This window comes from Mesoplodon densirostris, chromosome 4 (assembly GCF_025265405.1).
Source record: "Mesoplodon densirostris isolate mMesDen1 chromosome 4, mMesDen1 primary haplotype, whole genome shotgun sequence".
Taxonomy (NCBI): domain Eukaryota; kingdom Metazoa; phylum Chordata; class Mammalia; order Artiodactyla; family Ziphiidae; genus Mesoplodon; species Mesoplodon densirostris.
In genome coordinates, this window is record NC_082664.1 from 89,937,486 (window position 1) to 90,059,968 (window position 122,483).

Here is a 122,483-nt window from a genome sequence, read left to right on the forward strand (position 1 = left end):
ATTCTCACTCAGAACCCTCTCTTCACACCAGGTATCCCCACCCTGTCCTCCCTCAAATGCCTAGGCCAAGAAAATACCAAAGCAATACATTGATTTTCTGGAAGGAAAACAGACATGGGGACCTATCAGAGGAAAATGTGGTTGTATCTCTTCACCTCCATAGTTGTCACAAGGAAGGGACTGTCCCCTCCCCACTTTGTCTGCTACAGCCTGCTGTGGCTTAAGCTAGAAGGATCTCCTCTATCTTCTCAGAACCTGGGACAGATGGGGCAATGAGGGAGAGGCTCTTCCAGCTCTCCAGCTGAGGCCTGAGGTGAATTCTGACAGAAACTGCTGGCAGGGCTGGTCCATGGAGGGATCAGGAACCAGGGAGGGAGGGCTCAGAAGTTCTCATAGTGGTGCACAAAGTGGGCCTGGTCCTTCCTGTTGATGAGCTGACAGGCCTTCTCTACGTTCTTGGTCATTCCTGGAGGGCCGCAGCTAAACACCCCGATCTTCCTCACCTGTCAAGTGTGTGGGGGGACAGTGGTTGCAGAGAAGCAGAGGGCTGTGGGCTTCCTCCCCAGGAGGGAGCTGCTTCTCAAGCCTGGCTGGAATGACCAGGGCATTGACCACAGGCCCTGAGGACAAGGCTTGAGTTGGGGAGGCAGGGGGTGGGGTTTAAAGCCCTTCTCCAATGCTTGACCCCATCCTGAGGTCCTCTGCTCAGTACCCAGCTGCAGGCTGCTTGAGGGCCAGGAAGTCCTGGCAGGGGAAGGATGGGTCGGGGTGGGACTGACCTTTGGGTGGACCTCCTGTAGAGAGTCGAAGAAGGGCTCGAAGGGGGGTCGGCCAAAGTGGGTGATGGAGCGCAAGCCCGTGAACAGACTCCGGTTCAGCACCTTCTGGAAGTGCCGCTCACAGATGTACTGGGGGAGGGAGTAGAGGAGGGAGGTCACAGCCAGGCAGAGCCAGGGTCAGCGCCTAGTCCAGAGGGTCCACCCACCTGCCTTGGCCATCCTTACCCTCAACCCACATACCCACTGAGCTGCCCTGCCTGGCCGGCCCTGACGTACCAGCATGGTGGTCCTGAGGTCAAACTTCTCAGCCAGCTGGGTGATGTAGATGTGCACGGACACCAGGTCCTGGTGGTCATTCTCCTCCACCTCCCGGATGATGTCAGCCAGCCATTCAAACTGCCGCTGGGTCCGTGTCACCCAGATGAAGTAGATCTGGGGACACACAACTAGGGCTCTGACTCAGCTCAGCTCAAGGTTCCTCCACCCAGATGCTTATACTGAGATGGTGGGAAGCCCTGGACCCCCCCACAGGCACCAAACCTCTGGCAAGACCCACAGGCCTGATCCAAGGCTTCTAGCCACAGATCCCAGCAGAGGCTCTTCTGGCTACACCTTCTACCCTCCCTCAAATGTTTGCCATCTGGGCAACTGGGTATGAATGGCCCCAGCAGAACCAGTTGCCTAGGAGCCAGGGACTTTTTATCATGCTACTCTGCTGGGATGTGGGGACACAATCAGGCTGTCTGTCCCCATTTCTTTGAAGAATGGGAGAGGGACACTCACCTTTTTGCAGAGCATTTGGCTGCCTAAGGATGACTTGAAGACCAGGTCTTTGAGGATGGAGGCAAAGGGGGTGACCCCAATGCCCCCTCCCACCAGCACGGACACCTCAAACTTATGCCACTCCTGGTGGCCCTCTCCAAATGGTCCATCGAGGTACAGCTGCCAACAGAAGAGGAAGATGAGATGAGCCTGGCCCTTCCCCAGCTCTGAGGTTAGAAATGGGGGGGCGGGGCGGACAGGGAGAACTAATTTCTCTGAGGCATGCCAGCCCTCTTCCAGTCTGGCTTTGGGGTGGTTGGAGCATCTTATCCCAAGGTCAGGGAGGGTGGGGACCTTCTATCAATGCCAGAACCCCAAAAGTGGTTCCCAGTGATGGGCACCTTTGGATGTTTGGCACAGCTGTCACCCGTCGGGGGTGAGTAGATCTCCCTGAGGCGGATGGTCCAGGGTCCTACTGCCCGGATGTGCAGGCTAAGCGTGTCCTCGTAGGGCGCAGAAGTCAGGGTGAAGGGGTGGTACTCGTTGGTCCCCAGAGCCAAGCATGCAATCCGCACCCACTGTCCTGACTTGTACTCAAAGCCTTGGGGCCGCTGGAACTCGAGGTGGGTCACTCCTGGGGGTCATGGGCAGGGAGGGGCAGGGATCAGAGGGCTTGCTCCTGGTACCTGAGGACTGGCAGGTACACTGTCCTCTCCACACACCTGAGGCACAGGGAGTAGTCACATGATCTGAGCGAGTATGGCTTCTGGGGCTGGGAGATGGAGGGCCCCCTTCTCTGTTTCCTGGGTAACTCAAGAGCTGGGCTTCTCCACTCTCCTGTTCCAGCCCCTCCCCTCCTCTTTGCTGCTTCTTCCCACTAAGGGCCCAGGCCTGATACCACTGTCCTGGATACCAGCTTACTAGGTCAGGGGACCTCAGGCTCCCCAGGTACCATCTCAGTGTTTGCCAAACCTCCACCATATGAGGGTTACCTTTATGGTGGGCCATATCAGCACACCTCCTGCACTATCATTTATCTAACATTTTTCTTTAAATTGACTTACTTTTTCAATTCAATTTACCTTGAGAAGAACATTTAGGTCACTAAGGTGAGTAGAAAACCAGCATCATGTGCTCTATCTAGCTTCAGAGGCCAAGTTCTTAACCAATACCCTACATTGCCTTGCCTAAGTATCATGTGGTCTAAACAGAAGGTACCATGTTTTAACAAATTTTAGCTGGATACTGTTTGTTGCCTGACCGTAGCTGAGCCTCAGGCTTGTTCTCTCTTTGTGGAAAAAGGAGATTCGCAAGTACTGGAGGATGCAGAAGGCATGCTAATACCATGCTGAGACTTTGCACTTAAATAATCTTGATTGAAATACAGTTGAAGTGAGGTTAATTTTCTTACTATGTGAGTCCTGAAGGTTAGCCGACCCCTTGTCACTTAAGTCATCTTCCACCACCCTTTACATTGATGTGAATCCCCACTCTGGCCAACATTGACTCTTAACAACAGACTCTTGCAGTCTGGGCCATTTATCTGTCTCTGAAGAGAGGTTATTCTGAGTGAAGGAATGGGAGAGGGATGTATGGTTCCCCACCCTGCACCCAGGCCACACGAGCACGGGTCTTTCTTGTCCTTAAACCCCTCTGAATGCACTTTCAGCCTCCTCTTCTCATAGTCATTTCTCACTGTCTGTAAGTCCTCCTGGGAACTAAGCACAGCTCTTTTGGGGGCTGTAGTTCCATCAGGAAAGCTGCAGGGGTCCCTGAGAGGCTAACAGAGGCAGCAATGGGATGATGAGGCCTGGGGAGCTGTCTCCCCACATCCCATGAGTTGACCTCCAATGCTCCCCACCGAGGGTCAGGCCAGGCCTGGTACCTGAAGGCAGCAGTTCTGCTTTCACCACGCCTATCTCCACCTTCTTCCGGCTCAGGCTCACCAGCTTGTCCCCCACATAGATAAGTGCTGGCACCAGGAAGTAGATGTGGAAACGGGGCAGTTGGATCAGAGCGAAGCTGCCGTGAATGATAAGCTGGAGACATGGCCAGTTAGTATAGCTCAGGCCCAGCTGGCCCCCTTCCTGCACCCACCCTACCCAGATACTTCCTGCCTGGGCCCTGGGCCTGGGCAGGGTAGATGGGGCTGGCATAGGCTCCATAGACTATGGTCTCAGATCTCGGGGTCTCGATCTGAGATCTTGCGTCCAATTCACCCTGCTCCCTCCCCACATCATGAGTGCTCATCTCTGTCCTGTGGCCTGGCCCTGCCCAGAGAGTTCCCTCACCAGTACGTAGAGCAGGATGTAGAGGTGGTGGGTCAGCCAGAAGGCCCGGAAGCTGCGGCGCCGGAACTGGTGGGAGGCGAAGACGTACATGACGGCGAGAACCAGGAGCAGGAGCACCCCTGTCATACCTGGGGGCAGCGGGGGACAGGGTCAGAGAGCCCCTGGTCTCGGGACCTCAGCCTGGGCTGAGAACACCAGAGGGCATTTCCCCATTCCGCTCTTCTTCCCTGACCTCTCTCATCCCTCCCTGGCTCCCAGAACAGCTTGTCCAAAGAAGGCTGGAGCTGAGGCTTGTGCTGGAGGCTGCAAAGGGATCCTATGACCACTATAGACAAGTGTGTATTCATGGGAAGATGAGGACAAAAGCAAAAGTCCTCAGACAGAAACCCCAGACTCCACATACAGTCCACTCTTTACCTGGGACTGTCTGGAAGAACCACCAGTAGAACTTCTGGGGAAGCTTGGACCTGTAGAACAAAGACACCCAGAGCCTCAGGCTGGGGCAGGAGGGGCTCCACCACTGTTGCAATGTGACTCTGTTCCTGACGGCCCTGAATGCGGAGGTTACTGGGCCTCAACCCAGAAGGCCAAGGATCCTTCCAAAGAACATGGCACCCAGCCTCCTGCAGTTCCACCCGCTGATCTCAAAGCAATTATTCCTCCTGTGTTATCTTGAATTCTCCTACTGCAGCTGACCTTTGCTTCCTTGAGTGCTTGGTTCATATTCTGTAAGCTCCATGAGGGCAGGGAGCTTACCTCCATGCTCTATCCCTATGCTCAAACAATGCCCAGCACAGAGTAAATGCTCAATAAATATTTGTTGAACGACTGCATGTATCTTGGCATCCCTACTCTTTGGCTCCTGGATGGACACACAGGACGTGTTCCACAAATATTTGCCCAGTGAATGGACAGTAGGCTGAGACAGCAAGCTATGTGTCGAGTACACGTGAGAAAGAGGCTCCGACTTCATCTCCCAAACTCCTTTCCTGGCCAATTACGGCCTGCTTCCTTCCTGAGGGCAAGGAAGTCATCTCTCAGCCTTCCCAAGGATGCTAGCTTCTCGCCCTCACTTAGTGAGAGAGTGGAGGGTCTAGGGCCATCTACCTCTTTTCTGTTGTACCCTGAGGCCTGCTCCAGGATTCCCAAGGGGGACCCTCCCCAAAACTGACCCATCATTCACAAAGACGCTGGGGAAGATGCAGGCCAGCAGGCTGAGGGGGCTGACTGAGAAGATGTAGACATTCACCACGTGGCCAGCACTGTGCAAAACTGAGAGAGACACATCCTGTTAGAGACGCCTCCAGGGCCAACTCTACCTCCAGCCCCGAGGAGAGCAGGAAGTATAAGTAGCTCCAGTCTCCCCACTGCCTCCCCGACAGCTCGACCCAGGGGACTGCAGCAGTGACGAGCGCGCCCGGGAGCCACATACTGGCCAGGACGACAGCAGCCATGGCGATCCAGCGATGGAAGTCCACGGCGGCGTCGAAGGGCACGTAGCGGTTGAGGAAGGTCTCTCGCAGGAAGGTGATGAGGTTGCGGCACATGGTGAGCAGGATGTAGGAGAACATGAAGGAGACGCTGGCCGCCGTGCCCCGTGACAGGATGATGCCCACGAGGGTGGTCTCTGCAATGCCCGAGGGTGGCGAGGCAAAGGCATAGTCTGGGGGCACAGTGGGGGTGGATCAGCACAGCACAGAGGCCTGGACTCCAGTCAGAACAGCTGGGATCCCCTATCCAGACGCCTGAGGATCAAGAATAACAACCAGGGCCTCCCTGGTGGCGCAGTGGTTAAGAGTCCGCCTGACGATGCAGGGGATACGGGTTCGTGCCCCGGTCTGGGAGGATCCCATATGCCGCGGAGCGGCTGGGCCCGTGAGCCATGGCCTCTGGGCCTGCGCGTCCGGAGCCTGTGCTCCGCAACGGGAGAGGCCACAACAGTGAGAGGCCCGCATACCGCAAAAAGAAAAAAAAAAAAAAAAAAAAAAGAATAACAACCAGAAGGCTCTCACATCTCCCCTCCCACTGCCCACCACCTGGAACTCTCCTTACAGTAAGCACGCTCCACAAACAGTCCGGCACAAATGGCTGAGAAGATTGCCACGACCACGATGTGCCGCCGGTAGTTCTCCACGAAGCGCTTGTACTGCTGCAGCTTCTGGGCCAGGAAGCCCCGCTGCATCTTCTCCTGCAGCGCCTCTGTGTATAGCCGGGGAGGGGGTACCACTGCCCTGCAGCAATGGGAGGCAGGTGGCCTGAGGTCAGGGCACCCTGTCCTCCCCTAAATGCTACCCTATGAAGGAGACCTGGTGATCTGGTAGCGGTCAGGATGGGCCACAACAGATGAAAGAAAAAGCTTTTGTGGGGTAGAATCCCACTCTGCCAAGCCTTTGCCTCTCAGCTTTATTTGCCCTCTCCACCCACTCCTCCATCTCCCCACTCCTCCATCTCCACTTCCTCCCCTCTGTTCTGTGCTTCCTTCTTCCTGCTCCCTGCACAGGCCTCACTGCTGTGCCCAAGGCAGGCAGGAGCCAGGAGACCCCTCACTGCCTAGTGTTGCATCTGAGTGCCAGGCCCCTTGTCTTGAAGATTAGGATGCAGAGGTTGGAAGAGGCTGAAGAGTCATTAACTCAATAGCCTGCCAATCCGGTCAGGGACACATGGAATGAGTCTCAGGATGGTTCCTTGTGTGTGGAGGTGTGGGCAGACCAGAGACCCTGAGAATTCTCCCCATGTCTCCTTGGGTCAAGGGTCTGGGAAACACTTACTTTTTGCCAAACCTCTTCTTCAACCTAGGGCCTCCCAACTCTGGGGCTTCTGAGACAGGGAGCCCCACTCCCTGAGGGCAAGAACTGAGAAGAGAAAAATAGGTCTCATTCTCCCCTCGTCTTTGCAGCCAGGAGAAGAACTACCAAGTCAGAGTTGGGGCTGGTGTGGGAGGGGATAGATCCTGGGACTCATTTCTGTCCACAGAACCTGCCCATAAAACCGGTCAGAAAGAAGCCAGGCAGAAGGCAAGACAGAAGGAGTGAACATGATCTGGTCATATGTTCTGTAGAATGATTCTGCCCTGGAGGGGCAGGGAGAGAGCCAGGCTCCTGAGCAGTAAGGGGTATGTGTGTGAGGCAGCTGGAACTTGGACTAGAACAACCATGTGCTGAAAGCTACTTTCAGAGCAAACGTCTGGCCCAGGGGCTGATTCCACCAGCCCTACTCCTTCATTTCTCTGCAGGGGACCCAGCCGGGGCACCTCCCAGTGCCCCGTTCCCACTCACCGTTCCCCAGAAGTCCGAGTGATGAATGACACTCGACAGCTGACGTTTGGTTTAAGAATGTCTCCAATACCTGGGGAGAACAAGAAGCTGGATGGGCTTCCCCACGAGGGAGGAGACTGTCCTAGGAAGGCTGCCGTGGCACTTGCCAGTGACTTGGTCATGTCCCCATCTCTTTCTCCAGCCTTGCTTCCCTCACTGCCCACACCGAGCACCCACTGTACACAGGGCGGCGGCCACTGCTAGACAATGTGGCAACTGAGTGCAGTTAGCAAAGGGGCCCCCCTCCAGGCGGATGCAACCCTGCAGGTCCTTTGTGTAGAGAAAATAGGGCCTCTTCCTCTGGCCCGACACACCCCAGACCAATGCACATGGTTGGTGTGTAGAATGTAGGCTGGACTTCAGCCTGCCCTGACCCCTCAGTGGGTATCTTTGTGCATAAATTGCACAGGTGTATGTGATGCCCTTGATTACACGTGCCTGGCTCTCTACTAGGCACCAAGGACTAAAAGAGAAATAAGACCTGAGGGCTATGCACCAGGAACTCTCATTTTGAAGACACGCCCATTCCTGACGCCTTCCAAACTCACACACCTCCACCTCCACCCTTGACGCAGAGCTGGGTGCGGCGGAGCTCGTTGTCGTGGTCCCGCAGCATGAAGTGGAAGTCCTCCCACGTCAGCTCCTGCTTGTCCTGGAAGCCCGACTCCCGGAACATGGACTCCACCACCTCGGCCAGCTGGGCCTTGGACAGGCAGTTGTTGGAGATCTCGATGAAGGACCTGGGCAGGAAGAGGGAGGAGAGACGAAAGCAGCCTGTCACCCGGCAAGGTCAGGTTCAGGCAGGTGCTGGGTGGGGTGGGCCCCGGCCTACCTAATGTGGTTACCAGTGACCCAGGAAACGGCACTGAGAAAGTGTTCATCCAGCCTGCCGCTGACGCTAAGCTGGGTGGGGTGGCCAAGGGCTCAAAAGGCAGAGCAAAATTGAAAGTGACCTTGACCAGTTAAAGAAAGCAGTCCCCAAACAGGGGGGCATCTACAGCTAGGATGAATGTCTACTTAGCGTAGGGACTGGTCCAGGTGTGCCATGGCACTCTCACGTGGCAGGCTCTTGTGTTGATACCTCCCACACCACCGCCAGGCACCCGTTCGTGGTCCAGCGGGGGGCTGGAAGAGGAGATGTAGCTGCACTGGCTGCTGCTTCCTTGTGCCAACAGCCTGGGGCATAGGCAGGAGTATCTATGCACCCAATGTGACAGCACCCACAGTGGCAGCTACAGTGGCCATAACTCTTTTCTTAGACTGTGCTTTGGGACAAAAGCAAACAAACATGCAAGTTTGTGTGAATCCAGCAGAAAAAGACCTTTGCGTGCATGGCACAGCAAACACTGCCATCACATTAAAAAACACATCATCCCACTTGCTCAGGGTGAGACTGAGCAAGAGCCACACTGAGTACAGGCCAAGGAGGTGGACCTCAGCCCCTGGGAGCAGAGACCGTCTCCTAGAGGGTCCTGCAGCAGCACGCCCAGCGAAGGACAACTGCAATGCGCCTCGCCCTAGCCCTTTCAGAAGCCCACGTCCAGTTGTGGTATCTGGACTGTAAAGAATGTGGCAGTTAAGGTGAAAGCTGAAAGCAATGAGGAGGAGGCTTACAGGGGTAGAAGAGTTAAAAGGGTCTGGGCTGTTCTATGCATTCTGTTTATTCATTTGCTTATTTGTTTCATCTGATTCAGTTAACTATGTATTGAATGCCTGCTATGTGCCAATCACAGTGCGGAGGAGGGGATTCAGTAGGGAACAAAGAGAGATATGAACCCTGTCCTTATAGAGCTGCAGGCAGCTGTGTTACAGGAGCACGGTCTTCAGGAATAAGTCTGTGAGCTCACAACTGGTCTTTATCAGCACACCACAACCAGAAATGGCTTAAGAAGCAGGAAGAGAGAAGGGTTGGAATATAGAAAAACTTTCCATGTTTCTCCTCCTGCCTGTCATGGTGATTAATACTGGCAGTGACCCAGGGCATCCACCCTCCATGATTCATTATCTCACTGTGTAAAGCACAGCATTTGAAGAGTTAGCAAAGACCCAAAGGCATCCAGAAGGGGTTAGTGGGCTTTGTTACTGGTCATCTTGATGTTGGTTGTCTTTTGTAACCAGGGAGAATTTTCTGGTGGTGTTGGCACTGCAAATACAGACCCTCCTGGAGGCAGGGGCCTAGCCAGATAAACTTCTGAAGCTGGATGCTCTGAGTGTCTAGGATATAGTACCTAGGCCACCTCTCAGTGCAGATGGACTCATAACCTCCTCGCCTACCCTCCTCTGACCTGACCTGTTTTCCTGTTTAAAGTATCAGGAAGTCTCAGGACTGGAGGGGCCCACCCCATACCGCATCATGGTAAAGAACTCGTCCTTGGAGAGGAAGCCATTCCCATCAAGGTCATACATGGTGAACATCAAGCGGGACTTGTCCTCTGGGGAGCCTGGGAAGAGATAGGGGGATGCCCGTCACCTCTCTGTTGAAAGACACCTGACTCCTGGGATGGTGCACCATCCCCCTACCTTTCATGAAGACCACCAGGACGTCCAGGAACTCCCGGAAGGACAGGTAGCCATTGCCGTCCTTGTCAGCCAGAGAAAACATGGACTCCACAAACATGTCCTGGGGCTTGAGGCCCAGGGACTCGGCAAACTCAGTCCGGCTCAGCTCACACGTCAGGGCCTCCCGCACCTTCTGTGACGAGTCCAGGGGCAGGGTCCCGGCGTCTGCCTGGTCGATGTCCAGCACCTGCACTCGGGCAGCAGCAGAGAGAAGGAGAGAAGGAGGTGAGACCTGGCTGGAAGCAGTTCAGTGACCTCTCACATCTCCCCAAAGTCCAGCTCAGAAAGGGTAAGCCCTGGTGGCTGCTCACGGTCATTAGATAGACTTCTGACTTGGGCTTCTGCTTTCCTGCAGAGGGGGTGACTGTAGCAGGGGATGGGGTGGGAATGGGGAGGGGCACAGTTTGGGAATGCAAAGTGAGAGAGCCTACACTGGGGACAGAAGCTGCAGCAGACATTAAGTGGACAGGGAGGAAGGGGCTAAAGATATGTTCTATTGTCAGTTCAGACAGGGCTGCCATGTGCCTGATTTTAAAAGTCATATACATGTAACTACCATTTGTTAAATGCCTATAATGAAGTAAGCACTTGGGCTAAACCCTGTACATAGAACAGTGTTTATCAAACTTTAGAGTGAATCAGAAGCCTCTGGTGGGCTTGTGGGCCCCAACCCCAGAGTTCTGCTTTCCTAGGTCCTGGGGGAGGGCCTGAGGACTTGAATTTCTAACAAATTCCCAGATGAGCCTGCTGCTGCTGGTCCAGGGGCCACACTTTGAGAACCACTGATGTAGACCATCTCCCTGAATCCTCACAGCAACCTAAAGGGATGGATCCTATTTTAATCACTGTTTCATAGATGAGGAAACTGAAATCTCCAGCCCGCAGAGCAGAAGCTTAGATCACCCCACATAGGGTCCTGTCCAGCCCAGGGTCCCTTCAACCCCTGGGCCCGGCCCTGCCTCCAAAAGGCACAGTCAGGCACCTGGGCAAACAGGTGTCTGAAGAAGACCTCCAGGATGCGGCCCCGCTGCTGCTTGGTCACAGCCTTCCTGAACAGCTCGTTCTCACTCATCTCAGCCACATCAAGGCCCAGAGCCCAGCTCACACAGAAGCCCTGCAGATGCTGCACGAAGATGCCTCGCTCTTCCTCGGAGTTAAACAGCATCACCTGGTGGGAGGAAGGCTCAAGCTTCTGGTTCAGCCTCCCCTCAAAGGGTCTTGGGTTGGGGGATGGAGAAAAAAGCTGTCCCCCATTCCATCCCGGCTGGGGCCAGGTGAGAGGCCCAAAGGGGGTCAGAGGGAGAGTCCGGTGGGTCTGGGGACCTCTGAAAGGAGTGCCTCCTCCCAGCATCAGCCTTCACAACTGAGCTCTGTAGCTGAGGACAGGGTGGCCGGAGAGGACTTGCCGTGAGAGGGGAGATGTGCGAGGGCAGCCCAAGCCGGGGAGGCAGGATGGGCCATACCAGGTCATACTCCTTCGGGATCTTGAGCAGCAGGGCGCGGCGTCCACAGTTGCTGGACAGGATGAGGTGGACCTGCTGCGGGGGCCTCAGCTGGACGGTGCGGAGCACAGAGAGACGCCTGTCCAGGACCTGCAGACGCCTGTCTGGGAGCAGCTGGATGGTGATGGGATAGCTCCTCTCCCTGGGTCCCGGCCACTCCATCGCTAGGGAAGGGACAATGGGGCAGAGTGGTTCAGCAGAGGTCCCAGGCCCCTGCCCTCAGGCTGGTTCCACTCTGCCAGTCTGAGCAGGCACCCCCAAAGCCTGGCTCTCTCCCCACATCTGTAACCTGGTTCTTTCTCCCAGCACTGCCCCCCCATCTGTCCCCTTCCCCCTTCCCGCCCCTTGGCCCCATCTCACCTGACATTCCATCTTTGGCTGCTTCCTTCTTCACACTCTCTCTGCCTTTCTTTTGTAGCTTCTTGCGCTCTTGGCCCCGGAAATAGGCCACCACCCCAGAGATAAGCAGGCTCACTGAAGGGGGTCAGAAGGAGACACTGGGCGGGGGGGCCTTGCCTACAGCCTCGCCTACTGAGGCTTTGGCTGCTGCCGCTTCCTTCCCAAGGCCCCTTGAGCCTGGCTTCAAATGTACCTAGGAGCTAGCCTTACAGGCCAGCAGGTAATAAGGGGCAGGGACAGTCTGTGAGGAGGAGGGGAGCCAGAAGAGAAATGGGCGAAGGGGTAAAGGGCTCACCTAGTGGGAGACAGCACAGAGCCACGATGGTGATGCCAAAACCAGGACCACTGCCCTCGAAGAAATGAGTCACAGTCAGGGGCACACAGCGGGGCAAGTCTTCACTTCTGAGCTGCCGGGGCTGAGGGCAGGGTGCACCTGAGGGAAAGGCACAGAAGATCTCAGAGCCTGAGGATCCCACTCCTTGGCCAGGCAGCCTTCCCTTCTGTACTATAAAGGACCAGGTACCCACTCCCTCCCAAACCCTCCTCCCTGGAACATGTTCCCATCAAAAATTCCTCTTCCACATCCCATCTCTCAGCATCTATCCCAACTTGACCACAAGGTTCAGCCTGCAAACCAGTCTAGTCTCTACTGTGGGAGGTGGCCTAATGCAGGCCTCCCAGACCAACACAGAAGGAGCTGCCTGGTGCCTAGCTCCCTGGACAGCACCAAGTGATCCCCACACAACCTCTGTCTCTTCTCTGCCACCATTGCTTGTGTTCTCCCAGGCCACCCACCTTGTTGCCAAATAAAGACATTGGGCTGCAGGTCACCATGGTTCACGCTGGTGACAGCCACCAGCACGTCCCGAAGAGTGGTGTTTCTGATTTCTGCAATTTCCTCCATGGAGAATAGCCTAAGTTAGAGAAAGCCAGGAATTGTTGGGATGGGAAGGGGACACAGGTCTCCAGCAAACTCAGGCCCAGGGACCCAGATGAGAAAAGAGACCGAGAGGGGTTGGGGAGGGGTGCTGGGACAGCCGGGTGCTGTTTACAGGCAGAGGGTCTGGGGCCCAGGCCGAGGTAGAGTCTGAGGTGGGAACCCAGGCAGGCCTCACCCATTCCTGCTGTTCTCAAACCAGTAGCGGTCGCCATCCCGCAGTCGCACAAACTGATCAAGGACGATGGTGCTGAAGAGGGGTCCAGGGTCCCCATGGCTCTCCAGGAGCCCCCCGGGGAGTAGCTCCAGCCGGGACAGGTCCTGGTTGTACAGGGCGGCTGTGGCATTCAGCACCTGGGGCCACACAGGAAGCGAGGAGTGTGTGAGCATGGGTATGGTTTTTTTTTTTTTTTTTTTTTGCGGTACGCGGGCCTCTCACTGTTGTGGCCTCTCCCGTTGTGGAGCACAGGCTCCGGACACACAGGCTCAGCGGCCATGGCTCACGGGCCCAGCCGCTCCGCAGCATGTGGGATCTTCCCGGACCGGGGCACGAACCCGTGTCCCCTGCATCAGCAGGCGGACTCCCAACCACTGCGCCACCAGGGAGGCCCATGGGTATGGTTTTGTGTTGGGAGGGCAGCCACTATTGCCCCATCCCTCACACACAGGACCCCATCAGCTGCCTGGCTTGCTGCTCAGGCCTGAGGAAGTCTCCTCTCTCTAGGCAGCACTCCTCAGGTGGTGACAAGTCTGGTGGGAGGACCAGTGCGTCACTACCCAGACTGCCTATCCCCAGTGATCAGCAGCTTCAGGGTCACCCAACTCCTGGGGAGAGATCCTGCAGGAATAGGACAATGGCACCCAACCCAGGGGCCACTCTGCAGTAACGGTACAATGCAGTGTGAGGATACTCTGGAATCAGATGGCTGAATTTAAATCCTGCCTCCAAGACTGACTTATCAATTATGTCATCAGTAAAACAGCAGTAATTATGGTATCTACTCTGTAACGTTCTTGACATAGATTAAATGTGTTACATGTGTAAAGGACTTAGAACAGTATCACCACAAGACAGCTTTAGCTGCCATTATTATCATCACTATTCCTGACCTGAGGGTCCACGCTGGTGTTGAAGTCACTCCAGCTCTCTGGGGTCTTCAGCCCCAAGGCCTGTCGGGCTTGGCTATAGCTGGGCAGCCCCATATCTCGGCCACGTTGGATGCTGCTGGCCACATAGTCAGTACGGGAGAACTTGCCAGGGCCAGGCCAGTAATCTGAGGAGGAGAGAGGACCAGGCTCTAGGCTCAGTCCCTCTAACCCTTCTTCGCCCAGCAGCCTTGAATTGGGCTGTTGGCATTACCCACACTCAGCACTCCTTGACATGTGACCTGCCTTGGTGTAGGGTCACTGTCATCATGTGTGACCAGGGGCAATTTTTCTGGCAAAACGCTTCCCTTAAGACTCAGGACTGTTCTAGTCACCAAGCAGTAAATTCTCCGTCCCACCTCCTTAACCTCAGCATAGGGCTGGACAAAAACCTTTAGCGACCTAAGCACCAGAGATTGTGGTGCCACCCTTCCCCCACATACTCAGATGTTGGTAATTTAGAATAAAGCTTGTTTTCTTCTAATGGCTGTTTACTGTGTGTTTATCTATGTTCCTGCATTGTAGGTACCCTAGGTCTGCCTGATGCTTAACCCAGAAGGGTCCCCAGGCTCCCGGACCTCTGGGCCCTCATACCCTCTGCCTCCAGTGCTTACCCCTCAGATCTTCAACCACTATCCTGTCCTCCAGCTCCGAAATCTGGGAGGCCATTCCCAGCAGCAGATGATTCACTGCCTCGGCACTGTTCAGATTGGGGTTCTGGAAAAAAACAACACACTCAAGGTAGGTTCTTAGGCCCCTCCCTAAAGCCAGGTCCTTCTCAGGACCAATGCAGCACCTCAGGATAAAGGGCCCTTGGCCAGTCCTAGACTCTCTTGAGCTGTTGTCCCCAGATAATTTTCTGATCACTCTACCCTTCAACTCCTACCACCCTGGAGCTGCAACACCTAAGAACTGGAATTGTTGCTTTTCCCAGCCTCTGTGATGAGACTGACCTTGACCCACCTCCCCTTGCCCCTGACCCCAGGCTGACCTCCCGAATCCAGTAGCTGTTGCAGACTCTGAGAGCTGGGGAGCTGACAAAACTCTCATTCAGGACCATCTGGAAATGACAGCTGGTGTTTCTGAAATGCGGAATCAAGGATGCAGTAAGAGAATTCAGAGAAGTTGAGGTGGGGTTGAGTGGGGTGAGGGGTTCAGAGGGGGTCTGGCCAATACTAAGGGGTGTCCTCGGAACTTCCCTGAACATGGCAGGGATTTGGCAACGAGTGCGGATTGAAGGTAGAGGTTGCTCTTTGTCCAGCTGCTGGACAAATCCTTCTCTCAACAACTGAAGTTCAGCCATTAGGAGGAAATGGGGAGATTTTCCTGTTAAGACTGAACTTCCTACCCCAGGGTGCTGTTTCAGGGCACCAAATTCTGCTTCTTTTCCCCCATGAAACTGTAGGGGTGTTAAAAAAGGCCCCAGGCCCACAAGACCACTAAGTGTTCACCTCTGCCAGTGTGCTGCTCAGCCAGACCCTCCCTCACCTCATGTAGACGCCAGGGGGCACCATGGTGGAGAAGAACTGCTCAGAGGCCGCCAGGAACTCCGGAGAGATGCTGGGGTCCAGGAAAGGGCGGTACTCTGTCCACAGGGGTAAGAAGAGAAATAGGCTCTTTACCCTCACACACTCTCGTCACATGAACCCACCTGTCTTCTTTGTCCTGAAGAAGGACAGAGATCCTGGATCCTGTCCTGACAGGATCCTGACCCCCTCCGCCTCCCCCAAACCCCTCAGCCCAGGTGTTCCCCAAACTTCCTCACCTGTGTAATTCGGCGGTGCTTGCTGCAGGAAGCTGGGCAGCCACTCATACATCGCGATGTTCTGAGGGTCAAGAGAGGGGGAAATGGGAGGCCAGCGCTGGAGCAGCCAGGCCAGGAGGGATCTGAGCTCAAGGAAAGCTTAGGTGGGAGACGAGGACCAGGCAGGGGCAGTCACGGGAGAGACACTCAAACAGGAGAGGGGCGGAGGTTCCCGTTGCCCACGAGGAACGAGGGCAGGGGGGAGGGGCAGCTAAATAACAATCACGAGAAAACCTCTGGTATAAGTAGCGCTTTGCCTCCTTATCACTCTCAGGGGCTTTCCCCAGACGGTAGCTGTCTGGGGAGGGGTGTTTCTGGGTGGGCTTGTCCAAGGATGGAGGGCTCTGCGGGGCAGCGGAGTCTCCCGGGGACCAGGACGTGGGGGCAGGGCCGCGCGACCGACCTGGTAGGTGGCGATGACCCTCTTGCGCGCGTGCTGGAACAGCTCCTCGTCCCCCCAGAGCGGGTGCTGGCGGGCCAGCCTCTGCGCCCACAGGTTGTGGTAGCGGAACCAGAGCAGGCCCAGCGCCTGCAGGAAGGGCTCGCGGTTCCCTCGCTCCGCCCCGAAGGCTGCTCGCGCGGTGGGGACGCAGGGGAGGAGTTGAGCGCGGGTGGGCCCGAGGGGGGCGCACCTCGCCGGCCCCCCGCCCGCGCCCCCGCCGCCTCACCGTACAGTCCCCGGGGCCCGCGCCGTCCCGTGGCGGGGTCGGGCGCCGTCCACATGCGCAGCGGGTCCTGCGCGTCCCGGGGGAAGGCGGGGTCGGGCCCCGACGCCAGCTGCCCCCCGGAGAAGCTCCGCAGCTCGTCGCTCCAGGAGTGCGAGGAGCCATAGATGGCGCTGCCGTCCAGCCAGCCCGTCACCTCGTTGGTCTGCGGGGACAGCGGGAGGCTGAGCCGGGGTTCGGGTGGCCGAGGCGGCTCAGGGAGGGCGAGGGCCGGGCGGCCGTTGCGGGTGTGCTGGGGGTGGGAGCCTCTCCCCAGCTGCCTCAGGTCCCGCCCCACCCCAACCCCCAGCCCCCTGCCCCGCCCACCAGGTCCCGGGGGTTGCTGGGGCTCTGTCCGGTCTCGGGGTCCCAGCGGCTCCTCTGGAAGGGCAGCACCACGTCCCCGCTCTGGTCGCTATCGAACACGGGGTCTCCGGGCGGGATGTGGATGTTGAGGAACTCGGCCGGGCAGCCAGGCTTTTCTACGCTCACCAGGTCCGAGAGTACGTGGTAGCCTGCGGGTGTAGGGGGCAAACTGGTGAGAACCGCTACTCCCCACCGCCAATGCTGACGCCAATTTCTGAAGAGCCTAAAGGCAGAGGTTCCAAGGCAATTTCCGCGCCACCAGCTCTAAAACTTTTTTCTAATTTGCAAAGTGGGGTTATAGTACCCTCCTCGCCCACCCCATAATGTTGTTGGGAGAATCAAAATAATATAATTAATGTAAGGGCTCCCCCAAGCCAGTCCCCATCTCCTAACAGATCCTGCCTCTCCCTCCCTCTTCGGGGGAAAGAAGATATAATCACAACAGGAGGAGAGCGGCGGCAGGGGAATCAGCTTCTAAGAGCTATAATGAGGGTTAGTGGCACTCCTGGGTTTGTAGTCAGTGATAAGAGAAAGATTAGGAGAGCAAATACCCGCGAATCAACACCCCCAAATCCCTCCAAGAAGAAGAAAGGCTTAAAGTGAGGCTTGGTGGGGAGAGGAAGTGGTTCGGGGTCTTGTATCGGTCTCCTGTGGACTTGCAGAGAGGCCTCAGGGCCCCTCTACCCAGGCGCTGAGCTGAGCGCCAGGTCAACCCTCACCGAAGACGCGTTCTCCCACTTTGCTCTCACCGAAGAAGACCCCCAGCACTGTGCGATTGCGGCTGGATGGCCGCCCGGCTGTGCCCCGCATGGCGGCGTTGCTGAGTAGGCGCGGGTTGGGCAGCAGTGGCTCCCCCAGAGCCTGATACACGCCGTCCGCGTAATTAGCTGGTACAAGGCGCCGCAGTCGGGAGCCTGTGGGAAGCAGGGAGCCGGGCTCTGTCAGAGCACTCCGTCTCCAACAAGCCCACGAACCTCGCTCTACGCCTCCCTCCAACTCCCCACTCCCACTGACGAGACCCCTTCTTCTGTCCCCAGGAGTGCATAGGAGTTCGCGGCGCAGGCAGCCGGGCGGCTGGCGGCGCGCTCTCTCGGCTTCTCCGCACCGGGTCTCCCGCCACCCTGCCCTCCACTAGCCGTTCCCCACCCCAGACCACGGGACGCACCGGCAGCGCCACGCTCGTGGTGCCTCAGGTTGTTGAACCAGCCGTCATAGCGCTGCACTTCCCAGGTCAGCGAGAGTGAGTCCTGGCCTCCTGTGGGTCAGAGGGTGGTCCACTCAGTGCTAGCCTCCCTGCGACCCCTCTGGGACCCGACGGCCTCGGCCCGTGCTTCTCCAGCCCGCCCAGCGCCCCCAACCCGACCCAAGTGGCGATACTCGCGCGACGTCTAGGCTGCGCCAGGAAGTTTCCCATCTGGCTGAGCCGCTCAGCCATCTCACCCGATCTTCTAGCCTCAGGAAGCCGCTTGCCTGCACGTCTCCCTTCCCCAACTCCCAAGGGAAACTGGGAGACATCCCGAACTAGGGGTGCCTGGTACTTACCCGCTGGGTCCAGGAGTGCAGTCAGCAGAGCTCCCAGGAGCACCAGGGCCTCTGGTCTTGCACGGAGCATGCTGACCCTGCAGCCAAGGGGGTGGGAGGTGGTACGTGAGGGACACGGAGCAGGCGTCCCCCACACCGACAGTTGGCACAGGAGGAGGAAGCGCCAGCTGTGTCCAGTTCTGGAGCGAAGCTTTTAGAAACGTCGCCAAGGACCCGCACCCGCAGGGCACCTTTTTAAAGGCACAAGCAGCCCTCAAGGCAGTGACACTGGTCCCCACCCTCCACCCCGTGGAAGAACTAACCCCGATCACACACAGGAACCCGGGAGGCACAAATCCTCTAGGGCTTGTCAGTCTCTGGCAGGACTTTACCTCCAGCCTCCCAGGTCCCGAACAAAGCCTCAAGTCCTACCCCTCAGGAACTGCTTCTCCTAGAGGAGGCAGGGAAAGGAACGTAGCTAGTGAGCTGGGAATCTGGAACCTGCAGTCCCTCATACCCCTCAGTGAATGCCTGTGCATGGACACGAGGGATGGGAAGATCAGGTCCCAAGTCCCACTCAAACCTCGGGCTTAGGGCCCCCATCGGGGTCAGAAGTCTTCTTTTTCTTGGAATCTTTGCTTCTCTCCTCTGCTCTCTGCCTCTCCCCCACCACTCCTCCCCAGCTCCGCAGATCCTCAGCCTCCCCGGCTTCATTCTCACCCTCCTTTCTGGGTCCTCTGAGGCCAGCTGTGCAGGTGTCCACTCAGGCCAGAGCAGCACCAGATGTGAGCATCCGGACTGGGACTCACCCTCTTGCTATGCAGGCGGGGCTCCTCTCATTTGCATAGCAACATTCTCCTCTCATTTGCATGATCTCTTCCCTCTGGGACCTGGCTGCAAAGCCCAGACACGGCTCGGCACGCTGCCCAGGCTGCTATAAAAAGGATTTCAGGTCCTGTGCGACTTCTAAACGCAGAGTGAACACGCAGAGCCCGCCCTCCCACCTACCTAACTCCGTCCCGGCCAACCCAGAGTGCCCGAGGGCAGCTAGCTGCTGCGCTTCCTTAGGGGCAAGCCGAGGCGCTCAGACTTGACTTGTCTATTGGGTCCAGTCCTCACACGCAGGGAACGGGGTAAAGAGAAGTGGGATCCGGGCTCGGACGCCAGTGACCGCTCTCCCCGCTGGAACAGACCCAGCTCGGCCGGGTTGCGGCATGACTCTGTGGAACGGTGTGCTGCCCTTCTACCCTCAGCCCCGGCATGCCGCCGGCATCAGCGTCCCGCTACTCATTGTCATTCTGGTGTTCTTGGCCTTGGCTGCCAGCTTCCTACTCATCTTACCCGGGATTCGTGGCCACTCGGTAAGGGGGTACTAGAAGCTTGGGTATGGGGGTGGAGGGCATCAAGGACAGCATGTCTCTGGAGGACAGGACAGTTAAGACGGCAGCAAGATCTTCCGTGAATAGTCAAACTGAAGCACTGAACCAGACAGGTGGAGCATAGCCAGAAGTCTGGCCCAGCAAGCACCCCTTCCCAAGGTTAGGGAGAGGTCCCATACAAGACATCCAGAGGCTGACCCCAGCTGGAACATTCAGGAGGCTGCTGCAGAGAGTGGGTGCCCAGTCCAGTAATCCTGGGGCCAGTTCTAGTCTTCACGTACTGCAGGGGTCTCCTGCCTCTCCTCAGGCTGCACCTCCACTCCCATCCCACTCCCATCCCGACCTCAGGTGATGACCTTCTGGCCAAGAGGACAGAAACCAGCAACTCATACTGCTGTGTTTCACCTGTGCACTGGGTTGAGTCATGTGTGTGGGAGCCCCCATCCTAATGACAGATTTCTCCACAGAAATTTCTTCGAAGTTGTAGCAGACTGGGCACTTTTTCTTAGATTCCCTCCTGTCCCAGAACCTAAGTTGTCTGTTTTTCAGGTCTAGGAGGACCTAGCTTCCCTGAGTCTTGTGTTGGTTTTCTGGGAAACTGGCACACCTAGTAATATCTGAGAGGTTATGTTCGCACCTCCTCTACTTGGTGACCAGACCTTGAGGCCTCCCTCTCCTGAGGGAGGTGACCGCTGCCTGCCTAGCACTTCTGGACTCACTGAGCCTCATCATGGCAGTGACCCAAGCAGGAGGTGGGACCAGGACTAGGAGTCAGATAGCTAGAGAGGAAGGGGGATGAAGGTGGTGGGAGGGCACCAGATAGAGACAGCCCAGTTGCAGGGTGGACTGGAAAATGGGGCTGGGAGGCAGAATCATGCAGCCAGAAAACATTAGAAAATGCCAGTGGCTCAGAGGGACCTGCATGACTTGACTTCAGCCTTTAAAGGTCAGGGATGTAACTGGGAGAAGTGGGCAAGAGAGGGAAGTTGCAGAAGCACTAAAGGCCCGGGTGGCATGGGGTCAAGGGAGAGCTTGGGGACTCTGGTTGGGCAGTACCCAGGCCTGACCCAGTTCCTGCTCCTGCAGCGCTGGTTCTGGTTGGTGAGAGTTCTCCTCAGCCTGTTCATAGGAGCAGAAATTGTGGGTGAGTGTGTGATGCAGCGGAGCGGGAGAGGACCTGGGGTGAGGAAGGATGTGGCCTAAGGGCACCTGGGAAAATGGAGAACCGGGGATGGGTTCCCGCTCCCTCTTCCCATTCTCTTTCTAGTGCCCACTCTTCCACCCTTACCGTGTATATCCCTTTGGACTCCTAGACCCCCCCATCTCTGTTCAGTGTCCCAACTCCCATCACCACGCTCTCAATCCTATCTCCCCAATCTTCTCCCTAACCTTTCCCCTCCCCCACGGTTTGCCTCTCCCCACAGCGGTACACTTCAGCGCAGAATGGTCAGTGGGCAGAGTTAGCACCAATACATCCTACAAGGCCTTCAGTGCGGCACGCGTCCGAGCCCACGTCGGTCTGCACGTGGGCCTGGAGGGCGTGAATGTTACACTCACAGGTGAGGAGCTGCGGCGAAGTGAACTCCTGAGGTTGGCAGACACCATGGTTGGGGGTGTGTGGCAGGCAGGGGCAGCTGGAGGACCTGTGAGGACAGCTCCCACAAGCTCATATAGAATAGCTTTTGGCTCTCATTGATTTGTGTTTTCCCCAACCGCTGCCAAACCTACTTCTCTCAAGATTCTCACTTTCCTATCCGAATCCGCTTAGTTGCCCGGTCCTCGCTGTACGCAGCCGGGTGACGCCGCCGCCCTCCGCAGGGAACCCAGTGCAGCAGTTGAACGAGACCATCGACTACAACGAGCAGTTCATTTGGCGGATGGGCGAAAACTATGCTGGGGCGTACACGGAGGCACTGCAGAAGGGGCTGCCGGATCCAGTTCTCTATCTGGCGGAGAAGTTCACTCCAAGCAGCCCCTGCGGGGTTTACCGCCAATACCGCTTGGCGGGACACTACGCCTCGGCCACGCTGTGGTGAGCGCGGAAAGAAGACACTTTGCGTGCTTGGGCGCGCGCGTGCGTGTGTGTATGTGGCGGGGGTCGGGGTGGGGGCATGTGAGGCGGAGGATGTGAGCTACAGTTACAGCCCGACGCGCTTGGGGTGAGAGTTGCCGCCTCGCGCGCAGATGGTCACGAGGTCCGTACAGACCGTGGGAATCCGAAGAGACCCAGCAATGGCTGGGCGCCGGCTACTCCCCTCCAGTGTTTCCCTGCGTCTCCGCCATCCCAGCCCCGGGCTTTTGTTCTGGGGCCGGGATGTAGGGGAAGCGAGCCCGTGGGAAGCCGGGCGGGCTGGGGTAATCCGGCTCACAGCTCCGCTGGTCCCCTCCCCGCAGGGTGGCGTTCTGCTTCTGGCTCCTCTCCAACGTGCTGCTCTCCATGCCGGTCCCGCACTACGGAGGCCTGGCTCTCCTGATCACCGGCGCCTTCGCACTCTTCTCCGTCTTCGCCTTCGCCTCCATCTCCAGCGTGACTCTCTGCCAGCTCCGCCTTGGCTCCTCCGAGCTCACCACTCACTACGGTGCCGCCTTTTGGATCACGCTGGCCACGGGTGAGGACCGAGGGAACCGGCCCCCGGGTGTCTGGGGGCAGAGACGAGATTTATCCCAGCGTGCGCTTTCCGATTTGCAAAATGAGTTCACGTATGTTATCTAATTTGCCCCTCTCAATAGTTCGTAGAGGCAGGCACTGTTGTGCCTGTTTTACAGAGGAGGGGAAGGGAGTTCGGAAGGGTTCGGTATCTTGCCCCAGTGGCGTGCGAACCCGTGTATCATGTATGCCATATTAGAGGTCTTTCCGTGGTGGGTGTGTCTGGGGAGGAAACGCAAATACCTCCAATAGATGGAGACGGGCGGCCGGGTTCTGGAGCCCTGACCGCCCTCTTTACCCGCGACTGCGCTAACGCAGGCATCCTGTGCCTCCTCCTCGGAGTGGCGGTGCTGAGTCTCCACTACGCTCGGACCAACGCTCTTCGCACCTTCTTGGATGGAAGCGTCAAGGGCCTCGAAAGTCAGGCGAAAGGGAGCTCTCCTCTCATCCTCAACAACCCACTGCATAAGCAGTTCTGGGCCTCAGACTTAACCATCAGTACTAAACTGTGAAAGGGACTCAACCTCGGACTCCTACTCTGCCTTGGTCCCCCGCAGGCTGGGGAGCAGTGCCCACCGGGCCTGGGGAGCTCCGGGAGGGCACTGCGCTGGGGGCGTGGCGGTGAAAGGCCGGTGGCCTCAGATGTGCCGCCTGCACCCGGGAAAGAGTCTCCCAGGGTGAGCTGTAAATAAACTTTCTTCTTCTTCTTTTCTTTCTTTTTTTTTTAAACTTTCTCCCATTATTTTCCATGGCTTTTCGAGACTTTTTGGGATACAAGCTCTGGGGAGACTTCCCTGGGTTGGAGGCAGCCTAGTACACTCTTTCTCTGCTTTGCCACAGACGCCGGATTCTCTGTGTCTGAAGAATGCAGAGTAACCGGGGAAAGGGTCTGGGAGAGGGTGCCCTCTAGTGAGCCCAGAGAAGAACCAATCGGAGCCTGCATCTTCCTGAGCTGCTCCAAGTGGATGGTAGCAGTGACCAGGCAGGTCATTCCCCCGCACCTCCACCCCCGCTGGCCCTGTGGGATCCCCCTCTGCTGGCCCAGCTGAGGGGGCTAAGAAGAAATGGCATTTTGGAGTTTATTCACTAGCTTCACTTTATTCATTAAAGGGGTGGTGTCTGAGGGCCGAGGTAAATGTCAGCAAGGCATAAAGCTGTAAATCCCAGGATTTTTTGTTTGTTTGTTTTAGGTCCTTGGCAAGTCCTACAGTCTTATGCGGCAAATTTGAGAACTGAAGCTCAGAGAGAATGGGGCACAATCGGTTAATATTAGATCTAGAACAAGAAGTTTGGTCTCTCCTCCCTCGCAGTATGTTCATTGTACCAAGAGATCACACAAGCTGGGGAAGTGAAGGGAGAACAAAAGGGAGCCAGGAAAAAGGAAAACAAGAGATGCAGAGGGATAAGAGGGAACATGGGAGAATCGCACTGTAAGCCCCCCGTACACGTATGTCATCATGTGGGTGGAGCTGGGTTTCAGTAAACGGCACCTCGAAGAGGCAAAGCCCCAAGGGGGGGCAGGGTAGCTGGGCAGAAGGAGGGGCAGCCCCTGCCTGGTCTCATCACGCATGGCAGCAGGGTTTATGGCTAACATCTGCCTTAGAGCTTTTTGTTTTGTTTCATGTTTTAACATCAATAGGTAGAGCCTCTTTTCCTACTCCACCTACACTTTGGGGCTGGGAACCTGATACAACCCATCCTGCAGGCAGTTCTGGTGGTTTTTTGGGGAGCTCCCAGTGAAGTCTGGAGCCAGATTGGAAGTCTGGGTGGCCACCAGGGAGATGAACTTTCCAGGGCACAGTCAGACTCCTCACAAGGCACCTCAGAGGAAGCCTCTGACAGAGGAATGTCCTGGGGCTCGGGACTCTCAGCTGTGCACCTGTAGCGAGGGCTCAGGGGTCGCCCTTCCTCAGGATCCCACTCCAGGACAGGGTCCTCTCCCACACTGGCTGAAGGAAGCCTGCAGCCTGTGGGCCACCACCATGGCCAGGCCCAGCAGCACACAGAGCAGTCCTGGGGATGAGGCAACAAGTATCCCGCCTTAGTGATAGTAACACCTTCCCAAGGACATCTTCTGCTAAGAGCATTAGGACACCTCTTAAGGGAAGCCTATCGTCCCTGCTTCAGGGCAACTTAGGCTCCGAGAAGTGACTGGCATAGGGTCATATGGCTGATGTGGCTCTGTTGCTCTGAGTTTTTGGACTCTAAACCCAGTGCTCCTTCAATTACAACCCAGGGGAGAGAGAGAGAGAGAGAGAACTCTGAAAACAGAGAAACCCTGGGGGGAGGGCAGGACACAGTGGGACAGGAGAGGACAATAAAACTGCAGGGCAATTTAAGGCTATGTGAAATAGGCACAGAGAAGTGTTCTAGGAATGGGGGACACAGAGAAGAGTGTTTGGGGGAAGGGGGGACATGAGATCGGAAGATCTGGGGAAGAGCTGGGTGAAGACAGAGTTAAGGGATGAGGGACATGACAGAGACAGAGATAAGACACAGGGGAGTAGGGATATATGAGGAGGGAGGGGCTGTGGGTCTGAGAAGGGGAAACCCAGCGATGAGGGATCTAAGACGGAGGGGGCTCTAAAGAGGGGAAAGGTCCCCAGAAGTGCCTCCCGGTCCCTGGAGGCAGACGCTCAACCCCACGGACCTGACGGGCCCCAGCCCTGAGTCCTCCCATCCCTGCCTTCAGGATTGGGCCTCACCTGTGGTCAATGTGATCCAGAAGGCAGGCCCACGGTGAGTGTGCAGTGTGGCAGTGCCCAAGCGTAGGGGACAGGGCGGGGTGAGTGACATGGCCGTGGAGAAGAAGAGCAGTCCCAACAGCTGGAAGACACCCGTGGCCAGCAGCACGTGGCCACCATAGACCAGCACAGGCATGGACAGCATCACATCCGCCAGCAGCCAGCAGAGGAATGCCACCCTGGAGAGCCACGACCTGGGGAAGGCTGGCCCAGGCACCTCTACCTTGTTTGGGGTGAACTATCTGGAGGGGTCCAGGTGGAGGCTCAGGGACCCAAGGACACCCCAAAGAGGTGAGGTAGGGATTCCTGCCTGTGGGCTTCCCAACCAAGCACCGTGGTGACTTGTGCCAGACTGTCCCACTAGGGGTCTCCACATGAGTGGGGGAGAGATGGGTAGAAACCCCACTCCTGGGTCTAGGCCAGCAGGGCCTCCGTCCCACCCTCACCACAGTGTGGCCGAGGTGTAGTGTCCCGCCAGGTGGTACTGGCCGTGCAGGCCACATGGGCTGTGTGGGGTGAACTTCTCGGCCAGGTAGAGCACAGGGTCTGGCAGCCCCTTCTCCAATGCCTTTGCATACTCCTCGGCGTAGTTCTCCCCCAGGCGCCAGGTGAACTCCTTGTTGTAAACCGCCAGTCTCGTTCAGCTGCTGCACTGGGGTCCCTGGGGAATGGAGCAGCTGTGCTCAGCAGGGACCCGAGGGCCAGAGTGGGTATTTACTGGGGCAGAGGCTTATCACACTGGAAGAGGGCCAGGCTCTGGTCTCAAGTGAGAGAAGGCAGCTTCTGAGGCCTGAGAACTTCCCTTCCTACCTCCCCCAGCCCGGATCCTAGAGCTCTTTAGAGCACACGAAACATAGACCCCAAAGCCACAGAGCAGAGGCTTTCCCTTCCTCCCAGGCAAGAGCCCTCCCTCACCTGTGAGCGTGATGTTGACTCCTCTCAGCCCAATCTGCAGCCCAACAGCGGTGCTGATCCATTCGGAACTGAAGGCGTTGTATGATGTGTTGGTGCTGACCTGGCCTACAGACCACTCAGAACTGAAATTCATGGCTGGGGTTGGGGAGTTTGATGTTCAGGCACTCAGGGAGGTCTGGGCATTGCTGGGTTAGTCAGAGGGAAAGCTGCAAGGGGACCATGTCAGTTTTGCTCATAGTTGTGTATCCATTAACCCGCCTAGGGCCTGGCTCATGGTAAGTTTGCCAACAATAGGTATGGGATGAATAAATGGGTCAGAACCTAATATCTCCCCTGGTCATAATCCTCTTCCCCTTGTCCTCCCTTCCTCCCCCCATATAGGGAGAGCTACTCAAGCAGTTGGGGCAGGAAACATTAGCATAATAAACCATGCTGGGCAAACACAGAGAACTTCAACATAGAGACTTCCTATGTTTCCTATCGCCTAATCCCCAAAGCAAAGCAAGCAGCCCTCCACCATTCTCTCCCTCCAGGCTCTGTAGACCCTGTCCCCAAAGGCATTCATTTTGACCTGCTTTCCTCGGAATAAAAATGTTAGGAAGGTGGGAGAGATGCATCCAGGAGGCTTGCACCTGTCAGGGCAATGGTAGATGTGAGGGGATAAGGCCAGGGTGAGGGAGGCGTGTGGGCAGGGAGGTCTAGAAGCCCACCCTGAAGCAGAGCCTCTGTGAGGGAGCCAGCATAGAAGAGATGGGATGCAGGCAGCTGCCCAAGTCAGCTGCACTCCACACTCACCCAGGATTACAGCCCCAATGAATAAGCTGGTCACTACTCACAGGTTCCAGAACAGCCTCTGCATCACAGGGTGGGTGGGTTTAGGATGGAGCACCCTCCTTCCAAATCCACCCTTTCTCTTTCCAGACTTGGGAAGGGTGTTCTAAAACTGAGGTCACTTGGTCACCTGAGATCAAAGTGCCTGGCCCATAATAGATACTCAGTAATTACTATTGAATCAATGAGCAGGGAGCTCTCTGCTGGGAGGGTGAATGACGCTTTCTCGGGACTAGAATCTCTTTCCAGAATCTGACTGCAATCAGAAAGTCTGGCCCCCTCACCTCGAGGCCGAGGTCTCTCTGGGGCTGGGGTCTCCAGGGCTGGTTTTGTTTCTCACCATCTTGCCCCGAATGCCTGGCAGGATGATGATGAAGGTGACCGGTGAAGTCAGAAAGACAGCGATGATGACGGCCAAGGTGGTGACCATTGGGAAGTTCGGCTTGGGGCCAGCGTAGAAGGGGAATGTGTGTCCCAAAGCAGCCATTTTGGTGGGGTTGTTCAGGGGAGGTGGATGCTCTACAACAACAGTAGGTGTTTACTGAGCGCCCTCTATGTGCCACACACTGTTCTTGGTGCTGGAGACCCAGCAGAGGATAAACCAGACACTTCTCTGGTGCTCACCAGACGCCACTGTTACTGCCATTTCCGCTACCCCTCAGCGATCCATCTCCCCATGTTTTAGCTGTGAGAGAATAAGGGTCTTGGCAATCAGTCTCTGTCGCTCCATGCTCCCTTGCTAACCCCCAGGTCCCCTAAACCAGTGCCACCACTACCCTCGAGGCTTCTCTGCTTCCTCTGGGACTGTCTTAAGAAACGTAATTCTCTTTTATCTCCCTCAGGCCTCCAGCACAAGCAGAACATAGAAAGAGCTATATTTTCTGTCAAGAGAAGGCGTAAGCCTGAAAGATGGTACAGATTACAAAAAGGTTGGCTTTCCTCCTCAGTCCCCAAAGAACAAAGACAAGATAGCTCTGCTAAGTACATAATCCAATTACGTCATCAGAGGGCTGATTCCCAGACCTGGCACTGCCCAGGCTGGTCTGACAAGCTTTCTCGGGCACCCTGGCTCCTGTTCTGGCAACTCGAGAGCGATCGAGCTGAACTGAGCTCACCTCAATAAGCACTGAAGGAGCCTGCCCTCCACTAGGGCACAGTGCTGGGGCCAGATGTCCTTCTGCCCCACACATCATCCACAGCGGCCTTCCTCCTTGATTTAAATTCCTAGGCTTCATTTCAGGTCAAACCCTGGCTTAGCTCTTTTCTGTCTGTCCCCTGATCTCAGAGCTATTTTGGCTCTAGTTTGCCTCTTTGCAGACAGGATATTGGGGAAATGGCACCTACATTTACTGTGTTTTGTAAACACAGACAGAATGATTGCAAGACATGCTATTAAGTACCACAAAGAAAGAAAGAGGAAAAAACACTGCCAATTAAACAATGACAGCCATCGCTGGTAAAACGCACCTCAGTTTCAGAGATGTCAAAATGTGAAAAAAAAATGCATCTTACAATCAATGAACCCAGCTCTGCTCATTTCCCTGTGTATAATCTGTACTGGGGCCTTGGTACCCAGGAGGCTCCATAAGTTACAGTCTGACCAGGTAGTGTCTTAAGTGATACAGTGAAAGAATAAGCTTAGAAGTTTAGCAGCTCTGTGTTTGAATTCTGCCTTTGCCACTTCAAGTTACAGAGACTTGGGTGTATTTTAAAAATAGGGATGATGATGATAAGGTATACTTCATAGGGTCATTGTGAATATGAAACAAGATTGTGTCTGTAAAGTGTTAAGAATAGTACCTGGAACAGAATAGTATTCATAAATGGAAGCCACCAGATTGGGAAGGAGGGGACATTTCATTACTCCATTTATCTCTTTCACCAATCCTTCTTAGTGGGAACCCTGGGCAGGAATCAGTTCTGGGTCTAGTTCTAGTTCTTCACTGACTGATTTTTTTTTCTTTTCTTTTTAAATGTTTTTGGCCACACTGCATGGCATGTGGGATCTTAGTTCCCAGACCAGGGATTGAACCTGCACCCCTGCATTGGAGTCGTGGGGTCTTAACCATTGGACCGACAGGAAAGTCCCATTCACTGACTGATTTTATAACTGGACAGGCAAATGACAACCTCCCTGTTTCTTGGCTTCCTCATCTGCAGTTGGATATGATGATCTCCAGGACCCATTCTAGTTCTAAATTCTGTGATTCTCTATGACACATCGTAGCTCCCAACCTCTCTCTCTCCTTCTAGGCTGGCCACCTCCTGGTGCTGTCTCTGGGGGGGTAGCATGGTATCACGCAGAGACAAAGAGACAGTTTAAACATTTAATTCTGTCTTTTGGGCAAGTGAAATAAACGCTGTCTCAGTTTTAACATGAAGTTTTGCTTTTTTCCCTTAACTCTTCAACTCTCCCATTCCAGAGGAATGTGTGTCTCCTTTCTTCTTGGGCTCTGACTCCATTCCTGCCTGCCTTCACCACCACCTTTCTCATCAGTTCTCCCCCTTTCTCTTGGTGACTTTTCAGCTTCTCTTTCTCTGCTGGCTCTTTCTCTCAAGGATATGCTTACATTTCTCCCATCTTAAGAACACAAAGAAAAGGAACTCTTTCTCTTGACCTTTTGGGTCCCCTCCAGCTACTATCTTATGCCACTCTCTCCCTTTCACAGCCAGGCTTTTGGGAAGAATAGTCTATGTATGTCCACTGCCTTATTTCCTCAGTGAACCTGGCTTCTTCCCATCCCCAGCTTCTCTCCTTTAGGTTACCAAGCGGTAAATCTAAAGGGAAATGTTCACTTTTCATCATTCCTGATCTCTCTGTAGTAATTCCTCTTTCTTCAGGCTTCCTCCCGGGGCCTCCATGACACCATGTTCTCCTGGGTCTCCTACCTTTGGCCAACACTTCTGTGGCTCCTTTGCTAGTTCTTTCTCCCCTCTTAAACATTTATGCTCCCTAGGATTCTGTCTTGACTCTCTTCTTCCAGCACTCTTCATGATTCCCTCGGCAAGTTCATCCATTCCCATGGCTGATGCTTCTCAAATCTATGTCTCCACATAGACCCCCTACTTGGGCTCCAAACACAGAAGGGCCAGCTATCCTCTGGACATTTCACTTGGCTGTTCCACGGATGCCTTGGATTTAACAGGTCCCAAACTGAATTCACTGTCTCCACTCTGCTTTTTCTTCTGTTTTATTTGTCTCTTTGGTGGCATCACCACCTCATCAATCAAATAAGCCAGAGAGCTGAACCATCTTACCTCCCAAATATTTCTTGAAACCACCCAGGCATTTCCTTCCCTACTGCCTCTGCCCTAATTCAGCCTCATCCTGTCTGGCCCGGTGCCACAACAATTCTTCTAACAAGCAAATATAATCATTTCACTTCTTTGCTCTGGGTTAAGTCTAATCTTCTCACCATCACATGCAAAGTCCTTTGTGATCTGGTCCCACCCGCACTTCCATCTCCATCTTTTGTGCAATCTAATCTCTAGCCATACTAAACTACTGGCCTCTCCTTGAATCTGACACGCTCTTTCAAGCCTTCGTGCCTTTGTATACGCTATTTCCTCTGTCTGGAATGCTCTTACTCCCATGGCAAACTCTTCACCCATCAAGTCTCAGCTTGTGTTACCACCTCTGTGAAGTTTCCTCTGACGTCATCAGGCCAGGGTAGATGTCCCCACCTCTAATGTTCTGACTGCATTTTGAACATACCTTCACAATCACAATAATTACACTGCACTCTAACTGTTTGAACCTTTAGAACCCAGTAGCTTCTAATCTCCTAAAGGGCGACGACTTCTTCTTTCCATCTTTGCATCCCCTGCATGCAGCATATACTTACCAATCAGTCTGTGGATGGAATGGATGAATATATGAATGAACGAGTCCCTATCCCTGCAAGAGGCATCTTCTGTTTTGCACACAAGAGGGAGCTATGCTCCCTCACGGCCCTCTATCATAATCATTCAACATTAACTATCACCAATATAGGGCTAAAGACTGGACAGGAAGGGATTTGGCCAACCCTGTCAATTTTTAGTGCTTTCACAAAATTTTCAGAAAGTCTCTTCCAACAGTTGGAGTCTCCAAAGCATGAATGTTCATGTTTAACTGAATTTGAAACATAAATTTCAACTCCAGCTGAAGATAAGTAAGAATCTGAGGATTAAATTATTTTGTAAAATATGTGATAGTGATACTTTTTAATATTTATTTTATTTTATTATTTATTTGGCTGCGCCAGGTCTCAGTTGCGGCATGTGGGATCTTTTTAGTTGCAGCATGCAGGCTCTTAGTTGCGGCATGCGTGTGGGATCTAGTTCCCTGACCAGGCATCAAACCCGGGCCCCCTGCATTGGGAGCGTGGAGTCTTAACCACTGGACCACCAAGGAAATCCCAGTGATACTTATTTTAAAGCAGATATTTATTGGTCTAAGAATTTTTTATTTATGACACCTAGACTGAAGCCGTTACAATTTTGATGGAAGGCTATATGATTTAGGAAAGGCTATAAAATGTAGAATATCTTGGTTAACATAGAAAGATAAAGCAAGTCTGAATACATAGTATTCAAGTAACAGTAAATGTTATATGCTGGAATTTCAAAAACAAATATTTGCAACATAGGCAAATAATAAAGGTGCAATGTATTTTGATCAGGGTCATGTATTAGCATTATTCCTGCATTTATTTCAAAGAGAGGTTATAAAATATTTTATAAGAATGGCTCATCTCTATTAACATGATGATTCAAAGAAACACTAACAAAAGGGTTTCTGTATCTTAAGTACAGAAGAACATGTTAACTTATCTCCAATTCTCCAAAACATTAAAATTGACTAAAGCAAAAAGACAGTTGGTGAATAAAACTTACCTTAATCCCTTCTTGTTCAGTTTAATGAATTAGGTCTTCTTTAATCTACATTGCCCAATTTAAAGTTAATTTTTATTGACCCTGATCCTAATTTGGTTTTAATTATTAAGCTAAGAGGCCTCCTGCATGAAGAGGTGGGACTGAAATGAAAAGTTCCCACACCCAATAATCTTGCTTTTCCTACAAAGCTTGTAGTTTCCCTTGGGAACATCTTCCTCCCTGGCTTGCCAAGGAGGGTCTGACAGTAGAATTTTTCTAATCTGAGAGAAATCTCATGTCAATCTTCACTCCACCACTTCTCCCCTAGCTGACTACCATGATTGTTATATTGATATAAATATATACTAATATAAATAAGCACAGGATACAGTCAGACATACACCTGCAGGTTCTTATAAGCAGAAATACAGACACAAGAAGGAAGGAGTTCCCAGTAACAGACATCTAGACACAAAAACGCTGCATCAGAGGCTCCTGTGACAAAACTGAGGTGCTTTCTCACAGGGTGAGCCAATCCCTACACTTTGGGGGTTCTCCTTTCTCACCTGGCCTGGAAAGGTAAGGGACACCTTTTCCCTTTCTGAACTCCCTTGAAATACTAAAGCATTTCTCATACTCAGTTGCATTTCAGATAGTTACCCATTCCTTACCTACCACAGAAGTGGGGTTCCTGTGTGTGTATGAGGGATGGCCAAGAAATAAAGCTACAATCTTTTAAGGAAATATAGCCTAGTACAAGCTCCAGACTTCAGCATTCGAAGTTCTTATGTACTTTCTTAATGCTCTGTGGCCTCTGGTAACTTCACAGGGATTTCTTCTGAAGTCTTCCCCTGACTGCCTTCCCCTTCTTCTAGAACCCATAAAGACTACTAATTCTCTACAAAGGGGGAGTGAGTGACATGCCTGGAGTTGCCAAGAGCTCTTATTGGTGATACAGACCTACTAGAATGTGATGGTTTATTTCTCTGGTTAGGGTGGACCCCATTCAAAGTTTACGGCTCTGGATGGCTAAGAGGACCCTGTCCAGAACTCCTGTCCCAGTCTCTTTTCTTCAAGAAGGTGTGTGGGCGTGTGTATGTGTGCTTTTGCACCAAAGTAGGAGTTAAGTGGAGAAAGAGAACAAGATCTGAAAAGCGCGCTGGGGCAGGAATCCCTAATAAGGGCTGAGGTGTGTGAGGAGACTTGGGGTGCTGAATCACGCCAGTCAAACTATCTATACTCCAGTTAAGCAGAGATAAACCTTGGGACCTTATTAAGTTTGTTGTTGTTTTGTTTTGTTTGTTTGCCTGTTCTTAGTTTCTCACCATACTTTGTTTTTGAACTCCCACTAGATCTGAACTTGGTCTGGGCGGATGCAGGAAGTGCGCCTCTAGGGGCCGGGGCGGGGACAACACTTCAAGGTACCCTCCAAAACCCACCCGGACCGCACAGACTCCAGCAGACGCATCCCCGCCACTCAAACCCGGACCGCTGTTTCCTACCTTCGCCTCTTCTAAACACTGCGTGCCTCGCAGCACGCGCAGCTCTCCTCCTTGTGGTGGAACCTCACACGCAGCGCTCCCAGGGATGGGATAGAGAAGGAACCAGTTCTGGACGTTCTGTCGTCCAAAGCGCACGCCCTTTCTCCTGGCGGGGCTCTCTTCCAACCCCCACTCTTCTAATTCACTTAAGTACTAGACTATGACCAGATAAACCGGGTCCAGGATGCTTTCCCGCCCTCCCCCCAGCCCCCCACTCCAAGTAGCCTCAACCTACTCAGACCACACCTGAGGCTCTGAGGCGCTGCGCCCGCCCCCACCCAGCCTGAGACAGAAAAAGGACGGGTGCACGAGAACCGTGTCCTACGCAGCCATCCCTCGGACCCCTGCTTCTCCTCGCCCCTTGCCCACAAACCCGGGCAGTTCTAGCACAAACCTAGCGATGCAATCCGGGGTCCGGCAGGGCGCGGGAGGCCCTCGAGGGCGGTGAGACCCCCCGAGATCTCACGAGGACCTCCGGGAGGTGGGTGTTACCACGGACTCTTAAAGGGTCTTAGGACGGATGCCTTGCTCGAACGCGTGGCCTGGTCTGCAGGCGTTGACCGATCCTCTTGGTCTTAGAGCCCAGATCCGCCCGCGTGGAGAGGATTTGGGGGGCGCCTCCTCCGTCCCCTCGCACCCTCTCCCCCTCTTCTGCCCTCTCCCCAGCCCCAGCAGACCGGTAGAGGCGGACTTGCCCTTTTCGCCGTTCACTCGGCCGCATTAGCCGAGCCTCGCCACGGACAGGACATCTACCCCATCTGAGCCCTGCGAACCCGTGCGGTCTCACCTTGCGCGCCCGGGTCCCCTCGGAGCCCCTCGGCGGTTCCCGGCGCGCCCGCTTTTTTCCGCTCCACCCCACCCCACCCCGCCCCGCCCCGCCTCGCCCCGCCTGAGTACTGGGACGTGCGGTCCCTTCTTCACCCGCCAGCCCCGCCAGCCCGGGCGCAGAGCTGGAGAGGGAGCCGGACCCGAGCGCAAGTCGCGGGCCCAGCTGTGAGCCCGGCGGGAGACAGTCCGCCGTCCGCGCTCGAGAGACGCCGCGACCGCAGGTCAGACCCAGGAGGGCATCCCCCGCCCGCGGGCCCGGGCGCTCCGGGGAAGGTGACTGCGGTGGCGTGTGCTCCAGCGCCGCCACGTTTTTGAGGGAAGGGGAATTCTAGCTTTGGCCCCCCTGAGCCTCCGTTCTTAACCTGAGGCTAAAATGAGCCTGTGAGGTCCTATCCTCCACCCCCTCCCCCACCAACGACGGTTTGGAGAGACTGGATTCTTTGGGAACTGGGAATGTTGGGTGGCCTAGTTTGCCTGGGCCTAGGGGCTCTCTCTGGAGCTCCTCTTGGTACCAGCACATCATGCCAGAAAGGGAACTTTGGGCATTTAGAGTCCAGGCTTTCCCCTTCAGCCCTCCCTTGGGACCACGTTGGACTACTTATGGAGCTGACTCATCTTTTCCCTAGCCCGGGGTCACCACACTAGACTTTGGGCCTGGAAAGCAGCCATGTGGGGAAAGAACCAGGCAACCTGTGTTCCCTCCTGGTTCTACCACAGCCCGGGGGCTTCACTGCCCTGTCGTGAGGCTGTGCTTTCCTTTCAAGGTTGTTGGGAGGTTACGGAACCAGCGATGCTGCGTAAATGGTTGTGGCTACCCACCCAAAAGGAGTGGTTACGAAGCATGTCCACCTTCCCCTTCAGTTTCTCGCCACAGCCTGGCCTGAAAGCTCACTGCATGCTTTTACTGGTTGAGTGGTACACCTGGCTGGGGCCCAGACTCCTGAAGACGTAGTGGTGGGGGGAAGGGGCAAGACATCCTGGATCAGGGAAGGACCACTGTGGCCACTTCAGCATGTCCAGCCTTTTGCCTTTAACCATCCAAAGCCTTTCACTGGGGTGGAGTGAGTGGAATGCTGTGCTTTTGAATTATGCTGGGCCTACATTTTTTTCATTTGTTTAATGGGCGATGTCAAGTCGGGGAGGAGATCATCCTCTGGGTTCCCTCCTCTGTGACTAGACAACCTGTCCAGGAGCCCTGAGGCTCTGGCTAGAGATGAGGCTTTCCCTGAGCTCCTACCTTCCTCTACTAGACAGTTCCCCAGCCCCACCCCACCCCCTTCTCCATATTGCCTTTAGAAGGTCTTCACTGGCCTTAGGCACTCCTTGCGCCACTCAGGAGTCCCATCCTGAGTCCCCTGCTGCCTCTGTTTCCCTGTCATCCCTAGGTGATTTGCTGGCCTGGGAGAGAGAGCAGGAAGCCATGCCCAAACACATAAGCACCGGGGGCTGCATCCTTTCTGAGTCTGCCCAGAGAAGCCAAGCTCCAGCCTACCCTCTCTATATCACATTTACATAACATCTGTCACTTTTCTTGCTTGGAATTCAACCTCATTCTCACATTTGATTATGGCAACCAGGCTAGGAGGTAGACAGTTCAGGCATGTGTACTCCCATAGCCAGAAGAGGAAACCAAGGTCCAGAGCAGATAAGTGACCTGCCTAAGATCACACTAGTGGACTGGCAGCCGCACAGTGTCCTGGCCTCAACCCAGTGTTCTGGCCCCCAAGCAAGACTCTGTCCAAGGAACACACACACACACACACACACACACACACACACACACGGCAGGAAGCTGAGTCAAAGCAAGGTTTCCAATTAATTGGAGAAAGTAAAATCCAGGAATTTCTGTCTGCTATGTTGATCACTTAATCTCCAGTGCCTAGGTCAGTGCCCGCTATGTAGTGGGTGCTTATCAAGTGTTTGTTGAATGAATGAAAGATTCTGGGGAGAGAGTCAGTCTCCTGCCATTTGCTACACACTCTGGTCTTGGCCCAGCCCCGGGCCTTGATTCATAGGGGCCTCAAGAGGCCCTGACTCTCCTGAACTGCTGGAGCTCATTCTCTCGGTCCTTTGTCTTTTTTCTAGGGTCCCCATTTTAGGCTGTTCTAACAACCGAGCCCTATTAACATTTTAATCGTGGGCTTCCGCTTGGCTCTGGCATGAACACTCCTGGTTGGGCCGTGGGTGCCCATGGGTGAGTACAGATTGGAGGAGAAACACAGCTAGGAGCAGAGGAACCCAGCATCCTCTGGGGTCCTCCAAGGACAGAAGCTGTGTCATATTCACCTCTGTATCCCTAGTCCCTAGCTAACCCAGCACGCTGCACATGGTAGATGCTCATTTCAAGCTTCTTGACTAGATGAATGGATAATGGAATGAAAAATTTCCCCAAATACACAGAATTAGGGCGCCTTCATCTGCTGTGTCGGCACTTCCTATTTTATTCCTTACAATCTGGGGGCCCTTTCTCTCTCTTCTGTCTTCTCTCTTTCTTCATGCAGTAAGGACCCCTGACACCCCATAGAGGAAAAGACTGATTAGACACACAAAACAATAAAGGATCTTGGTATCGGACTGGACCCAAAGCTAAAGGGAAGTCACCAGTGTTTTAACACCATATGATAAAAACAAACACAAAAATCAATAAGATCCGGGAGTTTCCTGGTGGCCTAGTGGTTAGAATTCTGGGCTTTCACTGCCGTGGCCTGAATTCAATCCCTGGTCGGGGAACTGATGGCATGGCAAAAAAAAAAATATCCATAAGCGTTCGTTACTTCAGCTTTGGACAGTCTCTTATTAGAATCTGAGGCCATTCTCTGTAGTCTGGGTCTCTGAGGAGAAAAGTGGGCTTAAGGTGCCACAAATTAGGTTTAAAAGAGCAAGTCTCAGGCTTCCCTGGTGGCGCAGTGGTTGAGAGTCCTCCTGCTGATGCAGGGGACGTGGGTTCGTGCCCCGGTCTGGGAGGATCCCATATGCCACGGAGCGACTGGGCCCGTGAGCCATGGCCGCTGAGCCTGCGTGTCTGGAGCCTGTGCTCCGCAGTGGGAGAGGCCACAACAGTGAGAGGCCCACGTACAGGAAAAAAAAAAAAAAAAAAAAAAAAAAGAGCAAGTCTCTGATCATCAGGGGTGGGGGATGCACGAGGAGAAAGCAGAGAGAATCTGTGGCGTGATCGGTCTTGGCTGGAGGCGATAGCATGGTGAGGCGGCCCGTACAGTTTCTCCCTTGCCAAAGCTGCTCACGTTCCCTTTCCTCCCAGTCCTCTCCTTGCCTTGGCCTTGGATTTTCCTTTTTTTCCCCAGCTCCTTGCCTCTTGTTCCCAGAGGTATTCTCCCCCATACCCTGCCCAAGAGGCGGCCTCCTTGTTCTGCCACCGGCTCATCTTATTTTAGAGATCACATGCATGTGGCTGCCCTAGTTCCTGTCCCATGTCCTGGATCCTTAGTTGAGTTCTTTGCTCAAACATCAGGGCTTGAGTCATCTTCCCTCTCAGACCCCCTGGCGAGCGTATGTATGATGTGTGCTGATGTGCGTGCTCCCAGGGCATGGGGCAGGAAAGTAGCTCTGAGATCCTGTCCTTGGTCTGAGTGGAGAGACAACCGGAGGAATGGGTCTCTCTGGCTGATGAGAGTCCTTTTCTTTTCTCTGTTCTCTGAGGTGAGCAGAGAGGGAGCCTAAGCCCTGTAGCCTCCTAGTTTGGGGAAAGGACTCTGGCTGGTCATCTGATCTACTGACCAGAAGGATCCTTGCTCCACTTCTGATTCTAGACCCTTCCTTCTGCCCCCACTGCCTGAGTTCTTCCCTCAACAGCTGAGTGCTTCCTCCTAGACCCTAGTTTTTGGAGAATAAAATAGGGTCAATCGAGGAATCATATGGGGAACATGATGCCCCAGAAGAGGAGGCAGCAAGGTTATCTGTATGACCAGTCAGTCCCTGATGTCACCCAAGAAACTGGGGAAAAGATCGGGGTAGCAATAGTCCCCAAAGCCACAGCCCCATGGCCCATACCCTTGCTCTGAGAGCGGCTCAAAGAGAGAGAGCCAAGCCCCTCTCCATATTTCCCCTGCCCAGGGGTGAGTCACAGAATGACATGTCCTTCACTGGGTGGAAGAGTGGCTGGCTCTTGCACTGTATGATGTATTAGGGCTGGGAACAGTTTCTGTCCTGTCCCCCAGGGAGTTGGGGTGTGAGGGCAGTAGAAGGCTCCTACATCCCTTGCGCCACCTCCACTGTTCTCTTTCACCCTCCTCTTCCTCTCTGAGGCCATTTATCAGCACACACTGGCCATACCACTTTAGTGCTCCCTGCCATATTTGTCCAGTGAGCAGCTTAAAGACTGGGCTTGAGTTTGGACATACTTTGCCCTGGGTAAACTCCCTCCATACCCTACCTCCTGCACTGTGCTGGGTATCCACTTTCTGCTGCTGGCCTGTCCTCTCACGCACTGACTTGCTCAGCTGCCCCTTCCCTCTGTTCTCACACAGGAGCTCAGAACCCCATTTCATGGGAGGTGCAGCGATTTGATGGTACAACAACCTCATGGAGCACAGATGGGGCAGCAAAGGTAGGTGAGAGCCAAGTGGAGATGGAGCCCCAGGGTCAGGGAGGTCGCCACCGCTAAGGGGCCAGGGCTGGCAGGTACCAGCAAAGGCTCACCCATTCCTAAGGTTTTAGGATCTGTGGTGTGGAAAGGAGCCTGGCAGAGAGGTCAGGGAGCCCCCTGAGGATTCATCCTTGTCCCTACCCCTCCTACTCTAGGCTCTCGGCTGCAGCGCCTCATCCCAGCCAGCTATGCAGATGGTGTGTACCAGCCCTTACGAGAGCCTCACCTGCCCAACCCCCAGGCACTTAGCAACACAGCCATGAGGGGCCCCGCAGGGCAGGCCTTCCTGTGAAACCGCACAGTGCTGGGAGTCTTCTTCCATGAGAGCCTCAACCTCTGGGGAAGGGAGGCCAGTGGGGTCAGCTGGACACCTCTGTGTCTGAGGCAGGGAGTCAGGGAATGAGGGAGAGAGTGATGGAGGGTCTGAGAGACGGGGTGAGAGATGGAAGAGGAGGCAATGGGGTGGGGTAGGGGTCGGAGCAGGGGGAGAACGTCTGCTTGGGGGAGGCATAAATCTGCACCACCTTGAGTTGTTGATGGGAGTGGGGTTAGAGGAGCATGGAAATAATCTGGTAGGTACTCTTGGGGGGACTCTGTTCTCACTCTGCCCCATGTGGCTCCTAGGACAGGTTCAGGGCAGGGTTCTGATTCTGGTAAGAGGGCTGGGGGTGGGCCAGCAAAATGGGGGTGACAGGTGGGCCTGACTGCAGTGACTGTGGGTTGTTGGCTCCCAGCAGGAATGCTCAGCTCCTGCTGGCCATCCATGGTGCCCACGCTTGCTTTCCAGTGTCCAGTGTCCCACTGAGGCTGGCAGCCCCTTTGGGCAGGCTGCTCCCAGCTGCATGTTGGAGCCGGTGCTGCCAGCCCTACTGCTTAGGCACATTCACTGGGCACCTCCCAGTTACCAAGGAGAAGACCAAACTTAAAACGAACCCAGTTTGGATGAAGGCTTGGGAAGGAGTGGGGAGGTCAAGGCTTACACTTGCCCATAATGGCTTCTGAGTCTTTTGAAGCTTCAAGGGAAGGGGGTGGGGGGTCTAGATATACGGCTCGGTGGCCCTCAGCTGGCCCTCCCACGCCCTCCCCCATTGCGGGCAGGCTACCACGTGCTCTCGGACCTGGTGAGCGTGGAAAAGCCTGGCTGCCCGGCCGAGTTCCTCAGCATCCACATCCCGCCCGGAGACCCCGTGGTCGATCGCGACCAGAGCGGGGACGTGGTGCTGCCCTTCCACAGGAGTCGCTGGGACCCCGAGACCGGACAGAGCCCCAGCAACCCCCGGGACCTGGTGGGCGGGGCAGGCGGCTGGGGTGGGGTGGGGTGGGGCGGGACCTGAGGCAGCTGGGGAGAGGCTCCCACCCCCAGCACACCTGCAATGGCCGCCCGGCCCTCGCCCTCCCTGAGCCGTCTCGGCCACCCGAACCCCGGCTCAGCCTCCCGCTGTCCCCGCAGACCAACGAGGTGACGGGCTGGCTGGACGGCAGCGCCATCTATGGCTCCTCGCACTCCTGGAGCGACGAGCTGCGGAGCTTCTCCGGGGGGCAGCTGGCGTCGGGGCCCGACCCCGCCTTCCCCCGGGACGCGCAGGACCCGCTGCGCATGTGGACGGCGCCCGACCCCGCCACGGGACGGCGCGGGCCCCGGGGACTGTACGGTGAGGCGGCGGGGGCGCGGGCGGGGGGCCGGCGAGGTGCGCCCCCCTCGGGCCCACCCGCGCTCAACTCCTCCCCTGCGTCCCCACCGCGCGAGCAGCCTTCGGGGCGGAGCGAGGGAACCGCGAGCCCTTCCTGCAGGCGCTGGGCCTGCTCTGGTTCCGCTACCACAACCTGTGGGCGCAGAGGCTGGCCCGCCAGCACCCGCTCTGGGGGGACGAGGAGCTGTTCCAGCACGCGCGCAAGAGGGTCATCGCCACCTACCAGGTCGGTCGCGCGGCCCTGCCCCCACGTCCTGGTCCCCGGGAGACTCCGCTGCCCCGCAGAGCCCTCCATCCTTGGACAAGCCCACCCAGAAACACCCCTCCCCAGACAGCTACCGTCTAGGGAAAGCCCCTGAGAGTGATAAGGAGACAAAGCGCTACTTATACCAGAGGTTTTCTCGTGATTGTTATTTAGCTGCCCCTCCCCCCTGCCCTCGTTCCTCGTGGGCAACGGGAACCTCCGCCCTTCTCCTGTTTGAGTGTCTCTCCCGTGACTGCCCCTGCCTGGTCCTCGTCTCCCACCTAAGCTTTCCTTGAGCTCAGATCCCTCCTGGCCTGGCTGCTCCAGCGCTGGCCTCCCATTTCCCCCTCTCTTGACCCTCAGAACATCGCGATGTATGAGTGGCTGCCCAGCTTCCTGCAGCAAGCACCGCCGAATTACACAGGTGAGGGAGTTTGGGGAACACCTGGGCTGAGGGGTTTTGGGGAGGCGGAGGGGGTCAGGATCCTGTCAGGACAGGATCCAGGATCTCTGTCCTTCTTCAGGACAAAGAAGACAGGTGGGTTCATGTGACGAGAGTGTGTGAGGGTAAAGAGCCTATTTCTCTTCTTACCCCTGTGGACAGAGTACCGCCCTTTCCTGGACCCCAGCATCTCTCCGGAGTTCCTGGCGGCCTCTGAGCAGTTCTCCACCATGGTGCCCCCTGGCGTCTACATGAGGTGAGGGAGGGGCTCAGATGTTTGTGTGTTTGGAGGGGTGGAGGTGTATATTGAGAAAAATCTGCCTCAGGAGCCCTCAGGACAGGCTTATCAATCAGAAGTGTGCCCATTCCCCAGGGAACAGTGAATATGGAGGGAAGGAAGAACAACAGTTGTTTAAAAAGATACATCATTGTGGGTTTTGAGCAACTTAATGTCCACTTTTCTGCAGCTGGTTTAGATATTAATTCTCCAATTAAAGACGGACTAATTGAGGTTCAGAGGGTGAGTCACAAAGCCCGCAGGTCTGAACCTCAGGTGTTGACACTACACTGGGGATATTTTTAGCTATAAGGACAGGAAGTGGGGCTTATAAGCCTTTGGAGGGAATTATAATAAAAATGTGTGAGATCTGTAGTATTGACTCCAAAATAATGAAAAGGAAACTTTAAAATATACATATTAAATTAAAAGTATATAAAATAAAGCATGCAGTCTATTTTTTTTACAATTGCATTATAAGCTAAAACAGTTCATGGATTAGATTATTTTTACTCTGGACCAATTTCTGGATATGGCTGATGATGGCCAAGAAATCGTAGTAATTGAGTTATCCATAGACACGTAATTTCAGAAGAACGATTAATAATCCTTTTAAAAATGTTTTAATTTACATACATAAAAATATATATAAAGAATGTTGCCCACCATCCAGCTCTACAAGGATCAGGTCATTAGCCACTGCAGTCGCCTTCTAACAGTACACCCTGAAAAGGAATTCGGGACAAAAACAGGATAAGACACTCGGTGCTTTGGGAAAACAAACCCCTTAGACAGTTAGAGATATCTCAGGAAAAAATTTTAATGGACCCAGATTGTTGCATCTTCCCATACATAGAAAAACACAAAAACCATTTACTGAGGTATCTGATCCTTGTGACTAGCAGTAACCTTTTACAGAGATGTATGTTTGACTGCACCCATTCCCTAGCCCAAATCCTATATATACTGGGTTCTCCCCCTACCTCTTTGGAGCAGTCCCCTCAGAGCTACTAAGAGGCTGTTTCCTGGCCTATAGTCCTCAGTAAGTTTCCTGAATAAAATTGAAACTCACAACTCTTATGTTGTGCATTTTTCCTTTCAGTTGACAGTTTATCTATCTCTTTATCTATTGAGAGAGAGAAGAAGAGAGAGAGAGAGAGAGAATGAAACATGGTGAAATAAGGGATACACTTTTAGACGTTTGGTTTGATGTGGGGAGAGGGACCTTCCAAAAATTCAGGTTGTTCAGGACCTACCCTGACCACACACCGCCTCAAGGAAGCAATAGCCTGGGCCCTTGGCTTTAGTCTTGGAGACCAGAGCTGATGCCTGACATTGGGGTTTCATAGCCTCGGTCACCACTAACCTGCTCCTTGCATTTCAGAAATGCCAGCTGCCACTTCCAGGGGGTCACCAATAGGAACTCAAGGGTCTCCAGAGCTCTCCGGGTCTGCAATAGCTACTGAAGCCGAGAGGTCAGGGCTGGGGACACATATGTGGGTGTGGGTGTGTTGTGGTGTGTGTGTGTTTGTGTGTGAGGGTGTGTGGTGAAAGGGGGCAGTAGGACTGAGGCAGCCAGCTGGGATGGGCTGGGGTAGAGGAAGCAGCCTGGGGCACCCCAGCCATCTCCCCTACCAACTGTCTGAGATGACCAGGTAGCTATACACCGTCAAACGTCAGTCCTCCATGCCCACCTCAGGGCTGTGTGAGGCACAGCAGGGGCCTGTGCAGATGTGGCTCTACATCTATCACTTCCTTCTAGGTTTTCCTTCTGCCTTGACAACTCTGGGTCCCCTGTAGGCAATGGAATACCCCAGCCATCCCAGTCCCCAAGGAAACTTCCTAGTTAGACACACCAGGGCAGTGTGTGAATGTGAACGTGTGGGGAGGGCAAGGTGGAGAGAGGAATTCTGAGAGATTACCAGGAATCATCTGTCCAGGCCAGTATGGGTAAAGAGCATTGACCATTAATTTAAAGCAAAATCAGATACTTTGTGTAGAGTGCTCATAAAGGGGGAAGGCGGTGGGAGGAAAGAGGGAAGAGGCAAGCATAGAATCAGAGTCATGGAGCTGAGCTGAAAGAGACCTCAGTGTCCTGCTAATACCTTTTTATTATTTTACTTATTTTATTTTATTAATCCCTAAGGTCCTTTTTATTAAGGGCAGGACACAGTTCAGAGAGGTCCTGTCACACAGCTGGTTACTAACCGAGCAAGGACCAAGACCTAGATCTAGTGCCTTTGTCAACCATACCGTCGAGTTTCCTAAAATAGAAGCAAAGTTTTCGGTTCCTTGTGCTAGTGGAGACCTGTGTCCTAGCAGCATGAGCTTTGGATGGGGACATTGCGCACCCTGAGTGGGGAATCAACCTGTAGAGAAGCAATGGCCCCGCAGTTTGGGAGCAAATAGCAGGACTGGGTGGGCCCAGGACATGAACTGTGGGGTTGAGGGAGCCTGGCTGCCCAACTGCTGGCCTCATTAGCCATGCCCCTCTCTTCTCCCCACCCCCAAAGCACCCAAACCTACAAAGAGCTGAAGATGTGGACTCGCTGCTGCTGGGCATGGCCTCCCAGATTGCTGAGCGAGAGGACCATGTGGTGGCTGAGGACGTATGAGGTGAGGCTGAGGCTGTCCCTGCAGGCTGTGTATGCCTGGCCCCTGGGAGGAAGTTCAGCTGGAGCTCCAGAGTTGGTCAGGGAGGGGTGCCCAGGGCTGGGAGCCTGCACTCTCTCACTGCTGAGAGAGCTTCTGACCATGGCTGACCTTGGCTCCCTCTGTATGGCTCAGGTCCCCCTGGGGCTGATTGGAGCCTGGGGCATGGGCTAGAGGAGCTCCCTCAGACTTGGTACCTCATCCCGATTTCTGGCTTGGGCCACTGAAGTTTTCCCGCACAGGCCACCTGGCCAGTTGCCTGCAGCCAGGCCGGGATCTGGGCCTGCCCTCTTACACGAAAGCCAGGGCAACACTGGGCCTGCCTCCAGTTACCAGATGGCAGGGCATCAACCCTGCACTCTTCCAGAGTGATGTCATTGTGAGGAGGGGTCAGGACCCAGAGGGCAGGGTTGGGGGAGGTCCAGGGCACACTGGCTTGAGACACAGCAGATGGGCGGCGAAACACATGCATCAGAGACAAGCACCTGGTGAGAGGGGCAGGGCTCACCCAGGTCGCTTTTCCCAGTATCACACACCAGTATGGAGGTTACCAGACCAGCAGGATTAGGCTTTAGACTCTGTGACTGTGCAGATCCAGCGAATGTTTATTGAGCATCTGTTGCATGCCAGGCACTTAATAGGGTTCATCTCATATACTCTTCCCAACAACTTCCTAAATGGGTTTAGAAGGTCCTTGACTCAGGAACAAGCTATACTTTCATGCACCAATATTCAAGCTGCTTTGGGGAGTCAGCTATCATACCCTGAGCTAGCCCCTGGGCAAATGACATTGCCTGCCAGCCAACAGACCAGTTTTGGCTGCTTTAACATCTTGGCACAGCATTGTTTCTACAAGTGGGTGCCTATTTTATTGTGTTTGCCCTTACTATTTTATAACATTGTTGGAAAGTGGAGAGTTGAAAGGCTATAAAGAAGTGATATGTACATGAGACTTGTAACCTTTTATAAAATCAATAGGTAGATAGGAATCACCAGCTATGCCAAAGGTAGCAAATCTTTCACTTTGGACTTCCGTGGTGGTACAGTAGTTAAGAATCCGCCTGCCAATGCAGGGGACGTGGGTTCAAGCCCTGGTCTGGGAAGATCCCATGCCACTGAGCAACTAAGCCGGTGCACCACAACTACTGAGCCCGCGTGCCACAACTACTAAAGCCTGTGTGCCTAGAGCCTGTGCTCCACAACAAGAGAAGCCACCGCAATGAGAAGCCCACTCACCGCGTCGAAGAGTAGCCACCGCAATGAGAAGCCCACTCACCGCGTCGAAGAGTAGCCCTCGCTCGCTCGCCACAACTAGAGAAAGCCCGCGTGCAGCAATGAAGACCCAGTACAGCCAAATATATATATATAGTGGAGAAAAGAACTAAAGTAAAGGTCAGGTAGACAACACTGCTCATATACTGTTGAGCACTGTCTCTAAAAGGCAATGTATATGCAGGGATTTGATTTTCAAAAACTTTTTTTAACCTCTAAAGAATAGGAACCTTTTCTAACACATCATTCTACCATTCAACTTTTGTGCTGGTTTTGACTCTTCAACTTTCATACCTTTTCAAGAACAAGTAACATAAGAGACTGACTGTCTGTTTTATTCCAGCTATATAAAATAAGCAGCTGAATCTGTGAGAGTTCTCGTAAACGAGTTAACTTACAAGAGAGCACCCAGAGCAGTGCCCAGGACATAATAAGTGACGACTTGTTCCTGTCATTTATTATGATTATCCCTGGGGCTGATCTCTGGGAGCAACCTCTTGGCCGGAGGGCAGGTACCGGGTCTTTGCACTCACTCCCGTCCCTTCTTGGCCCCAGGTGCTGGAGGCCACAGCTGCCCTGTACAACCAGGACCTGTCCTGGCTGGAGCTACTCCCCGGGGGGCTCCCGGAGAGCCATGGGGACCCTGGACCCCTCTTCAGGACCATCGTCCTCCATCAGTTTGTGCGACTGCAGGATGGCGACCGCTACTGGTTTGAGAACAGCAGGAATGGGTGAGGCCTGCCTGGGTTCCCACCTCAGACTCTACCTCGGCCTGGGCCCCAGACCCTCTGCCCGTAGACAGCCCCATGGGCCCTTGATTCCCAGCTGGCCCACTCCTCCCTCCCCAAGCTCTCTGGATCTTTTCCTGCATCTGGGTTCCTGGGCCTGGGAGCCTGCATCTCTCTCCCACCTCAACAGCTCCCTACCTCTCCCACCCCCAGGCTGTTCTCTGAAAAAGAGATTGCAGAGGTCAGAAACACTTCCCTACAGGATGTTCTAGTAGCTGTCACCAACGTGAACCCTGGTGCCCTGCAGTCCAACGTCTTTTTCTGGCATGCTGGTGAGTGGCCAGGGGGCACTTGGCGGGGTTTGGGATCTGGTGCCTCATCCCTCCTCAGCTGTGGGCTTAGTTCAGTGTGGCTGGATAGTAGACTCCAAGGGGGGTGTGAGCTATGGTTCTGCCCTTGGGAACTTTGGTTCTGGGCACCAAGGTGGCCACATACAGCTATGTACGGTCCCTTCTGCACAATTCTACCAGGTGCCCAAGCGCAGGCAGGACTGAGACGCAGAGAGACCTGGTGAGGAGGCTCACATTTGGCCAGGATGGTTGTAATATTAGGAGGGCCGAGTGCAGTGAGACTATCCTAAGGATATCTAATCCCACTGCAGTGATGAGGAAAGGAAGGGCTGTGTGTGTGTGTGTACATATGTACGTGTGATGGAGAGACAGGCTGAGGTTTATTTTTTATTCCACTTGTTACCCTAGTAGGCAGATGCCACATTCTTGGTACAATGGCAGGGGTAAGAAGCCCCCTCCCCTCTGCTACCCAGAACTCTTTCTACCACCCTAACCTCCTCAGTGATCCTGTCCTAAAGCTTGTGGCCCAGCACCCCCAGGCCTGTAGCTTCCTCTGTCTCCCCAGGAGACCCCTGCCTGCAGCCAAGACAGCTCAGCACAGAGGGCCTGCCAGCCTGTGCTCCCCCCGTCATGCGGGACTATTTTGAAGGCAGTGGATTTGGCTTCAGGGTCACCATCGGGATCCTGTGCTGCTTCCCCCTGGGTAAAAATGATGGGCAGGGTGGGGCTGGGTGAGAGGTGTAAGCTGGGTGGTGGGGTTGGAGTGTTTCCAACTATGACAACCAACCAACCATGCAGAGTACTGTTCCTCTGAGCAGATGAAGAAAACATCAGAGCAGGAGGGACATGAGAAGTGTCTAACCTGCACGTAAGTCAGCTCCAGGGAGAAATGTCTTCCTGTTCTTCTGGGGTCCTCCGAAGGGCCCAGATTGGTCAGGAGCCATGGGAAGTCCACAATCCACAGCAATTTGCAGGAGCCTGGGCCTGGGAAACTGTCAGAGGCAAATCCCTGCTTGAGAACCAGGGCTGGGATGTAGTTGCTGGGGCAAAGGCTTGGGACTTAGTCTTTGCCATGGCTGTGTGTGGGTCGACCTGCAGACTGGCAGAGTGGGTCCAGTCTCTGGCACAAGGACTCTGGCCTCAGTTTCTGGCTGGAAAGGGATCTGAGTGATGGAAGCAGAGGAGGCTGGGCAGACACCTTAGATGCTACCCAAAGCTTCCCATGGGATGCAAAGCAGCTCCCCCCAAGGGAGCTTCATAATTTGAGACAATTGAATGGGTAACCTAAGAGGTGGGGAAAGCAGGGAGTCTTGCCAAGGAAAGGAGCCTGGGAAAGAAGCCACTGATCTCTCCAGACCTTCACCTTCCTCTGAGCATCCCACTGCCTCTGCCCTCTCAGTGAGCCTGCTCAGTGCCTGGACTGTTGCCCAGCTCTGGAGGAGATATTTAAAGAGGCTCCAGGGCCAGAACCGCCAGAGCATCATGTCTGAGAAGCTCGTGGGGAGCATGAAAGGTAGGCCTGGGGCTGGCCAGGGTGCGGGTGGGGAGGATGTGACTCCAGGCTACATCTCCACCTCCCTCAGCAGCTTCAGGCAAAGGCCTCCCTTTTCTAGGCCTCCAGGCAGGCCAGGGCAGGCGGGAAGAGCCACCGGGGCATTAGGCAGAAGTTGGACCAGGAGTCCTCCATCCTCCTTAGCTCCTCCTAATGGTCCTAAAAAAAGAGAATGTGACTGACTCGCGTGGAGGAGTCACGGGACCCTGCCTACATTTCACAGGCTTACTGTGATGCACAAGTTCCCAAGAACTGCTGCTCTGTGGTGTCTCAGACTGGAATTTCAGGCAACAGAGAAGTCATTAATGAAGGTTTAGAGTCACACTCATTGAGGATTAGAATCTTGGTTCCACCCCTATGGGCTACTGGACTTTAGGCAAACTTTTTAATCTCTCTAAACTTGTATTTTCTTATCTGTAACATAATAATAATAGCACTTACTTCATAGATTTATGAAGGTTAAATAAAGCAGTTCATGCAAAGCGCCTGGTACAGTGTTGGACACATAGTAGACACTCAGGACATGGTAGTTATTACGCTTCTCACGGGCTAGAGGCACAGCAGGACTGTCGGGGAGGGGACGACCTTCAGGACCCAAGAAAGGACAAGGAGCTTAGAGGCCTTGGTCTTCCTCCAGCCCTGAGCCGGCCCTCTTCCTCCCTGAGGCAGGGGGCCCCAGCTGACCCAGCCCTGTCTCTCTCCAGCCTCAGAATGGCAGGGCCGCAAGGAACCCTGTGCTCGTGCACCTGCAGCCCGGGCAGATCCATGTGGTGGATGGCAGGCTCTCTGTGCTCCGCACCGTCCAGCTGAGGCCCCTGCAGCAGGTCCACCTCATCCTGTCCAGCAACTGCGGGGACGCCGCGCCCTACTGCTCAGGATCCGCAAGGAGTATGACCTGGTATGGCCTAGCCGGCCCCTGGCTCCTTGTCCACAGCCACAGCCATGGAGGCAGCCGAGTGGAGGGCCAGGAGCCTTGGGCCAGGCAGGGTTTCTGGCTTCTAGTCCCCAGCTGTAGGACCAGATAGAGAAACTGGAGCACTGTTTTCCTGCTCTGAGCCTGCTGGACGACACAGTCTCCACAGTCCCTTCTTACTCTTGCAGACAGGGTCTGCCTCCTCCCTTTCTAAGGGCGCCCTGGCAGGTCCTAGCTGAGAGTACTTAGAAGAGGCTGGGCCCTCTTTCCCATGCCCTGATTGCAGGATCCAGTGAATTGTTAGGGATTCCGGAGGGGAGCTCAGTCAGGGGCTGATCTTCGGCTCTGACTCTGGCTGGCTCTGGTCCCCTCCATCCTCTGCCCTTCTTGCCTTCCCCTCCCTTCTCCAGTATGGAATAGACAGGGAAGAATGGCTTTGCAGACGTGCCTTTGAATGCTGCCTCTGCATCTACAAGCACGCCACTTAACCCCACAGAGCCCAGGAGATAACAGTATCTCTTTTGCAAGGGTGCTTTTTCCAGTGCCCCCTGCCCCCTGCCGCCCCGCAACAAAATTCACGTAAAGCTTGTGGCCTCAAGAGGCCTTGATGCGTGGTTGCTCTCCCTACTGCCCCCTCCGTAGGTTCTGCTATTTGACCTGGGGGAAGAGCGGCAGGTGATGGTGGAAAACCTCCGGGGACCTCTGAAGGAGAGTGGGCTGAGCTTCCAGGAGTGGGGGCTGCAGGAGCTGATGAGCGCCGCCGTGATGCAGGAGCAGCGGAGCCATCTCCTGGAGGCCTTTTTCAGGCACCTTTTCTCCCGGGTGTGTATGTGGGATCGGATCTGTCCATGTGTGTCTGCCTGTGATGGTGCCCTTACCTGTGTGAGGCCATGGGGTGACTCCAGGGAAAGTTAGAAGCCCCGAGTTCTCAGCTAAGAATCAAATCTACTGCGATTTGCACCAAGTCACCTACCTTTCTGTAAGGAGATGCTCCTGCCCCTTCCCAAGCCCACCTTCATCTGTGAGACTCCAGGGAGGCAAGGCCCGGGAAGGGGTTTATCTGCACGGGTCCCTTATTTCTCTTCTCATGGCTGCTCACTTTTCTGCCCTCACTCAGCTCATCCTGCCCAAATGGCTGCAGAAACTTAGGGTGAGATGAGCAGTATGGGGACAGTGAGAGCCCTTGGTCACCCCTCCCTGGGGGAGTGCCGCTGGCAGAGGCCTCAGTGGAACATTAGTTTCCACCTTGCAGATTTCTGAGACTGTAGGGAGGATGTGGGGGAACAAGACAGGAAGAGAAATGCAAGGACTTGAGTCCCTATCTGGTACAAAAATGAAGGCAGCCTGGGAGCAGAATAGTGGAGAGGGGAACCTTGGGAGATGTAAGATAAATACTGCATGGGTCCCCACTGGAGGAGTTTATCATCCCACTGGGAAGATGGGATGAGCACAGAAAGGAAAATAATTGGGAAGAATGACAGCTACAAAAGAGACCCAGGAAATAAGTGGTCTAAGAGTTCAGAAAAGGCAGCAAGGCTTCAGGCTGGTGTAAGGTCATGGTGGAGGTAGGATTAGGCAGGCACTCAAGAAGAAGTTGGAAAAATTTTGGCTCAGAAGAAAGGAGCATGAAGGACTGAGCAGAGGTGCCCAGTAGAAGGGCAGAAAATTAAGGTTTGAGGAGAAGGAGCAGGGTTGGCTGGCTGCGGAGAGGATTTATGAGGGAAGCTACCATTTAGTGGTCATTCGTTATGTGCCAGGCACATGACACGTTATTCACTCCGCCAACAACTTGAACCTGTGTATGCACGAGAATGGAGGGACGCCTCCCTCCGCCGGGGTGACGCATTGCCAGGCCCTGGGCACCTCCCCTCAGTTCAGGACCCATCAGGGCTCTGGGAACTCCCCATGCTAGGAGGTGAGGGTGTGTTACTGTATTGTAGGGGTAGCTGCCAGCACTTTCTAACTGCTCAGTGCTTTCAGCTTTCAAAACATTTTCTACACAACCTCTCACTGATTCTCACAATAACCCTGTGAGACAAGTAGGGCAGGTGAGGAAATGAATGCCAGACAACTGAAGAGACTTACCTGAGGTCATGCAGTGAGCGGGTGGCAGAGCTGGGACGTGAACCCGGCTCTCTGGCCTCCAGCCCCAGGCTCTTTCCACTAAAGCACCTTGCTTGAAGCAACGAGGTTTAGCTCATGAAATCAGTACCAACCGTGGACTAGGGGCCCCCAGTTGACAGGCAGGAAAAACAGGTGCTGTGGCCTGCTTCCCTCACCGTCTGTTCTTATGCTGGGGCAGCCCCCGGGAGGGTGGGCTGGAGATGGCCTGTGATGAGCATTCCCCTTGCCCCAGCCCAACTTCTCAACCCAGCCGAGGCTTTTTCTCAGTCAAAACTCCTTTGGAGGTAAGAGAAACATGCTGAAGCTAGCAGTGACAAAGGGTCAGTTGACTCTGAGGACATAGTGGTGTCTCAGGAAGTCCAAAAGGAGGGCTGTGACCTGGCTGGGAAAGGACCGGAAAGGGAAAGCTGTCAGCAAATAAGGCAACTCCTGTCTCAGACTGCCTCTGTTTTCTCTGTGCCCCCGCTTCCTTCTGTATCTGTGTCTCTGAGCACTTGAAGGAAAAGCGTGGTGGTTTTTTTAAAAGCACTCAGGTCAAGACAGTCCTGGGACCTCTCAGTCCCAATCCCAGATCTTCTGCTTGGGTCGTGCGTGCATCCCTGGTCCAATCAGCTAATGCGGAGGGCCCAGGGCTCTGTAGAACAGATGGCCCCAGGGACCATCCACAAAGCTGATGGGGTAGTGCTTAGGGGAGAGGGTGCTGGACAGACACCTTAAAAGGCGCCAGAAGCCTCCACTGGCCTTCAAGTCCAGGAAGTCTTGTCTTTTTCTCTCCCTCCCTCTGCTGCTGCCAGAGTGCAGGTGCTGGACATCAACCAGGTGGACACAGACACCCTGCCCCTGGACTCGTCACAGAAGGTGCGGGAGGCCCTGACGTGTGAGCTGAGCCGGGCCGAGTTTGCCGAGTCCCTGGGCCTCAAGCCCCAGGACATGTTTGTGGAGTCCATGTTTTCTCTGGCTGACAAGGACGGCAGTGGCTACCTGTCCTTCCAGGAGTTCCTGGATGTCCTGGTGGTCTTCATGAAAGGTGGGGGAGGAGGGAGTGATTGTCCAGGTAGGAGAAGATGGAGGGGGCTGGAGTGCAGCTGACCTGTGGGAGATGGGGAAGCACGGGGGCCGGGTCCCCAGTCATGGCAGACATCTGGGAGTGCCCAGGCAGGGGTCAGGAAGCAGAGCGACCCCTTGCTGCGTCCAGCAGTGGGTCACTCTAGTGTGAGGCCCCTCCTGGCCAGCCTGGGGTTTAGGCAGGTGGACTGGGACTCTCATGGGGTCCTCCTTCTCCCAGGCTCCCCCGAGGAGAAGTCTCACCTTACGTTCTGCATGTATGACTTTGTTGGGAATGGCCTCGTTTCCAAGGACGACTTCATCAGAATGCTTAGGTTGGTCCTGTGGGACAGCCGGGAGAGTGGGCGGAGCAGGGACTGTGGGAGGAAAGAGGTGGGACATGAAGGAGGGAGCAGGAGGGTAAGGAGCAGGAGGATAAAGAGCAGGGGCCTCCTCGTCACCCATGTAGCCAGAGGCTGTTGTAACGAGGAGTGGGATTGGGATTGGGTCAGTCAGGGCCTTTCCATGTAGGTTCTGCTCTGGAGGCCTGGTGGGATGGCCAGCGGGCCCCTGCATCTAGGCCCCAGGCCGCTTGTCGGGGCCTGATGGCTCCCCTCCCCCTGCCCAGGTCCTTCATCGAGATCTCCAACAACTGCCTGTCCAAGGCCCAGCCGGCCAAGGTGGTGAAGTCCATGTTCCGGGAGTCGGGCTTCCAGGACAAGCAGGAGCTGACGTGGGAGGACTTCCACTTCATGCTGCGGGACCACGACAACGAGCTCCGCCGCACCCAGCTCTGCGTCAAAGGTGGGGTGGCCTGCTGGGCACGCTGACTCGCCCATGAGACACAGCAGGCACATGCCTAGGGCCCACATACTTTGAGGAGCCCAGAGAAATGTTTACATTTCTTTTAAAATCAACAGAAAACAATCAATATAATAATAATGCTAAATATGTAATGTATCCAGCCTGAATTATATTCTTCTTTATACCAACATAATTGTAAAATATAATTTTTTTTTTTAATGCAGGAAGGCAGTAGTGCCTACGGCCCAGAAAAGTCATAGTGCAGCCCTGCTGGTGGGGTGGGCAGGGTCAGGATGGATGGGGTGGGGGAAGGAGACTGGAATTCTGCTTTGCTGTCAAAGGTCCCGGTGCCTGGTCCCCAGGTCAAGGGGGAAGAGTGTCTCCTCATTACAGCCCTACCCGAGCCATACCCACTTCAGCTGGGGTGTCTGGTGGCGGTGGGGTGCTCTGATTTTTTTTGCCACTTTATCCTTTGGAGGAGTGCTCATTAAATGTTTGCTGAGTATATGGAGACCCTCTTTTCTTTCTCCCTCCCCCTCCTTCCTGCCTGACCTGTGTCTGACTCAGGTGGGTAGGGGCTAGAGTCAGGGTGAGGAGGGGGCAGGTAGCAGGCAGAGGGACTGCCTGTGGCCTGCTCTGGGCTGTTAAGGTGTCTTCACAGCCTGGGATTCTCACTGGGTCATGTTGAGACCAAACCCAGCCCCTCCCAGGGTTATGAGAATTTGGAGGGCTGAGCAGCCCAGATGGGGGCAAGGGGCGAGTTGTACAAGACACAGCTGCGCCTCTGGTCAGGGCTTCTCCTGCCCGGCGGGGAGGAGAGTTGGTAGAGCACAGACCCAGCACTCCTCTGATTCTGCAATTTTCCACCTTTCCCAGGCAGCCAGGGCAGCAGGCACCTGGGCCTGAGGGCAAAACAGGGCCAGGTGCCTGGAAGTGAGCTGAGGCTAGAGTCCTGGGGACATCCAGTCCCTGGAGTGGAGCGGAGGACCAGGCTTGGGGGTTGAAGATTAAGTAGAGAGTTAGCATTGAGTACTATTTTGCTTTGCTTTTAATTATTGTTGTGCTTTGTTGTTTCATCTATATTTCACTTTGAAACATTTTGAACCTGCAGAAAAGGTGTAAGAATAGTACAAGGAACATCCCTTTACCTTTCACCTAGGTTTGCCATTTGTTACCATTTTGCCACATTTGCTGTTTGCCAAACCATTTGAGAGGATAGACATCTATAGTTTGTTTTAAACATTCATTTCATTAAATTCAGCTTTTTACCCTGGTCTATAGCCAGGGTAATCTTCAAGACTGGTTTTGCACTTGGAAGTGACCTGGAGACTCCCAGGCCTCCTGTGAGATCCTGGATTTGCAGCTCAGTCCTTCCCTGCCCCTCAGCACTGGTGGCTCCTGGGAGGGTTCCTCCCACCCCCAACATTTTATTATGAGCTCTTTCAAACACAGAAAAGTAGAAGGAATTTTACAGTAATCTCCCATATATGTACTAACTAGATTCTACACTGAACTCCTGGGAGTTTTTAAGCTGGAGGGTCTTTAGCAGGGTTTTGTGGCTGAGTGGTCTTAGCAGGCAGGTTGCGTACAGTTCCTGAGCCCTATTCCACAAGCCTGATACCAGTCCCAGATGTGGGACTGAAAGTGGACACACACTCAGGGGAGCCTGCCTGGCCAACTTTGTTTCAAGCCTTCTCCCTACCCACCCGTGGTGGGGTCTTGCTCCCACTGGGGGCACAGGCTGAGGCTGGCACACCCAGAGGCAGGGTACTGGCCAGGGATCCTCTACAGTTTTGGACATGGGGTGGGTGCTGTGCATTTGAGCTAGGTCGTCCTGGGCTCTGGGCCCTGAGCTTCTTACTAGCCCAGCTCTGTGTTGCAGGGGTGGAGGTGCCTGAAGTCATCAAGGACCTCTGCCAGCGAGCCTCATACATCAGCCACGGGAAGCTCTGGTGAACCCTCATCTGGGAATGTTGGAGGGAGAGCTGGGGTCAGGGAGGTGCTTTTTGTTTACCCAGAATGACTGGGATCAGGGCACTCACCAGCCCAAATAGCGCCTTCATGCAAATTAGAAAAAGGCAGAGAAAGCCCTGTGGGAAGGGGAGATCAGACAGCCTGCTGGATTTCAGCACTCACCTGCTGCCTGAATCAGATGCCCTTTTGAAGGGCACAACTGTATTGACACCCCGGTGGGGGCCCCAGGATCTGACTCATTCTCTTGCTAGGTCTCTGTGGGAATCCTGTTGTTCCCTGGCTGAGAGCTCTGACCCTTCCTTAACAGAGTAGGTCTGGAGGCAGACATGGGGCAGCAGAGGACCAAGTGGCTCAGGTGGCCAAGGTCCTATTCTATCTCCTGCATTCCTGTCCTAGTCCCTCTCCCAGAGTGAGTGCTTACTGTCCCCGAAGGGACGCGAATGTCAAGGTGGGGCTGACGACATGGAGAATGCAGTGCCCCACGGACACAGACCCTCCCCAGGAAATTCAACGGAGGTTTGACAAGAAGTACGCCTGCTCCTCCCCTTAAGCCCAGGCAGTTCATCCATCCCTTCAGCATGCATACATTGATTACTTGGTGCCAGGCACTGTGCTGGCACTGGAGGTGCAGGCAGGATGAATAGTCCCCGCCCAAGAATGTCTGATAAGAGAGTCTGGTACGGTGATAGTTACAATGTCCGATTAATGTAATAATAGTGGTAAGAGCAAGGGCCTTCAGAGCTTAAGGAAGTGCTCACCTCTGCCTGGGAGGTAGGGAAGACTTCCTGGAGGAAGTGTCCTTTGAGTCTCCAGTAAAGGGTGAGAATGGAGCTGGTGGGAGTTGAGAGCTACAGACTGGAAAGGGAAAGGTGACCGAGTGACCACCTGCGAGGCCGTCCCCACACTGACAGCCCACTTGAGGAGTGTGGTACTGAGGAGCCTTTGGGGTCTGAACCCTACTTGGCTTGAGTAACTAGATGCACCTTTCCCCCTTCTAGAGAGCGGGTCCACATTAGCATCGGGTCCTTGGCCGAGAGAGAGCCGAGACTTCCTGTCTCCCAGGGTAATGTTCCAGCCCCTGATGTTCACCGAGAGAAGTTTCAACGCAACCATGGCCACCAGACGGTGCAGCAGTTCAAGCGCTTCGTCGAGAACTACCAACGCCACATCGGCTGCCTGGCCGTGTTCTACCCCATCGCCGGGGTTTTCTTCCTGGAGAGGGCCTACTGTGCGTGACGGCCGTGGCGGGACAGGTCTTAACAATTAGCCACAGCCCTGGCGGTGGGGCCTATTGTGAGTGACGGACAGCCCTGGGGGCGGGGCCTCCGGGTGCGCGAGGGGCCTGCTTGAATGGAGACCCCGGGAGGCTTGTTGCCTGCAATGGTAGCCACCGGCCAGCGCCTGCGCTGAGCTCACCCGACTGGGCCCTCTGCAGACTACGCCTTTGCGGCTCATCACGTGGGCATCATCCTGGCACGGCGGCCAGCGTCTCCTTCGTGTTCTCCTACATCCTGCTCACCATGTGCCGGAACCTCATCAGCTTCCTGCGAGAGACCTTCCTCAACCGCTACGTGCCCTTCGACGCTGCCGTGGACTTCCGTTGCCTCATTGTCTCCGCTGCCATCGTCCTCACGGGCAGGGCCTGGGAGTCCCGAGGATTCTCTCCACGTCCTCCCGCCCCCTGCAGCCTCCCCCTCCTCTGAGAGCCCCCTCCTCTCTACCTGCACATAATTGGAATGTGAGTCTTAGATGTCCTTTCCTAGGATGACGGTGGCCCCTGCAGTGGTGTGAAGTAAGCCCAGGAGCCCCTCACTGCCCCACGCTCTCAAGGCCACCTTACCAGCCTCCCACTGACAAATTACTAACACTCCAGAATGAGTGCCCATAATGTGTGAGCTCTCCCAGGTTTTATGTTTTAAAACATAATTCTGAGGAATTCCCTGGTGGTCCAGTGGTCAGGACTGGATGCTGTCACTGCCAGGGCCCCGGGTTCTATCCCTAGTCGGGGAACTAAGATCCCACAAGCCTCTTTGTGAGCCAAACAAACAAAAACACGTAATTCTATGAGAGAAACCAAAGGAATGAACTCCTAATGGTGTAATTTCAGACGCATGTGGCTGTTTTCATGGATGGTGTGTATATGGGGCAGGGGAGGAACAGGAGGTTTATTAAAGAATAGAAATCCAGATCCCTAGGGTCCTTTTTCAGGCCCCCAGCTCTGGCTGGCTGGAGTCCTAGAGCTTGGGCTGAATGGGTTGAGCACCCCCAGTGGGCTGGCCCCAGGCTCAACCCCACCCTGTCTGGTCTTCCTTAGCCTTACACAGTGCAGGCCATGTGGTGAATGTCTACTTCTCCATCAGCCCGCTCAGCATCCTCTCCTGCCTCTTCCCCGGCTTCTTCCATGACAATGGGTGAGTGAGTGTGTATGTGTGTGTGTGTGTGGCCTGGCTCGGGGGTGAAGGGGGTGGAATTCTTTACAGAAATTCTCTTGGCTCAGAGGAGTGTGTCACCCTCCAAGTTATAGGACAGTGACCAGCCTGAGTCCCCAGTCCCAAGTCGCAGAAAGGGAGACTGGTGGCTGGTGTGGGGTGCCTCCTCTGGAGGATCCTTTCTGGAGGTCCCAGACATCTCCTCACAGGATCCGTCCTTGCTTTCCCTAACCCTCAGGTCCGAGTTCCCCCAGAAGTGTTACTGGTGGTTCTTCCAGACCATGCCAGGTGAGAGCCCTCTCTGCTCCATGAATTTCTGGGCCTGGCTCTGGGTTCCAGGCTCTGGGTTCTGTCTGCCACAGGCAGCCCAGTCGCTCTCACTCGGCCCTCATAGCCTTCACGGTGAGCCAGGCTCTGCCCTTGCCCTGAGCACTCTCCTGGGCAGTAGGAGACTCTGCATTCCAGGCCTTCTCTCAGGAGCTTAGCTGGGCTTCTGCCCCAGTTCTGAACTAGTCCCTCCCTCTGAGGAATGGGAGTGCACCCCTCCACCCCTGACACACACACCTACCATGACAGTGACTTTGAGGAATGCTATGCCCCAGCTGCATGGGGGAGGGACCAGGCTCTTTGTGGAGCCTGGTGGACACCCCCTCCCCCTCTCCCCCTCCATTCTGTAGTCTGTCTTGACAAGAGCTGTTTAGGGGCATATTCCTAACTCCCCATAATCACTCATTTTAGAGCTATTAGCTGTGAATCTATTCAAATGCTTCTTGAAGCTATTTATACTTTCACTCTGTTCCCTCCTTGGGGTAACACGTTCTCTACACTCCTTTCTGTGAAACACAGCGTGTTGTTTTTAATTTTTCTTTAAATCCTAAAATGATCGGCTTTGAACTTCAGAGAGTGCTTGCTAACCCCTGCGCACTGGGGTTTAGTGGATCAGGCCGCGTTTATGCCCTTCTCTCCATTCAGGACTTTACAGGCTTTGGCTAGATCCCTTCTTAACCTCTACTCTTCCACACTACAGGGCTCTAATCTTCTTCACTTCTGCCTCTCTCCTCCTTGATCACTTGAGGGGCCGTTATCTGGAATGGCTCCAGTATTGCCCTGTGCACCCCTAGCCTGGGATCCCCTTTGAGAGGAGGGGTCTCCCACCAGGTCTGGGCCGGATCCGTGGGGGCTCTGGTGCTGAGCAGCGACAGTGTGGTCCCACTCGCTCACTCACGGTGCCAGTGCTCACGCTTGGTGCTGTGGCTGCCAGGTAGAGTGCAGCTGGAACGCTGGCCAAGCCTTGACTCCCTGACGGCAGGGCCTACAATGTCCAGAGTTCCACCCAGAGGGCTCAGAGCAGCTGCCCTGTACATTCATTCATTCATTCATTCATTCATCACACATGTCCATAAGGCCCATGGTGTGCCAGGCCCTGCACTAGGCACTCAGGTGCAGTGGTGAACTAGCCTAGCCTGGTCCCTGTTCTTGTGGACCTGAGAGTCAAGAAAGTGACAGACGTAAAACAAGTAATGACACAGGTGCTTGAAAAACAACAATCATGACAAGGTCCACGAAGGACAAGTAGGGTCTGTTGAGATGAAAGGTACCTGTGATCAGTGGTGTCGGGGGGAGGAAGAGGGAAGGGTGCTGGGCTTTCCGCCCCCTGCCTGGAGCTGTGGAGTGGAGAGGGGACCCTGGCAGCCTCAGAACAGCCCCCTCTGTGAGGCCCTGCGCCTCTGCCCTTCACCCCATGTTCATTTGCAGGTCTCACGGGGGTCATGCTGCTCCTGGTTCCCGCCGTCATGTACGTCTTCACCTCCCACCACTTCCGGCGCCGCAGCTTCCGGGGCTTCTGGCTGACCCACCACCTGTGCATTTTGCTCTTGGTGCTGGTGAGGGCTTTTGGCTGTGAACCAGGCCAGTGGAGTCTGGGCAGATGTTCCCAGGGAGGCAGTGATGCCTGAGACATCAGTTCTCCATCCCCTTAGTTATTTCAAGTATCCTCTTCACTTCTCCATATCTCTCTCAAAAGGTGGAGATTATATAGTATGGGGCTCTAAGGTAGGCTGACCCAATATGCGGCACTTGGAAGACTGACTCCCTGGCATGGGATCTGTAGTAGCAGCCTTACCAGGCTGATCTGCATTCCTTCCAGACACCCCACATCATTTCTGCCCAGCCAGTCTTTCCCTACTTTGGGTAGTGGTTTGGGCTCTTGGGTGGACTGTCTGCATTCAAGGGAGCATCACCTTCTTAAAGAGAAACGTACCTTAAATAGGTTCTGCCACTTCTGTTCTGATCCTTTTTTCTGGGGTGTTAGCTACCCCATCCAGCTAGCTAAGTGCCACCTGTAAAGTTAATGAACTTGCTCAAAATGTCTTCATTGGACTGTTGATAAAATGGATTTTTAAGACTCCACCTCTCCCCTTCTTAACCTGGGCCCCTGCCTCCCTTCCTTTACATTCCCTCCCTCCTTCTTTCCTGTTCCCTTTTCACCTTTCCCTGGCTTTGTCCTCAGCTGCTTCAGCTGGCTATTTCCAGAGCTGACTCTGATCTATGCCCCTATGTCATGGCTCTACTTGGCCTGCCTTTCTCACAGACACAGGCACTTCCCCGAAGGGCACCCTGAGGACCTTGCTAAGAAGTTAAACCAAGTCCCAATGCTCTGATGTCCCCATTGAGGATAGCTTGGCTGCCAGCATTCAAGAAGTGCAGAGCCCAGATGGCTGCCCTATCACCTGGCTCCAGGCAGAACTGCACACGGGGGTCTCCTTTGTCCTGAGACAAGGGAGAAAGGTCATCATTGCCTGGGTCAGGCTGGTGCTGGGGTGCAGTCTGTCCTCACTGGTAGGTAGGAGGGTCTGCTTCCATCCTGCTTGAGGCTCAGCACTTCATGGTTCTGAAGATGACTATCCAGCCTGGGCTTAGGATGTTTCCTAGAACTGATGACGTTTGTTTCTCTGGAAATTGTGGCTAATTTATGCCTCCCTCCCAATGTTCCTGATAATGGGTAGAGCCCTAGTATCTGGGTGACTGTTTCTGTTAGGGGTGGAAATGATGGTCTTGTTTCTGGTGATAAAGCAGCTTTTTTTTTTTTTTTTTTTTAAAGCAGCTTTTTTGAACTAGATGGGAGACCCAGAAGAGTGGCCAGCCTGGTTCCCTGAGACCAAGACCGGTTTCTGATTTATCCCCGGTTGTGGGGACCACTGGGGGATCCAGAAGGGAAGTTAGCAGCTCAGAAAGGTGCAGGCCCCTCTGCTGGGAAGTCCTAGCCCCCGCAGCTTGGGTGCATCTCATCTCGGGGGAGATCAGAGCCAAAGCACCTGCTGCCTTCCCGTTTATCTCAGGTATGCCCACTTGACCTCTGGCAGAAAGAGAAGTTACAAGTAAACGACCCCAGTGTGGAGCAGACCCTGGGGAAGGGTGTCCAGGCTCCTGATCCAGGCTGTAGAGGGTGGAGTTAGCACAGCAGAAACAGCTGGCAGGCTGTTCCCCAGGCTCCTCAGTCAGCCATGACCCTGCAGCAGCTTTGTGGTTTAAAGGTAGAGCCAACACTGAGCAAGGTGTATAAACAAAGGAGTATGAAGTCACCTTGACATTGTTCTCAGCCTGGTTGGATTCTCAGGAAGGCTTGGGGGTGGGCATGGACTCCTTAATGAAAGAGGAACTTGGGAAAACTGGAGCCAGTTCAGAGAAGAGCCCAAGGAGGTTTGAGTGAGCTCTGTGGGGAAAGTTTCAAGAATTGGGTAACACTCAGCTGGAGGAATGGAGAGCTGAATTAGGAACCAGAGTTCACTTTAACTGTTATGTGTTGAGGGTCTAGTATATACTTGCTCTGTGCTAGGCCCAGCAGAGGAAGGGGAGACTCTAAGCTCTGCCCTCAGGAACTGAGGATTTGCTGCAGAGATAAGTGCAATGCATGTGAAATGATCAAAATGAACAGATAATACAGGATTAATTGCTGAGCTGAGTGTTCCAGTCAGTCAGTTAGAAGAGCTCATTGAAGGGAGTTTCGTTTGGGCCAAACTGGTTAGAGAAGACTTTGGGGAGAAGGTGGAACTTGTGCTAAGCTTAAGGAGAGAGAAGCTAAGGTTTGACAGGGCAGAGTAGAAACTGAAGAGCATTCCAGGTGGAAGGAAGGGCATGAGGGACTTCCCTGGAGGTCCAGTGGTTAGGACTCTGTGCTTTCACTGCCGAGGGCCCAGGTTCAATCCCTGGTTGGGCCAAAAAAAAAAAAAAGAAGGAGAAAGGCATGAACACTGGTGCAGAGGTGGGAATGATGATAGAATATTCAGGGCACAGAGGAGATGGGCCTGGCTATGAATAGCCAACAGGGCAGTAGGTGGTGGCAGGACATGGCGGACCTGTGCAGGCTGCAGCTGCAGCTGAAGGGCTGTGGCGCAGCTGAGAGGCTGCGCCAGGTGGGAGATCATAGAAAGAGAAGAGCAGAGGGTGAGGAAATCAGGCTGGGGCAACACACAGGATTGGGGGTGGGAGAAGGAGCAGAGCCAGTGCAGGAGGTAGAAAGTAAACAGCCAGAGAGGGAAAGGGGGAGGCCCAGTAGAGCACTGCTGCAGAAGGGGCAAGGCGGGGGTGGTCACTAGAGCCACAGGCTGCCAAGCATGGGCGCGAATGCACTCTGAAGGGAGACCTCGGGGTTTGGTCACTTGTGAGCCCTCTGTGAGCAGGTCCTGAGAAGACGTGGAGGCGGGAGCCAGGCCGACCATACTCAGGAGCAAGCAAGTGGGAAGAAGGGGGCAAGTCGCGTCTGACCACGTTAGACCAGCTTGTTGGGGAAAGGACCGGAGCTGGACAATACCTGTCAGTTATTTCATGGAAAAGGAGGACTGGTTAGGTGTTCTTAGTCTCCAAAGGGGTAGGGTAAATTGGGGAAACTCCTTCCATTAACTCAGTACTTACTGAGCACCTACTGTGTGCCAGGCAGAAACTGATGGGAGCTGAGAGTGTCACGGCAAATGAAATGCGCACAGTCCCTACTCCTCTAGTCCAGTGGGGAGAACAACAATAAACATGTCCGTGGATGAAGGAACACGCATCGTGGATGACGACAATGCTCTGAAGGGAGTTCACAGGGAGAAGGGATAGAGAGGGCCTGGTGAAGGCCTGAGGGGGTGGCGTTTCTGCTGAGACCTGAAAAGTGAGATGGATGGAAGAAGTAGGGGAAAGGCATTCCCAGCAGAGGGAGCAGCAGGTGCAAAAGGACTTGCCGTGTTTGAAGAACAGGGAGGGGGAAATGCTGGCAGGTAGAGCCCAGAGCACTGCAAGGCCTTGTGGTGCAGTGGGAAATCATCTAAGGCCTTTTGAGCTGGAAATGACATGATAAAAGAAACTTTAAAATGTCACACTGGCTGTCTTGGAGAGAAGGGATCACAGTGGGGCAACCCAGTGGAAGACCAAGTAGGAGGCTACCGCATGAGTGCAGGTGGCTTGGTCTAGGATGGTGTCAGGAAGATGCACATAGTCTCATTAACATAAAGGCTTTGGAGGATGGGTTGGGAGAGGTTAAGTTTTGGAGCCTGGAAGGAACATGGCACGTGGGGAGGTGAGAATTGGATGGGCCAATTGGGAAAGGATGCAGGGGTCAGACCCTGTTGTGAGTGTGGCTTGGATCTCAGCTATACTCTTTGCTCTATCCAGCTCATCATCCATGGTAGCTTCGCTCTGATCCAGCTGCCCCGTTTTCACATCTTCTTCCTGGTCCCAGTATTTATTTATATGGGGGACAAGCTGGTGAGCCTGAGCCCGAAGAAGGTGGAGATCAGTGTGGTGAAGGCAGAGCAGCTGCCTTCAGGTACCAACACAGAGGCTGTCAGGGGAGCAGGCTGGTGGTACTGAGGAAGCTGACAGGCCAGGAGCAGAGCCTGGACCTTGAAATCTCCTGGCCTGGCCCAGTGGAGTTAGCAGGGTCCTTGAGGTGGTAGGGATGAGGGAGCTGGTAAGAGAGGCTCTTTGCCAGGGGACCTGAGCCTCTCTCACAACAGAGAGAGGAGGAGCCCAGGCCAGGCTGACTACCAACCCCAGTGCTGCCCAGCACCCGCTCAGGGTAGACGTTGCCTGAGGGGAGTAATGACCTCTGATCGCGAGAGGCCTCGTCTGTCATATTCCAAAAGCAGAGCTGAGGCTGCAGGTTGGGGAACTCTCCAGGGGTCACATTGTTGCTGGGTTCAGGACAGCAGCCTCCCACCCACCTCCCCTCCTCAGGAGTGACCCGCCTTGAGTTCCAGCGGCCCCAAGACTTTGAGTACAAGTCAGGACAGTGGGTGCGGATCGCCTGACTGGCTCTGGGGACCACAGAGTGCCACCCCTTCACCCTGACTTCTGCGCCCCACGAGGACACACTTAGCCTGCACATCCGGGCAGCAGGGCCCTGGACCACCCGCCTCAGGGAGATCTACTCACCCCCGACGGGTGACAGCTGTACCAAACATCCAAAGGGGCCCAGACCCAGGCCGGACGCACCACACGCTCCCACAGTCCTTAGCAGGCCTCGGTCCTGCTGCCCCAGACTCCCCACTGTGTTCCTCCCTTCCCCTATCCGGGGACTGATTCTTCCAGAAGATGCTACAAGCCCCCCACTACTCCCCACTCCATACGCCTACCTGCATTTCCCTGCCTCCCATTTCTGGCTTCAGAACTATGGTGGTAGCCGAACTTAACTCAAACCCACTCCCCTCCCTGCAGCTGTACCTCGATGGACCATTTGGAGAGGGCCACCAGGAGTGGCATAAGCTTGAGGTGTCCATGCTGGTGAGAGGGGGCGTTGGGGTCACCCCCTTTGCCTCCATCCTCAAAGACCTGGTCTTCAAGTCATCGGTCAGCTGCCAAGTGTTCTGTAGGAAGGTGAGTGTCCCCTCCTCCCACCAGCCCCTGGCCCCCTGCTCCCTGTCACTGTGTCCATCTGAACCTGTCTCCTGCCTCTGTCCTTGGCCTCCCTGGTCTGGGAAAGGCTGAGTTGGCCTGACCCCAAGGGACTCGGGGTATTCCTGGACCCTAAGGGACAGAGTTGTTTCGCTGATGCCTTCCAGGCTCTTGCCTCAGTTAGGGGATGCCCCACGTAGGATGTGCTTCTGAGAGTCCCTCCAGGCAGCGTTGGAGAGGAAGCCAGCACTTGAAGCACTGTCGGGTAGGGAGAGGGAAGGACACACTTGGGGTGGGGCACAAGTGAAACTGGCTCTGCTCTCAAGGGGAAGAGGAGGGGAGGCAGCAAGGCAGGGCTGGCGGGCCTGGATCGCCCTAGGAACACAGCCCAGGCCCTGAGGCCCCTCCACACCAGGCCCCTTCGCCTCACCCTGGCCCTGGTGGCAGGCCCCTGCTTGTCTCTCTGGGCCTGGCAGGTGAGTCAGTGCCACAGGAATGCAGCGGGCAGAGGCCCAGCCTGTATGCTGTCAGCACCCAGAGGGTGGCAGACAGCTCCCCTGCCCCTCTGTCCGTGCTAGCTCTGTCTCTGCCTCTTAACTCACAGCCCCATTTCTCCCCATCAGAAGCTGGAGGTGGGTCCCCCCCGGGGACCTTCCGGGGCAGCTTCCATTCCCCAGGTCTCTCTTTGAGCCCATGCCCATCCACTCCAGGCAGCCAGCTGGGTCTTTCCAGAGGCTGTTCTGTGACATACCCCTTAGAGGGACCCTCTCCCTCTGGGCAGCCTGTAGGTTGGGAGCCTAGCAGCCTGAGCAGGGCCCACTGGAGGGAGTGGAAGGTCAGGCTCGGCAAGAGAAAGCTGCTTCCCACCCCAACAGACCTTCAGCTCCCTTGACAGGGTCCTTTCTCATGGCCCCAGGGTATCGCTCACTTCCACTGCTCTGTGCCCTGGGGCAACTCCATCTCCTGCCTCAGAGCACGGCCCTGTGGCCCCATACATTCCACCTCCCCAGGCTATCTGGGGAGAGGCACAAGCTGCTAGAGACCAGAAGAGTTCTATTGGTGTGATGATTCCTGGGGTGTAGGGAGCCTGAGATGAGCTGGGTCCCAAGCTCTAGCCCTGTCCCCAGATCTACTTCATCTGGGTGACACGGACCCAGCGGCAGTTTGAGTGGCTGGCTGACATCATCCCGGGAGGTGGAGGAGAATGACCACCAGGACCTGGTGTCCGTGCACATCTACATCACCCAGCTGGCTGAGAAGTTTGACCTCAGGACCACCATGCTGGTACGTCAGGGCCGGCCAGGCAGGGCAGCTCAGTGGGTATGTGGGTTGAGGGTAAGGATGGCCAAGGCAGGTGGGTGGACCCTCTGGACTAGGCGCTGACCCTGGCTCTGCCTGGCTGTGACCTTCCTCCTCTACTCCCTCCCCCAGTACATCTGTGAGCGGCACTTCCAGAAGGTGCTGAACCGGAGTCTGTTCACGGGCTTGCGCTCCATCACCCACTTTGGCCGACCCCCCTTTGAGCTCTTCTTTGACTCTCTGCAGGAGGTCTACCCACAGGTCCGTTCCCACCCCATATTCAGGTTTTCTTCACCTTTATCGTTTGGGGTCTGAGCAAAGCTCCCAAACCTGCTCCATAAGGGAAGGAGAATCCACCCCCAGGGATATTGGTGGGGTAATGGAATGGAAGGGGAGAGGTGTGGGTCACCCTCAGGGGCAAAGAGAGGAATCAGGCAGCAGAGACTTGCCACCTCTGAAGCCGTGATGCCTTGTCCAGAAGGAAAGGCTCGGTGGTTGGGCTGGTCCTCACCACAGACACAGAGTTATCCTTACCACTAATGCTGTCCAGCCCTCACCCTGGACACCAAGCTAATCTTCACCACGAACACTATGCTAGCCACACTCTCATATAAACTGGGCTAGCCCTCAACGAGACACTAAACTGTCCTCAACTTGGACATTGATTAACCTGGCCCCTGTTGGAAACACTGACCTTGCACCTGAAGCTAGCAAGTGCGTTGGAAAACGGTAAAGGCTGGACGCACAGAGAGCAAGTCTACCAAAATTGAGTTAGTTTTATAAACATTGAGGCAGCCCTCACCATACACAGTACGAAGCAAACCTTCATCAGGAACATGGAATGGTCCTCACCAAGGACTCTTGCTGGTCTTTAACATGAACATGGAGCTAGCCCTCCCTCTGAACACTGAGCTAGCCTTCACTTCTTCCTCCAACAGGTCCAGAAGATCAGGGTGTTTAGCTGTGACCCCCGTGGCATGACGAAGAATGTGGGAAAGGCCTGTCAGCTCATCAACCGGCAGGACGGGATTCGTTTCTCCCACCATCATGAGAACTTCTAGGCCTCCTGCCCAGGGCCTCTGCCCACTCCCCAGCTGAGCAGAGGTTTGGCCCCATACCTCACCTCTAGCTTTCCTGTTTCTGGCTCCCTCAGCCGTCTCCCCATTCGCACCTGCCAACCTTGGTCCAGGTGGCCATGGTTAGTCACCTCATGCGGGTTCAGGGACTCCCAGGCCCGGAAGGTCTCAGCCTGGAGAAATGCAAGGCACTGTGTGGGGACTAGAGGTTGGGAGGTAGGAGAGCTATTATTGCTTTGGGGCAAAGTGACACCTCTTCTTCCAAAATAAGAAAAAAAAACAAAAGACTGGAACAGACAGGGTGTGTGTGTTGGGGGGGGGGGGCTGTGAGCCTAAGGATGAAGTGGGAGCACAGATGCTGGCATCCTAAAACCCCTTCCCCCAAATCTCCCCTCCTCTGAGCTCCCCACTGTCAAAAGGGCTGGCAAATGCCTTAGAGAGGGTAGAGGGTAGACCCACAGAGAGCAGTTTACAGGACCCCCTCAGCACCCCATTCTAACAGCACAGTTGATCTTTTCTGCCAACTTTTTAAACGTGTACTGTAGTCAAAACCTGCCCCAACAGGCCTCAGTGCTCCTCAGCTCTTCTCTTCCTGCTCTAATAGCCTTTTATAAATAAGCCACTTTCCTGCCTTAGGGTTTCTTTATTCTGCTGCAGGGTGGGGTCCTCACGCAGCCAGCTCACCGAGGCTGGTCCACACGTTCTCTTTGAGCTTGCCTGTACCCACTGACTAAGGGAACCCCTCCAAGGCCAAGCGCCCCAGCTAGAGACCCCTTCCCCTGCTCAGGGGCACCATTCCTGACAGAGGGCCTCTCAGGGCGGCTAGTGTGGGGCTCCTGAGGCCTGGTCAGGAGGGGCAGAGGGAGGTGTGAGGGCTTCTGGTGACGGTGGGCTGGGCACAAAGAAGGGAGCCGTGTAGCAAGACACAGCAGGAGTCTACAGGGAGCCAGAGTTCACTGGCTTGCTCCAGGACCTCAGTTACTCCCGGTCCTCTGAGCCATGGGAGGGTGGAGCACCTGTGCCTATATGAGTCTTCTATGTAGTGAGATGACAGCAAGGAGACTGATGAGCACATCACCTAACCTCTTTGGGCCTCTGTTTTCTCATCTGCAAAATAACTGGATGCCCTCCAAGTCTACTTAAGGATAGGGCAACCTCTATGATGGAATGTTTGAAGCAGGACTCAATTTCAAGTGATCCTTTCCACTGTCCCCACAGAATTCTTGCATTCGTCAGATCACATATCCTCGATTTCGAGAAACTAGCCACTGGATTAGAAAATCCAAATTCCCGTGCTTCACACCACGCTTGGGAGTTGCAGGTATCGGTTCTGGAGTCTCAGGCTGCCCTCCTTGGGCACCCGTCCCGAGGGTGTTAGTTCAGCCGGTCATCGGGAGCTGCTGTTCAGCTTGCCCGTGGGAGCGGGGGGGGGCGGGCCTGGAGTGGTTTGACAGTAGCTCCGCCTGGCGGCCCAGTGGTATTCCCCAGGGACTGGGCCCCAGGCCTCGGCGGGTTCCAGCTGCGGGCGCGGGCTGGGGGGCCGCCAGGGCCGCGGTTGGTGTGGCCCCTCGGGTAGAGGCGCGGCCAGCAGGGGGCGCGCGCGGGCGGCCCCTCCAGGCGCCGCAGCCACGAGGGAGATCCGGGCCCGGGTTGGCCGCCTGCAGGTCTCGGGGCCGGGCCCATCGGCCCGAGGCCGCGGGTGGCGCGGCAGGCCCCCGCTTCCTCTGGAAAGGAAACGCAGTCGGCCCGCCAGCTTTCCCGCCTCCGCCGGCGCGCGGCTTCCGCGTGGCAGGGGCGCCCCGCTCCCTCCCGCCTGGCGCGCTGCCTCTTTGTCTCTCCGTGGCTCCCCTCCTCCCAGACAAATGGCTGTAGGCAGGAAATTAGATGCGCTCTCTGGGAGCCGCGCTTGTCGGGGCTGCGGGGAGGGGGCGCCGCGCGGCAGGCCGGCTCTGGTGCCCGGAGCCGGGGCGGGGGCGGGGGCGGGGGGGGATGTTTTGACATCTCGTCAAAGGAAGGAACTTGATGCTTCGAAAGTGCTTTTCACAGCCGCCTGTGTCCTCTCCAGAGCTGATTTATAAACAGAATCTGTGCTCGCTCAACTCCCTCCCCCGTCAGCCGGAGTGGGGGTGGGGGTGGGGTGGGAGGGGGAGGGAGGGAGCTGCGGCGCTGGAGGCGCGGAAGCGGCTGTGCCTGGCAGGACTGGGTTTATTTATTGCCTCTGGCCCGGAGCCGGGGCGGCCCCGGGCTCCCTCCGGCCCAGCCCTTCCCCTCCTTCCCCACCCCCAGTGTCTCCATCCCAGGGGTCTGTCTTCCCGAAGCGCCCCGCACCAGACTCCGGGCGGAGCCCGCCAGTGGTTTGGGGGTGGAGGCGGAGAGGTGGTTAGAGCACCCGAGGGCCCGAGTCCAGCTCCATTCCCAGTCCACCCCTCCACCCCTGGGTAAAGAGGGTGGCGGGGAGGAGGTCGCCACCTCTGCCCTAGGGGCAGAAAGGGGCTGGAGCTGTCTATCTTAAACTCCTCAGGAGATCAGCGATTCTGAAATCCCTTCCTCCTGGAGCTATCCTTTCTCCCCAGGGAGTCCTCTATCCTCAGCTCCAGACCACCTCTTACTCCAAGGCTCCAGTAGTCCTTCCCTTTAGAATAAATTAAGGAATCTCCAGCTGCCACTCGATTCCAGGGAGAGGGCCAAGAAAGGTTTGAGAGATCATGTGGCCCAAGAAGGGCCACAGCCCTCAGCCAGGGGATGAGCACAGGGCTGGGTCCAGATCTGTCACAACGCCCGGGCCTCACACCTACAGAGTCCGGATGGCCACGGGGTAGAGCAGGGACATGTGCTCGGCCCCCTTAATGGGCAGCTTGCGGCTGGCGTAGTGGTGCACGATTTCAGGGACGCTGCTGAAGGGCGGGCTGTTCTGGCCCAGCACATACTTGTGTTCCTTGGTCCGGGACAGCTTCATGTGCATGAAGCCCTGACTGCTCCTGGGAAGAGGAGGAGAGACCCTGGTGAGTGGGGCCCTCTCCGGTCGTCGTTACCACCCCACCACCCGCTGCAAACATGGTTGTTCCAAGCCAGCTGAGAGTGGAGGCAACTAGGGAAGGTGGAGGTCAGTCCAGGAAGCAGGGAGGGGATGTAGGGGATTTTGTAAGTAGGCAGCAGTAGGTACTGGCTTTGTGGTGAGGGCACTGGTTGTGCCAAGAATGTGTGGGTGGTGAGTGTACAGGGTGTGTGCAGGTGGAAACAAGCTATCAGCACCATCCCCGAACCCTGGGATCCAGTCGCTCCTGCCTCAGCCTATGCACCCCCCCAGCCTATGCGACCAGGGCCAGTTTACCCTCCCCCTCCTTGAGCTGTAGGGGAGGACATCTGTGTGGGGGAGCTCCTGGTGCCTTGTGAACACACAGACACCCTTGGCAGGACAGTGGGTGGACGCATGAGACAACCAACCAGGCGAATCTTGGTTGGGGCTCTCTTGTAGAGACTAGGGGAGAGAGGGAGCTGGACATCACCCCCAAATCTGGGAATACTCAGCTGCCTTGTCCTGGGGACATCCCTTCACCCTCCTGCTAACTGGGCCTTGGGCCAATCCCCCAGCTCATCTGTCCGGCTCTTCTGCCTGGGATGACATCATCTGTGAGGCTGCAGCTCCGTCCCCTCCCTCGGAGAGGACATGCCCCACTGCCTCTCCCATCTCCCCACCACAATCCAGGAAATCAGCATCAGTGCCCAGCCCTGCCCACAAGACAGGGACCCTGCTGCTCAGAGCTCTGGCCGGCTCCCAGCAAGAACGTTTGTTCCAACTACCACAGGCCTGGTCGGCCAGGCCCCAGGTCTGAAACTCCAGACAGGCAATGGGGAAACCATGCTTGGGAGAGCCCTGAAGCCCGAGTACTTGTTTCTGCGGGTCAGAGCCTACTTGGGGACAAGGGCCGGGCTCAGAAGCTGGTGTGGGAGGTAGGACTGGGGAGGGGGCTGCCTCCTCGTGAGGTTTGCCACCCTTGAGAGGTGAGGCTGGCAAACCCCCTCACTTGCTTCCCCTGTCTGTGTACAAAGAGGGCTCTGACTGGTCCCATTTCACTAGGGCCACAAGTGAGAAAGCACAGAGAGTGGGGAGACTAAAGAGGAAAGGGATGGGAGGAAAAAAACAGGCCCTTAACACCATCCTTCCCTCCCCCCACCCCAGGGTACAGTTCCCTAAAGCCTGGGCGTGTGTGTCAGGGTGTGGGACCATCCTTCATTTGCAGGGCTGAGATAACGGCTGAAGTTGACAGTGACCATGCAGGCCCTGGGGAAAAGAGCAAAGGGTCTGAGGAATACGTACAGCCCCCTGGGGCAGTAGAGAGGGGAGGCAGTGAGTGGTTGCCCTCCCCTGTCTGCCCTATGCCAAAACCCAGGCCCAAGGCTATGGGCATCAGGGTAGGCCCTGTGCTCCCACAGTTTGGGGACAGCCCCCTCCCCACAGTCCACTTGACAGAATCCCCTCTCCTGAAAACTGTACATTGTATCTTCTCCTTCAAGGACAGATATGGCCAAGAAGGGCAACAAGTGGCCAGAGAACTGAGTTGGCAGCTGAGCGCTCAGCCTCCACACCTGGATAACTGACCTCCTGGGACTTCGTCCCAGGGGTCCATTAAGACACAGCAGAGCCCTTGCCTGACCCTCAGGGAACTGAGGTGGGACTAGCTGGGCCGCAGGGCTAGGGCTGGCATGGCTTTTGGAGGAAGCTGTTTAAGTACCAGTGAAAGCCCTTCCATTACAGAGAGAAGAGAAACCATAATTGTATTTCAGAGAAACCATTTATATGTAAACGAGGCTCTGGCAGACAGATGCTGGCAGGGCCTGATCAGCCTGGGCTGGAGCGGTGTCCAGGCCGGCCTCCCCTTTTCACTCCTCAGGATATGGCAGGGCCCAGGCTCTGCTCTGCTCTGCTCGGGAGCCAGACCCCGATGTCTCCTCTTGCCTTGAACCATACCAAACTTGATGGGGGGTGGAACTGTGTAATGGAACAGTGTGGTTCTTGGAGTTGGCCTGAGCTGGGTTCAGATCCTGCTCTGGGCACTTTATTAGCTGGTGGCCTTGAGCAAGTCACATACCTCTTTGAATCGATTTTCTTTCTATAAAAAAGAGATTGATCTTGCAGGACAGTAGCTGGTTTGGAGATGGTATGTATGCTGCTTGGCACATAGTAGATGCTCTATGAATCTTAACTATAATTTTTAAAGCAATACACATTCTGAAGTTATGTAGATCAAATTTTTGACAAATGAATTTTTCCTAAATGCTCCTTTGATGTTATAATTTGCAGACTCCCCCAGCATAAGAGGTGGAAGAAACCTAAGAGGTATCCATTGACATATTTTGCAAAGGTAGAAACCGAGGTCCAGAGGGGTTAAGTGATTTGCTTAAGGTCACACAGCTAGTTTTATTAAAACCAAGAATGAAATTCAGGTTATCTGACTATAATCTGGCATTTTTTCCATTATCTTTTAGTGAAGTTGAATAATTATCCTCCAGTGTATCTGTTTAATACTCCCAAATTTCCATATATTGGATATGTCTGAAGTGGGGTATACCTGTACTCTAATGCCCCCTAGAAAAAGTGATAGGAAGTGGTATAGATGCCCCTGTAATGATGGGGGATGTGACTGGACACAGCACTCTGACAGGCTGCTATGTGGGGTGCAGGTTCTACCAGGCAAAACTCCTAGGTACCGAGGAGAGGACTAGCCATCCTGCCAGTAGAACCTGGGAGGCTGATGCTGGTCTCTCTGTATCTGTGCCCGGAGTGGAAGGCTAAGGAGGAGGAGGAGCCCTGCCTCCCCTGCCTCTTCCAGGACCGTTTAAAGCCCAGTTGTCAGCCGCTAGCACCCAGACCTTCTGCCCTCTCCTTCAGAGTGAACAAGAACAGCTTTGTGTCCACTGCTCCATCCTCCTCCCAGCACCCAGCCTCCATCTCACCCTGTTGAGTCCCACAGGCAAAGTTCCTATCTCCTCGCCTGTACTTGTAGAACATCTTGGGCTTCCGTTAATAATGATGATAGTGATAATTCATTAAGCACTTAGCACTATGCTAAGTGCTTATTTCATTTAATCCTTCCCTATAAGTCAGATATGATTATTCCCCCATTTTATATGGAAACTGAGGCTCAGAGAGGTTAAGGGGGCCCCAGGCCACTAGAGCTAGAAAGTGACAGAAGCCTTCTAAGCTGCACTCTATAGCTTGACTGCTTCCCCCAATGGACTCTGCGCTCCTTGGGAGCCGGGGCTGAGCCTCAGACGTCTCCCGATGCCCAGGGCTTGGCACAGAGTCGGCACATGTTCACAGGGGATGAAGTTCTCCCCAGCCTGGCTGGGCAGGAGAGATACTGGAGACTCCTCCTGTCCTGCTGGTTATCCCCCCACCGATTCCCCTTGGAGTCATCCTGACAGGCTCACTCTGCCTAAAGCCACCAGCCAGCAGGCCCCACTCACTTGAGGGACAGGGAGAAGTCGTTCTTGCTGGTCTCACTGTTGCGCACCAGGTAGCTGGCCTCTTTGCACAGCCGGAGCAGGTTCTCGGCATCTGTTCGACTGATGGCCCCGTGGTACCAGCTGAGGACAAGAGAGAGGAAGGGGGGCATCTCTGCTGGGTCCCTCGCTGTCCAGGCCCACCCATTCTGGGTGTCCCCTGCAGGCAAGCCGGTGCCAGGAGGGGAAGGGAGGGGAGAGTCCCCAGTTGGACACAGACACTCACACCTGGTTTTCCAGAGGCAGTGCTGGGTCTGTCCACTCCCCCAGGGGGCTGCTGGGCTCCACGCTTAGGGACTTGGCTGACTTGGGGTTCCCTGCAGAGAGTCGGGGAGGGAGCCGCCCCTTCTCCTCCCGGCCAGGTGACAGGCAGCTCTTCTCAGATCCTTCAAACTGGGCTGTGGGGGACATACCAGTCATAGACTCTGAGGACCCTAGAGATAGAGCCCTATAGACTAGCCAGTGCCCCATCCCCATTTCCAGCCAAAAGGGGGCAAAGGAATGTTCTGGAAGGGTGGGGCGTGCTCATGAGCCTGACCAGCTCTAGGGACAGTATCCTGGGTCCATCCCTGGGTGGGGTGGGGGCAGGGGCGGGGCTCAGCTCTCCTGTGCCACAGGGCCTCCCAGTCCCCACACCGTGGCAGGAGAGGGGAGACAGCAACCTGAGAAACCACTTAAGCTCCTCCCTCTGGAGGAGCTGACTGCCTTCCCCTATTCCATCCCCCTCAGGGTGGCTTCAGTGCTGATAATATTGTTCCTTTCTCCTCCTCAAGAGTTCATTACTGTTCTCCAAATCACCCTGCCAAGCCGTTCTGTAGAAATGACTTATCGATCTGAGAACAATTATCTGACTCCCCTTGGTGCCATCCTGACAGGCTAATCCTGCCCAAAGCCGCCAGCCAGCCCGCCCCTCCCTCGCCCCCAAGGTCGCGTCCCACAGGCTCCCCCCCCCCCCAACAGAAGCCCAGCAGAGGCAGCCCTGGCCTCCCGGACTGGGACAGGCATGACCGCCGAGCCTGTCCAGGGAGGACTGAAGCCAGTGGGCCACACGGGCACGAGCACACATGCACAGGTGACAGAGACCCTCCTTCAGCCTGTATTTACAAAATACCCACTCACACCCACGCACAAATGTACAAACAGGTGCTCATGCCCGTGTGCGTATGCACAGATGCAAGCACATCCCTGGCTGCCCATTCTGGGTAAAACTGCAAGTAGAAGCGTTCAGTGTCTTTTTTCACCCCATTTGGGCTCTTTTTCTCTCCGTGTAGCACTTTCAAGCCCTCGTTGTCTTTCCAGTCACCAGATACAAAGATCAAACCTTTCCTTTAAGGAGTTAGATACTTCCTGTGCTAGCATCGCCCCTGCCTCAGGCGTTATTTGCACTGCTGAGGGATCTGGTCAGGCAGAGCTCTGCCCAAAAGACTGAATTTAGAATAATGGATTTTTATGGCATGGGGGGAAAGATTTGGAAGGGGCCTCCCTCAAGAGATACCTTCCCCACCCCTTTAGGGGAGGGAGGAACGTGTACTTTGCCCCTTCCATCTTCTTCCAGGGCAAGAGGGATTCCTCCTGGGTTCTCTGAACTCTGCCCCACCTCTCTGCTCCTCCAATCCACAGGGCCTGAGGGCTGAGAGGACACATCACCCTGGCCAGAAGCCCCCAAAGGACCCACCGCTGCCATCCTCCAGGCTGGACTCAAGGAGGGGTGAGGCTGGACCGGAGATGTCCCTGTCCCCGTCGGGAAGGGAGGGGCTGCTGTCCAGCTGTCCCACCGGTGGAGGCCAAGGTAGGTCTTTGATGACCTTAATGTCAACTGGAGCCAGTAGCAGCAGGGAGAAGAGAGACAGACAGGGACAGAGACAGAGACAGAGAGAGGCAGAGATTGAGACACCAAAACCCAGAGCCAGGACACAGGACAGCCTAGAAAGGAGGAGGGTCAGAGCAGAGGCAGGGGCGGCTTCTGAGGGAAGAAGAGGACCCTCAGAGGACTGGGCAGAGCCACACTGACCGCACCATGGTGGGTGGGAGGCTCCAGGAGCAAACAGCCGGACACAGGGTCTTGCTCTGCCAGCCCCACAGGTCCCCTTTGTTTGACCTCTCACAAGCCTCCAGGGCCCAAAGGGCCCAGGCAGGGAGGAAAAGCAGGACCAGGAGCTGCCCATACTCCCCAGCACCGTACCTGGACACCCACACAGCATCCTGGCATGCCCCACCTTGCCTCCCTTCCCCCTTTCGCCTGCAGCCTGGGAACTCATGGGCAGAGACTGAGACAGCCCAGCCTCAGGCTGTCAGGAAAACTCAGAAGCTGGAGCAGATGTTTTATTGAAATTTACCCACCAAACCCTCAATCCTGAGCCTTGACAATTAGGAGAGCCATGCCACTGGCGGCTGCAGGACTGCTAACAGGTTTCCTAATGAGGAACATAGATTTTCCCATTAAGCAATTCAAACAGTATTGATTCTCCAAGGAGACTTCGGGAGATAAACGGCCCATCCTCAACGGTGCACGCTTTAAGGGAAACAAATTAGGAACCTGTGGTTTCCCAGTGTGGCTGCCGGGGTGGGGAGGACAGGGCGGAGAGCCGAGTCCAGCTCCAGGATGAGCTCCTTGCCCAAGGAGGGCTGAGGAGGACATGGGAGTAGGAATGAGGTCTAACGGCACTGAAGTCCTTTATGTTCTCACTGAACAAGGCTCTTGTACCAGGCTCTTGTATCACCCACTCAGGCCCTCTCTATGTTGGACTCCGGGCCTGGGATGGACACTGGGGTGCTTGGTACAGGAGAAACCTGATGATTTCTCCCTCTCCCCACTGGTTCCCGCTCCTGAGAAATACCCTTGGGGCTAGGCTATACACACAGTGGGTTTTCACTGTCTGGAGTGTTAAATGCTTTCCTTTGTTACGTGTAAGTATTTAACATATGCCACAAGTTTTATCATTTTGTTTGGAATTTCTTTATTTTTTAAGTATACCCTGCCTCCCAAAAGATGGAAGTGGCCCAAGCCTCTTGGCCTCTGAGAGGTGGTGATGCAGGGAGTCATCCCGACCCTGCACACAGTTCTGTGTCCACACCGCCCAACTCACCACTCTCCATGGTGCAACTAAACTGCACTTCCCTTGAGCCCAGCTCCTGCCCCACCCCCACCCCCACCCCAAGCCCACTCCTCCCATCCCCCTGAGCCTGGAAAGCTGCTCAGAGGCCCCAGCAGACCTGCCCTCTCGACCCAGGACTCACCTGCAAAGGCTTTGGAAATCCGCTCCTTCTTCCACTCCCAGGGCTGGTCATACTCCTCAGGGGGCCTCTCATCATCCTCTGGCAGGCGGGACTCCCGGGGCCAGGAGGCCCCCTCACCTTCCGGGGTGGCCCCCTCCTCTTCCTCTGGCTCATAGGGCGTGTCATACAGGGGCAAGGGCTGAGCTGCTGTCTCCTTGGAGCCCCGGATCTCTGCCAGGGCAAGGCAGGAGGGGAGGTGTGAGCAGTCCTGGCTGCCTGGCTCAGCGCCCCCGGCAGCATTCCCCAGCTACAAGCCTTCAGAGGAGATGCTGGCTCTGGGGGGAGCCCAGTGGCCACACATCTGGGGTCCCTCACCCTCAGAACACCTCTAGGGTTCCAAAAGCATGGGACCCAACAGAGGCAGGGGCAGAGAAGCACCAGAGTGAAAGACAGAAAAAAGATCCTGCGATGGCCAACAAGGGCTGGGGAGCTGAGGCTTACATATTTAGGAAACTGAGGCATGGTCCATCTCCTTGCTACTCAGATCCATTTATTTCCTTGTGTCCCAAGTTATGTCATTTCGCATTCAGGATATCCTTCTTTGTTGCTCAGGTACTGCTGACCACCCCCTCCTTGAAACTGTACCCTTTGGACAAGTCATTTTCATGGACTGTCCTCCTCTCCCATCACCCCCGTTTGGTCTCTTTCCCTGGATCCTCTCTTGGTCTCTGTCTGCCAGGGCCAAATCTTATTCATTTCTCCCTGCCCTCACTCTCCAGTCTCATGGCACCCTTTGCATCTATATGTTTCCAACTGCCATAAAAATGTTTCACTTTGATGTTTCAAACTCACTGCTTTCCCGAAAAATTCTTCTAGTCTGTTCTGTGATCCTCATTTGGGGATCACTGACCCAGTGGAAATCTGATAAAAGCTATGGAGCTACTCCCCAGAAAACTGTGCGAATTTTCACATACAATTCCACAGCACTCATGGACCTCCTGGGGGTCTACACCCTTCTGATCTAAACACAGTGGCCGCCCTCTCACTTTCTCCATTTCTGTCTACTACACTGCTCTCCTTGGTCCTGGCCCTCCTTCATTCTCTGAATCCCATGTGTTCAGTGCCAATACCTGATGACTCTCCCCCTCAACTCTCCACATCTAGATTACTGCTAGGGTGAACCTCCAATCTACAGGCTCATGTTTCAGGGGCTCCATGGAATGACACTCCCTACTGCTGTCTGCTCCCTCACCCACCTCTCCCAGGGAGGGAGAACAGCTTATCTGATTGGCCAATGGAAGCTTCCTTTCTTTCCCAGATCTGCCTACTTGCAGAGAGAGAACATTCTGGTTCTTTCTCCTCCTGCCCCCGTGCAGGGGCCTATAGCTGTCTTGAGTTGCCCAAGCCTGAGTAGGCAAGCTTAATTCTGTGGCGAAGTATTCTTAGCTATGTCATTCTGGTGACATAGCTAAGTAATGTTCTCCAATCAACTTTATCAGTAATAAAGCTGGCATTGCTATCTCCATCTATCTGTTTCCTTAATCCTATTCCTCAGTTATATCCAAGCTCAGAGGGGAAGAAAGGGGTGTTAATTATTGGTCCCTTAAAGCCTCAACAATTTCCACGATAGCCTACTAACTCATCTTTCTTATTTTTTTAATTTATTTATTTATTTATTTATTTATTGGCTGCGTTGGGTCTTTGTTGCCGCATGCGGGCTTTCTCTAGTTGCGGTGAGTGGTGGCTACTCTTCGTTGCAGTTCGCGGGCTTCTCATTGCAGTGGCTTCTCTTGTTGCAGAGCACAGGCTCTAGGTGCGCGGGCTTCAGTAGTTGTGGCTCACAGGCTCCAGAGCGCAGGCTCTGTAGTTGTGGCGTGCGGGCTTAGTTGCTCCGCAGCATGTGGGATCTTCCCAGACGAGGGCTCGAACCTGTGTCCCCTGAATTGGCAGGCAGATTCTTAACCACTGCGCCACCAGGGAAGCCCCCTAACTCATCTTTCTGATGCCCAGTTCTTCTAGTGTGTTCTGTACCCCAAAGCCTCAGTAATCCTCTAAAAATGCCATATTCATCCTGTTCCTTTCTTGCTCAAGAATCCATAATGGCTCCCTTCCCATTTTTGGAGCAAGTCCAAATGCCTCATTTGAGCCTTCAAGACCTGCACTACCCCTCTTGGCCTCCCTCATTTTAGCTCTCCTGTATGCCCAGCACTAAGATTATCTGCCCCTGAACAAACCTTCCTCTCATCCTTCCCTGGGGCCTTGGCTTACACTGATTCACCCCTGTCCTCCTCTCTGATCACCCACATTGTTCCCTTTCCCTGGATGCTTTCTTGACCTCTGTTCCCCAGGGCCAGGTCTCATTCACTTCTCCCTGCCCTCACTCCTTGAACTGCTTGCCCAATATCATGTGCATTGCATCTGCATTTCTAGTCATGTGTTTCCAATTGCCATAGATGTTCGCTTCCAGGTCCCATCATTTCAGACCCATCACCTTCCCTAAAGCTAGTGATTCTCTTCTTGGGATCAGTGACCCCCAGCCCACACCACTAGCTCTCAAATGCTTCTATTGTCTGCCCTTTGGTTGTATGGCCTTCTCTAGCACCTCACGTCTCAGGCACCACAAGTCCCAGCTTCTTCTCCAAAATGACAATCTTGAAGGCAATGGCCACCCTCCCCAAAGACCCAGCAAAGGCTTTCTCCATATTTTCTAGGGACCAAGGAATCAGTCCTTAAGACTTGTGGGTCCCAGAGCCTGTTCTACAGATACTCAGGCCTCAGGGAGCAACCCCCCACACCACCCCCACCCCTAACTCCATCACTCACCGGCCATCATCTTTTGGGCCTCATAGGGCTCCATGTAACCGTCATTCTCGGGGACCTTCTCTGGGGCTCCTGAAGCTCCTATTGGGCCTTCACCAGTCTCCTGAACATCAAACGGATCCGCATAGTCTTCTAGAATTGCTAACTTTGGGAAGAGAGTGAGGGGAGCAAGCTTCAGACGTCTGAGAGACAGCTCTGCTTCTCCCCAGGATGCTCTGTCCATGGGAGCAAGAGTCCTGGGCAGGCTGCCCAGGAGCTTGGATGGGGAGAAGCTCTGGCTCTTCCTTTGCAGGGGTCCCCACTAGGCTGCCAACAGAATGGTACATCTTTCTTTTCTGTTAATTTTGTGCCTCTGGCCCGTTCCCTAGGCTAAATGGACAGGATGAGGCTCTGGACTTTAAGGCCTGCCTCAGTCAGGGTCCAGGCAGGACCGGAGCCTATACCAGGTGGCCTAACAGAGGGAATTAATTCAGAGACCTGGCTATAAAGGTGCTGGAGTTCAAAGAATAAGCAGGGAACAGTAGGCAACTGGGGGATTAGCTTGGTCCATGCCTAGCACTGCATTCCCAGATGCTAAATAAGTATTTGCTGACCATCAAGGAAGGTACTGACTTTATGCCACAGTTCGCTGGTTTATCCTCACAACATCCTTCACAATGTCATGTGGGAATTATTATCCCCATTTTAAGGAAATGGAGGCTCAGGGCAGGTAGGGAACAACATGCCCAAGTCCATTCCACATAAGTGGAGAAACCAGGATGGAACCTGTGCCCTTTGTGCAAAATCATGCTGCCACCCTGCTACCACTGGGCATCTTGGCTGTCCTGGGAGAGAGACCACCTTAGGATAGCCCTGAGAAAGCCAGGGTTTGGGCTCTGCTGAAATCCCCCGGGCTCTTGGAGGACAGGGACAGGAAAGGCCTGGTCTTGGCCCTCCCCATCCCAGGGTGCAAGCCGCACACCCTGCAGAGGAGCTTAAGGGGCTCGGGGCGGGGTGCAGCTGAGGACAATAGAGCCTTTCTTCAAGCTGGGCACAGGCTCGGGGGGACCAGCCGAGGCAGAGACAGAGCACAGCCCGCGGCGCGCTAACTGCACCTCGGGGCGGGAGAGCACCGCACACCGGGTTGCCAGGCGTTGACAAGAGGTAGCTCCGGGGCCTGCAGCATGGGGAAGGGGCCACTCCTGCCTCTCCCCTATTCTCGGTCTAGGCTTTGGTTCTGGTCCAGATCAGGACTGTGGGAGACAGTTGTGCAGGGAGGCTGTGGGGATGATGACCGCCTGTCCTGGGTTACAGGACCTGGGACCCCTAGCAAGGCGGAAATGGAGAAAGAAAACTTCCCACCTCAGAGACCCCTTCTGCATGTTCCTTGAACCCCCACTGGCCCCTCTAGGGGTCTCAAGAATGTCCCAACAGCTCCTACCATCTCATCCATCGGTTCTTCAGCTCCTACTCGTTTCACCTTGTTCCAGTCAAGACCCCCAGCTCCTTTACCTCCCTTGAATCTCTGCCTGCTTCTGAGAAGACCACCATCTCAGATCATCCCATCACCTCCACCAGAGCATCCACTGGCCTGGGGCTCTTTGTCACTTCTGTCCCTCCAGCTCCAGTAAGCACCTGGTTCACAGTGGGCACTAGAAAAATGTTTCTGCTAGATCACTGCCTATTTCCCCTTACAGCCCCCCTCTGCGAGTCCTCCTTCCTGCAGGAAGTGCAGAAAAGGAATCCACTCCTACCCCGAGCTGCTTCACCCCAGGCCAACAGGCACCCACAGTCTCACCCACTTGACCAAGGGGCTCTGGAGCCAGCCCATTGGGTACCCACCCAGCCTTACACTCATATGTGGCAGCTACTTAACAGTAACTGAATCAACAAATGTGCTATCCTTAAACCTTGCAGTGGCTCTCCAGTGCCAGAAGAACAAGTCCAAAGTTAAAGGGATTTAAAGATTCCACTTTGCTCTTTGGGTTCTCTCTACCCACCCTAGGTTACTTTGTTACCTGAAAGCTGTATAATCTCTTTCTTATCTCAAAGGCTTTCCCTTTACCTGGATCAGATTATTTTTCTTTAGAAAGCCTTCCATTCTCCCTCCAGGTCTGTTTAGGGCCTCTGTGCTGGGCTATCAACACACTGTGTAGTAAATACTTGTTTTATTATCTGTCTTCCTGCAGACTGTGAACTTCCTGAGGGCAGTTCATTGCTAAATTCCCAATACCTAAAAGTGCTCAGTAAATATTTGTTAGATCAGTTCATATAACAGAGGAAGGAAGAATGGACAAAGGAAGCACTTTTCCTTGTTCATTCAGGGGAGGAGGAAGCATGAATCTGGCTGGGGAGGCAAACACGGGGTATGAGTCCCTGGAAGCTGCTCAATAAGCAGAAGCACCTGGCCCAAGCCCCAGGCCCCCCTCTCCAACTCCACAGAGCCCCCCCTTGCCTTCCCTGAGCAAGCCCAGTCAGAGCTGCAGGCAGCACCCGTCCCACTGGAGTCCTGGGCCAGTGCCAGGAGCTGCGACCCCTCCTGGCAGCTCCTGGCAGCTCAGGGCCCGTGGGCACCCAGGTGGCAGCTCTGTGGGCAGCTCAATGGCTCCTCTGTTCCATGCCTGGCTCCACACCCTGCTCCAGGAAGCCCTGGCCTCCGCCCTGGGCTGGGGCACCTAGAGAAGCCACCCATGGGGCCGGGGTCAGGAGCAGCAGCAGAGACGCCTGCTGGGAAGGACGGGCACCTGACCTGGACATACAGAACGTGTCAGAGACCAGACCTGCTTTCCCAGTGGCTTCTAGGTCACGTGAAGAGGCAAAACTGCTCAGTGTGGGGAAGCTGCCCCTGTAGGCTTCTGACACCTTTGCTCTATCATGATTTACTTTGTTTATGGGCCCTCTACCTGACTCTGCCGTGCTCACTGTTGTATACGGCATCCATCACAGGGCCTGGCACACAGTAGGTGCTGAGTGAGCATGTACTGGGTGCTCAAAAGGCCGCCTTCTACCCAGACTCCATCTTCTGGAGTGACAGACTCTCAGATCCCAATTCATCTAACTCTGACCGACCAGCAGGGGCTGTAGGAGCAGCCTGTCAGGAGAATCCACATTTGATAGGGATCAAAGCCTTTGGCTCAAGGGCAGAAGGAAGGAACTGGCAGGGGAGGCACCTAAAGCCAGGGCTGATATTTAGGCAAATCCTCTGGTACGCTGTTGAAATGCTGAAATATTTCCAAACTAGTAGGTAAGTAGCTCTGCCCAGAGGGCTCTGTGGCTCCCTCCACTCCTGCAGGAGGGTGGCAGGGTGCCTCCAGGACCCTGGTCTTGTGCCTGTTCAGTTGGGCAGTGCTCCTCCCAAAGCAGCTGCCAGGACTTGCCTCTCCTTCCTGCCCAGGCCTCTCCTGAGGTAGCCGGCAGGCCCACGATCTGGTTGAACCCTCCACTCTGCAGCTGGGCCCTGCTACGAGTTTCTGACCCCACCTCTGGGGCTTTTGAGGCCAGGGGAGCAAAGGAGACACATGTCACAGGATTTGGGCTCTGCAAAGTACCCGAAGTCTACCACTGTCCCTTTTCTCCATTTCTTTAGTTTATATTTAATGTCTGGAAGTCTCTGGTTTTTTAATCTGTAGAATGGGGATGGTATTAGCACCTACCTCATAGGACTGGGTAGAGGGCAATGAATGTAAAAAGTCCTTGGCCCAGAGGCTGGCAAGGAGTCAGTGCTCAATAAATGTTTGCCCTGATGATAATCTCTTTTATTCAGGCATTAAGACCCCAGAGTTCAGGTGCTTGTCTAGGGTGCACAGCTTGCAGTAGCAGAGACAAGAAGGACAGAGACCCAGGTCTCCTGATTCTCATTGCCTTGCCACAGATTTTCCAGAAAAACTGGGAAATGTAGCATCTTCTCTCCTCTATTTGTAGATTTAAAATACACCTTAGCATGTTAAAGGCTCTGAGAAGTCCTGCAACCAAAAGACTAACTTAATTTTGTTTAATTCAGCATTTCTCCAAACTATTTAACCATGAAATCCCTTTTCCACTGAAAGTCTGTCAGTCTGGGAAATGGTGTACTATTGATATTTACCTTGCTCAGAATTGAACTTTTTGCACCTTCTGTTCCCACTTACTAGAATGCCCTTCCCACTTTTATCTGCCAGGGAAACTCCTTCACGTGAAACAAATTTATTATCCTTTTCTAATAACAAAGCAATGCCATGCTTGTAAAACATTCATCACAGACATGCAATTGATGCTACCAAACCTTTTAAGACCCTTATAAGGTATGTCCGAGGCCACTTTGGGATTGGGTGGCAAGTGCTGGCCTTCAGCATTCAGGAAATGGCAAACTCGGCACAGAATGCAATCCTCATTCCTTCCTTAAGAGCCTCCTTCCCCTGGTTCATTAGCAAATGCTCAGTGGATACTTCCTCTCTCTGCAGGCCTCCTCTCAGCAGGTGCAAAGGTCCCGTGCAAAGGTCCCATACACGGTGCTGGCAGCCAGTCTGGAGTCAGGCTGCCCAGCTGGGAACCTCAGCTCTCTTAACTAGCTGTGACACCATGCAAGCGTGACTCAACATTGCTGTGCTTCAGTCTCCCTTTTCGTAATGCTGGAATAACAGACTTGTCCTCATAGGGTTGTTGTAAGGATCAACTGGTCTAATACACATCAGCTGCTTCAAATGGTACTAGATACAAGGTGGAGGCTCAGTAAATGTCCACGATTATATTATTAAATACAAAGGACAAATTCCTGGATCCTCCAAGAGCTCACAGTGACAGACACAAAACAAGTTCCCAAAAAGTGAAGCACCTTGAGGTGCTATGAAGCCACACGGCTGAGCCCCAGGCTCTGCAAGCCCCACAGGCTCACTGTATGCAGGGTTTGGGCCCCACCTCCACTCTCATATCATATCACACTGGTTCTCCAGGGCAAAGGGAATAGGCTGCAGGTAGCCCTCCAAGTCCCGGGCCCCAGCCAGCTGCTCCATCCAGGGTCACAGGGTCCTGGCTGTTCCTGGCTCCCAAAGGGTGGAGCACGAGGGCTGCAGTATCACCGAGTCACTGCCCAAGCCAACAAGCCGCAGTTGTCTTCCAGAGGGAGGGAGTGCTGCAGCACGAGGAGGCAGCAGCGGATAGAGTGGACAGGCCTGTGGGCCTCAGCCCCCCTCGAAGCACCAACGGCAGTGGCACCAACAACAGCACAGGCCACAAAGTTCAGATCCCTTGACCGGAACCCTCCTCCTTTCCTCCATCAGGAGACCCAAGGACACGTGTGAGAGAAACGAATCACACCTCTAGACTCTGCGCAAGTCATACGAAAGAAAATTAAAGCAAACAAGGAAACAAACTCAAAAAAGGCAAGGACTCGGTCTTCTGGGTGGTGAGTCTCTTTCAGCGCTTAGGCCAGTGTCACTTAATGATACTCAAACACTCAATGAACACTGGCCAGGGAGGGCCCCTACCTGCCCTCCTAATCCCAGGGCAGGCATGTCTTGTTCATCTTCTGACACCCAGAATGTATCCTTCACTTTCTTCTTCCAGCCTGTCTGTTGATTCGTTTCCAAACTTGGGCCCAGAGGATCCAAGTCCATGTGAAAACCATCTATGAGGTACAGTATGTATTCTTCAAAGTTCTTAATATTTCGAGCCCTGTGAACACCAGTGAGAATCTGAGAGCTGTGAGCTCATGCCCCCAAATATGTGCACAGTATTTCTGGAGGTTCATGAACCCTAGAAGCCCCTCTGTGAGCTAAGAACAAGAACCCTAGTTTCAATTCATACAGGGTGCTTGACTGTCTTAGTATTCACATCACCTCTCTCTCTCTGTTTTGCTCTCTCACTCTCTCATTCTCTGTCTCTGTCTCTCTCACACATGTATCTTGGCATGATGGAGGCAAAGGACACACTGTGCAGATGGTCAGAGGCAACTCAAAGCTTCATCCAATCAGGGCCCCTCTCCCATCCCCATCCCCCTTTCCTAATTAGATCAGGTTTTTCCTGTTGAAGGTCTGAGAAAAGGGAGCAAAGCAAGGGAAGGCACAGCTCTCTAGTCCCTCTGCCAGGGCATAGCCTGATGGCCAGACAGGGCCCAGTACCAAGAGGGAGTCTTCCTGCAGCCAGATGGTGAGGCCCTGCCTGCCTGCTGCTCCCACACCTGCCCTGCCAGGCCTGCCCAGATGGCCAACCTTGCACCCCTGCCAACTGCAGCCGTGGGTCTCAGGGTGGGCCAGCGGCCAGAGCCCTGCACGGGGAGGAGGCTAATGGTCCTGAGCCCCCAGGCCTCTCAGGGTCCTGTCTGAGGCCTATTCTCTCCAGCCCCTACATCCACTGGGCTCATTCCCCTTCAACTTCTCTGGCTCATCACAGAAGCATTTGCACCCATTTCATCAAACCTCATGATCCAGCTCAGAGGGTTCTGACCCACCCAGCACCAGCTGCTGGACTGCAGAAGGAGAGAAGTGAGCCAGCCCAAGGCAAAACCTGGTCCCCAGCCTCATCTCACCTCAGGAAGAGACTCAAAAGCAGCAAGCCAAGAGGACCTGCAGGGCTAAGCGGAGGGGGAACTGAGACTAAGGAGAAAGCAGCCACACAGGACAGGAACACCAGCTCAGCGGGGCCTCGGGGGCCAGGCCGGCTCACCATCCAGAAGGTACAATCCTGTGTGAGTTCTGCAGGCAGGTGCTGACACTTGGGTTTAGGCTAAGGGGCTCAGGTACCTAGTCTGGGCTCTTCCTAAGATGATCCAAACTCCACTCCTGAAGAGGTGGAGCCACTCTCTCTGAATGGTGGGAGGCCCCAGGTCAGCATCCCTGCCCCTGGGCCAGCTCAGATGGCATACTGGGTCTTTCCCACACACTCATTAAACCACAGAATTGTGTGGCTCCTAGGAAATCCTGCTGGATTTCATTCCTGTCCCTGCAGCTGACAAAGGAGTCAGATACCTCTTAGCCCCCAAGGTCTGAGCAGCCCACAGATCTCAGGGACGACCCAGGGAGAGGCATGGATGCCCTTGGTGAGAAGAGGCTGTGGGTTTCTGCATGGTTGTGTGGGCACAGCCCCTTCCTTGGGGTCTCTGTGGGGAAGTGTACAAGGGGGACTTTAGTTAGGGGAGTCTCTGACCCTCAGGTCACCCTAGCAGTGGAGAGTCACCACTCAGGACCTATTGATATTTATGCAGCACCCCTCTTGATGCCAAACTCTGTGTCAGGCACTTGGGAGACACAATATGAGGATAAGGTCCTTGTCCTGGAGGAGCCCACGGCTTGGTGGGCAGCCTGTTATGCCATCCCAAGACGATACAGAGAGGAGGAGGGCCAGGGACAGTTCAGGCCCACATGCCAGCAGGCAGTGGTCAGGGAGGAGGAGACTAACTGATCAATAGTAAGAACAAAGCCTAATGCTTCCTCTGCCTCACTGCCACCACCACCAATCGGGGAAAATTAGGAAGAGGAGCCTAAGGACATGTGAAGAAAGCATAGGCTCCTTCTGCAGGCAAACAGTCCTGGCCCAGGATGGGTAGCCATGCCCCATGGCAGGAACTAGGGGAAAAATAATTCACATTCCTGAGGCTTCTGCTCTGACCCTGACACATCTCTCTTACCCAAGAATCAGGCAGAACAGTGGCGCGCTCTCAGCTGAAAGCCTCAGTCCTGGAGCCAACAGATTCAGACAGCAACTTTGCTCTCCAATCAAAGAAAACTGTTCTCTGCTGAGGAGAGGGGAGTAAACCCCAGAGCGAGCTCCCAGGGGTAAGTGAAGAGGGACAATAGAGCTAGGGCAGCCCACCGAGTCATCGTCCTAGAATTTAGGACTACAGGGACCTGGGGATGACTTTCAGCTGTCAGGGAGGGATAAGGCCGCACTGAGGTTGGGCAGGGGGTGTCTTCTCTGCCAGGGGCCTTTGAGCCACAGTGGATGTTCTTGGAAAGAGTGAATGCCCAGCCCGCCTCTCTGCCCCAAGCCTGCAGATCCACAAAAAGATCTAGCCACCCTCAGAAGGGACCCGGGGAGCAGGAGGCCAAGAGGAGAGGAGGAGTGGGCTCAGTTGCTTAGCCCCTTCTGGGCAACAGGTTCTGAGCACTGACTGTCCGCATACCTGGGGGGATAAGGGAAGGAGTGCAGGAGTGGGCCTGCCTGGACCTCAGTGGTCAGCATCCTTGGTGAAGAGCTGCATACTGCCTGTTCTGGCTTCCTGAGAACAACGGTCCACCCGGCTCCAGTCCCACTGGGTAAGGCAAAGGCCAGCTCTTGCCGTGTGCACAGGGAGAAACCCAGCCTTCACCTCCTTCCTGGGGCTTCAGCACCTCCAAGGATGCTTGGGCTTTTTTAACAGGAGAAGGAGTGGAGCTTTGTGCTGGCTCTGCCCTGAGGGGGAGGGGTCAGAGATCAAAGGGCAGTGAGCTGCTGCTCCCAGAGGATTGAAAGGCCATAAACTGGGGAGAAACGGGCTCCAATCCCGTTAGAAAAAAGGCTCCCCGATTAGGCTCCGGGGTCTGCGATGAGGAGAGCAGAGCTGGGAGGGGGAGGGTCACTAGTTCAGGGGCTATAATGGAAAGAGGCAGAGTTTGGGGCGCACGTCCCAAATTAGAAGGTCGAGAATCTGAACAAAGGTGGATGAAGGCTCCGAGCCCCGGGGTCAGGGACTAAGATCGTGTCCGCCAGGAACCGTGACACCAAGGGGCCCCGCCCCGGTCAGGCCACCTTTGTCCCTCTCGAAAGCCCCAGACCTCCGACCACCTCTCCTCCTTGCCACCCCCCCGACCGGCGTGGCACTCACCCTGTCGCTGCTGGCGGGTGGTCCAGAGATCCGTTCCTCGGGAGGAGGCGCTGGGGGTCCAGGGGTCTCGACCCGAATAAGGCGGTGGGGTGGCGAGCCGTGGCGCGGGGGCGGCGTGGGGCCAGGAACGGCAGGGGTGGCTAGAGCAGCGGAGCCGGACGGCGCCCCGGAGTAGGGGTCTTCGAAGTCGCGCTCCCTCTGCAGTCGGTAGGCGGCCAAGATGTCCGGGGGAGGTGCGGGGGGCGCAGCCGGGGAAGGTGCGGGGGGGCGGTAGTCCGGCTCCGGGGGCGCCGGCTTGCCCCCACCTCCGCCGCCGCCCCCCCCGCGGAAGCCCAGGTGCTCCCGGAGCCACTTGGCCACTCCGCCGCTGCCGCCCCCTCCTGGGCCGGTTCCCGCACCTCCGGCGCCCCGGCGCGATCCAGCCGGGCCGCCCCCCGCGCTCCCCTGCGCCCGCGGCCCCGGGCCGGAGCCGGCAGGAGAAGCTCCGCTCAGTAACATGAGGCCAGCCAGACTGAACGTGGGGAGCTCTGTGGCCGGGCAGGGGGCGGGGGCGGGGCGGGGGCGGAGCTCGGCGGGGCGGTGAGAGGGGGCGGGGCTTAGCCGGGCGGCGAGAGGGGGCGGGGCTCGTCAGTAACAAGGGAGGGGCGGGGTTCCGCTGCCTAAAGGAGGCGACCTCCCCCCGCCCGGCGGAGAGGAGCGGGCGGGGGCTTCCAGCCTGTGTGGACTCAGAAGTGAAGTGGCGACCCTAGGGCAGGGAATGCGACTCCTGAGGATGGACTGAGGATGAATCCTCCACGGGGCGCACCTGTGCACGTCTGTTCCCCCTCCCCAGCTCCCACCTCGCGCCAAACGCCAAGAGGGGAGTCTTCGGATTCCGGGGTTCCTGGCCCTCCGGCGCCTTCCGCCCCTCCTTTACCCTACCCAAGGCCTCCCAACTGGGAAATAATGTCCTGGGAGGAAAAGCTGGGGTGGTGTGGGGGCGAGACAGGGGCTGTTCTGTAAGATGTGTCTGGAACTACCGGCTCCGGCCTGCTGCCTTGGGAGCCCCACCTACTTCCTCCCATCCAACTGCTCTCTGTGCACATACTCGAACCCACTCAAGATAGACATCTCACATCACAGACAATCAGCTCCCTAGAGGCACCCACTTCTCCCGAGTGGTTTCCACACACGCCCTCCTCACAGGCCAACAGCCCTTGCATAGACGCCTCCCACCCGGCCCTGATGGCAGCGCAAGCATATACACAGAAATCCCTTCAAGTCCCAGGTTGCGTTGCCAATCAGCTTAGTGACAGAATAGAAACAGACAAGTCAATAAATCAAGTCTAGAAACAGTTCCAGTGTTGTCTGTCATAAACCCCTTATCCTCCAGAGGCTCGGATGCTCAAGCATTTTTGAGAAATAAAACCAATTTCTCCCCAGGAATGTTGTAGCCCTGAGGCCAACACCAACATTTGCTTTTGACTCTGATGGAAAGGTAGCAGCTTCACCTCACCAACATCCCTCTGAGCACTACCTCAGTGTCTCCCTCACCCTTAGGCTCATATCTGTCTTGTGAGGGAGCAAAGAGCCACGTGAGGCCCCACAGGGAAGGGGGCTCAAAGCTGGAGTAGAGTAAGATGTGATGGTAAAACTGAGAATACCCTAGGATTCCCAGGACCCCAAGTCTCAAAATATTTGTTGAGTTTCTGCTTTGTGCATATTCTTTGGTGTTATAGGACAGTGCTTTCCAAACTGCAATATGCACACGAATCTCCTGGGGAGTTTGTTAAATTGAAGTTTCTGATACTGTAGGTCTAGCTGGGATGGGGTCCCGTGTAGTTCCAACAGGTTCCCAGGTGATACAGATGCAGCTGGCCCTGCCACCACACTTTGAGTAGCAGGACTGTAGGAGATACTGAAATATCTGATATTGTGTCTGGTTTCATGAGGTATAATAGAGAAAATAACGTGCACATCGTAAAAATGTGCAGCTTAAAAAACTGACTAACAAAGCAAAGCTGGACATAGAGATAATAAATTCTAGAAGAATTGTCCAGTTGATCCATATTGGAGGGTCTCCTCAATCACCAGGTATCTGACAACAATAATTGTGGGCTGTAGCCAGATGTCTGAGGATCAGTGGCAAGATACTCAGTGCCACTGATTCTCACTTTCCTTATATCTGCAAAGGGCATGATGACTGTGGGTGAGGATTAGGGAAAATGATGGATATGAAATGATGGAAATGATGGAACAGGATTTGAAAACTGTAAAGTGCTTACCATGGTAGATGTCAAATGAAGCCACATATGTTTAAGAAATATGGAGTTAAGCTGCTGACAGCTCAGAAGAATGGAATCAATCAAGTCTACACAAAAGATAGTAGGCTTCATGGAGGGGGTAGACCTGAGCTGGGTAGGATTTGGACAGATGAAGCAAAGGAGTGAAAGATCATTCCAAGCCAGGAGGTCAGCATGAGTTGAGTGAAGGGATTGAGGTGGGAACCAGCCTACCATAAAGAAGGGGTGGGTTCATAGTGAGGAAGGGTAGGAAGTAAAGTCACATGAGGAGGGGGGAGGATAGCATAAGGGTAGAGTTTAAATGATAATTAAAAAGCTATAATACCTTATGTGCACTGTGAACTTACTCTTGTTTTAAACTATCTGTTAATGCACTTTCCTCCCCCACCAGAGTGTGTGCTGCTGGAATCAGGCATTGTTGAGCACCTCATGGGACCAGGAAGCTTGCTAGGAACCAAGGATACAGAGGTGAGGCCCTCTCAGCAAGTCTCCTCTAAGACCTGGGTGGAGTTTGCCAGATCCAAAGTCTTGCAGTTAAGCATGTTAAGCATTGTACCATAGACTCAGGATTCTGAAAGGGAGCCAGGTGTTCCCATCACTTAGAGCAGAGCCTGTCATGTGGCAGGAGCTTAACAAATGTTGAAATGAATAAAGATCATTTCTCTTGTTCGTATTTTTATATAGCTATAATTGTGGTATACACAATTTTATGTCCTTATTTTTTCCACTTAACATTGCACATTTTCCCCATTTTTATTATGTAAGCTTTATTTTCTTCCAATTTTTTTTCAAAATATTTCAAACCTACAGAAAAATTCAAAGAAAGTACAGTGGAAATCTGTATAGCCTTCACCTAGATTCACTACTTTTTAACATTTTGCCACATTTGTTCTATCCCCCCACCCTTTTTTTTCCTTAACCATTTGATGCAAGTTTAAGGTATCAGGATACTTCAGCTCTAAATACTTCAGCAGCCATTCCCTAAGAATAAGGAATTATTGCATGGGGCCATTAGACCATTACCATAATAGTATTGTGTATTATGCAGTCTATATTAATTTTTTTCCATTTCCCCCCAAATGTCATATATATATAGTTGGGGTTTTTTTTGTTTGTTTGTTTTTTGTCCTGATTCAGGATTTATCAAGGTTCCTTCCCCCGTTGCACTTGTTTGTTTCTTTAATCTCTTTAAATCTTGAACTGTTCCCCATTTTTTTCTTGCTAGTTTGTTTTTCATGACATTGATCATTCTGAAATGTCCAGGGCAGTTGTCATGTAGAATGTCGCACATTTTGGATTTTTCCATAGTTTCCTCATGATTAGATTCAGGTTAGACATTTTTTATTTTGTTTTTTTGTTGTTGTTGTTTTGGTTTTTTTTGTTTTGTTTTTGTTTTGCGGTACGCGGGCCTCTGACTGTTGTGGCCTCTCCCGTTGCGGAGCACAGGCTCCGGACGCGCAGGCTCCGGAGCTTCCATTGATGATCTATGCTTACATTTGTTATTACACTGGGGATCGCAAAATGATGTCTCTAATTGTCATTCTGTATTTGTTTTTTTTTAAATTTTCTTTCTTTCTTTCTTTCTTTTTGGCTGTGTTGGGTCTTTGTTGCTGCACGCGGGCTTTATCTAGTTGTGGGGAGTGGGGGCTACTCTTCCTTATGGTGCACGGGCTTCTCATTGCGGTGGCTTCGCGGTGGCTTCTCTTGTTGCGGAGCACAGACTCTAGGCGCACAGCCTTCAGTAGTTGTGGCACACGGGCTCAGTAGTTGTGGCTCGCGGGCTCTAGAGCACAGGCTCAGTAGTTGTGGCACACGGGCTCAGTAGTTGTGGCTCGTGGACTCTAGAGCACGGGCTCAGTAGTTGTGCACGGGCTTAGTTGCTCCGTGGCATGTGGGATCTTCCCAGACCAGGGCTCGAACCCGTGTCCCCTACATTGGCAGGTGGATTCTTAACCACTGCGCCACCAGGGAAGTCCCTGCATTTATTATCTGGCATTCATTTCTGTAAAGAAGAGTTTCCTCTCCTCCTCCTCCCTCCTCACCCCCATCCCCATGGTCTCAAAAATTTTTTTTTAATTTTTTAAAAAAATTCAATGTGATATAATCCATTACCATCATCATTCTGTTTGATGCTCAAAATTGTCCCAAATTGAGCCAGCAGGAGCCCTTTCAAGAGGCTTCTGCATTCTTTTGACTTGGTCTCGCCAATCTTTAAACATTTACTTGCATTCTCACACAAGATGTTCTAGACTCAACTTGTACTTACCCTGTTGCAAAATGTAACCAGTCATTTTTTTAAGGGAGTCTTACTCCTTTTAGTTGGAAATGGTATTTTAAAATTGACTTTGTACTTTAAAAATGGCAATTTAATATCTCATCAAATAAGCATACCTCAGTTTAGCTCATCACTTTATTTGTTGAGCATTTAGGCTATTTCCATTCTCCTCCCTTCTACATAACTGTAACAGACATCTTTATGCGGATAACTTTTCCAAGTTTAGGATTATTTCCTTTGACAAGATTCCCAAAAGTGGAGTTGTTGGGGCAAAGAGTGTATATTTTTTCTTACTCTTTTTTTTTTTTTTTTGCGGCACGCGGGCCTCTCACTGTTGTGGCCTCTCCCGTTGCGGAGCACAGGCTCCAGACGCGCAGGCTCAGCGGCCATGGCTCACGGACCCAGCCACTCCGCGGCATGTGGGATCTTCCCAGACGGGGGCACGAACCCGTGTCCCCTGCATCGGCAGGCGGACTCTCAACCACTGCGCCACCAGGGAAGCCCATCTTACTCTTGATACACGTTATCCATCTGCTCTCATAGAAAGTTTTAAAAGTCAACAACGACTTCTAAATGTTAAGCCCAGTTATTTTGTCTCATTCCTCTTTCTCCTTTGCAGCACCTGAGTCTGCTGACCTCCTTTGTGCTTGCAACTGTCTTCTCCCAAACTTTCCTTAAAATGACACTGTTCTCCTTTCTCTCAAGGCAAATCCTCTCTTCCTCCCTTAACCTCCTAAAGTTTCGCATGTTCCAACACCTAGACCTTAGAGCTCACTTTTCTTACTGGGTACTAAGTGGGGTGTCCTCCCTTCTATTTGCTTGACTTTGAATGCCCAGTCCCATCCTGAGCTCCCATTCCTTCTGGTTTTGTCTTCTAAGTCTGGCCCTTGGCTTTGCTCTCCAGCCTTGCCTTGGGTCCATCTCTGTCCACAACCTTGAGAGGACAAACATATCCCAGTATACTCATATATGCACTCTGTTCTTAGAGATTCTGCATGTAAATGGAGCTTCATTTGGGCCGTGTTTTCTATTTGTCTGATATAAAATAACATGGTGGGGGGGACTTCCCCAGTGGTCCGGTGGTTGAGAGTCCACCTTCCAGTGCAGGGGATGGGGGTTCGAGCCCTGGTCGGGAAGCTGGGATCCCACATGCTGTGGGGCAACTGAGCCTGCGCTCTAGAGCCTGCGTGCCACGACTGAGACCTGACGCAGCCAAATAAATAAATTAAAAATATATATTTAAAAAAATAACATGGGGGACTTCCCTGGTGGTGCAGTAGTTAAGAATCTGCCTGCCAATGCAGGGAACACGGGTTCGAGCCCTGGTCCGGGAAGATCCCACATGCCGCAGAGCAACTAAGCCTGTGAGCCACAACTACTGAAGCCCTCACACCTAGAGCCCGTGCTCCGCAACAAGAGAAGCCACTGCAATGAGAAGCCTGTGCACTGCAACGAAGACCCAACGCAGCCAAAAATAAATAAATAAATTTATAAAAAAACAAAACAAAACAAAAACATGGTTCTGTGTTGCAAGAATACAACTTAAGGTGCAACCATAAAGCAAACCGGGCCACTTCTCTCATTTATGGACTCGAGCAATCTCCTTTCAAATATTTATGGAGAGGCTGTATTCCTGGAACACAAATATAGTAGGATTCAGTTCTGCCTTCAATGAACTTGAATTTTCTAACTTTAGTGGTTTGTGATTTAAGTTGGATCCTGACAATAAGATAAGAGATGGAAGTGGAGGGTCTCCAAATGAACTATCAAGTCTAGTCCCTCTTCCCAACTCCAAACCCAGGAGGCTTCCCTGACTTTCCAACCTGAAATAAAAATAGGGCTGATTCCCAGCAGAGCCCAGGCTCCCCAAAGTTTTTTACAAGCACAGTAAGGAATTCCTTTCCCTTATCTTATGACCCCAAATAGTGTCCCACCCTCCCTAGCTGCGAGCCAGTGCCTGGGGAGCAAAAGGACTGGATCAGGTGGAGATTCCCCTGGGTATGTATACTCTTTCCTGTAAAGGGAGATTGCCTACCAATGCAAATCTAGCACTTCAGGTCTGACTTATGGGGGTGAGGAGGAGGAAGGGAAGAGGTCACCTGTATTATACAAGAAGCAAGGGGGGAATATATTTGCATACATATATACATAAATAAATATTTATTTATACAAAGACTGCCACAGAAAAATATATTGGAAACTGGCAATAATTGGTAGATAGGGTGAACAATGAGAGGGAGACACTTTTCACTGGGCTTGTGCATATGTATTCTCAATTTGATAATAAACCATTTTTTAAAATAAATGTATGAAAAGGAAAAAATCGCAGGCCACAGGGGCGCTGTTTTGTTGGTGTAGGAGAATGATTTAGACACTGATTTTCCATTTTTTTCAGGAGGTAAGGGGTTACAACTGTTTGATCTAAAGCTGTATTCAGATAATTAAATGAGAATTACTGAAGGTGGTGATCATAGAGCTGTTTCAGTTTTCAGAGTAGAGAGATGCAGCGTTTTTTCATTTTAAAAAAATGAGTCACAATTTATACAAAGTGTTATGGGCTGGGGGGGAAAAAGGAATTAGAAAAGGTAAGCCCCTTGCCGTGCCATTGTTCCCACAATGCCGTGACTCGGATTCGAACCGAGGTTGCTGCGGCCACAACGCAGAGTACTAACCACTATACGATCACGGCGAGCTACCGGGGACCTGTCAGCGGCCTTTTCTGATTGTCTTCTTCAACAGTTAAAGTCCTTCCCATTCTGCACGTCACCAAAGGGTCCACCTATGGGGCGGGTTCCGGCCTAAGGCCGGGTCTGAGAATGCGCAGGCGCATTGCTCTCTTGTCAGTTGTTCTCTCCTGTTTTGGCCCATTAGCCACGGGAGGTGGGGATGATGCAGTGGGAAAGGGTGGGTTCCATGTAAGAGTTTAGGGGGTTACCACTTGGGCATCCAGAGACGGGACTGGCCGGAGCTGAGTGTTCACAAGCTGTGTAACTCTCATTCCTTGGAGGACGCCTATCTCCTCTGCCCCTGAGACCCTTCTAGCGACCCCAAACTTGCCGGGGGGCGCTCCTCAGGGCTTCTCCTCCCTGTTGATTCCCCAGGAGTGACCTAACGGCAGCCTCTACGGATAATGTGGATGCCCGCAGAACTGGGCTGTCCACTTAGAAGGGACTCAGTGAACACACCCTGCCGTTCTCCCCGCCTCCAGCACCCGCTTCCTTGTTTCTCTTATTCCCGCGACGGCCCTGACTCGTCCCTCCGCAGGGCTCCCGCCGGACCCGGTGCCCTCCTCTGTTGCGTCCCTGGGCGCAGCAGGGACTGGGTCTGATTTTTCATCTTGTACATCAGTGCTTTCGTCTCCATGGCGCCTAGAACCAGGCCGAGTCCACAGTAGGCAGTGGCTTTTTGCTAAAATGAGAACATACCCCTGGTTCTAACAAGTGAATCCAGAGAGACCACCGGTCTCTTCAGTATTGTCTGCTCTAATCACTGCCCCCCTTCAGAGCCGCCAGAGGGATCTTGCTAAACACGAATAGAATCATCCTCTCACTCCTCCGCCTCTCATCCCCACCCCCGAGACTGCGGGAAGTTTGTCTACCTTTTCCAGCTCATCCTGTGGCCTTCCCTCAGTGTCGTTTCCCATTTCCTAGTTACTTGCTTTCATTCACTCAACAAGTCCTTGAGAGGCGCCTGCTACCTGTCAGACCAGGGCCTGTGGGCGTAGTGGGGGTGGGGAAGAGAGAAGACTTACAAAGAGGAATTATGATTGTTCCTTTTGGAGCCCTTAGCACACGAGATAATGCTGGTTGCTTGACATTCCTGGCTGTTTGACAAATTCTCTTTCTGCCTTTAAGAGCTACTTCAAAGGTCACCTCCTCTGCGAAGCGTTCTCTTCCTATTATTGGGAACCCGTTTTCAGCGCTGCCATGGACATTGGTACATATGTCAATTATAACATTTCTTGGCCTTGTGAGTGTTCTGTGCTCTGTCTGGGCTTGGCAGGATAACGTGCGTAGGCCAGGGTAAGCGGAAGCCTATATGTTTCCGAAGTCCAATTTAGCGAGACCTGGCGTAAACAGCGTTTCCAACTGTCACAAGGGGACTGGGATCCATTTTCAAGGAAGTTATTACAAACTGAAGATAAAAATGGAGGACAGCGTTAAAAAAGCTGTCCTCCTGCCGTGTCACTGCTTTCGCAATGCCGTGACTCGGATTCGAACCGAGGTTGCTGCGGCCACAACGCAGAGTACTAACCACTATACGATCACGGCGAGCTACTGGGGACCCGGGCGTTTCTTTTCTCGCCTAAGCTCTTCTCTGTTTAAGGCCCCGCCCCTTTGCCGTGTCACTGCTGGTTCCCGCCCGTCTCTAACCTCGCCTCTCCCTGAGGGAACGCAGGCGCACTGCTCGCTTGCTTTCTAGATATCCGTAAGCACTCACCAGCCCGCCAGATCCTACCGCTTCATTACCGAGGCGTGTGTTATTTGCGAGTTCCCCTTACTCCGCATCTCGAAGGAAGTTGTGCGGCTGGGTCCGAACTGATTTTCCTTCTTGTGGGATTTAAGAGACGGCCCCATTCCTAGCAAGAGCCCGTTCAGACAGCGTGAGCGCCAGGGCACGGTGGGTGTGAGAGGGGCCCAGCGCCGCCATTCGGACGACCCCCGGGCCTCACATTCGTACAGGCTGCGTGAGAGTCCCGGACGTAGGCCTGGCCTCTTAGGAGTCCTTTAGTTTGCAGAGGACTTTCAGGTCCTCTCTTTCACGGGCCGTGCGGACGACCAGCAGAGACTTCGGCCGGGAGTCCACGGCGCCCCTACTCCACTTCGGGCTGGGCGCCAGGGCCAGAGGGGCCTGGTCGACAGTGAACGGCTTGGGAAGGCGAGAGCGGCAACCACCTAGACGAGGACGACACTCAATGACGCACTCCTCGTGGCGTCCCAGTAGCTCGCCGTGATCGTATAGTGGTTAGTACTCTGCGTTGTGGCCGCAGCAACCTCGGTTCGAATCCGAGTCACGGCATTGTGGGAACAATGGCACGGCAGGGGCACCTTTTTAGATTCCGGAAGCCACATTCTTCGGCGGTTAGGCCCCAGCTGCTGCTTGATGTTAGGTCTGGGCCGAAATTATAACGCAGCAAAGGGTGACCGCGGGGTCTTCAGTGAATCAGCCAATCGTCATCTTCCTTCCTATATGATTGTTTAATTTGGGGGAGGTTATTCCGTGTTGTACTCATTATCTTACCTCATTTGGCCCCTGTCAATGGGGAAGTCATGTACTGGGTTTTCTAAAAAGCCCTCACACTCGCTAAAACTTCCTTTGGAGTGCAGGAATTATAGGAATACTGCACAAACATTTATTAAGCGTTAGAAGAGTGCAGAGTGGACAATACAGTGTGACGAGTGAAAAATCTGACTGCTCAGGAGGTGCTGGTTCCCGTAGCCACTATGAGGGTGCGAAAGAGGACTTTGTGGCCTCCATCTCCACAGCCACCTGGGTGAGAGGGATATTCTCGTTGAGGATTTTTCCTAATCTGCCTCAGGTTTAAAGCAAATTTTATTTGTTACTTTGATGAGCACTTAAAAAATCCAGACTCAACAAATTTAGGTCTGTCATTTAGGCATTAGGCAAAAATGGAAATATATTTTGGATTTGGCTCTCAGGTGGCTGGCAGCGGCTGTATCACTGTCAAGGAGGGAATAAGATAGGACTCAGTGAGCAATGAGCCTCTCCAGCTTCTCCCAGGGAACCTGGGGGTGGCACAGCAAGTCAGGAAGCATTCCTGGGAGAGATGGACATTGCAGTGGGGTTGTGCTTCGTTTACCGACAGCCTGTCAACAAAGTCTTACTGAACAGCCTGTAAAAGCAAGAAACTGTGGAGGACTGTAATTTTCCAGGTCTCCCCACTTCCACTTCTGTAAGTTTGATGACTTAAAAGCCACCCAACAGGACAGCTCAGATCATGAGAGAATAGAATAAAGGAAAGTGAGCCTGAGAACTTGCCAGACTTTGGACACTGATTTAAGTGTTATATGTATAGAAAATTAACATCACCAGCAAAAAAAGAACCAGCCAACAGAAATGTGACAACTTCTGTTCCTCTGACCGCTTACCAAATAACTGTACTGAAGTCTTTAAAAATCTGCAGCCTAGAATAAGATGTCAGGGTGGGAAGCAAGGAAAGGATCCAGCTTTTTCTCTGATGGCCCTCCCTCCAACCCCCATTCCTCTCCTGCTGGTGCTTCAGTGCTGGGCAATGAGCTGATCTCAGAATCTGGGGAGAAATTCTGGTGCAATCACTTCCTAAGAGTATTTTGAGTAAAAACAGTCAACCAAGAAAATAAAGACTACAAACATACATCAATGGAGGTAACCCACTCTAGCCATTCACATCCATCCAAGGCAACTGAAGTGTATTTGAGGGCAGGAATGCACTAAAGAAATCTGAACAGAAAGTTCCCAGTTTCAGGAAGAGTACCAGAAGGGGAAGGTGCTCTCCTAACTTTTGCTTGGCAGGTATGCAATTATCCATGGAGATGGGTGCATCCAGCTATCAAAATGTCATCATATTCTCTTCTGAGGTTGCTCACTTGATTCCCCTTGCTCTGATTTCAGGCCCCCAAACAGACTTTTGGTAATGATTTGCCAGCCCACGTAGACATTCCTGCAGGGAAAGTATTGCTCTGAACAAGTTTCTGATTAGTTGGCGTTTGCTCTTCTTAACTTGTTGGTATTTGGTTTAGACTCTTAAGAGTCTGGCTGGTATGATTCATTTCCCTTGAGTTTGCTTATCTCTGGGTGTACGGATAAAATGGAGTTTCCAGGCTGGCAAAGCTGAGAGCTAGAGACTCTGGCCTGGGATGAGAGACTGCTGCTCTGGGACACCCTCTGTCTGAGCAGTTAGTCAGCTTCCTCCCCTTGACCTCTTGATTTAAACCACGTTTTGCAGTTTCTGATTCTGGGAATGTGTCCTTTCCCCTACCCTTTCCAGCTGGAGGTCAGAGCTTTTCTCTAGGGTCTCAGCACCAGGAAAGAGGCAGGCAACCCTTCAAGGGACAAACCTTGAATGTACTTCATAAGCTTCAGAGTGTTTACTTAAATGGTCAACCCCATGGCTTGCTGGTCAGACTTGGTACATCTGGGAGCTGCTACTGCTGTAGCTGCCAGTCACCACGAGGTTGCAGTACAGACTGGACCAGCATCCTTTGGTGTCACCCGGAAGCTAGTTCAGATTCAGAATCTTGGTCCACAACCCAGAACTACTGCATCAGAACCTTCACTTTAGCAAGATTCTCTCCCGATTATTCATTTGCACCTTAAAGTTTGAGGCACTGGTCTGCTCTAGAGAACTACCTGGCTCTGATGCAGCCCTTCATTATTTATCTTGTGAGTACTTGGGGTGACTAGAAAGGACCTGCCTGAGTTGGCTGGGCCTCATCGTCTACTGGGCTTCACTGATGAGGGTGACATTGAGGTTTTGAGGAGGAGAAGATGGAGTTCTGGGAGGGAGTCACTGAGGGCCCATGTTTGGGAGCATCTAGGAAGGAGGCAGCAGCCCTGGACGTCCACCAGGAGGTACTGCACCCCAGGAAGTGGATGTAGAATGCTGAGGTTGGATAAAACTTAGTCCAGAAGATACCACTTTGGATTTAACCTGTATAACACGGAGCCCACTCCTCAGGGATTCTCTGGATATTTAGGACTCAAGTTCCAGTCATTCATTCATTCAGTAAACTAGCATATTTTAGCTCTTAACGTGCTGTACCTCATGGGGAGCTGCAAAGCTGTATATGATCCTTCTTGCCCAAACTAGTTTATTTTCCAGCTGAAAGAAAATGCTAGTCCACAGGCAACAGTCAGAAAACAACATAAGGAATGCTGTAGAAGAGACATCTTTTGCTGCAATGGAAGGAAACTCTCCAAGGAAGAGCTAACATAAACTTCCAGAATTGTAAAATCATTGAAGTTTATTTTCAGCACTTCCAGCACCCTCATTCTGATCCCCTTCTACCTCTTTGTGTTGTCCTTATCTCATTCAGTCTCGTTCATTTGATCAACAGTATTTACTAACAGCCTACTATGTGCTAGGTAGGCACTGTTCTAGGTTCTGGGGTTATAGTAATGAATAACACAGATGGGTTGTTCTCATAGACCTATAGTCTAGTGCAGGAATCAGAAAAGAATGTTAAATAAAAAATAAAAGAATGTGTGCCAATGGAAAATAATGTGATATAGTGTCCTCCTGTTCCCTGCCTATTATCCACCCATGTACCCCCTCAGCTCCTTTGTCTGTACAAAGTAAGATGACTGATAATAGTAAGTGTTGCCTTTTAATAGGGATGGAAGTTTTACACTAAAAAGATAAACTCTCATCCACAGTGGCCCACATGTGTCATAAAGAGCCTTCAGATGTGAGGCAGTCTTGTGTGGACAGCGTGAGGAGGACTCTGTGGTGACCTGCATGGACCTGCAATATAATCCAGTACAAGCAGGTGGATGCTGAGGGCCAATGAGCAGGACCAGATGACCCCATAGGTAGGTCAAGAACTTGCCAAGGACACAAGGAAAACAAAACATCCACCCAAGAAGTAAGAAAAATTTTTGAAAGAATAAAAAGCAGTGAAGTGATCAATTTCAGGAGAAAAAAGAAAAACAGAACTTTGTTGGGAAAAAATAAACTATAAAATAATTATTTAAAAAACTTTCAGTTACATCTGAGGCAACATAATTTTTTCAGTGCTTAAGACCTTGGGAGGTTTAATCCAGCCCCATTGACACACTAAATCAGTCCCCTGGATCGGAGATGCAACCCCTAGGGAAAGAAAGGGAGGAGGGGACCCTGAATTAAGATGTATTTCTGTCACTAGGTCGAACATACTTGGATAGGTAATAAATTTGGTAAGCAAAGAAGTAAAATTGCTTTTTTTTTGCATTCTTGAGTTTGTCACCTGAGATGTGCACCTCATATATGTGCCAAGTGACTAGCATAGAGGTGCTCAATATACATTAGTTGGTCTCTTGTTCCCAGGTACTTCTCTCTACACCCACAAAAAAAAAAAAAAAAAAAAAAGCCATGGGAAGATCCTACAGGACTATTCCTGTCATGAGGCCTAAAACTCTTTCTTGAGTCAAGAAGATTGCAGGAGCCACCTCTCAAAAGCAAAGGTCAAAATCAGTGGTTTCCAAACATTATTCTAGAGCTGATAAACAGGGATGAATTTTTCATCATGGAATGAGAAAAAATAAGGTTGATGTGGTAGGTTTTTCAAAAGGCTAAATGTGTTTAATTCAAAGAACTATTCTCTAGGCTAAGGTTATGGTCTTCCTATTTTTGAGGTGTTATAGTGACTTTTTAAAAAGTAGGTGATAATTTTTTTTAAGTCTTTAAGTTTGAAAAAATTAAAAACTGGCAATCCTATTTTGGTCTCCAAAATTACTTTTGAAATTTTACTGGTCAGTGAAATCTAAAAGTACAAAGCTCACTACAGAGCCTGGAGAGCAAAGCATCAGACTGAGAAGAGATGGTCCTCAGTTTGTAGTGGGTCTGCAGAGAATGCTCAGAGGGAGAAGGATCCCTGTTCTGTCAGGCAATGGTCCAGTCTAACCCCTATCCACCCACCTAACAAATAGCAGTCCCTAGTATGATCTGTGCTAGGCCTTGGAGATACAAATTCTAATAAAACATTCTTACTCAGAGATCATGTCAGTGCAGGGTTAATCAGATGAGTGAAGAAGTAATTACAGCTATATACATACAAAGTATATTGGAACTTAAATCATTCATTCCTCCAGGACATGACATTTGAGCTGGGTTCCAAGGCATGCAGAGTAGTTTTCCTGGCAGAGAAGGGGAAAGTGTATTCTAGGCAGAGAGAAAGGCAGAAGCAAAGGCCAGGAAGTGTGAACAGCATAGGGAAAGATAAAGCTGTGACGTAAGATATGGAGGGGCGAGTGGATGGAGATGTAGACTGAGAGAAAAACACACAATGTAAGTTGTGAGTTAAGTTTTATCTGAGGACCTTACTGAGGACTATAGCCCAGGAAACAGCCTTTCAGATAACTCTGAGGAACTGCTCCAAAGAGGTAAGGGAGGAGCCAGGATATATATAAACTTTTTTGCTGGGAAAACGTAGTCAAGCATCAAAAGATTACTGCTAATTACAACAAACAGGTATCTCAAGTTAGCGATTTTAGTGCTTTTCTGTGTCTGGGAAAATGCAAGTATCTGAATTCATTTGAAAATTTTTCTTAGATATGCATCTTAACTATCTAAAGGCCAGTGTACCCAAAGCATAGAATGTTTCCTGTTTTTCTTCATCCTGAATTCCCGTAAGGGCACACTGGCAGTGGGCAACTGCAGTGGCTGATGGCCTGATCCTTGTAGAACTGGAACAGCAGGCAACATTTTTTCTTCTTAATAGAGAGCAAGGGTGGAGCCAAATTGATGAATCTCTTGCCCCTTATTGAGACAGGCCTTTATCCTGGAGGCTGGTGGATCTTGACATTTTGTGGTAACTTATTGCTTTGGGGATCCCTTGAAAGTCATAGGCTTGTTCTCCAAAATAGTGCCGCTATGATAGAGTGTCAGGAATTCACAGAGGCTTTTTTTTTTAATTGAAGCATAGTTTATTTACAACATTGTGGCAGTCTCTGCTGTCCAGCAGAGTGACTCAGTTACACACATAGAGACATTATTTTTTTTAATATTCTTTTCCATTGTGGTTTATCCCAGGAGATTGGATATAGTTCTATGCACAGAGGTTCTCTTATATGTGGGACCATTTAAATCTCCAGTTCTAAGCAGAAGAGGGACATAATCGCATCTTCCTTTTGGAAAGGTGAGTGGTAAATGGGTAATTATTGACAAAAGTCTTAATTCAAAGGAGAGATAGAAGAGGATCTCAGCCCCCTGGTCTGGTGGTTGACGTTGGGGCTTGGGGACTAATCTAGGGGGAGAGGCTCTTCCCTCACATCACACCCATAGGTGTTTCCTCTTGAGCACAGAGGTAGAGGGGATGGACATGTTGGATGAAGAGAATGAATGTGAAGCTTCAGAGAAGCTCTAATATCAAGGGTGGAATATTTTCTAGAATTACAGTAGTCAAATAGTATGAAAGTAGATGTATCCGTGTTACCTTTATGTATATATACTATATTGTTAGTACTGAGATGTGGATATGCAAATTCAAATGTAACTTTAAGTTAAGAGGGAGAAACACATGCACAGGTTGCAACAAACTGACTTGACCCTTACTTTTCCCAACTTCCTCATAAATTTCAGAGTCAAAATACTTCTGTGTCATGACTACTCTTTGGTTCAGTAGCCTCAGACTGAGTCTAGATGAATTCCTTTCTTACCATATCATCAAAGCTACTAAGAACCCCTTTTCCACTTAATTCTCTTTAGATCAAATGCTCTGAGAGAACTTGTGGTTTTAAAATATGTTCACAAATTCTTTGATACTCCTCTGTTCCAGAGGTAGAGCTTTATTTCCCTCCCTGGACTGAGGGCTGGACTTAGTGACTCCTTCAAAAGAATAGAATGAAGTAGAAGTGATGGTGTTTCACTTCCTAGATGAGGTCATAAAGTACATGTCGCTTCCTTTTTGCTCTCTCTCAGATCACTAGCTCTGAAGGAAGCCAGCCGCCATGTCAAGAGGACACTCAAGCAATCCCATGGAGAGACCCATGAGGTGAGGAACTGAGGCCTTCTGCCACAACAGTCATCAAAGAAATGAGATTTTTGGCCAATAGCCATGTGAGTGAGCCACCTTGAAATCAGATCCTCCAGCCTCAGCCAGACCTTCAGATGACTGCAGCCCTGGCTGACATCTTGACTGTAATTTCATGAGAAACCCTGAACCCAAACCACTCATCTAAGTCATTTCCAAATTCCTGAGTTAAGAAGCTGTGAGATAACCAATGTTTGTCATTTTAAGCTGCTAAATTTTCGGGTAATTGTTACACTGTGATAGATAATTAATACAGATTTTGTTACCAGAGGTGGGGCACTGCCATAACAAAAACCCAGAATGTGAAAGTGGCTTTAGAACTCGGCAGACACTGGAAAAACTTTGAGGAGAGTGTTAGTATAAGTCCAAATAGCCTTGAAGAGACTATCTTCCTCAGTTTCCCCATCTGTAAAATGAAGAAGTTGGGCTGGATGAATACCTAAATATTTTATAATTCTCTTAATCTTTATCTAATCAAGGTTCTATAAATAATATTACCCTAAACAAAGTAGTTATAGGAGACAGCTAATAACTGACCCAAGGCATAATTCCCCAAGGCATAGCTCCACAACAGAGACAAGAGGTCCTGCACCTGACTTTTGTGCTGTCTGTAAACCTAGTTTCAGCCTGGTTTAATCTCAGGAAACTGAAGCTGGCTCTACCTTTAACAGGTTGCTTCAACAGCTCACAACCACATGCCCCAAAAGGAGCCCGGGTTTCTGATTCTTTAACAAAGGCTGGTCCAGAGAAGAAGGTTCTTTATATTCATTCTTCACCTCAATGATTTAACTAAAACGTCCAGAATAAAATTGTTTTTCTTCTTACCACTGAATTTTACAAATCTCTGTCCTTGTATATATTGCTAGTGTCATCCTGTCACTGGATGGGACCCCTTCAAGGGCCCAAGAGTGGGCTCTTGTCCAACACTCAGAAATGAATTGTCCGAGGAGACACACGTACTGACAAAGCAAAAGATTTTATTGAAAAGGGGCGCTCAAGTGGAGAGCAGCAGGGTAAGGGAACCCAGGAGAACTGCTCTGCCTTGTGACTTACAGTCTCAGGTTTTATGGTGGTGGGGTTAGCTTTCCACGTCGTTTCTGGCCAATCATCTTGCTTGTGCCTTCATTTGGTCCGGCTCAGGGCCCTTCCTGGTGGTGCGCGCATCTCTCAGTCACGATGGTTTTCATCGTGAGGGTTTCTGGGAGGTTGGCGAGACATATTATGGACTGGTGTCTCCTCCCCTTCTTGGCCCCTCGTGGGTTTTCCCTGGGTTGCTTTTGGACCCTTCACTGGTTGTGTGTTCTTTTGAAGCATCCTGAGGTGGGAGACTTAAGCAAATCTGTTATTGTTGTGCCTGGCCAGGGTGGGCAGTTTCAGCCAACGGTTCCCTAACAATCCTATCATCTTTAATTTGCTTGGGTCTCAGAAGGCCATAGTACAGATTTCATGACTCTTGAAAAGAAAATTGTTGGAATGCTTTATTTATATATAAATCATATTCATAAGTTATTCAGATATATATGAATGGCTATTTTGGCAGGGGAAATCCCAGCAATTTTTAATGGGCCCTAAAGAAAAAATTGTTGGGTCTGTGCTGAGTGATTTAGGGGCCTGCTTTCCTGGAAACCAGCAAGGCAATGAAGGCTCAGCCACTAGACAACAAAGTATCTTTTTTTTATTTTTAACATCACATTTTTTTTTATTTAAACAGAAAGTCACAAAAATTATAATCATCCTCATCAGTTCACTCAGTCCCATGTAATTAATTTTTTTCATCTTGATCTTTTGTTAGCACTTTTATGAATGCATCAGTTTTCCATTAGAGTTCTGAAAGTGCTTATTCATTCAGTTCAGCAGTATAGTCAGTTACCAGAAACCTGTACTTGTCAGAGTCTTTTCCATGAATTCCTTGAAGATAAAACCCTTTTATAGGAACATTTTTGCAAAAGCATCAGGGTACATCCAGCACTGTGTGTAAATGACAAAAGACTTAAAAATGACCACAGTTAAAGATTTGATGAAAGTTCATAATAATGCAATTGACAAGGAAATTTAGTTGTTGCTGAGATATATATTTTATTTTTTTTTTATTTTTTTTTTTTTTGCGGTATGCGGGCCTCTCACTGTTGTGGCCTCCCCCGTTGCGGAGCACAGGCTCCGGACGCGCAGGCTCAGCGGCCATGACTCACGGGCCCAGCCGCTCCGCGGCATGTGGGATCCTCCCAGACCGGGGCACGAACCCGTATCCCCTGCATCGGCAGGCGGACTCTCAACCACTTGCGCCACCAGGGAGGCCCAAGAGATATATATTTTAAAGTAATAACTAGAATTATGACTTATAACATTATACCAGAACATATAAGATTTTTAGGAATTTCATGCAATGTCTGAAACATTTATATTAACATATTTCCATACAAATAACCCAAAGAAGGTTTAGTATTAATTGTTTTCTTTTTATTCTTGAATTTTACTTTGTTTTTTTATACAGCAGGTTCTTATTAGTCATCAATTTTATATACATCAGTGTATACATGTCAATCCCAATCACCCAATTCATCACACACACACACACACACATCCTGCCGCTTCCCCCGCTTGGTGTCCATACGTTTGTTCTCTACATCTGTGTCTCAATTACTGCCCTGCAAACCGGTTTATCTGTACCATTTTTCTAGGTTCCACATATATGCATTAATATACGATATTTGTTTTTCTCTTTCTGACGTACTTCACTCTGTATGACAGTCTCTAGATCCATCCACGTCTCAACAAATGACCCAATTTCATTCCTTTTTATGGCTGAGTAATATTCCATTGTATATATGTACCACATCTTCTTTATCCATTCGTCTGTCTATGGGCATCTAGGTGGCTTCCATGACCTGGCTATTGTAAATAGTGCTGTAATGAACACTGGGTTGCATGTGTCTCTTTGAATTATGGTTTTCTCTGGGTATATGCCCAGTAGTGGGACTGTTGGATGATATGGTAATTCTGTTTTTCGTTTTTTAAGCGACCTCCGTACTGTTCTCATTAATGGCTATATCAATTTACATTCCCACTAACAGTGCAAGAGGGTTCCTTTTTCTCCACACCCTCTCCAGCATTTGTTGTTTGTAGACTTTCTGATGATGCCCATTCTAACTGGTGTGAGGTGATACCTCATTGTAGTTTTGATTTACATTTCTCTAATAATTAGTGATGTTGAGCAGCTTTCCATGTGCTTCCTGGCCATCTGTTTGTCTTCTTTGGAGAAATGTCTATTTAGGTCTTCTGCCCATTTTTGGATTGGGTTGTTTGTTTCTTTAATATTGAGCTGCATGAGCTGTTTATATATTTTGGAGATTAATCCTTTGTCCGTTGATTCATTGGCAAATATTTTCTCCCATTCTGAGGGTTGTCTTTTCATCTTGTTTATGGTTTCCTTTGCTGTGCAAAAGCTTTGAAGTTTCATTAGGTCCCATTTGTTTATTTTTGTTTTTATTTCCATTACTCTAGGAGGTGGATCAAAAAAGATCTTGCTGTGATTTATGTCAAAGAGTGTTCTTCCTCTGTTTTCCTCTAAGAGTTTTATAGTGTCTGGTCTTACATTTAGGTCGTTAATCCATTTTGAGTTTATTTTTGTGTATGGTGTTAGGGAGTGTTCTAATTTCATTCTTTTACATGTAGCTGTCCAGTTTTCCCAGCACCACTTATTGAAGAGACTGTCTTTTCTCCATTGTATATCCTTGCCCCCTTTGTCATAGATTAGTTGACCATAGGTGCATGGGTTTATATCTGGGCTTTCTATCTTGTTCCATTGATCTATGTTTCTGTTTTTGTGCCAGTACCATGTTGTCTTGATTACTGTAGCTTTGTAGTATAGTCTGAAGTCAGGGAGTCTGATTCCTCCAGCTCCGTTTTGTTCCCTCAAGGCTGCTTTGTCTATTCAGGGTCCTTTGTGTCTCCATACAAATTTTAAGATTTTTTGTTCTAGTTCTGTAAAAAAATGCCATTGGTAATTTGATAGGAAATGCATTGAATCTGTAGATTGCTTTGGGTAGTATAGTCATTTTCATGATATTGATTTTTCCAATCCAAGAACATGGTATATCTCTCCATCTGTTGGTATCATCTTTAATTTCTTTCATCAGTGTCTTATAGTTTTCTGCATACAGGTCTTTTGTCTCCCTAGGTAGGTTTATTCCTAGGTATTTTATTCTTTTTGTTGCAGTGGTAAATGGGAGTGTTTCCTTAATTTCTCTTTCAGATTTTTCATCATTAGTGTATAGGAATGCAAGAGATTTCTGTGCATTAATGTTGTATCCTGCAACTTCACCAAATTCATTGATTAGCTCTAGTAGTTTTCTGGTGGCATCCTTAGGATTCTCTATGTATAGTATCATGTCATCTGCAAACAGTGACAGCTTTACTTCTTCTTTTCCAATTTGGATTCCTTTTATTTCTTTTTCTTCTCTGACTGCCATGGCTAGGGCTTCCAAAACTATGTTGAATAATAGTGGTGAGAGTGGACATCCTTGTCTTTTTCCTGATCTTAGAGGAAATGCTTTCAGTTTTTCACCACTGAGAATGATGTTTGCTGTGGGTTTGTCTTATATGGCCTTTATTATGTTGAGGTAGGTTCCCTCTATGCCCACTTTCTGGAAAGTTTTTATCATAAATGGGTGTTGAATTTTGTCAAAAGCTTTTTCTGCATATATTGAGATGATCATATGGTTTTTCTTCTTCAGTTTGTTAATGTGGTGTATCACATTGATTGATTTGCGTATATTGAAGAATCCTTGCATCCCTGGGATAAATCCCACTTGATGGTGTATGATCCTTTTAATGTGTTATTGGATTCTGTTTGCTAGTATTTTGTTGAGGATTTTTGTAGCTATATTCATCAGTGATATCGGTCTGTAATTTTCTTCTTTTGTGGTATCTTTGTCTGGTTTTGGTATCAGGGTGATGGTGGCCTAGAATGAGTTTGGGAGTATTAATTCCTCCGCAATTTTTTGGAAGAGTTTGAGAAGGATAGGTGTTAGCTCTTCTCTAAATGTTTGATAGAATTCATCTGTGAAGCCATCTGGTCCCGGACTTTTGTTTGTAGGAAGATTTTTAATCACAGTTTCAATTTCATTACTGGAGATTGGTCTGTTTGTATTTTCTATTTCTTCCTGGTTCAGTCTTGGAAGGTTATACCTTTCTAAGAATTTGTCCATTTCTTCCAGGTTGTCCATTTTATTGGCATAGAGTTGCTTGTAGTAGTCTCTTGGGATGCTTTGTATTTCTGCGGTGTCTATTGTAACTTCTCCTTTTTTGATTCTAATTTTATTGATTTGAGTCCTCTCTCTCTTTTTCTTGATGAGTCTGGCTAATGGTTTATCAATTTTGTTTATCTTCTCAAAGAACCAGCTTTTAGTTTTATTAATCTTTGCTATTGTTTTCTTTGTTTCTATTTCATTTATTTCTGCTCTGATCTTGATGGTTTCTTTCCTTCTGCTAACTTTGGGTTTTCTCTGTTCTTCTTTCTCTGGTTCCTTTAGGTGTAAGGTTAGATTGTTTATTGGAGATTTTTCTTGTTTCTTGAGGTAGGCTTGTATACCTGTATCCTTCCCTCTTAGAACTGCTTTTGCTGCATCCGAAAGGTTTTGGATCATCATGTTTTCATTGTCATTTGTCTCTAGGTATTTTTTTATTTCCTCTTTGATTTCTTCAGTGATCTCTTGGTTATTTAGTAACGTATTGTTTAGCCTCCATGTGTTTGTGTTTTTTATGTTTTTTTTCCCTGTAATTCATTTCTAATCTCATAGCGTTGTGGTCAGAAAAGATACTTGATATGATTTCAATTTTCTTAAATTTACTGAGGCTTGATTTGTGACCCAAGATGTGATCTATCGTGGAGAATGTTCCGTGCACACTGGAGAAGAAAGTGTAATCTGCTGTTTTTGGATGGAATGTCCTATAAATATAAATTAAATCTATCTGGTCTATTATGTCACTTAAAGCTTCTGTTTCCTTATTAATTTTCATTTTGCATGATCTGTCCATTGGTGTAAGTGAGGTGTTAAAGTCCCCTACTATTATTGTGTTGCTGTCAATTTCCTCTTTTAGAGCTGTTAGCAGTTGCCTTATGTATTGAGGTGCTCCTATGTTGGGTGCATATATGTTTATAATTGTTATATCTTCTTCTTGGATTGATCTCTTGATCATTATGTCGTGTCCTTCCTTGTGTCTTGTAACATTCTTTATTTTAAAGTCTATTTTATCTGATATGAGTATTGCTACTCCAGCTTTCTTTTTTTTTTTTTTTTTTTCCGTACGCGGGCCTCTCACTGTTGTGGCCTCTCCCGCTGCAGAGCACAGGCTCCGGGCGCACAGGCTCAGCGGCCATGGCTCACGGGCCGAGCCGCTCCGCGGCACGTGGGATCTTCCCAGACCGGGGCACGAACCCGCGTCCCCTGCATCGGCAGGCGGACTCTCAACCACTGCACCACCAGGGAAGCCCCCCAGCTTTCTTTTGATTTCCATTTGCATGGAATATCTTTTTCCATCCCCTCACTTTCCGTCTGTATGTGTCCCTAGGTCTGAAGTGGGTCTCTTGTAGACAGCATATATATGGGTCTTGTTTTTGTATCCATTCAGCAAGCCTGTGTCTTTTGGCTGGAGCATTTAATCCTTTCACATTTAAGGTAATTATCGATATGTATGTTCCTATGACCAATTTCTTAATTTTTTTGGGTTTGTTTCTGTAGGTCCTTTTCTTCTCTTGTGTTTCCCATTTAGAGAAGTTCCTTTAGCATTTGTTGTAGAGCTGGTTTGGTGGTGCTGAATTCTCTTAGCTTTTGATTCTCTGTAAAGCTTTTGGTTTCTCCATTGAATCTGAATGAGATCCTTGTCGGGTAGAGTAATCTTGGTTGTAGGTTCTTCCCTTTCACCATTTTATGTATATCATGCCACTCCCTTCTGGCTTGTAGAGTTTCTGCTGAGAAATCAGCTGTTAACCTTATGGGAGTTCCCTTGTATTTGTCATTTTTCCCTTGCTGCTTTCAATATTTTTCTGTGTCTTTAATTTTTGCCAATTTGATTACTATGTGTCTTGGCATGTTTCTCCTTGGGTTTATCCTGTATGGGACTCTCTGCGCTTCCTGAACTTGGGTGGCTATTTCCTTTCCCATGTTAGGGAAGTTTTCGACTATAATCTCTTCAAATATTTTCTCTGGTCCTTTCTCTCTCTCTTCTTCTTCTGGGACGACCCCTATAATACGAATGTTGTTGTGTTTAATGTTGTCCCAGAGGGCTCTTAGGCTGTCTTCATTTCTTTTCATTCTTTTTTCTTTATTCTGTTCTGCAGCAGTGAATTCCACCATTCTGTCTTCCAGGTCACTTATCCGTTCTTCTGCCTCAGTTATTCTGCTGTTGATTCCTTCTAGTGTAGTTTTCATTTCAGTTATTGTATTGTTCATCTCTGTTTGGTTGTTCTTTAATTCTTCTAGGTCTTTGTTAAACATTTCTTGCATTTTCTAGATCTTTGCCTCCATTCTTTTTCCGAGGTCCTGGATCATCTTCACTATCATTATTCTGAATTCTTTTTCTGGAAGGTTGCCTATCTCCACTTCATTTGGTTGTTTTTCTGGGGTTTTATCTTGTTCCTTCATCTGGTACATAGCCCTCTGCGTTTTCATCTTGTCTATCTTTCTGTGAATGTGGTTTTTGTTCCACAGGCTGCAGGATTGTAGTTCTTGCTTCTGCTGTCTGCCCTCTGGTGGATGAGGCTATCTAAGAGGCTTGTGTAAGTTTCCTGATGGGAGGGACTGGTGGTGGGTAGAGCTGACTGCTGCTCTGGTGGGCAGAGCTCAGTAAAACTTTAATCCGCTTGACTGTGGATGGGTGGGACTGGGTTCCCTCCCTGTTGGTTGTTTGGCCTGAGGCAACGCAACACTGGAGCCTACCTGGGCTCTTTGATGGGGCTAAGGACAGACTCTCAGAGGGCTCATGCCAAGGAGTACTTCCCAGAACTTCTGCTGCCAATGTCCTTGTCCCCACGGTGAGCCACAGCCACACTCCGCCTCTGCAGGAGACCCTCCAATACTAGCAGGTAGGTCTGGTTCAGTCTCCCCTGAGGTCACTGCTCCTTCCCCTGGGTCCCGATGTGCACACTACTTTGCGTGTGCCCTCCAAGAGTGGAATCTCTGTTTCCCCTAGTCCTGTCGAAGCCCTGCAATCAAATCCCACTAACCTTCGAAGTCTGATTCTCTAGGAATCCCTCCTCCAGTTGCTGGACCCCCAGGTTGGGAAGCCTGACATGGGGCTCAGAACCTTCACTCCAGTGGGTGGACTTCTGTGGTATAAGTGTTCTCCAGTCTGTGAGTCACCCACCCAGCAGTTATGGGATTTGATTTTACTGTGATTGCGCCCCTCCTACCATCTCACTGTGGCTTCTCCTTTGTCTTTGGATGTGGGGTATCTTTTTTGGTGAGTTCCAGTGTCTTCCTGTCGATGATTATCCAGCAGGTAGTTCTGATTCTGGTGTTCTCACAAGAGGGAGTGAGAGCACGTCCTTCTACTCCGCCATCTTGGTTCCTCCTGACAACAGAGTATCTTGAAATTCTACAGAACAGCTGTTGACTCACCCTAAGATATTTCCAAGGTTGCAAAGGCCCAACATTTTAATGAGGCAGAAGGTTGGGATTGGAAAATATGCAGAATATAAGTCTGATAACACTTCCTAACAATTTCATAGAAAAACCCTTATGTTTCCAGTGGTCTCTTTCTAGGTCCCCTCCTAAGCAGTTGGTTGTGTATCAGTTTGGAAAGGGCAGTAGTCTTTGTGGTTAATGTCCAGCACTATTGCTACCCCAAGACATGTCAGTGATACAGGTACAGTTGTCAGTCAACAGAGTTCTCCCAACTCCTGTCTCTGGCCAACTTACATACTCCTCCCCTTCCCCTTCAGCCTATTCTAATAGAGTGCCCTCCTGCTACCGTCTTCCTACCCTGGCCCCCCCTCACATATATATGTATAACTTTCTAATCAGGTCCCATACCGTGGGGCCCTGTTCTTTAATTTCCAAGATAATCAGTTAATCATATAAGGTCTTATCTTAAATGCTTTATAGTTGTTTATTAACCTTTGCTGAGGATTATGCTTTGCCAGCATCAAGTACTTTATTGTAGTTTTCTATCTTCTGGGAAATAGGGGAAAAACTATCAAGTCAGCAAACCTGGTTTGCTGATTTTAGCTTCATACTCTTGTAGACACCAGCTCTGGTTCCTAAGCTTTCCCTCCCAGGGCTCTTGAACCTTCTTTCCTCCAGTTAAATATATCTTTTTATTCAGTTCCTTTCAGAAGGAGCCAGGTGACCTACTAAGTTGTTGAAGGGTGTTAAAAATATTATCCTCCTACCCCAAAGTAACATGATCATTGTAATGGAGATATCTTTTTTTTTTGGATTTAATCCTCACAAAACCCCTTTCAGATAGATACTGTTAACATCCTTATTTCAAACATGCTTTGTGCCTCATCGCCAGTAAGTAGCAGAGCCTGGGTTTGAAACCAGGAAGTATAGCTCCAGAGTTAACGGAGAAATCTTAAGCCCAGCCCACCTCCTTGATGCTGAGACCCTGAGACCAAGACAGACTAAGAGAGAAGACTCTCTGTACCACCAGGGCTTCATAGTATACCTGGATCTTCAAAGTATTCTTGTCCTGAAGAACCTGCCTCATTTGTGGCTTAATATTTAAGACGTGGCAACGGAGAAATGGAGTGTGAGAAAAAGCAGTGTTATGTCCATTTGTGTGGAATAAAAGATATATAACAGGAAGAAATTTGGCTTGGGTAAGAGTGGGCCTAGAAGGTATGTCTGCTCATTGGAACCTCTCTGAGCATAAATCTTGAAGCATTATAGAGGAAGCAGGTGTCTTGTTCTGCTCAGGTTGTCATAACAAAATACCATAGACTGTGTGGCTAAACAACAGAAATGTATTTGTGCTGGCCAATTTATTTTCTGGTGAGAACTCCATTCCTGACTTGCAGATGGCCACCTTTTTGCTTTGTCCTCACCTGGTGGAGAGAGAGTGACCACTCTGGTGTCTCTTCTTATAAGAATGCTAATCCTATTGGATTAGGGCCCTGCCCTTATGACCTCATTAAACCTTAATTACTTCCTTACTATAAATATAGTCACATTAGATTTAGGGGTTCAACATATGAATTTGGTGGGGGGTGTGGGGGAGGGACACAATTCAGCACATTAGCAGCAGGGAAGGCTTAATCCAGACCCCTTGCTCTGTGCCCAGAAAGTTGGGGGCATGTTCTCCAATGGTAGAGCCAGCATTCTGCTATTTTGGAAGCAGGGATTAGAGGCACGGGTGAGGTTTATAAATCTCTGCTAGGAGCTAAAGGGCACCCTGGGTACATGTAGTGATACAGTATTTAGTGTTCGCTTCACACATTCTGCTGCCTATCTCTCAGCTTCAGAAGTTCGTTTGCTCAGAAGCTCTAACAACTGTGGCCCACAGGTCCACAGCCTGGGGCCAATAGGTGTTCAATTTTAGGGTCTTGAGAAGGACTCCCTGGCCTCCAATATTCATTTAGTCAACAACTAAAGGGCCAGACAGTGATCTAGGCACTGGGGAAATAATCCTGAATCAAAGTCTCCCTCCCTCATTTGCTCACCAATTCTTCAAAGCCCTTTACAGAGCACAGAAACTACATGGTTACTTCCTGACTTTGGCTCCCAGGGAAGCAGCCAATCTCAGGTCTTTTCCTGAGGACAGATTTTGATCAGGCTGGAGAGGAGAAAAACAGAGGATGGAGAAAAGGAAAAAGAGAGAGGGGCCTTTACCTCCAAAGACTGTCTTTGCTGGCTTCCTGTTTATCTGTGCTGTCCTTGGTGCATGTCTCAGACATGGACCCTCCTCTCTACGCCCCTGTCTGACCCAGGTTGGACCCCATTTCCCTCTCCTTCTCTCTCCTTGCCCCTGAAAAGACCTCCCTGGCCCACTTTTTACATGGTTTAAATGGTTTCCTTGGAAAGGCTTGTGGAGGTGGAGAGGAGAGGAGTGAAGCGAGGAGATGGTAGCAACCACTCTGTTCCATCTTTCTCACAGGCAGGTCCCACTCTTTTAGGCTATGGAGTCAACAGGACTGGAAGAGTTCTTGAGAACTTGACGTATAGACTGAATCACAGGCGGAGTTTGCAGACTTCAAAGCTAGCTCAGCCCGGCTGCCCTTCCCTACTGTTAGAACTGCCTTAATTCCCTTCAGGAGAATGCCATTATTCTTATCTTCATTGCAACACTGCTTGTGGAAGGCTTTATCAGTAACTGGAGCAGCTTCCTGAGGAGATGTGAACTGAGGGGCTGAATCAGTGCTCCAGCTACAATGCCCCTATCAGCACCCTCTGATTAGGGGAGACAAGGCAATTTTGGAACCTACCGATTGGGAGTTTGTGATTCTCCTTGAGAATACCCAACTGTCTGGATTCAAAACTAAGATTCCCACTGAACAGAAGCAAGCAACTTGGGCAAGTTGCTTAACCTCTCTAAGTCCTGGTTTTTATAAAATAGAGGTTTTAAAAAGCAGTAACTATCGGACTTCCTTAGTGGCACAGTGGTTAAGAATCCGCCTGCCAATGCAGGGGACACAGGTTGAAGCCCTGGTCCGGGAAGATCCCTCATTGCCATGGAGCAACTAAGCCTGTGCACCACAACTACTGAGCCTGTGTGCCACAACTACTGAGCCTGTGTGCCACAACTACTGAAGCCTGCGTGCCTAGAGCCCGTTCTTCACAAGAGAAGTCACTGCAATGAGAAGCCCACGCACTGCAGTGAAGAGTAGCACCCCCAGCTCACGGCAACGGGAGAACGCCCACGTGCAGCAACGAAGACCCAACGCAGCCAAAAATAAATAAGTAAATTTATTTTTTTTAAAAAGGCAGTAATTATCTTGGAGGGGGTTGGGAGGATTCAGTGAGATAATGCATGAAAGGCCCTTGGCTCAGAGCTTGGAACCAAGTAAGCTCTCCATAAAGGTTAACCATTTTTATTAATAGTAACTGAGTTTTTGGTAATCACATTAGGACATGCTTTGTGTGAGCCTTTTCTCTCTCCCCACTAAAGGCCTCTGTCAAGTTCCACTGAGCTCATTCAGTGCTCTGATGTGGAGCTTGACAAAACCTCATCAGTGTCTGGACTGGGCCCGTAGTGCCTGGGTGCCTAGCTTCAGCAAGACCTCCCAGGCAGTCACCACTAAGGCTGCATTCTCCTATTATGAAGATAGGGGATATACACTGATACTTGCCATACTATTTCAGAGAGTTATTGCCAGGATCCAGCGTGTCAATGTACAGGAATGTAATTCATTCAAGGAAAAAAAGCCATACAGATTCAGTGCAACACCTTGTCATAGTTCCTATCCCAAAGAGGTTACAATACAGCTAAGGGGATATAACTTAAACCAAGTGATAACAGTATACATGTGACTGAAGTGTTAGCCACTTGGATGCACCCAAAGCCCTCTGGCCTACTGGGAACCCCCATCCTTTAATATTTAAATAAAATTGTCTTGAACCCCCATCTCCTGTAGAGTGAGAATAATCACCATCATTCCCAATATTTCTGAGAATTCTTGGGGCCTCTCTCCTTGTTGTCTCTGGCTCTGTTTGCACACTTCTGCTGAATTTTCTAGCATTGCTGGATGGGCTGCTGTTTTTTTTTTTCAATATCATATATCTGCCCCCACCTCCACCCCAGCAGCCCTGAACACCATCTGGCTTCCTGAATTCTCCAAGCATCACTGGCACCGAGCTGTATGTGTAGCAAATTTTACTGAAGACTTGAGGGAAGGAAGGTGAAGTTGTAGCTCAGTACAGCAAATGTTAAATGTTCCTTTCCCTAATTGCCCCTGAAAAGACCTCAGTGGCCCACTTTTTACATAGAGACCCAGCAACCACCCTATTGCTCTATTTCCTTCTTCTGCCCTCTTCTACCTGCTCCTCCTAGGTTGATCCAATAATTCATGCTATATTACTTATGTAGGACAAGATAGACACACCACCTATTGAATGCTTACTTTGTACCAGGCACTATGCTAAGTGCTTTTACATTTCTCAAATAACACACATTCTCACTTTCCTTTGCTCCAGACAATCCAGGCATGTATCCTAGGAGCTTCTATTTTTTTCAACAAATAAATTTTACACAACTATTATGTGCTAGGTGCTGGGATCTTTGCTCTAACAGAGCTTCATAGTCAAAGAGCCAATCAAGATAATTTGCTAAAAAAAACCCAAAACCCCCCACAATTCTCAGTGAGGAATTCTACTGCTACTTTTATACAAACTTTTTTCCCTCTGGACTACAATTTAAGACAACATTATGACAAACAGCAATATTAGAGAAAAATATAAACGATGCCACGTGATTGACACATGCGTAGCTCAGGCAGTAAAAGAGGACAGTGGATTCACTGGGGACTGAAATAGAGTCCAAAGGCTTTCAGGAAAAGGGGGAGTCATCTATGTTGGATCTTAAAGGATGGGTGGCATGAAAATAGGAAGAGAGGGACTTCCCTGGCGGTTCAGTGGCTAAGAGTCTGCGCTTCCAATGCAGGGGACTCGGGTTCAATCCCTGGTTGGGAAACTAAGATCCCACACACCATGCAGCAAGGCCAAAAAAAAAAAAAAAAAAGAAAATAGAAAGAGAGGAGGAAGGCATGGGAGGCTAGGGCATGATGAGCAGTAGAGAGTCATGTTTAAGACCAAGGACTCTGGGCTCAAACTCAGCTCTGTCATTTGCTTACTTTGGGACTTTGGCAGATTGTTTCATCTCTCTAAGCCTGAGTTTCCTCATCTGGAAAACTGGGATAGCAACAGTACTTTCCTCAAAGGTGTGTGGTCACGATTAAATGAGAAAATGCATGAAATGCATTTCAGGCTTGGAGTAATGCCTGAAATATGATAAGTGAACAAAATAGCTTTAAAAAACAAGCAAAGGATCTATATTAGGATCTTTATACTTCAGCTATTAAAATTTTGGGAGCATCTTACCATTTATACAAATGTTTTTTTTCCTTTTACTTTTGTTCTCATTTAGTAGGCAGATTCCAAATCTTGTAGGCAGATATACTTATCATCACTTCCATTTTGCAGAAGTGGAAATCAAGATTCAAGAAAGTTAAATACTTTCCCCAAAGGCATGAGGTCACTTTGCTCATGGAACTTCTGACTCCAAATCTTTCTAATCCTGCCTTAAAAGTAAAACAAAACAAAACAAACAACCCCCCCACACACACACAAAAGCCAAAAACCAAAAAACACACACAAAAACCCAAAGAGACAAACCCTGAAGTGGTTAATAGTTTGGCCAAGGATTACTTTCTTATTACTTGTTTTCCAAACAAGGATAGACTTTTACCAATGGGATATAGTTAGAGCATCTAGGGGGAGGGTCAGGAGTGAGAAACCAACATGAGAAACCAGCATTTAAAGAAAGCATCTTTAAATGCTTTCCTTTGCACCCTACTCCATGTCTTGTTTTCTCCTTCGCAAGGTCTTCTCTCTGGTGAGAGGGGACAAAGGCCCTAGCTCTAACTCAAGCTCTATACCTGGCTCTAACACGTGACTACTTCTACACAGGGCCAAGTGAGGAAATTACCACTGGGGGCACAGAAGGAGAAAAGTAAGTAAAAGGAATGCTCTACCTAGTGGGTAACAGAGGGGATTTGGGAGGAGATGGCATCTGAGAAGATAACTATAATTTTGTAACTGTAATTTTGTGTTTAGAACAATTAGTGCTGAGACATCAGTGGATCATCTAAGTGGAGAGGTTTTTGGGAAGACAGGAGAATGAGGGGAGACTTCTCAAGGTCACCATTAGAGAGAGGGACTGGATGTCATCTCCATGAAGTGGAAGGTGTGTAATAGGCTGTCGGGTTCACTGAGGGCCTGAGTGCACCACCAGCAGAGCACAGGGTCCTTATACCATGCTCACCAGGCAGCTGCTTGCAGCTTGATGACTGGCATTACCCACAGTCAGTTCAGTTGTGGTTAATAGGAAGATCTTAAAGGTCCATTTTGCTCTAAAAATCTATAAGATTCTACAAGATAACCTGCTCCACCCCTCCAGACAGCAGCTATTTTATGACCGTGGCTGGCACCAAGGCCAGATGGAATTGAGCAAGGGAGGAATGGGAGGGCCTAGAAGTTCTTCTCCTTGGAACTTTGATTTCTTCAATCACCCTCTTGGAAGCAGGATAATTTCCAAATCTGTTCTCTTCATTAGGTGGTAACAAGATAATAGTATATCCACTTAACATTAGCTCAGCCAATGATTAGAAAGTTGAAATTTTCACTTTGTTGGTTCTCTGCCTTTCCTCTAAATATAATTTCTTCCTTTTTTTTTTTTTTTTTTGCGGTATGCGGGCCTCTCACTGTTGTGGCCTCTCCCTTTGCGGAGCACAGGCTCCAGACGCGCAGGCTCAGCGGCCATGGCTCACGGGCCTAGCCGCTCCGCGGCATGTGGGATCTTCCCGGACCGGGGCACGAACCCGTGTCCCCTGCATTGGCAGACGGACTCTCAACCACTGCGTCACCAGGGAAGCCCCAATTTCTTCATTTTAAACAAATTTTTTTTGCATTTTCTCCAAAGGTTGCTAAATGACATTAGCGCAGTATGAACCCTGGCAGACCTATCCTAAGAGCTCAAGAAGGGATAACCCACGTGGGAAGATTGCATGGGTGCCGGAAAAATCATGGTGATCAAAGCTTTTCTAGCTCCTTTTCTTAGGGCTTGATTTCTTCCATCTTCATTATTATCCAACAGTGTTTATTAAATGCCTGCTGTGTCACAACACTAGGAGAAGCACTGTGCATTTGAGCTGGGAGTGATGAGTGTTTTGATTGGTTTGCTTGTTTGTGCTAACTGTGTTACTGGGCTGCTGCAGAGCCTTTCTGTCTGTCTAACAGATGGTTGAGGGCGTCACAGAGGAGACTGGAATTTGTCTGCAGGTGAGACAGGAGCAGGAATGGTTTCATGGGTGTGTGACCTAGGCAGTCACACAAGGCCCACTCTGAGAAGGGTCCTGTGCTTGGTTTACTACTCTGCTGTCAACATCTGGATATTCTTAATATTTTTGAACAAGGAGTGCCACATTTTCATTGCACACTGGGCCCCATAAATTATGTAGCTGGTCTTGAATAAGAGAGATTCTTCTGGAGAGAATTCTGCATCTGGGGACAGAAGACTGTAGGAATAATAATAGAAGTTGCATAGGAGTGGGAGAAAAGCCACCAAACACTACTCTGAGCTGTGGTTTTTTCCATAATTATTTGCCAAATTGAGTTGAAGTGAGGAGAAAAGCAGTCCCCACCGAGCATTGAGCTAAGTAAGTACTTCACGTGAATTAACTCAATTTAGGATTCTATTGAATGGGCACTATAGTTACCCATGTTAGCTCTTAAACTAATGCTATTTCATTTCAGCCAACTACCATTCTATTTACAAAATGACAGGCAACAGTTTTTTATATAGATGTCTGCTCCACCTCTACCCCTCTGCTCAGCCCTCCAGTGTAATCTGCTATTGTTTGCAGCTACAGCTTTAGATCTGGAAGTCCTGGAAGGTAGAAGTGAAGACCTTTTAATTGTATCCATTCCTGCTATAGAACCCAATACTTGTTTTCACAGGCCTTTGTTAAAATGCCTCTTTCCAGAGGACAGGACCCTTGTCTGTGTGGGTCACTACTGTATGCTCAGCATCTAAGGCTGCATCCAGCACAATTAGTAGGCACTCAGATATTACTTAGAGAGTTCCACTTCTGGCCAAGATGGAGTAACAGGAACCAGACTTACTCTCTCATTCTAAACAACTAAAAAGTCCTGACCAAATATATGGAACAATGAGTTTCAGTTGTTGGACAACAGGAAGCACAGGATGGTGATCCTTGAAAGAAGGGCGATAAAATGAACCCTATGATTGTCTCAACTTACTGCCTGGAGAGAGTTTCCAGGCCGTAGCTCAGAGAAGTGCGAAAGGGCCCAGTGATCTCGTGGAGTTCAGAGTTCAGTTCAAGATGGCTGGAATTCACAGGGCAGAGTACTGAGGAGGAGAGAGTAATAGAAAGCTGATAAGGACATTCATGTGAGGAAACCAATAAGGCCTGAGAAAGATGAACTGGAAAAGAGCAGGCAGAAAAATCCTCAGAGCTGACATAGAACCACTGGGAAACTATTAACCCAAGTGGAAAGACCTCCTAATTCTTAGGGCACTGAGTAAAGTTCTCAGAAAAGGACTGCCTCATAGTAGAGCCAAATGAGTCCTAGTTTAAAGGCTGTTTTATTTTTGTTTTGGCCACACGGCATGTGGGATCTTAGTTCCATGTGGGGTCTTAGTTCCCTGACCAAGAATCGAACCCACACCCCCTGCAGTGGACATGCAGAGTCTTAACTGCCAGAGAAGTCCCTTTAAAGGCTGTTTTGGACCTATATAACAACCCAGAAAAAAACAAGACTTGCTAGATTCAAGCTGCTTCCAAGTAATAACTTAGCTACATCCTAGAATGAAGTCCAAAAATATTTAAAGGAATACAGAAAATCAGCACCCCACTATGTTAAACTCATATTAACTGTCATCTGACTTTAAAATACCATCTTACTTTAAAACAATTTTAATTTACTTTATGTAATAAAGCATAAAAATAAGGCTCATAACAAGGGGGAAAATCAATCCATAGAAAAAACACAGAAATGACCCATGATAGATTTAGAGGACAAAATCATTAAAACAAGTATTTTGATACATCCCATATGTATTAAAATATGTTCAAGAAGGTGGAGAAAGTAATGAGCTTAATGAGGAGAGAAATAGAAGATATTAAAAAAATAGAAATTATAAAAAAGATATAAGTTTGAAATTAAGCTTCTAGAGATAAAAAAATACACTATCTGAAATGAAAAGTACCCTGGATGGGATTAATAGCAGTTTACACACTGAGGATGAAAAGATTAGTGAACTTGAAGACATAGCAATAGAAACTATCTGAAATGAAACATAGAGGAGAGAGAGAGAGAGAGAGAACACTGTGTTAGAGATCTGTGGAATATCTTCAAGGGCCTGATATATATCTAAGTGGAGTCCCAGAAAGAGAGAATAGATGGTGGAGACAGAAAAGTATTTGAAGATACACTGTTTTAAAAATTGTATGGTAAAGTATCTTTCATTAAAATTCATTTTTTTGGTACATAGAAATATAGTTGATTTTTGTATTTTGTTTTTGCATACTCCTGTAGAGATCATTCCCACCAGCAGTGTGTGAGAATTCCAGTTGCTCTGCAAACTCATCAGTACTTGGTATTGTCATTTTTTTCTTTTTAAAAAAATTTATTTTATTTATTTTATTTTTAGCTGCATTGTGTCTTCGTAGCTGCGCACGGGCTTTCTCTAATTGTGGTGAGCCAGGGCTACTCTTTGTTGCGGTATGCGGGCTTCTCATTGCAGTGGCTTCTCTTGTTGCAGAGCACAGGCTCTAGGTGCACAGGCTTCAGTAGTTGTGGCTTGCGGGTTCTAGACCGCAGGCTCAGTAGTTGTGGCACACGGACTTAGTTGCTCTGCAGCATGTGGGATCATCCCGGACCAGGGCTCGAACCCGTGTCCCCTTTATTGGCAGGCGGATTCTTAACCACTGTGACACCAGGGAAGCCCCATTTTTTTCTTTACTTTCTTTCTTTTCCTTTTCCTTTCTCTCTC

General features: G+C 51.7%; 5 protein-coding genes, 1 long non-coding RNA gene and 3 other non-coding genes across 15 annotated transcripts; 4 read left to right on the forward strand and 5 right to left on the reverse strand.

The window, feature by feature from the left end:
- Positions 1-380: 380 nt before the first annotated feature.
- LOC132489411 (dual oxidase 2) lies at positions 381-18,175 on the reverse strand. The gene is made up of 33 exons (XM_060098340.1): positions 18,106-18,175; positions 17,729-17,818; positions 17,313-17,477; positions 16,525-16,712; positions 16,162-16,363; positions 15,897-16,063; positions 15,455-15,515; positions 15,178-15,274; positions 14,681-14,771; positions 14,304-14,406; positions 13,654-13,817; positions 12,722-12,897; positions 12,402-12,520; positions 11,902-12,039; positions 11,568-11,681; positions 11,169-11,371; positions 10,688-10,873; positions 9,667-9,892; positions 9,494-9,587; positions 7,695-7,886; positions 7,108-7,194; positions 6,601-6,684; positions 5,885-6,063; positions 5,265-5,495; positions 5,005-5,104; positions 4,250-4,299; positions 3,833-3,960; positions 3,427-3,580; positions 1,943-2,175; positions 1,563-1,721; positions 1,056-1,211; positions 780-908; positions 381-503 (listed from the first exon to the last, which is right to left on the reverse strand). The coding sequence occupies exons 1-33, from the start codon at positions 18,173-18,175 to the stop codon at positions 381-383; spliced, it is 4,659 nt and encodes a 1,552-aa protein (XP_059954323.1).
- A 1,123-nt stretch (positions 18,176-19,298) lies between these two features.
- Positions 19,299-22,622, forward strand: DUOXA2 (dual oxidase maturation factor 2). The gene is made up of 6 exons (XM_060098341.1): positions 19,299-19,445; positions 20,550-20,607; positions 20,888-21,022; positions 21,282-21,495; positions 21,858-22,072; positions 22,429-22,622. The coding sequence occupies exons 1-6, from the start codon at positions 19,299-19,301 to the stop codon at positions 22,620-22,622; spliced, it is 963 nt and encodes a 320-aa protein (XP_059954324.1).
- Positions 22,623-22,629: 7 nt separating this feature from the next.
- On the reverse strand, positions 22,630-27,087 carry DUOXA1 (dual oxidase maturation factor 1). The gene is given in 10 exon segments (XM_060096089.1): positions 22,630-22,761; positions 22,928-23,164; positions 23,932-24,051; positions 24,053-24,123; positions 24,816-25,033; positions 25,301-25,485; positions 25,487-25,515; positions 25,770-25,904; positions 26,565-26,622; positions 26,941-27,087. Coding segments are annotated over 10 exon segments (1,332 nt in total).
- Positions 27,088-36,016: 8,929 nt separating this feature from the next.
- Positions 36,017-66,155, forward strand: DUOX1 (dual oxidase 1). The gene is given in 39 exon segments (XM_060096090.1): positions 36,017-36,020; positions 38,311-38,346; positions 38,349-38,390; positions 38,585-38,748; positions 39,527-39,715; positions 39,880-40,081; positions 40,180-40,346; positions 40,728-40,788; positions 40,969-41,062; positions 42,468-42,558; positions 43,597-43,699; positions 43,924-44,114; positions 45,563-45,738; positions 45,949-46,067; positions 46,651-46,788; positions 47,485-47,598; positions 48,342-48,372; positions 48,374-48,485; positions 48,488-48,535; positions 49,193-49,372; positions 51,476-51,701; positions 51,960-52,053; positions 52,347-52,522; positions 54,405-54,474; positions 54,893-55,024; positions 55,559-55,581; positions 55,584-55,724; positions 55,932-55,964; positions 55,967-56,131; positions 56,811-56,907; positions 57,164-57,213; positions 58,681-58,808; positions 62,575-62,728; positions 63,139-63,369; positions 63,617-63,777; positions 64,923-64,982; positions 64,984-65,079; positions 65,227-65,355; positions 66,033-66,155. Coding segments are annotated over 39 exon segments (4,551 nt in total).
- A 2,200-nt stretch (positions 66,156-68,355) lies between these two features.
- Positions 68,356-87,989, reverse strand: SHF (Src homology 2 domain containing F). 7 transcript variants are annotated; one of them, XM_060098343.1, is made up of 7 exons: positions 87,466-87,989; positions 78,714-78,855; positions 75,912-76,121; positions 74,350-74,490; positions 72,901-73,072; positions 72,639-72,758; positions 68,356-69,148 (listed from the first exon to the last, which is right to left on the reverse strand). In XM_060098343.1, the coding sequence occupies exons 1-7, from the start codon at positions 87,961-87,963 to the stop codon at positions 68,962-68,964; spliced, it is 1,470 nt and encodes a 489-aa protein (XP_059954326.1). In that variant the 5' UTR covers positions 87,964-87,989; the 3' UTR covers positions 68,356-68,961. The 7 variants fall into 7 exon arrangements, with proteins under 7 accessions (XP_059954326.1, XP_059954327.1, XP_059954329.1 ...); XM_060098342.1 differs by lacking the exon at positions 68,356-69,148 and adding an exon at positions 71,059-71,281; XM_060098345.1 differs by lacking the exon at positions 68,356-69,148 and adding an exon at positions 71,070-71,160 and having other exon boundaries at positions 72,903-73,072.
- Positions 87,990-94,639: 6,650 nt separating this feature from the next.
- TRNAH-GUG (transfer RNA histidin (anticodon GUG)) lies at positions 94,640-94,711 on the reverse strand. Its single transcript has one exon. It is a non-coding gene; the product is annotated as a tRNA-His (tRNA).
- A 1,510-nt stretch (positions 94,712-96,221) lies between these two features.
- Positions 96,222-96,293, reverse strand: TRNAH-GUG (transfer RNA histidin (anticodon GUG)). Its single transcript has one exon. It is a non-coding gene; the product is annotated as a tRNA-His (tRNA).
- A 170-nt stretch (positions 96,294-96,463) lies between these two features.
- LOC132489415 (uncharacterized) lies at positions 96,464-104,575 on the forward strand. The gene is made up of 4 exons (XR_009531856.1): positions 96,464-96,986; positions 100,399-100,554; positions 102,752-102,857; positions 103,640-104,575. It is a non-coding gene; the product is annotated as an uncharacterized LOC132489415 (long non-coding RNA).
- TRNAH-GUG (transfer RNA histidin (anticodon GUG)) lies at positions 96,970-97,041 on the forward strand. Its single transcript has one exon. It is a non-coding gene; the product is annotated as a tRNA-His (tRNA).
- Positions 104,576-122,483: the final 17,908 nt, after the last annotated feature.

What these genes read in the sequence shown, in the direction of transcription:
- SHF (XM_060098342.1), bottom strand. Translation starts at nt 87,963, where the DNA reads ATGTTACTGAGCGGAGCTTCTCCTGCCGGCTCCGGCCCGGGGCCGCGG. An exon ending in GGCCCAAAAGATGATGGCCG is followed by an intron (nt 76,122 to 78,713) that starts GTGAGTGATGGA and finishes TTGCCCTGGCAG; the next exon opens with AGATCCGGGGCTCCAAGGAG. An exon ending in GACTTCTCCCTGTCCCTCAA is followed by an intron (nt 71,282 to 72,638) that starts GTGAGTGGGGCC and finishes TCTTTTTTATAG; the next exon opens with AAAGAAAATCGATTCAAAGA.
- DUOXA2 (XM_060098341.1), top strand. Translation starts at nt 19,299, where the DNA reads ATGACTCTGTGGAACGGTGTGCTGCCCTTCTACCCTCAGCCCCGGCAT. An exon ending in CCGGGATTCGTGGCCACTCG is followed by an intron (nt 19,446 to 20,549) that starts GTAAGGGGGTAC and finishes CTGCTCCTGCAG; the next exon opens with CGCTGGTTCTGGTTGGTGAG. An exon ending in TTGGATCACGCTGGCCACGG is followed by an intron (nt 22,073 to 22,428) that starts GTGAGGACCGAG and finishes GCGCTAACGCAG; the next exon opens with GCATCCTGTGCCTCCTCCTC.
- LOC132489411 (XM_060098340.1), bottom strand. Translation starts at nt 18,175, where the DNA reads ATGCTCCGTGCAAGACCAGAGGCCCTGGTGCTCCTGGGAGCTCTGCTG. An exon ending in CCACGAGCGTGGCGCTGCCG is followed by an intron (nt 17,478 to 17,728) that starts GTGCGTCCCGTG and finishes TGCTTCCCACAG; the next exon opens with GCTCCCGACTGCGGCGCCTT. An exon ending in TACAGGAGGTCCACCCAAAG is followed by an intron (nt 504 to 779) that starts GTCAGTCCCACC and finishes CACACTTGACAG; the next exon opens with GTGAGGAAGATCGGGGTGTT.